The sequence below is a fragment of the Aedes aegypti genome, chromosome 2, assembly GCF_002204515.2.
Source record: "Aedes aegypti strain LVP_AGWG chromosome 2, AaegL5.0 Primary Assembly, whole genome shotgun sequence".
Taxonomy (NCBI): Eukaryota; Metazoa; Arthropoda; class Insecta; order Diptera; family Culicidae; genus Aedes; species Aedes aegypti.
The window spans coordinates 39497461-39641639 of NC_035108.1; the positions used below are offsets into that span (position 1 = coordinate 39497461).

The 144179-nt window shown below is 37.1% G+C and overlaps 2 protein-coding genes across 7 annotated transcripts; both read right to left on the reverse strand.

Moving 5' to 3' along the window:
• Window positions 1-22401: 22401 nt before the first annotated feature.
• LOC110675476 lies at window positions 22402-29345 on the reverse strand. The gene is made up of 2 exons (XM_021840606.1): window positions 28902-29345; window positions 22402-22992 (listed from the first exon to the last, which is right to left on the reverse strand). Exons 1-2 carry the CDS (start codon window positions 29184-29186, stop codon window positions 22663-22665), a joined length of 615 nt encoding a protein of 204 aa, XP_021696298.1. The 5' UTR covers window positions 29187-29345; the 3' UTR covers window positions 22402-22662.
• Window positions 29346-29438: 93 nt separating this feature from the next.
• LOC5579997 (ras-related and estrogen-regulated growth inhibitor) lies at window positions 29439-78078 on the reverse strand. 6 transcript variants are annotated; one of them, XM_021840604.1, is made up of 5 exons: window positions 77892-78078; window positions 65060-65317; window positions 48137-48193; window positions 47923-47996; window positions 29441-30398 (listed from the first exon to the last, which is right to left on the reverse strand). In XM_021840604.1, exons 2-5 carry the CDS (start codon window positions 65145-65147, stop codon window positions 29970-29972), a joined length of 648 nt encoding a protein of 215 aa, XP_021696296.1. In that variant the 5' UTR covers window positions 65148-65317; window positions 77892-78078; the 3' UTR covers window positions 29441-29969. The 6 variants fall into 6 exon arrangements, with proteins under 6 accessions (XP_001660263.1, XP_021696296.1, XP_021696294.1 ...); XM_021840602.1 differs by having other exon boundaries at window positions 65060-65314; window positions 77847-78078; XM_021840601.1 differs by having other exon boundaries at window positions 77847-78078.
• Window positions 78079-144179: the final 66101 nt, after the last annotated feature.

Below are 144179 nucleotides of genomic sequence, written 5' to 3' on the forward strand. Positions count from 1 at the left end.
CTTCAACGTGGCATTACGTTTGGTAGAATTTGAATTCAAACGGCTGTTTTGGTGTTATGAAATAGGGGTGGGCGTTTTGCCCCCAGAGTTAATTAAAGTTTAGGTCCTTCGTAAAGCTTTCTTAGGACAAATTTAACATATTTTTTGCATCTAATACAAACTATGACAGTGCACAAGTTGGCTCTCGGCGATAGTTTTAAAAATTTGGTTATTTATCGACCTAAAAAATGAGCTTGAAAATCGCACAAAATTGCAACGAAAACAGCGAAAAACGTTTTTATACGTATTATACGATATTTTTGGGAAAAACACATAAAAACATATTAATAGAAGCATTTTTATCCATTTTCTATGATCTAGGATAGAAAAAAACATTCTAAAACACATCGTTCGTCCAAATCAAGGGTGGCGCGTTTTGCCCCCTATGGGCTTATTACCCCCAGTTCCCCTATCGATATTTTGTGTTTTGGCCAGCGAATTTTTGCCCCATACTAGATTCGAACTTTTGCCCCGCCGGTGCTTCTATTAATATATTTTTATGTGTTTTTTCTAAAAAATATCGTTAAAAACGTATAAAAACGATTTTCGCTGTTTTCGTTGCAATATTGTGCGATTTTCAAGCTCTTTTTTTAGGTCGATAAATAACCATTGTTTGTATTACATGCAAAAAATATGTTAAAGTTGTCCTAAAAAAGCTTTACGAAGGACCTAAACTTTTATCAACTCTAGGGGCAAAACGCCCACCCTTATTTCATAACACCAAAATAGCCGTTTGAATTCAAATTCTACCAAACGTAATGCCACGTTAAAGTTACGCACAAATTGGAACCTTACAAATGTACATTTTTCGCATCAGCATGTATACAATTATTGAACAATAACATCTAAACAAACGCCCGGATGTATGCAACGTATAAACAAGCATGATTGTGTGCATACGTTACAGAACGGCTAACGCCGGACTAAAGCGGGGCATTTTGCCCCGCAAAACAATACATATGCAGTTAATCAATCATTTTTAAAAAATTAATTTATAAAGCCCAGAAAAGCTAAAATGGATAGCTGTTTCTACTATTTGAAATAAAACATGTTTGTTTATCCGACCATAAATAAAAAAGAGCATAAAATAATGTTTTTCACTTTTAAGTAAAATCGCTGTTTTCCTTAACGTGGGCAAACTACCCCCAGTCCCCCTATTTTGAATTATAACTTTGATTTTGATTAACAAAACCCTTCACTTGCGTACGCTGGCAAGAACGTTGATTGAGTTTATATTTTGATTTTGAATGCATGATTGCTACGATTGAGTTGATGAAAGTTTGACACTTTGAGTACTATCATAAAAATAGGCATACTAGATGTTGGTCACAAGATTTGCAGCAACATTAGCGGTCTAATCTTTATATGTCTATTGAATCAGCCGATCGAACCACAGTGGACTGTTACCGGAGAGTGTAACAGTTCGTGAACCATAACAGCTCGTGGCACATCGCAATCGGAGAGCCCTATGAATGTTTCTATTCACTCTCTCGTTTGGTATGTAGCGAGAGAGTGTTCAAGATCAGCAACTCTCACAGAGTACAACGGTATCAAGCCATTCGGGTGTTTTATGTTTTGCTTAAAATTGGATATGCCTGTAAACTGCATTAGATACTAATATTTCATTCCGTAATGTTACTTATATGCTTATTTTCCCATTGTACTTTGAGTTTCTGGGGAGAAAAATCTTACAAACTGTAGTATTTGCATCCAAAATAGCGTTTTTCGGCGGCCTGTCAGTTATACATTTCGGACACCAAATATACATTTTGGACACCCCCATGTGAAGATAATTTGGACAGGGGCGTTGTCTCTAAATTCATACAATGGTTTCTTAAAAAGACGATCATATCATAAAATTTTAGGAGTTTACATGTGACTTATGCATTTTTTTCGTTTATAAGATGTATATATAAGTGATAAACAATAATTTTATTTAATGCAAGCAAATATCATCAGATCCACAAAAACGCCTGCAAGTATGCATGAATGCGACATTCCAGTGTGTTTCATCAGATGGCCAAATTATATCAACTGAACAAAAACCATAATCTATTTTGGACATCATCATGTTAAGATTTTAGATGAACTTAGCTTAAACTTTAGACATATTTTATCATGTTGTCACTTTTAAACTTTTTATGAATCCCAATTTTGAGCGCTATTATTGCATTTAATGTATGTTCTTAAGCAAAAAGAATGGAAAATATTCGTATCTGTTTCTTGATCAGAATGAGGATACATCAGCGAAAGTTACAAGTGTTGACACACAGCTGTCGGCGCCAAGCAGTGGGTGGTGTGAATCTGTCTTCTTTCCTTTTGTGGGTCGTTACCTTCCACGAACGATAAATGTCATGCGTGTTGTGTGAAAGCAGGCGTATAAATGGGATGAAATTATGGCTCGTGTGTCAATGATCGTTAAATTTGCCAAAGCCTGTCATAGACCAATCCAACTGCCTGCGTAGTAGTGCAATGTCGACCAAATTTTCTGTGAGAAAGCAAACATTAACAGAATTGCTGCCGAGCATTCATTTCCTTGTTGGACTGACGTTGACCGAAATCTCATTTAACGTTATACAAAGATATACTTTGATAAGTTTTCATTATCGACTTGTGTAAGGTGGATAGTGCGTCTGTATTCGTGGCAGTTTGCTTGTAGACCTCTATGTGCATTCTGTGTATTGCTATTGGTGTCAGCTTTAGCCTCGTATATAGCTAACTGACGTGCATTATTTCGACCTGCTGTCATTTGTTGTTCGTTTACCATGCACGATGCAAGAATACGTAGAAGTAAAGTTGTTTGCGAGAGGTGAGCGATCCAGTTTTTTTCTGGTGTTCGAAATCCCATGGGATGAATAGGAATTTCATTTATACCATCATCCGTCGGTACCAGGAGGAGACGGACTCAGCCAAGAACCGTGTGAGATCTGGGCGACTACGTTCGGCGAAGACGCCAGCAGCAATCAAGGTGGTTAGGGGTCGGGTTTTCCGAAAAATGAACCGCTCGATTCGGAAGTCCGCTGCTGTCTTGGATGTGTCGATCATGACTGCTCACACCATCATGACAAAGGGCTTATGATATAAGTTGTACAAGAAACGCAAGGTTCACGGAGTAACAGAGTAACAGATGCAACTAAAAAAAGGCTAGATAGAGCCAAACTGATAATTTCGCCGCATGATGGTCAGAAGTTTGTGTTTTCTGATAAGAAACTGAATTGCAACAGCCGCACAATGTTCGAAATGATCGATTGTACGCGCCGACGTTCACCAGCATCCCGCCGTCCTTCATAATCCTGTGGTTCCAAATCGCCGCGTCGGTGATGATATTGGCGTCTGCATTCAGGCGTGGGAAGCTCGTGAAAATCAACGCAGCGTTTTATAAGGCCGAGGTTCTGGAGAAGCCTGTGGCCCCGGAACTTCGGGAGCTCTACAGGAAGGATCAATACGTCTTTCACCAGGACGGTGCACCGGCCCACAATGCGAATATCGTCCAAGCGTGGTGTCGAGAGAATTTGACTTATTTTCTCGATATGACTTTGTGACCTCCCAGCTTCCCGGACCTCAACCCCCTAGAGTTTTATGTATAGTCGTACATGCTGATCAAGCAGAGCGTTGATGTTCGTGAGCACTATGGACCAATTTAAGAAGCACATTTCCAAGATCTAGGATGAGATGCCGCTCCTAACTGCTGTAAAGGTTCTCAATAAACATTGCTTCAATAGAAATTAACTTATAAAATAAACACCCTGTTTATCCAGTGATGCCTGCAAAGAAGTACAATTGTTATAGTAAAATATTTTCAATTCAGATTCAAATATAACAACTAATTACTGGGGTGTCCTAATTGAAAAAAATGTTCAAAAGAGTAAACGTATTCAACAGTATCAATACAATACTAGTTCCCAGGTGCACAAAACTTCTGACTAATTAAATCAGTTATTTGGTTTTCCTACAGAAATTCCCATATAAAATTCTTCCGAATAAGCTCAAATTTTGGGAGGACGATCGAAATTTAGTCTAGAATTTAATGAGTGGTGTGGGGAAGAAACAATGTATTCAACCAACATAGTACTACAAAGAATATCCAATGTTTAAACATTGAGATAGATGTCAAATACGATAATTAATATTTTTAAAGCAAAAGTCACTGTAACTTTCTATTGTCGCACTTGTAGCACTGTGTAATTAGATTGAGTAAGGTAAGTTACAGTAAAACCACAGACAAACACTTAGAACAAATCTCGATCCATATCATAGACATGAGGACATCTAAGCCCAATTCTAAAATTAGTGTATTTGGGCCAACAGATAGCGGTAGTGTTTAAACGTCAAACGCGAACAAAAACAATGCGAGCGCTGCGGATGGCGGATCGGCCACCTACCATATTTTTAATCGACGGTTGAAAAAGTGGTTGATGGACAATACTGAGAGAGTGACGTCTGTTTGTCTGTAGTAAAACCATTTCATTAACAGAACATCAAACTAAAATAATTGAATCTTACATATAGGAAGTTAAAAATACAGTAAAACCTCGACTCTCGATCTCGACTCATGGAACCATATTAAAAACGAAATTTCATGGTGATGGTTCCTCGAAACAGCTTTCCGAAGGGTTTCCCTGCCATGACTCGACATTCCCATGAGTTAATGGTCCCAATATCGACTGATAGAGGTTCGGCTGTAAAAAAAATCCCTTTTTTGTCATTTTATGACCAAAACCCCCCTAACGTTATTTTTATTTGGCTGTATTCTAAGCTCCCTTTGAAGTTGAGTAATATTTTGTATTCATTAACATATGTTTTGTTCACTGATTTGCAATAATTAAGCACTAAGATATGTCCAATTGGTTAATTTCTGTTTCGATCACTGGAATATCCAGTTTTTTTTTGTTTGTTCAAACAAAAGTGCCAAACAGGATTAGACATTGAGAGAGTGACAAGTCATGACTAAAATAAAATCATAATAGCTGGCTCCTGGACCGGTTGGCGCACCCAAAATCAAGGTGACTGGGACAAACGTTGGAATGTTAGGATTAGTGCAGGTAAATTTCGCGTCTTGCTGAATTAATTTTGCTTGACTGCATTGAATTTGAATTACCATGTATTGAACATTATAAAAAAACAGTTGTATAGTAACACTTTTGTACTAAGAGATATTCTTGAAAGATGTCATTAAGACTGAACATCCTTTTTTATTAAACAAATGTAACCATTATTCTATTCCCGAAAGTTATTATCAAATGTATTAGAATGGCTAAACTTAAAGCGTGAATCTTTTCATATTAATTTTAAGATTTCACTGATTTGCGCCGGCAAGACTCTAGACCTAGGACAACTTCTGACAAGTTGAGAAAGCGTTCATAAAGTGTCTTGCCTACATGTACCGCTTCCAAACGCGTGAAATAAAGGCTTCAAGAAATGTACACTCCTCAGCAGCAAATGGCTATCCGAGTTTCTCGACACAGCCTATAGTGTTGATCATCTAACGGCAGCGGCCATTATAATTTATGACCTATGGTAAACTTTTGGTGCTTGCGCGATCCCAAATGGATTTTGGAACATTCGCGAATGATGGACACATGCAAGAACTGCGAAACGGAGAGATGTTGCTAATGAGTGTTAGTTGGGGATTATTCGTGCAGATTTTGGTATCGCCCATTAGGGAATAATACAATAAAAGAATAAACGCAAAGTTGGAATTGACTCAGGGGATTTTTGTTTTATTTTCTGCTTAGTCTTTTCTGCGTTTAAATTGATTGCTTCAAACAATGGGTATGCGATATGCGATTTTTTGTCAATTCGAATCGAAATGATACACGGGATTTGGAACACGAAAAGAAATACGAAAAAGTTTTATATAGCACGACACGAAATCTAAATTGGCGCAGAATTTGCCAAAAAGAAACTATAATTGAATATTATGTGCCATATAATTTCTGATACTATTCCTTATACAGTCAAACCTCCATGAGTCGATATCTGAAGGAACCATCGACTCATGGAAATATCGAGTATTGGAACAGAAATGACTTGGAATGCTGCTTGAGGGGACCATCATAGTAACCATGAAATTTTGAACTTAGTATGGTTCCATGAGTCGATATCGAGTAATGGAACATCGACTCATGGAGGTTTAACTGTAATTTACAAATTTGACACGAACATTCTGAAAATATGCTTTCTTTCGTTATCCACTGTATGGTCTGTGAAATTAACATTAACAAATAACATGTAACAGTCTAAGGGGTGCGAACTCGAACATTTTGGCCTATCAATTTGAACAGAACTTTTTCCACCAGTGCTAACCGTTGCTTGTCTCGCTGGAAACCATTTTCAAGGTGCACACTTAACATACTTCACACAAAACTACTGCAGATTGATGCTGGTAATAAGTCCAACAAATCGACCAAATCACATAGTTTCTGAACGTACCTTAGTAAGAAATATATTTTACCAGACTTTTGATAAACTTATGCATAAATAAGTCCAAGTATAACGTTTTTTCAAAAGTTGGAAGGTTTTGTGTCACATAAAGTGAATTACATTTTTTAGCGTGACTAAGTAATGACCGCACACTCCTAGGCATACTCGGATCATTTTCATGAAAAATTTAGCTTGACAGCAGCCTGGATGCTTGTTGATATCCAGTTCGAACCCTCAGGTAGCAGTTATTACTGAAACTTATTTTGAACCGGGATCCAACCTTAAAAGAGATCCAAACATTTTTGTTTATCGTAATGATCGACTGGATGAAGCATGTGGTGGAGTTACAATCATCATTTATAGGCGTTTAAAAAATCAACTTTTTTTGGCATTTAAAACCAAACGTTTTGAAACTCTGGGTGTTTTTGTTGAATCACAGATAAGTAAATATACTTTCATAGTTGCCCATTTTCCTTTTCAATGCTCTGGACAGCAAGTTAATTTGCTCCAAACTGACTTGCGAAAGTTGACTCGCAATAAGTCAAAATTTCTTGTCATTCGTGACTTTAATGCCAAACATCGGTCATTGAATAATTCTCAAAGTAATTCCAACGGCAGAATTTTATTTGATGAGTGCTCTTCAGGATATTTCTCAATTCAATACCCTGATAGCCCTACATGTTTTTCCTTTTCTAGAAACCCATCTACGATTGATTCGGTCTTAACCGACTTTAGTCACCATTGTAGCCAACTGATTACTCATGCTGATTTTGATTCTGATCATGTCCCTGTTACATTTCAAATATCACATGAAGCGATTCTCAATCCTATCAGCTCCACTTTCAATTATTTTCGACTGGAATATAACATTTATCGATAGTAATTTTGATGTTAACATTTCTTCACAAACAAAACTTGATATGGACAATGTTCTTGAAACTTTAACAAATTCCATTGTTGAAGCCAAAATATGAAGTAAAATTTGAAATCATGATTTTAGACGATGATCTTCTTAAACTCTTGATCCGTCTTAGAAACGTTAGGAGAAGGCAATTCCAACGCACTCGCGATCCTGCTATGAAAATTATATGGCAGGATCTTCAGAAAGAAATTAAGAAACGATTTGCACAAATAATAAACAAAACTTTTAAAAATAAAATTTCTCAATTGGACCCTGGCTCTAAGCCCTTTTGAAAATTATCTAAAATTTTGAAAAATCTTCAGAAGCCAATGCCGGCATTGAAAGAGGAAAAAATATTACCAACTAATTTCCAAAAAGCTCAACAACAACTTGCTATGCAGTTTGAAAGCGCGCACAATTTTAATTTAGGACTTACTAGTCCAATAGAAAGTTAATTTACTCAGGACTTGGAAAACATTCTCAATCAGGTGAACGTTTTCGAAAATTTCTGGGAGGCTGATTTGGAAATAGTGAGAACTATTATTAAAAAAATCAACAATTGAAAGCTTCTGGCGATGAGGGAATATTTTACATCCTCATCAAGAAACTTCCAGAAAGTAGCTTATTATTTTTAGTTAATATATTCAACAAATGTTTTCAATTAGCATATTTTCCTGACAAATGAAAAAATGCCAAAGTTATATCAATTTTTAAACCAGACAAAAATCCTGTAGAAGCTTCTAGCTACCGTCCAATCAGCTTGCTCTCGTCCATTAGTAATTATTATGAAAAGGTTATTTTGTACATAATGATGGTCCACAACAATGAAAATATGAAATTTTCGCAATAAACAGTTTGGATTCCGACATGAACATTCCACCACTCACTAACTTTTACGTGCAACAAACTTGATTCGTTCCAACAAATCAGAAGACTATACTACTGGTCCTGCTTCTCTAAACATTAAAAAGGATTCGACAGTGTTTGGCATGAAGGCTGGATACGGAGCCATTTGAAATATCGCATAACCTTACTTCGAACGCATGCATTTTTCGAACCTGATTGACAAGCTCTGTTGTTATTTCCATAATGTAACTAAAACAATTCAGCATAATTTCGAAAAATGAATTCAATCATTCAATATGAACATTGTTGAATTTCAATCGATTTTGAGGTCGAAATTCGGTACAAAGTGAATTCTTTATTCATAGTTTAATATGTTTAATTCAGTAACTAATTTCTTTTAGGAATGTGGCTCTGAAAGTATCGTATTAGTTTGTCAACTACCCCCGTTATAATGTTTAGTGTCAAGTAGCTAATAACATACGAGATAAACCACATATAGGCTCATGAGCATTAATATTAATCCCCATATTAAGCTATCAATATGGTGTCAGCGGAGCTTGGACTAGTGTCGTAAGTAAGTAAGCAAGGGGCAACGAGTAACTGGAGCGGAGGCAATTTCATTAATCCGGAACCGGTTAATTCAAGTGTTGTCCAGGGTACAAGTGCTAATCGAGTCGCGAGTTAGATATCACCTGTTGCTAGGGAAAGGGCGTTAGTTGATCTGAGCCAGCTCAATTGTATCGAACAATGTTGATAGCCTATTTTGTCCATTCTTTGCGCGTTTAACAGTTGAATCACCGAATTGCAGTTGCACCAATTCAAGTCACAGTTTTTAGTGCAACGGTTTTAACACCGGGAACAGGTGCCTGCCACTTGAACCGGTGAGCAATTGAATTAAGTGCAAAATGTTTTATTTATTTCCCATGCCATGTTTATTGATGGTTTCCTTAACCGGAATTTAATAAATCTCGAAGGAATCAGTTTGCCCGCTGTGTTACCTTCAAAACACGTATATGTTCACGATTCCCCATCAAGCGTCTCGAATCAGTTCAGTACCTACTCGGTTGTTGTTTGGACCACTCGGAGGAGCTCCAGGGGAGGAATGTTAATCGAGGAATAGTTTACAATTAGAACATTTAGAGAGCACACGGTTATAGTTATAATTATCGAGTCTGAATAATGAGTAGCCGTTTGCAAGTGGCGAACCCGAGGTGCTTTGCCGGTTAGTTTTGTTAGTCTGCCCCTGCTCAAATGATATGCAACCGGGTGTAACAAAGATGCGGAGAGACACTGAAACTGCGGCTCGCGTTTGCGCCGGCTATTGATGGGTGTAATAAAACCATATGGGCTTTAGGTATTTAAACCTGACAGGAGACATCACTAAGCATGTAGAACAACGGATAAATATTTCAAGGATATATTGTTATTTGGAACAGCAAGCTTTGAATAAGTGTACAATATGTTGTATGAAACAAAAAACAAACAAGAAAAAGGCATATTTCACTAATTTTGATGAGTTTCGAAATTTGTCTGGGTTTAATTGAGCTCTTAACGCTTAAAACTTGTATGCATCGTTGATGATTGTTGCTAAATCATGTCACAATATCGACGTAGCTAAAAAAGTATCAGCATGCTTTCTACAAGTCAAGTGATACTTTTCCAGATCAATATAAACTATGAGGACTGAGTTTTATTACTTTGAAATTGCTAGATGCAATGGAAAGACGGCTGCCAAAACGAATGATGGCTACTTAGCCTTAAATTATAGACTTGTTTTTCTTCTGCATGATTCGATTTTTCTGCTTTTGCTTGGTCGTCAATTCAACTTTGATTTTGAAAGGCTTTCTGAGTCAATGTTAACACTCACATTTAGATACAGGTTTCGATTTATTTTTAGATTGGCTCGTCACGTAATTTTCGTTACAATCATGTTAAGCCATTCGTAATGTAATATTCAATTATAAATTCTACAAACACGGCTACTTCATTCTACATTTTCAACAAACTCTTTAATATTGAACGCAAAACGTCTTCTCTCAAACAATTTTGCAAGCAAAACCACTCGTTTCACATGACCTCATGCCAAAAAATGAATCATAAATAATTCACATGTTACTAAGAGTGCATGGTGAGGTCACGAAAAAATCTCCTTCTCTGTCCCTCTTTCATCATGCTCAATTGACTATCCTGCTCTTGACATTCACTGCTGGAATTGTTGACTTTTTTTTAATATGGAGTTTCGAGGTTGTGTCAGGCATGCAACGATTTATGTCCAAGCCGTCGATCAATTCATGTGAATTATTTTTGACACAATATCCAGCGTTGAATCGTGTAAACAGATCATTCTCTTTTGCCATTTCAGATGCAATAAAGCATTCAATGGCTAATTTTGGATGCAATAACATGAAATGTTTCAGTTTCACTCAAGATTGCAAGCATTCCTGAATGCAATAAGAAAGCGTACCTTATTTATCGTTGAATATTCAGGTATAACTCGTTTCACATGACAATAAGGAGAAAATTTCTAATGTCTCAAAAGAGTTCTAGCGGAATGGACCGATGCAAGAGTTCACTAATTTGACGTTTGAGCGGTGCCGAATTCACGGGTTACCATGGCCACAAAAATAACACGGCACCGCTCAAACATCAAATTGTGAACTCGTGCATCGGTCCATACCAATGACAGGTGTGCTGAAGTGGCCGTATAAGATTGAACAGAGTCTAGTATTGACATATGCACACTGAAGTTTTTTTACGTGGTTTATTTTTGCACGGTATCCTTGTCCATAATTGACTGGTGTGAACGACATTCGGCCTAAAGACTTAAGGTGAAACATCTCGGAATCCAAAGATGGCCGTCACAATGGCCGACTTGTGACCCAAATCGCGTTTTCAAAGGCACTATATTGGAGAAATAGTAGGCAAACATTCATGATCTTCTTACTTCAAGCTTTCTGATTAATTTGGCTTTCTGAGCACAAAGCCAAAATAAAAAGTGCACTGTTGTTGTATGTTTCCTTCGCCATATTAATGCAATCTTAGAAGTTAAATACCAAACAGTTTTATCTTAAAACAAAGTAAAGGCTTGCAAGTCACACATAACACTAGAACTATTTTCATCGTACAATAAAAAAAAGTGCTTGTTTATCATATCAGCTTCCTCGCGGCGCTTCTATTGCTTTTGTTCAAGTTTGACATTTGTGCATTACCGCCATCTAGTTCTCGGTTAGCCAAACTCATTGGGCGTTAATTTTTGGCGGGATTATGTTTAAAGTCGATAACTGTTTTAGCTGTTTACGTCTGTTTGTCTGGACCCATATATTTGTCCAACATATCATTATTATTGTTATTACTGTTATTATCTCTATTAAGGAAATTTTTACCCCTATGGCTGGTTCATCTCCGTAAGCATATCATGGCTTTTGATGTAATACATATACACACAACTCGATATTGAAGGGTTCATCATGTTGTAGAACACAAAATCAGTGCATTTGCGATCCGAGGGACCATAACGGTAGCCATGAATACCAACTTATACTATGGGAGTCACGGCATACACAACAAGGTAGGCTATTCCCACGTGTAAACAACGATTTTCCATCAAAACATGTGTCATCATTCCTATCGTCAACCATGAAAGCCTTGAGGATAGTAAAGGAGTTTGCAATAGGAATGACGTCACTGCCAAATGTCATTTTTCGGAGTATAATACCTTGCTTCTTTTTAACGTGATGGGAGTGATGACTGTAGTCCAATCTTTCTAAAACGACCTTTTGAATTTAATGATAAATCTACCCGCCAAAGTGGCTTACTTTCATTGAACTTTAATTATTCTGCCTTACTCCTTTCTGCCGTCACTTACATGTTATTGCGTTACATCAAAACTCGATTACTTTTTCAAATCGACTTAAGGTGAAGATGAATCGAAGCCAAAGTTCAAATTTTCAAGAGCACGGATCTGGAGAACCAATCGATTTAGTTTTTAGATTTAACGGATGCTTGGTTCTCCAGATCCGTGCTCTTGAAAATTTCAACTTTGGCTTCGGTTTATCTTCACCTTAAATAACTTGCACACGGTTTGGACAAGAATAATGGAAGGAATATGTTTTACTATTTTAAAATAGATGTACATTTTAGCACTTTTTCTTCACGCGTATTCTCAAAACCAAACATGTTAGCATGCGTCCAAAAATTTGTTTCATGCTTCGTGTTATGTTAGTCTCTTCATATAATAGAGCGGTGTATAGCTTTGATTACACAGTGCGTGCAATGCACGATCATTTGTGCAAGTTGCACGAATTTTTCCACGAATTGTTTAATATATGCACTAGCAAACATTTTGTAGGAACATATTCGTGCATTCGAACATGTTGGTTCGTCGAACTTGCGTTGCATAGCAACCGTAAAAAGTTGTGTAGTATACAAGCATGGGAAACACTCACTCAGTTATTGTGTTTCTCTCACTCGGCTTCCACGCACAGTCGGAGCGAGAAAGCTGTTTCTTTAGCCAAGCCGAACTTTTCAATTTCCAGTCCCCATTTTGCTTCTTCGGCGAGCGAAACAAAAAACGGCAACTGATTGAGTCGCTACCGATTCTGAAAGCCGAATGCAATACCGAATGATTGATTACATTCTGATTCCGTTCGAGTGGCATTCGGGTTTGAGTGCTGTTGAGCGTTTACTAACTGGAAATCCACTCCACGGAGTGATTCAGTGAATGGGACTCCGCTCAGTCAGTTCAATGCATTCGGCGAATGGATGCTAAATACGTTCACTCGTGCCTCGCAGATATGTACAAGTGTATTGGTATTCACTTCTCTTCGTATTCCATCCGATTCTCGCTTTTGCACAATCGATTTCGACGTTTTTATGCTACACTCCACCCAGTACGGTTCTGCTATCACTGAAAGTTCGATAGCAGCAGTTTTTTTTTTGCTATTTTTTTTTTATCGGTGGCGTTCGGGTCAGTGAGTGAATTTTCCCATGCTTGGTAGTACGAAAGGAAATCAAATTATTCATTCGTCTTGGTCAGATTGATAATGAAAACATTAGTGTTGGAAGAGAATTTCTTCAGAGGCTCTTCCAGGGATTTCTCTAGAAGTGTTTAGAATATTCCTCCAGCATGTTACTACAAATTTATCAAAGATAATTTCTGCAGTGATCCATACAAAAATTTCGCCAGAGATTCTTTCACGAAGAAGTTTTGATTGCAACCAGATTGTTTATGACTAGTTCAGATAGGGCTCCAAGGATTTCTGAAAGGAATATTCCAGAAAAATCTCTACATGGATTTCTCTAGAGATTTCACAACGAGTTTCTTAAAGAGTTCCACCAAGAATATTTTTAATTAGATTTCTCCAGGCATACACGGAGAAAAGTCTTGAAAGATTGATATAAGTGTTCCGATAGTTGTTTTGACAAACCTGTTTTTGCTTTTGTTTTGTCACATGGATATTTCAATTATTTTATTGTTAAATCAGCTTTCTGCACATTATTACCATGCAACTTTATGAGTTGTACAGCAAAAAAAAACGCTGTTTACCAACAAGCGAAGTAGGAGTTGATGTATGTTAATGGGCTCTCACTCACTAGATAGCGGTTTGTTTTCTTGTTCTGATGTTTATTCACACTCTGTCGCATTTTTCTAATATCGATATAGATGATTCGTGCCGGTTTTGACTTCACAACATCAACGATAATACCTGAGGGGTGCGGTCTCGATTTTTTGGGTCATTCAATTTGAACACGAATTTTTCCACTAGTGCTAACCATTTTTTGTTTGCTTGTATCGCAGGATACCATTTTCAAGGTGCACACTTAAAATGCTTCACACTAAGCTTCCGCAATTTGATGTGGGCAATAAGTCCAACGAATCAGCTGAAACAGATAGTTTCTGACCGTATGTTAGTATATATATATATATTTCACAAAAGTTCTGAAAATATTACCCATCAATAAGACCAAGTAAAACGTTTCTTCCACAGTTGATTGTTTATGTGTCACATAAAATGTAGAACATTTTTTAGCGTAACGAAATGATGACCACACATACTCGGATCATTTTGATGAAAATCTGATCTACCAGCAAATATGATTGACTTTTTTTTTCCTTTCTCCAAGAATTCCTCCATGAACTTTTTCATGGATTGGTCCAGATGGATTCCTACAGAGATCCTTCCAAGGATTTTTCAAGCGATTTTTCATGATGTTTCTTCTGAGATTCATCCAGATATTCTTCCAGAGACTTCTCGAAGCAGTCCTCAAGAACAAATATCTACAGGGATTCTTGCAGAAATGTCTCCAAAGTTTTCTCCAGGGATTCTTCCAGGGGTACACTAGGAAAATTTCATTAGGATTACTCCAAATATTTCTCCAAAAAATCCTTCGAGAATGCTTTCAGTGTATTCCCCAGGTAGCCCTCTCAAAATTTCTCCACAAATTATACCGGAGATTTCTACGGGATTCTCTACGGATCGTTGCAGATATACTACCAAGAATTTCTGTAAGAATTCCACCAGGAATTTCTCCTGGGCATCTACTAATGAATGCTTCAAATATCCCAAAAGGGATTCCTGAAGAATTTTCTCCAGAAATTCTCTTAGGGATAGCTTTAACAAAATAGATACATTCCTGTAGCGATTACAGGATTTTACCTTGAAGTTTATCTAAAGAATTATTCTGACCCTCGAAAAAAACCTCAGGGATCTTTTCAAGAATTCCTCTAGAAATTCTTCCAGAGATTCCATAATGAAATCCTCCAGGACTTCAAACAGAAACAGTTCCTACAATTCTTCCAGGGATTCCTGCAAGAATTTTTCCAGAAACTCCTTTCATGAAGAATTTTTTGGATAAATCCGTAGATAAATTCCTGGAGAAGTACATCTTGGATTGCTCTTGGATGAAATCCTTCATTTCAAGAGAAATCTCAAGGGAACCTATAGAAAAAAAATATTAAGGAATCTCTGTAGGATTTTATGCCGGAATCTCTAGAGGCACTTTTTGGAGAAATTCTTTTCGGAGTTTCGGAAGGAATACCTGGGAAAATCCCTAGAACAACTTTTGGAGAAACCAAAGAAAAGGTTTTCTGTAGTAATCTCTGCAGAAATTCATGACAGTAATACTGGGAAACTCTTAGAAGGATTACATGGGTCAATTTCTGAAGGAATCCTAGGAAATATCTTTAGAGTCATTTTTGGAGAATTCTCTGGAGAAAATTCCTTGAGTGTCCTTGGACAAATTTCTGGAAAAATTACTGTAGAGATTTTGAAAAACAAATTGGAAATCTTTACCTGTATTTTTGTGAAAACAATCCTTTGAAGAATTATTGAACGAAATTGCCAAATTTATGGTAGAGAAACCTGGAAAAAATAATTTGAAATCATTCTAAAGGAATCACCGAAGGAGACTCTAGATTTGTTTTTTGTGCAAATATCTAGATAAATCCCTGAAATAATGGAGCTAGTCTAGAAAATACGATTGTGACTGAAAGTTCCTTTTAAAGAAATTCATAGAGATTTTACTGGAAAATTTTGCAAAATTTTTAGAAGAATCCTTGGACAAATGGATATTGTAGAGATTTGTACAGTATGGCCCATAAAAAAATGCGAAAATTGTTTGAACGTGAATATAGCATCCACATGCATTATTTTTATTGTTTTTGATAGTGAATGTAATTTCTGATTATTGTAGTATATTCTGACACAACTTCGCTATCCAGGAGAATGTTTGTCATATTTTTCTTACTGTCCTAAATAATGTACTAAAGCAAATACACGGTGCCCCGACAGACCGTTATTATGTAAAAAAATTGTCCATCAAATCTGAGCACAGGGCTCGATTCCTGAGGTGATTTTGCACCTCTGGGCCATTTTTTAAAAAAAATCCCTAGGAGGAATCTCGAGATATCTTGATTTGAAGTTTTTTACTTAAAAAATCAATATAATCCGTAATAAAATTTTGCTATAGCACTGAAAAAAACCTACAAAAACGCTCAAAAAGTTGGCCAAACTGTTCTCAACTAGTATAAAATTGTTACCGTTGTTGTAATTAGAAATATTTACAACTGGCTTAACTTACCAGAGTGGCTAAAGTATATTTTTATATGGCTTAAACCAGTAAGCTTAGTTTAACGGAATGCAATCTAAGAAATAAATGTCAATATACAATTGATGTCACGTTCAATAAACGTGAAACATTGAATGCAGAATATTTTCAATTAAAAGGTAAAATATACAAATTTCATACTAAGTAACCAGCCCATCAAAGTCTGCCGTTTTTATTTTTCGTAATAAAAATTGTTACTCTTGATGTTTATGTCGAGTTTTACACCGAATATTGCCCTCAGCACTTCAGATAAAAAATGTTTTGTTCAACATTCTCAGCCACAACAGGATTATAACTACACGAGAAACATGGTTGTCATTTGGTCGGTGTTTAGACATACTGGACCAAGTGTTTTTAATGGTTTCAGGAAAACGTACCCCAAGCATTCGGTATAAGTATAATAAAATATGTGCATTTTTTGTTGTCAGAAGGGAACTTATCTATTTGAAGAAACATCTGTTTCAAAATAGAATTTGAAATACTGTAATTGATGGAGTCCTTGACTTATCTATGCAAAGCCAAAATGTCATCAAGTCAGTTCTGTCTGAACACCGACCATATGTAGCAAGTGTTCGACGATTAACAAAGTCTTTAACAACTTCAAACAAATCCCCAATAATTACTACTTAAGTATCAACATCACTAGGACTTTCACTCTGTATACCTGCAGCCCTTCACTTCATTTTATTTTTTTCGGATTTCATCGTCAATCTGTTTATTGACTACTTAGTCGCGTTCGACCCAGTAACAAACAATAGCTGTTTCAGGTAATAGCAAAGACTTACATATAAGATAAAAGCTGATTAAGCTGACAAACAGAATCAGGTTTAAGAATTATAGACGAGGAGCTTATGTTTTTTGTATAATTATATAGAATAAAAAGAGATGAATTTCTGAATTTGCTGTTCAATATTGCGTTTTGTCGCATATACTCCTTGATTTTGCAGACCATGACTTTATTGGAATAGATCGCAGTTCAGTAAAGAAGGGTTTCACTATTTTAAAGATGGACAACTAGGATAAGCTTGTAATGCAATTTTTTCTACCCAAACGTATATGGTTGCATGTAGAGAAAGAAGCAGGTTCAGATGTGTTGGTGCTGAAGCAGTTCTTGATTGAGATGTGGATGAATTTGATGAAGATCCATATAACACTTGCGACGTATGATAATAATGTTTCCCTTGAAGTAAAAACACATGTTCTGGCTGCGAATATCTCCTTTTACGGATTACGTAACCAACTTAGGGACCCGAAACTTGCAAAGGGAAACGACATCTACACTGTTGCTTGATAAAGGCTTATCTGACTTCATAGATCCATTATTTCATTAACAGCTTCGCCAAAACACCTCGCGATCCTTCATTGTACAACACTGAAAAGTGTTCCGAAAACCAAATCAATGTTCAATAATAATGCAGAAAGAGCATTGATGAATACAAGCATGCCTAAAAGAAACATCACTGTTAATTTTCCATGTATAAAATGCTTGTTCTTGGCTCTCTTAGCACATTTATTTGAGAACAGGAGCGAGAACTATTGAGCGAATAAAATAGGCAAACTTCAGTGAGCTGGTCATTTAATGCGAATGTCGGAAGAAAAAGTTGCATTAATCAGGTGAAGCTCAGCAACCCCGTGGAAGACCACGGCGTATGATTATTCTGTTATTGACTTGAGCGTACCATAGTAATCAAATCATTCAAAATTTGAAACAACCGGTAATATTTGCTCTAATTGACTATAAAAGTATTCACATGACTTATCTGCTAACTATTATTGTGCTACATTTATTCTCAGATCCTTTTTTAAATAACAACATTGTTAATTATTGATTTATTTGGTTTACTTTTGAATCGGTTTAACATAGAAAAAAAAAATCAATGAAAATTGAACCAGTAAACTATGAAAAGAAAAATAAATCGAAGCCAAACATCAAATTTTTAAGATCACGAATCTGGAAAACCAAACATCCGTTTAAGTTGAAAACCTTATCGACTGGTCATTAGCTGGTGATGACCAATCAATTAAATTTTCAGCTCAAACGGGTGTTCGGTTCTCCAGATTTGTGCTCTTGAAAAATTGAAGTTTGGTTTTGATTTAACTTATTTTTTCATTCATCCATAAGGTGAGGAGTGGCTCAAGTTAAGCCAGTTGTATATATTTCTAATTTAAACAAAGGTAACAATTGTATACTAGTTGAGAACAGTTTGGCCAACTTTCTGAGCGTTTTTGCTGGTTTTTTTTTTCAGTGCTATTGCAAAATTTCAATATGGATTATATTGAATTTTCAAGAAAAAACTTCAAATCCAGATTTCTCGAGATTCCTCCTAGGGATTTTTTTAAAAATTGGCCCAGAGATGCAGAATGACCTCAGAAATTGAGCCCTGTGCTCAGATTTGATGGACATTTTTTTTACATAATAACGGTCTGTCGGGGCACCGTGAAATAAATTCATATGTTTTGTCCGCCCAAAGCTAGAAACAGCGTCTGATTGTCGTATACTCTGGTGATAAACTTTCCACCTTCAAAAATCACACTTTTTTGTTGAAAATTTTAGTTTGTTTGATATCAGAGGATGGAGGAGTTCTTAGAGAACGTGTTTTTCATGATCACAATAAAATATTTTGCCAGGGTCATAGTTTTGAGGGCATTTGCCTCTTATAGATTTGATATGCCTTTATTTTTTGTTAAGGTTGAATAAAAAATAAATACGGAGGCCTATAACAGATTTTTGAGGCTGAAATTTGTTCCTACGGTTAGAGACAACTAATATCAATACTGGCTCATAGGTTTAGAGCAAAACGGAGCCGCTTATCACACTTATATAAACGTTCAATCAAAGCTCTCCAAAATGAGCCGTTTTCTCGAAAATATGTTTAAGTCTCCAGCTAACCTGGTATGAACCTATTCTATCATTTGATGTGGGCGTATGCTGGAGACAAGGCTTGTGAAGAATCCCACGCCATCGTTGATGTTTTACAAGCTTTCATCACAAAGATATTGAACTCGACGTCCGCATGATAAAATTTGAAGGTGTGCTTCCAATTTCACTCTGGTAAGGTGAAAGTAACAGATTAAAATCATATCCAAAGCAAAAAACTGAGTCTAAATAGATTAAACAATACAAGTAATGAATAATATTTATGTTTCATTCACATTTTCTTTGTAAAAACTACCATAAAACATGATATGACGATTTTCGCATTTTTTTATGGGCCATACTGTAGATACAACTTTAGCCGGGTCAACTAGTTAAGGGTTTTTTTTGTGAAAGTCTTCAATAAATTTCTGGATAAACAGAGAAAAAATCTCTGCAGGAATAATTAAGGGATAGTTTGGGACAATAACTGAACAATGCAAAATTGGATGAGCATCTGAAGAATACCTAAAACAGTCCCTAAAAATTTCATAACTATGAAATAAATGAAAATTTGAAGGAATGCGTAGAGAAGTCTCTGGAGACATTTCTTGAATAAAATCTCAATGAATATTTGTAGAAGTTTTTGGAACGAGTGTTCTGAAAATATAAAAAGTTAGGTAAAGAACGTTTCCAAATAAAACCCACGAAGCAAAATTTTGATGGAGGGTTCAAATCCGCCAGTCGAAGATCTTTTCAAGTTTTTTCGTGTACAAATGCAAAAATAGACTATTGGTATAGAAAGTTCTCAATTGTTAACATTGAATTTAGCAACAGGCTGTATCTCGGTTGGGATGTAAAATTAGAGACATTCCATTTCAAATGCATGGTGAACCGTCTACTGAAATCATAAAAAAACTGGCTATTGGATCGAATGTAAATTGATGACTGAATATACAATTGACTCGTTTCTTTCATACGTAACACTGTCCTTCGCTATCGAACTATTTGAAAATGTGAATTATTCCTGCTAATTTTCAAGCAACGAACATGGTTGTCACATTGAATGAATTTATTAGTACGATAAACTCGAATAATCAGCTTATTCGCGTCTACGAAGGTAATTACCACAGTTGACCCTATGCGTGAAGCTCCGATTATTTTACATGGAAAAGCATAGGAGGTCAATTTTCAAATGCTTCTAAAAAATTCAAAACACTTTTTAATTAAATTCTGTTAAGTGTACGGGGTTGGACTATTGATCAACTATAGAATCAGCAGCATATTGAGAAAAATATATAAAACTCAAAATTATATGCCTAAAATGTAGCCCATCAAAAGTCTATCAACATATACTGAAAAGATTTTAAATAACTATTGTAGTTAATTTTATATGAGCATTTGAAATTTTGCTTCCTATACCTTGCCGGGTAAAATTTTCGACGCTTCACGCATCGAGCAAACTTTTCCCAGATGGCAGCACCGTACCTTCGTACACTCGAATAACAGAGACTACGGAATGAAAATCGGCAACAAAGCTACGGTTCTGTAGGTGGACGTCTTTCGTACAAACACTCAAGTTAATAACAACAGGATAATGCTTCTAATACCAGCCTACGCATAATATGCTTGAATGAAGGCTTGAGTCAAGTTTACTTTTTTTCGCACAAACAGTTAATTTTAATGATCGTTTGAAAATAGCTAAAGCAATACGTCATACTTCCAATAGTATATTTGCAGCTGAAAGCGAAGAGAACAAAGCTGACAAAAATACGGTAAACGGTTTAATACAGTTTTTTTCGGTTCGAACATTTGCCTAAAGTCTGAACTTCTTTACTCAAGTTTGCAATATAATGTTTCAATTAATTTGTTATTTAGCCATCGGAAAGTATTTTTCTTCTGCTTCTTATTCTTGGCATTAACGTCCTCACTGGGACAGAACCTGCTTCTCAGCTTAGTGTTCTTATGAGCACTTCCACAGATATTAATCGAGAGCTTTCTTTGCCGAAGTTGCCCTTTTTGGCATTCGTTTATCGTGTGGCAGGTACGAATATACTCTATGCCCAGGGAAGTTAGGGAAATTTCCACCTCGAAAAGATCCTGGACCGACCGGGAATCGAACCCAGACACCTACAGCATGGCTTTGCTTTGCAGCCGCGGACACTAACCACTCGGCTAAGGAAGACCCCTCGGAAAGTATTTTAACATATGCTTAATTATCTATGGGGGCAGGCGGGGCATAGTGAGCAGATGAAAGTTAAGTCTTGAATATCAGTTAAGTGAGAAATAATAATACATGTTTTAATCGTAAACTTCTTGTACTAATTTTAGAAATGGTTATATTTTTTTTAGACATAGTAGAATCTCACATTTACCGAAACATATCTTACGGATGATACACAAATTATGTCACGCTAACTTTCAACTTTTTTGACCACCGCCCCCCCCCCCCCTCTGTCACGATTTTTGTATGAGTCCTCCGATTTTTTTGTAAGACTTGTCACGCTAGGCTTGACTCCCTCCCCCCCCCCTCGGAGCGTGACGTAATTTGTGTATGACCCCTTATCCTTAACCGAATAATGTAAGCGGGGTAAAGTGAGCACCTCAGTGGGGCTTAGATGTCGTTAAATTTTGTTTTCAAATGGTCTTTGTTGAACGATTCGTAAAAAATTGAGTGGGTAACGGAATTGAGCACATACCCCATGGATTATTATAAGATCACGAAGAACTCCGATCATGCACCATTTTCTCCATGAGATATCTGGTCATACCATTTCAATATTCAATTTGAATTTATTGAATAAAAATGCAATGGATTGTTATTTTTTGTACCTTTCTCTTCTTGCTCACTTTGGTCAATTTCAGTACTTTTTTAAATGTTTTAGAATTTGATAGTTTGTGTTATATTATGAGACCAAATTTTTAAAATCTTAAATTTTTATCATTTTTATAGCGCAGATGCAAAACATGGTCGATGATTCATTTTTTTTTATATTTTTTATTATATATTGGTTCTACAAAACTATTAACAATTAAATTTAAATTATTGAAAGTAAATATAGGCGATAAACGCACCAAGGGGAAGGGGGTCAAGTCAAACATGGCAATCCATACAATATTTCCGGAGATCTCATACAAAACGCGTAACAGAGGGGGCGAGGGGGTCGAAAAATTTGAAATTTAGCGTGACATAATTTGTGTACCATCCCAAATAGAGAAACCTTACAAGCACTGATTTTTTTCGTTTCGTCCACAAAATGAATTTATTACAGATTTATTTTCGTCTGCGCTTTATTATTTCCATGCATACGAGTCACTTTTAAATGTGAACGCATGCGCCTTTTTAGCCACCCGTACGCCATCTTACGAAGCGAGCTATGAACCTGAACACCCATGGCATCAACCAGAAAATATCCGATGAACAAACCTTTCGAACCAATAGCTTCCCATCGTCACCGCACCGTGGCACTGCAGTCGTTTCAGTGATTCGATCTCAGTTAGTCAGTGCGTTCAACTGCAGCATGATTCGCCGCATGGTCATTTCCATCCGATCCAAGCGTTCCGTCAGAGCCGCTTCCCCTAGGTACAGTGAGGGATCGTCTTCGGAGAGCATTCGCCGGAAAGAGGTCATTTCGTGTTGCAACTGTTGCTGGAAGTTTGGTGTGTGGAGAAACGGTTGCACTGTGCGAGCGAATATTTCGTCGTTGGGGGTTTGCGCCAGTACCGTCAGCAGCCGATGGATCAAAGGGAAACGTGTGCCGCGAATGGCGTCGGTTGGCGCGTCACCGGCTAGCGTTGAACTAAGTGGACTGTAGCGTGTTCGCTGGAATTGAATATTCGAAGCGTAGCAAAGGGCATGAGTTGTAGGTCATTATCAAGTGGAAAGGATGAATATGAGTTAAGGTGAATATGGGTTAAAGTCTAACAACCGTTCGGGTTGAAAATCGTTCAATTTGGTTGCTTGGTGGTGATCAAGCAGAGCGCTGTTTTGTTCTCAAGATTTGTGCGCTTGAAAATTCGAGGTTTGGCTTCGTTCTACAATCACCTTAATCGGAGTGTGTTAATACTGTTTAAGTGATTAAAGCAATTAATTCCTTTTTTTCTATCCTTATTAACGAGATTTTTAGCCCTGGGCTAGTCCATCTCGAGATTAATTCTTGATAAAAGTGAACATTGAAGAATAAATAATACAAAATACATTCTGTGAGTTCGTATAAATTTAAGGCATACCGTAAAACGGGGTATTTTTGATAATGCGGGTAACTTCGATACCTAGTACGTTACCCATCACATACTAAACGAAATATCATAATTTCTGGTAATCGGTTAAGCAAAACGAATGCAAAACTAAAGAATATAAGTACACTGATAGGCAAAATAAAGTGCCCACCTCACCAGTTTTCGAATTCCTTCCATTGATTTGGTTCAAATTAAAGTTAACACACTTAAATCTTATTTGATATTCTTTTAAAGTTGCACTTACGAAATTTTGATAAAAAAAAGAATTTCACTTGAAAAACACCCCCAGACCATCACATTTCCTCCTCCATGCTTCACCGTTCCTTGGATGTGGCGCTCTGCACCACACACGAGCCCGCCGCTTTCCGTTAAACAGCTCGAGCTTCAGGAGCGCTACATCCAAGGAACGGTGACGCATGGAGGTGTGAACTAGAACCACAACACCTACAAAACCTGGTGAAAAGCATGCCGAAGCGCCTCCAGCAAGTCCTTAAGGCCAAAGGAGGACACATTAACTATTAAATTGGTTTTTATTTTTCTTAAATCATCTTTTCTGGGGCCAAGAAGGAAGTGGGCACTTTATTTTGTCACTATTTTTGTTCAATACAAATTGATTTTTTTTTTCTTTAAGTGAAATTCTTTTTTTATCAAAATTTCGTAAGTGCAACTTTAACCCTCTAATACCCAACCCCGCCTTTAGACGGAGTACACTTTGGAATTTTGTGTATTTTTTCGCAGCTCGGAAATCAAAATGGTTTTATTTTTGGCTTATACCTTGACTCATAACATATTAGAAAAGTTTTTTATGACTTTTGAAACTTTTTTGTATTTTTAGAAATTGTTTGAAAAAATGCATTCTTATATAACCTACAAATGCCTGGGGTTCATTTAACGTGTAATATAAAAAATCGTACCTTTTGTATTTTTCTACGATCAACCTATCACAAAAGAAGAGCCTGGTGGTATTAATATAATTTCAAACCTGTTTTTCCGTTAATTACACGGAAAATAAAATACGCTCCGAAAAAAAAATTAAAAATTTAATGTTTTTAAAAGTACCGTCAAAATTTAAATTTTTATTATTGCCAAAAATCAACAACTAGAAAAGGCTTCAAGAAAAAATGAAAAAAGCTAGGGATGTTCAAAAATGAAAATTATAAAAATCAAAAACCAAAATTCAAAAATTTGCGAATAAAAATTAATAATTGCCCAAAACGTGTTTAGAACGATTTTAGATAACGAAAAATAAAACTTAAATCGAAAATAAAAATTTGGGTATTAGAGGGTTAAAAGAATATCAAAAATAAAATATCAAAAAAGATTTAAGTGTGTTAACTTTAATTTGAACCAAATCAATGAGAGAAATTCAAAAACTGGTAAGGTGGGCACTTTATTTTGCCTATCAGTGTATGTATGACACTTCAAAAATCGGCTGTTTGATATTTTTCACAACTTTTTGCACTAGACGCAAGATTCAACATTGTTTTTGTAGGAAAAAAGTAGAAATGTGAAAAATGTATAATGAATGGCATGAATGACATTCATGCCAATGATACAGCACAGGTCTAGGGCGCCATTCACCGCTCATCCGATATTTGAGGCCCTATATACCAATGTTATTATAGCACATTGATTCGATGCAACCATGCATGGCCTTATTTGAAAGCAATATACTGCCGTGAATCGCAAGTCAGTCCCATCTTTAAAAGTAGGCATAGATTGATAGTGGATTGATAGTGGTTATCACGCTCATTGGTATGGGTGCTCTAGTGTAGATGTGGTTGTGAACCTTAGAGGGATACAATATGCACTCTGTCTCGAAAAACACCCAGAATCTGGGTATAAATTTTTCAAATCAGGTAATAATTCCATATGCATTTTGATTAGTTTGGAAAACGTGTGCAAGTTTTTTGAGGAAAACAAAAACAAACTGTGTATGACGAGCGTATGCTAGTCTTCGTGTGTTTAAATGTCACTAAGCTCTATAAGAGGATCTTTTTCTGTTGCCTCTTACAAAACGATAGCGTAGCTCACCCATACGAATGTGCACATCAACAAAGTAGCTGGTGCAAATGTGGGGAAATGAACCATGGCACACAAATTCAACGCATTGCTTGCGTTTCATTCTGAAGAAATTGATTCGCACTTCCTTTTTTTGTCTGTTACCTCTGGTTTGGTTATCCGAAGAAACATGTTGCTTTTCTGTAGCTCATTACCATCAAACAGCTTTAGCAGATTTCGTTGCGCTCCATGCGTTTTGTACTGTTTTCTCTCGTAGGAGAAGGTAAACATCCGAAAAATATACGTGTGTGAGCGGAATTTGATTCTGGAGTAAAAATTATGCTCCCGATAAAAGGCACAGCTCAAGCTGTCAAACTCCATAGTCATCCCTCTGGAAATCATGTTATCTTATTGGTACATCTGAAAGAGCATTGAGCCCTGATTATTTATTTATTCGTACATTGTACAGGAATCGACTGTGATGGAGGTTATGTTTTTGGGGTTTTCGGCTTTCAGTCTCTAGGGATCATAAACGGATTTCCATTCTACACCTGACGTTTCGGTCACATTTATTGTGCCTTTTTCGAAGGATAGACAACGATCACTCCGTTCACTCGTTTCATGTATGTCTTAAACATAATTGTACGTCGGAACATAAGTGTTTCGAGTTCCCTTCTTCTACGCTCGTTTTAAATCTACCGGTTGAATTTTGTTGTACCTCCTACGATAATTCACTACCGTCACGTCATAGTCTGTATATGAAAAAAGAGCTCAAAAATTTTAATACCTTCCGATTATGAAAATATAACCGTATTACTGAACTTTAGTGGAAAAAATTCGAGGTACATGCATAATCTGCTTGTTTAGACAAAGCTTGCCCCATAAACCGGAGAAAATCCATAGTATATCACATTTAATATTGTTAGATACTTATGGCTGGATTCATAACTTGGTGGACATGTTTTTTGCTAATAAGTTTCGTACAAGAACTGAGTGTTGAAATAATATACACCCAATTCTGTTTTTGCGCGGATTTTTTTTTACACGGTCGTGCATAAAAAGTTTCCATACATTTTTTTTCCACCAAAACCTTATTTTTGCATGAAACGTCGAGAAATGGTGTTACTTTTTTTGCACGGTTTTTGAAATTTTGAACAGAAAACTTTTTTTGCACGGGGGATGCAAAAACAGAATCGGGTATACCTAACAGTCATCTATTTCACTTCTTGTTAAATGTCCATCATGCCAAATGTATTATGCGAAACGTACTCATGTAAAATACGTTTTTTTTTTTCGAAAAGGATCTCCTTCGCACTGTTCCTTTTGTTTCCAATACTTCGGAAAAATAAATTACAGCTACTGTACAGCTTAGAGTATAGAGGCCTAAGCAATTACTATTCATTATTTAAATTTATAAAAAAAATAAAAATTAAGTGTACCGCCGTGCGGGGTGACATTGGTCCTAGGGGGTGACTTTGACCGCTCTTTTCGATGCATCTCTTGACTAGCACGGGAGGAAAAAAACTAATCCATGACCATCCAGTGGCTATTTATAACGTAGTCTTGAAGCTTGCCACATTGTTTTCATTATTCTGGTTTTAGTTTGCTGTAAAAATCTTGGCCCAAAGTCACCCTTATGGACCAATGTCACCCCGCACGACGGTATTAAATGCGGTTTTATTGCGAAGTTAACCAAATATTTATATTGTTTTGATTGACCTATAACAATGATATGAGGATTTGTGCTAACAACATTTGAAGAAAAAATAATCTAAATAGCAAAAAACCGTCAATCAAATAGTAAACCCAGCCATAACAACAGTTTTATGTGAAATATGGTATAGTGGGATCCAGTTTTCGGCATGCTCAGCTGTTGGCATATTTGAGGGGGGGCAATTTTTGCAACAAAATGGATCCAATTTTGGTAACAGGTTTCAATGCGATTAAAAATTGAATTTTATTTTGAATACTAGTGGTCCCGGCAAACTTCGTCTTGCCATCAAGTAGGCTGTTGAAAACCGCTACGAATCGTCTCATACAAAATGACAGTTCCGTTCACTCTCGTTTTTCCGACTTTCCCGGTGAATATCCTGGAACTTTTATACACACAAACACGTCGGAACCCTTGACGAACAGAATGGAGAAAGAATCATCAAAATCCACTGACCCGTTCGTAAGCCATTTCGTGACATACAAACACCATTCCATTTTTATTTATATAGATAGATAGATTACCGTGCACCCCTGCTAATTTGAAGAGTACCTCATGCAAACCATCGTGGTTCATTTTTAATTTGAACATCTAGTCACCCTAGAAACGTGTTTCTGGTTACCTTTTTCACTGTTTTGTTTTGATTCTGCGTTCCGTTCCACAGCCTTCCACACTTTTCCAGGAAACCTGACAAGAACTCCCTCATTTTCCAACCGTTTTAATAAGCATTTTCTCATTAAACCATCCACGTATACTCCCAGGAATTCATGAAATCCTCCAGTGACTGCATTTAAATAAGCATCATCTCCTTCAGTTCTTTCAAATATTTTTCAAAAATTTCTTGAAAACAATTCCCATGAAAGTTCAACATTTCATCCAAGGTGTTACACCGTTTTTAGCAACCATAGTGAAACCTCCATGACTCGAAGTCGACCATACTAACAACAAAATATTAAGGTTACTGTTATGGTCGCCTTAAATCATTTATTATGATATTTCTATGAGTCGACGGTCCCTCCGGATATCGACTCATGGAGGGTAACTCCTCATTCTCACACATTTACATCAAAGATTTCGTCAGATATTTTCCTGGTAACTTCGGCAAAGAAAGCTCTCAGTTTATAACTCTGGAAGTTATAATTGATCACTAAGCTAAAATGCAGGCTCTGTCCCAGAGGGGAAGTAATGCCAACTAGGGGTGGTTTTTCTAATTCTAATAATTTCTGAAAAGAATCCTAGATAGAATTCCTGTATCTAAAGGGTAATATTTGGAACTACTGATCAAAACTATCTTGGTTGATTTTTTGAAGAAATCTTGAACAACAATTAGGAGGAAATCCAACAAAATTGGTGGAAGCATCTCTGGATAAATAGCTACAGCCAAGTCTCCATGAGTCGAGTCATGGACTCTGTAGATGAGTTCAAGAAGAGGTCCTAAATGAAAATCTAAGACGAATACAACAATTAACATAGATGAAAGAATCACTGAATACAGATAGAAGAATTTCTGGAGAACTAGGACTTAATTGAGGAAAAAAACTATAAAAATATTAAGAATTTTTGAAAAAATGCTTGTGGTATCTCTGTAATATTAAGCAATGTTTATGAAATCTCTTGATACCAGTTTGTTTTTTGTGTGCTGTCTCATTTTGGTTTCTGTTTGGGCCCTTCTCGGTCCCTTTTTTTAGGCATGAGGTCTCAAAATTTTCTATTTTGAAAACAATCAGTCTTTTTTTTTTTTAATTTTATGTGACTGTACAAATTGCGCTTAAAAAACTTACCCCATTACTATGTGAAGACCCCTGAACCTCAGAGGTAAGGTCAGTGAAGCCACGGCTAGTTTCCAGCGTCCTGTTGTCCTCAGGATCCGGCAACGTTTCCAATTCGTCCGCCTCGTCCTTAAGATATTCCCACAAGGTCTTAACCAGCTTTAGCAGCCGTTTCTTGATGGTTAACTGTACATCATGCCGCATGGTGGGTGTTGCATTAACCAATGCTATCAACAGAGCTGTCGACGACTGCAGCAGCAGAAGGTATAGCTCAACTTTTTTCACTTCAGAGCTCATTTTGAATTTGAAACGTACTGATAATTTTTACTTCTATTGCTTGTCAAATCAAAGCAAAACACCTAGGATTTCACAGCCTGCTAGAGGATCAAGGTAACAAGGGAAGCTACACCACTGAGACGGGATTCAACTCAAAAAGAATGAAATCTGACGAGATATTGCCAAAAATTGCCTAACTCAAACTGAAGTTCCAATTCACCATAATTGAAAAAGGATTTCACAAACTTTAATAAAAACAGAGCATTCAATAAATGTGTGTTTGCTGATGTTTGCCTGGTTTATTTGCAACACTATGATGTTTGCTAGCTCACGACCCCCACAAAACGACCGCTTCCCACAGTGCTTTCACTCACTGTTTGCATAGGCATTTGGATAAATTCAAATAAATTAATTCTACATGGCAAGCCTACAACACTTGTATGACTAGAGCAAACCCACTCGCACTTCTTCTATTTCCCACGCAAATCAACAACCAGTCAAAACTAATATCATTTAATACCACTGCACTGATAGGAGTTCAGTTCTCCACGCCCCATTAAATTGGCTAATAATATACACAGTATGCATCCATGCTGATTAGACTGGCCCTTAAGCAAAAAAAAAAAAGTTGTAAATCTCAATGGATACTCCCTAGATTTAGAAAGAAAATCTATCAAAATTCCAACTCATTCGGCAGCCTCAAGACCTGGCACTATCAATTTCAAATTATTTTTCTCCCATACTGAGCTGGGCCAGTCTAATCCTGAAAATGTCACCCCATCACTACCATTTGTGCTAGTCCGCTCAATCCTTCGGTGAAATGCTATCACTCTTGCCACGATTGTAAGTCCGGGACCCACTCAGCATCCGGTCGATCTTTTCGATGAAACTCTGCTTGGACTTGCGTTTGGCAGCTATCACCTCCCGACAGAGGTCCTGGAATGCCTCGGCCACTTGGTACACGTGTTCGGCGGCGGAAATCTCGCAAAATTTGCACTCAAAGTCCTTGGCCAGGATTTCGCCCTCGTCGGTGCTGACCTGCCGCAGATGGACCATGTCCACTTTGTTGCCCACCAGCGCCACCGGGGTCGTGTCGCACGGCAGCTCCTCCTTCGCTTTGCGGATGTAGTTGAACGAGTCCCGATCGGTGATGGAGTACACCAGGAGCAGTCCGTCCGCCCACTGGACCGCCTCCGAACCCGCCGTCAGGGTGGCCTCACTGTTTTCTTCGATCTGGCGGAAAGGAAAAGAAGAAACGATAAACTGTACAATCGATACACAGAAGCCTCGTTTTACACGGTTTTTTTTTACGAAGTTTGCAAATTAAGTAAGTTGTTCTGAACCATCCATCTTACTGGACCGTAATTTTCAGAGTACTGCTTTCGATCCCTTTTTCGACCCTTGTTTGTACCCATGCCTTCGATTTCTCGTTCGACCCGTTAGCGAAAGCTAGCGGTGGTAATGTTTCTTGGCCACAGTCTTGGAAATACTTAAGGACTGTCCATTTTATAATGTGGACACCTTGTACATGCAATATCTTTTAAATTTATCAATAAAATCGCAATCGGTTTTCTGTACATCAATCGACTAATATTGTACAATTTCTTCTTTCTGGCGTTACGTCCCCACTGAGACAGAGCCTGCTTCTCAGCTTAGTGTTCTTATGAGCACTTCCACAGTTATTAACTGAGAGCTTACTATGCCAATGACCATTTTTGCATGTGTATATCGTGTGGCAGGTACGAAGATACTCTATGCCCTGGGAAGTCGAGAAAATTTCCAACCCGAAAAGATTCTCGACCGGTGCGACTCGAACCCACGACCCTCAGCTTGGTCTTGCTGAATAGCTGCGCGTTTACCGCTACGGCTATCTTGGCCCCCAATATTGTGATAATAAAAAAGCAACAACAATTATTAAATTTTTTTAGTTTAAAAATAGCTTGTTCTTCGAAAGCATCATTAATCAGAAACATACAAAAAAAAAAAAACATCAAGTTATTTCTGGAGCAACAATTTTTCATATATCATAAAATCATTTTTCACTGATTTTATTAGAGAAAAATATTTAAAATTTAAATGGAACTGATGAGAGCAATTCTCGCTGAAACCAGGCCGCCATCGGCACCCATCGTTAGAATGTCAATGACGCGCAATCTATAAACTGTATTCAATGAACAACAATGCATATGGTGAACAAATGTTTGTTTAACCCCTCTATCGGTAGCTTCATTTTTTACCGCAAAATAAATATTCAAATCGTTATAACTTTTTTGTTTTTCAATATTTTTGCATCATTTTTAACAAGTTTTCAAATAACTCTTCTAGTTTAGAAATCCATGTCGATATTAATCACTGGAGATTTGATTTTAAGGATATTCGGATGTTCCTTGGGGGCAGAGTTTTCTTCAGGAATTCTTCCAACGATACCTTCAGAAAAATCGCTGCTTGAATTATTTTTCCTGGTAATCCTTCAGGGATTCCCCTTGAAATTCTCTAGAGATTCGGCCTGAGCCTCCGAAAAATCCGATAAAGGATTCTTCCAAAAATTCCTCTAGAAATAAACAGAGATTGATTTATTGAATCCTCCAGGAATTGCATCAAAAAGAATAAGAATTCCAGAATTTCTCCAGAACCCACTTTATTGAAGAACATTTTTGAGAATTCGCTGAATAAGTTCCTGAGATCTTCCTAGAGCAATCCCTGAAGGAACCTCCAGAACATATATGTATATTGAATCTAGATATATTTAGAGTGATACATAAAGGAAGCACCGGCTACATTTCTGGAAGGACCCCAGGAGAAATTCCCGAGGAAATCTCTGGAGGATTTCCTGAAGAAATTCCTGGAACATCAAATATGCTATACGCCTACGCAGTTTTCATTTTTTCAACGACTTTCTATAACAAAGATCGCTTAGACAAAAAGCGTTTTTCATGAAAATTTAGTATCGATTCTTAACCAGCTCTTCCCTGGAACACTTTCTAGAGGAAACCATGTACAGATTTTTCTGTAGCAATCCTTGGCAAAATTCATTATGTTGAATTTGAGATATATCTGCATGAATGCCTGTAGAGTTTTTCTTATAGATACTTCTGGAGAAATCTCTGGAGAAACTCCTGTAGAAATCTCTGAAAGTTTATCTAGCCTTTTTACTGAAATACTCGTAGAAGCATCTCTGGAGGTTTCCCAGGAATCATAACAGTTGCGATTTCCTGGTAGAACGTCTAGAGAAATCCCTGAGAAAATTTTGCAATATTCATCCTTGTATATTTTCTTATACCAGAAAAATATGAAAAACATTTAGGTGGATAAATTAAAATTTTCTATGGTCAATTAGACAAATTTAATATAGTAATGAGAAAAAGTAAAAACAAAATAACATTTTCGAATATTCGTACCCATTTAAATTATCGTAAGCGGCAAACTGCTTAAATGGTAATAATACTTGATCCACTTATCCCTCCCCATTGAAAAATAGGGGTAATATATCTGTATTTATTTATAAAAATCACATATTTTTCATTGTGATTCATTCAATTAGAACTGAAATGTTCACCATGCGTTGGAAAAACTAGTAGAATTTGATTTAAGGCAGAGATACAATGGATTTTTGCAGCTAAAAAGTTTGCTTGTGTTAGTGTACGTGCAGTACCAGTTTTGCATTAGTATCAGTGTGACTTAAGAACATAACCTGAAACGAACCATGGTGCGAAAACATTCAACATATTCAAGTATTTATGCTTAATATGGACAAATGATCCACTCAGTGGGGATACACTTCCCTCACTGTACTTTAATTCTCAAAAAATATTCCCTGTGATATTTTCTGGTCTCTATTTTAATGCAAGTATTCAAAAGTCTTTACTTTATAGGAAAGTCTCTTGAGTCTATTTTTTCCCTTGTTCTTCTCGGCGCAAAATTGTACAGGCTTCAGAGAAACTTTTATAGACTTTATCGGTTTCAACAGGCTCTTTAAGAATTTTGTCCAATATCTTCGAGAAAAAGCTTCAGAAATTATCCTAGTATTTTAATTCTTTCAGGGTCTTCTACAGGGATCTCTCCCGAAATTCTCCAAGAGATTTCTCTGCCCATTCTCCCAGAAATTCTTCCAGCAACTTTTCTAAGCATGATTTCTTCAGAATTTGCTTAGGAAATCTATGAGATTTGCAAAGCTATGGCCTCCAGTAATTTCCTCATGTATTTTTTTTCCAAAACTATCCTGGAATTTCCTCCAGATATTTTTTCACCTATCCTTCAACCGAATTTTCGAGTTGTTACTGTAGGAGATCTTCCAAAGATTTCTAGAATTTCTCCCGAAAAAATTCACAAGTATTCCAAAGTATTTCAAAAAATATCTTTTGTTTTTTTTTCTCAAGAAACCCTGCAAGAACTCTTCATTGATTTTTTTTTCTGTTGAAGTACGAGTTCCAAGTATGTTAAAACATTTAATCCATATATTACCCCTGCACGTTTTCTAAATATTTCTTAAAATTGTTCTTAAAGCTCTTCTGTAGTCTACAAAAGTTTGTTTAAGTTTTCACACCAGTTAATACTACAGCAATTTTTCCAATCATTCCTGAACAATTTCTTTCGAGATTCTGTCCAATGTTTTCCGAGAAGTTCCTTTAGCAAATCCTGCGAAATACTATCCCGAATTTGATTGACTTTTTTTCGATTATCTCAGAAAATTATCTATGAAATATTCTAAAAGTTCCTCGTAAGTCCAGGTCATTGTTCATTTTCTTCAGAAATACCTCACGGATTTATTGTTCAGTAAATATTTCTTGACATTTGCTTAGACAAATTCCTGAAAATAAAAACTTTCACTTACTTTAGCAAATCCCATAGAATTAGTGCAGGAATTTCTGTAGAAGTCTTGAAAGGAATCTCTCAAACAGTTGCTGAAGGTATTCGCAGAAAAATATGTACAGATATTTAACTTTAAACTATAGTTGAAATCTTATATAAATCCTGAAAGACGATTTCATAGGAAATCCCTAGAAATTCCTGGAGGCATTTATGGAGAAGTTATTGATTGAATTTTAGATGATGTTCTGACCAGGAACCTTGGAGGATGTTCCAGGGAAATCTATGGATGAATCACTGGATAATAATCTTGGAGCAATAAGGATTTTTTGAAAAAACTCTCAAAAACTTTTTGGAGGAATTTAAATGTTTACCGAAATAATCTTTGAAGAAATTCCATTTCTGTCGTACTCCTTGGAAAATCCAAGCCTAATTCTTGAGGCATCCCAAGCAAAACTCTTGGAGAAATTCCCTAGGAATATTTGTAGAGAAATTCCATATTATTTCCTATAGCTATATGCACAACTTTAGAAACCTTTCCGAAGTAATATCTGAAATGTTTTCTGATGAAATTCTAAGCGAAGATCGTCGTAAAATCACAAGAAATTCTAAAAAAAACATTATCTAGATTCTTCTTCTTCTTGGCATTAACGTCCTCACTGAGACAGAGCCTGCTTCTCAGCTTAGTGTTCTTATGAGCACTTCCACAGTTTTTAACTGAGAGCTTTCTTTGCCAAAGTTGCTGCCAATGGTGTCCGGCCATTTGGCCGAACGCCGTTTGGACGAATGCCGTTTGGCCGAATGCCGTTTGGCCGAACGCCATTTGGCCGAATGCCATTTGGCCGAAAGGGGCCGAATGCCGTCTGACCGAATCATGAACAAAAAAAAAAAATAAATGGCTACAACGCTGATGTGTAGGATTCATAAGTGTGACACAATAACTGATAAGCTAGTTGATTTGTTGATTTTTATGATGTGATGGGACGTCATTTTTGCCACTATATGAGCTCCAAGAGAGTGATAACATCGACCCTTTAATTCAGGACGAAGTTGTGAACTCCACACTTCGCGGCAAGACTCTGAGGTGATGATTGATTCGCCACTAGATTACCAACGGTGTAATAATTTCATCAGATTGTTTTCCTTCTTTTAAACATAGGCTATACTTAGTTTTGGAACCAATACAACTATCGGCAATAGTTTAGCTTATATATTAATTGGGAATTTTTCCTTCTTTAAATCATCGGCAGTTCTTTGTAGTTGTACTGATAAAATGATTATATGCATTACACTTGCTTAAATTTTCATCAGAGATTTTTCATTCTTTTGATCATAGGCTGTTCTTTCAAGAGAGAAATATTTTTCATAGTTATTTATTTTAAAACACATTTTTTTAGCTCAAGGGTAAACTTAGGTGAGATGTCATTCTCCTTCAAGATTAAGATTACAACATGAGAACTGAACACTGCACCGTTGCTTGCGTATAGCAATAAACGACTCGATGAACACTTACGTCAAAAAGCACACTGTTTCTCCGTTGTGAAAAGAAAAAGCCAAGACTTGTTGATGTCAGAACCACAGACAAACAGACGTAACACTTAGAACGAATCGCGATCAAAATCATAGTCAAGAGACCATGAACGCCCAATGCTAAAATCGGTCTGTTTAGCCGATGGGCGAACAGATGGCGGTAGTGTGTAAACGTCAAATGCGAACAAAAACGATGCGAGCGCTGCGGGTGGTGGATTGACCACTTACAATATATTTGAATCGACCTTTAGGAAGGTGGTCAATGGACAATGACGAGAGCATGACGTCTGTTTGTCTGTGTCAGAACTATCCCAGGCAACCAAAATGTACATGTAATCAAATCACCTTCTACGTTATGCGATGCTTATATGCGCAAAGTTTTACGTATAAGATGTCGCGAAAATGCCTTATACGTACAAAAGTGGAGGCGATATGCGTACATATTTTATATGATGAAAAATAACATGCAATGCGAGTGTGTTGATTTTCTTGCGAATTAGTGTGTACTCTTATGCGACTTAATGTATGATAACAAAGTTTATTTGACAGCTGCTACGGATTGATCCGACTTGCTTTGTAAAAGTATACGGGACGAAACGAAGTGTACGTATGAACTCATGAAATAACGTTTTATGCGAGGAAACTAATCGATCCAACGATTTGATCCACCATTTAGTGCGGGAGTGATGCAGTTTGTACAAGTAAACGACTTTGTACGCATACTGCTATGCGACTTCTGGTTGTCTGGGATGACATATATTACTTAGTACGGTTCGAGGGATCAAAGCAAGCCGATCCAGCAGAAGAACGAATAAGTTTTAAACCGTTTTAGTTACTGTCAAAAGCTAACTACAAACGCAATGCCAAAACATCTGCTGGTGGCTATTACCACTAGCATCGAAGTGAACAACTGCTTACATTTAGGATGTTCCTCTTTCAGCACTGACTGTTTCTTCAACTAACACTAAAAAGCTTATGTATATCAAAGATGATTTATCCTTTTTTTATGAATAAGGTGAATAAGTTCTTTGGAATTCATCATAAATCCATCCTAACTGTAGTTCTCTTTCGTTTTCAATTTCGGCCAAACGGCATTCGGCCAAATGGCGTTCGGCCAAATGACCCTTTCGGCCAAATGGCGTTCGACCAAACGGCATTCGGCCAAATGGCATTCGGCCAAATGACCCGGAACCGCCGCCAATTTCTCATTCGTAGGGTAAATTGGTATAATGCGCCCAAACCGCGCAATACACCCCTCTTCATTTACAAGGGATTCAAGCTTCTTTAACACGTAAATATGATTACATATCATAAATATCCACGAAAAAATGATGTTGCGTATATAAGATCTTTGAGAAGTATGAACAACCAATAAAAATACCAAACATATGGAAAAACAGTTTTTTTGCGTAAAATTTTGGGTCCAATAGGCAAGCCTCGTTGTAAATAAAGCCCGTTTTTTGATATTGTACTTATTACAAAAACTTTTACCGGAAGATGACTGCTCTTGGACCCTTTTAAGCTTAGTAAGTGGTGGAATTCTCCTTGGAAACATTTCTACAACGCTGCGGAACTTTTTCTATTGGAGAGGCATATTGCCCGGTTTGTTTTGAAACGTTAAGATTTGGACCGTTTACAGAAAACGTCTTGTACTCTTTTTAGAAGCTATCTGGCAAGAGAAAGTTGCATGCAGAGAATGACCAACTAACTTTGACCCAAAAACTATAGAAGTAATGCATTTGTCACTGCAATAGAGCAGTTTTTCCTTAGGGGGGGGGGGGGGCGTATTATACCTGTTTACCCTACATCGTGTGGCAAGTACGATGATACTCTATACACAGGGAAGTCATGGACATTTCCATTACGAAAAAATCTTGGACCGACCGGGAATCGAAACCAGGCAACTTCAGCATGAGCTTTGTGGCCGTGGACTCCCAGACAACCAAAATGTACGTATAAAGAAATCAACTGGAGGCCTTGTATGTGCAAAATTTCACTTATAAGATGTCGCGAAAAGGCCTTCTACGTACAAAAGTGGAGGCGATATACGAATATATATATTGTGTGATGAATAATAACATACAATGCGAGTGTAGAAATATTCTACCGAACTAACCTGTGACCTTATGCGACTCAACTTATGATAACAAATGTTGATTTGACAGCTGCTACGGATTGATTCGACTTACTTTGTACGAGTGTGCGGAACGAAACAAAATGTACAAATGAACCCAGAGAAACATCGTTTTATGCGAGGAAATTTATCAAACAGACGATTTCATCCAAGGTGTTTTGCAGGTTCGATGTAAATAGTATGAATAAACGAGTTATAACGTGAACTTTTATGCGGTTTCTGGTTGTCTCGGTAACCACTCGGCTAAGGAAGGTTCCTAGATCTTAGAGATATATCTGCTCTGATGGTTTGAAGAATCAAAATCAAACTCTTAATTTATGGCTCCTATTAGGCTTCGTTTTGTTATTAAGCTTCCCGTTTGGTCTCCTTTCTTTTTTATAAGAGGTTTACCCAAAGGATTTACTAGAGCCCAATTTGAACTAGTTTCCAAATTGCGATTGCTGTCAAAAGCTATAATTCGTCGGCGATAAAATGTCGTTTTACTTATAGCTAACAAGAAATGACACGCGTCGAATGATGCCGATTCCGTATAAGTATATTTGTTGTTTTTCTAATTTGGTTGAGAAACAGGCTCTATCCCGGCTGGGACATATCGCCAAAAACGAAGAGAATGGTATGGTGTCTATTTTGATCTAGATGAAAATTTTTGACTTTTGAGCTGTCGCATGATGGAACTATGTGATGGTCTGAAAATGTCCACATCACACCCTACCGGAACCAGATCCGAAATAATCGGACCAAATCTGTCCAAATCTAATTGTTGGTCCTCTTGATGCTCTTCTCGTGTAAATCGGAATGAAAAACCATGAAATTGGAACCGTTCTACAATGCATGCGTATGAACTTATGAATATGATATGTGCCAGTGCCCACAAATGCCTCACTTACAAAATGCATATCATTCATTTAAAACTGAAATAATGAAAATCGGGTTAACAATGGATTTTTGAGAGCGTTTCAAAGTCATAGGCCAAGGGTCAAACTTAATGCGCATTATGTGTCACTTTTTTGTAGTGCTACTCCAAGATGTCGCTTCCATGTTCATGTTACAGATTTCTATCTTTTTTCTACACAAAGTTACAGTTCCGTGTCGAATGATCTAAACTGGCCCCAATGCACAAGAAAGGTTAAGTTAAGCTAATTAAATTATTATTCCTATAAAAGTTTTCGGTAAATCAATTCCAACGCGAAACAAACATGACAGACTCTTGAACAGGCTTGGTGTGAGTAAGTTCGCACCAGCCTGCTTGGGAGAGCATACCACAAGCAATATCATAAATTTCGCAAACATTTACTAGCGAGTAACCGAAAAAGGTTTGATTTATTATGGTTTTGACAAACTAATTGCATATCCATCAAATCCACAGTTAACTACCAGTTTGTAGTCAAAAACCATTGAAAATCATACATCTTGGACGGGAAATAACTATTTTTCAAAAAACGCAATTGACTCTGAACGTCTTCGAACACGTTTACGAATTACTTTAGCTTTGTTCACTCGCGAGCACGACAGATGCGAGTGAATCAGCACTCTGACGCTTGCGTGAATTTCATCACTGCCCAAGACTGTAGTGCCGAATCCAGAAGTTCAAAATATTTCATGTAAAATTGCGAGAGTTTTCCAACAATCTACATGTACATATGCATTTTTGACCCGTTTTTACTCCCGACGAGACTAAGAGCGAGTACTGTCTAGAATTCATTTAGATACATGCCAAAAATTGAATGGGAATCTTGTGCAGGATTTCTTATGTAATATACCAAAGGTTCTATCATGTTCCCGCCAAAGATTTAATTCTTATTCCTGGAATTTTCATGCTAAGAGTTTTGGCCAGGATTTTATCAGAACCTCGTTTAGAGCTATGCGAAACTGAGTTTTGTGAGAACTACGTTTCAGATGCATTGGTAAACCTGGTCCACATTCTGCAGGAGTACACTCTGTGAGAATGCTGTGCAAGTTTTCGTATCAATCATTTCCATGATTCTATGACAATCTTCCCAATCTTGTGAGAAACCTGCATAATTGTTGTGTCTAGCTTGCACAGCATTTTACATATGCCTTCCGAAATTGTGTGAAACCGTGAGCAGGAGTCTATGGGAATCCTGTCTTTGATTCAGAGAGATCATATGTCGATTATCTTGAGCTACACACTTCGGAAAAATCAAGTCAATCTAAATCTGCTGTGATTACACACAAAATAACGGGTCACTTCTTAGAATTCAGCTTACATCCCTTCTTTGATTAACATGAAAACATTATACTGGGAGACAAACTTTGCACAGATTTCAATCTATTGAATACAATGTAAATTTATGTATAGTTTTCGTGGTTTGACTCATGTAAAATAAAAATTTGACATATTTAAAAAGTAAGGACTGTTTATTTTATGAAGTGTCCGGCTTATATTATATATATTTTATTTATTTATGAAATCATAATTGGTTTTCTGTGCATCGTTCAACTACTATTCAATGATGTTATGAAAATATAGGATCCGACAAAATACTTTTGGTTGAGGAAAAAATAAACAGTTTTTTTTTCAGAAAACCCAAATAAAAAGCAATTCTTTATGTTAACTTTTTTTTACATAAAAATCTCCCTTTTTTGAACAAATTCCAAACTTGTATCCGTTACTATTTTACTTAAGTTAGAGCTTTGAAACAATCAACAGCATTCCACCAATCTCTGACATTAGAGTGACCAGCTATATTGGTATTTCCGTCAGGACGTCCTTTAAACCTAAAAATTCTCTTCATTTCAGTACCCCTTAAATGACGGATTTCACGCGACTCGACACGCGATTGGCAGCACCCCTTCAGAATTCAATGAAACTTTCTGGGTGTGAAGACTATGTGAAACTAAGATACTTTACATACTTTGTTTTTTTCAAAATCGATCTAGACTAACATTTGGAAAGGGTCAAAGTTTTTTTTTTACTTTTTTTTTATAAACCCGTATAGCTCGAAAACGGTAAGACCTACAAAAAAGTGTTATATTGGGGACTGTCGTGAAATTTCCTGACGTTTTAGAGAAAAATATTGAAAAAATAAAAACACATTTTCTACACTAAAAAAACATATTCAAAACTTTAAAGTCGATTTAAAAAAAAACGGCCATTTCAGATTTTCATCATCCTTAAGCAAAAAGTTTTGTAATTAAATTTACTAAAAGTCGTCCGTACATTGCAAATTGGGCATATTTTAGGGAAAAAAAGTTTTTCTAACATCGAATTTTTTAGGTCCCAAAGTTTTTTTTACTTATTTTTATAAACCCGTATAACTCGAAAACGGTAAGACCTACAAAAAAGTGTTGAATGGGGGGCTGTCGTGAAATTTCCTGACGTTTTAGAAAAAAATGTTGAAAAAATAAAAACAAATTTTCTACACTGAAAAAAATATGATTCAAAACTTAAGAGTCGATTTAAAAAAAATGGCCATTTCAGATTTTGATCATCCTCAAGCAAAAAGTTTCGTAATTAAATTTACTAAAAGTCGTCCATACATTGCAAATTGGGCATATCTAAGGGAAAAAAGTTTTTCTAACAACGAATTTTTCAAGTCCAAAACTGAATATTTTTTTTTCAAAGATTTTGTTCTAAACCGTCAAATATGATCGTGTTTTCAAGTGATAAATGAGTTTGAATCAGAAATAAATTGTATTTTTTATTGAGAATAGTTAAAAAACGGAATTATGCAGTGATTATGTTTTTAAATGAAGGCAATCTATGGATTTCGCCTCTGCCTATGAGAAAATCAACTCCGTCTAACAATCCGACGGATTTTTATGGTTCGAAAGATTGCAAACATTGAAAAGGAACAACCTGATCCATACCCCATTAAATTTTCTGCTAGAAAATACTACTAAACGTACCTGCGTTACAAGCCAGATGAATAAGAAATAATGTTTGTATTGTTATCTACCTAAAATGTCCGTTAACGACCTAAGTTACTCAACAATCACCGCGTGAGTGTATAGAAAGATAGATATTTAACTTATAATTGTCGTTCTACTTATTCATATAACTATTTAAGCTTGATGTCAATAAAACTCTTTTCATTTTATCTAAGTCATTTGTGAAAAGAAGTTAAAGATGGATCAACAAGATTTATCGCGCATTAAAATTTCGAGATGTTGCGCCGGTATAAACAATCCTAAGAGCAGGCGTAGCCAGTTGCGAAACTTGTCACCAACAATGATCGAACACATACGTGCTATGGGATATAGTCATCAGCTTGATGAAACTATGCATATTTGTGAGTCATGTCGCTTAGTGATCAGGCTCCACAGAAGTCCGCCTAAGAAAAAACGACGTTCGGGTGGAGGCGAAGTGAACAACAAGCGGTCAGGCCTCCAATGAAATGCTAGGTAAGATAAATTTACTTTGCAGCACATTAAACGACAATGATTGTTTACATGTTCATCTTTGCCATCCGTCCCATCAGCGGATGAATTACTAGGCCCCTACAACGTGGAAAAATTCAACAGTATTATTGAAACTTTGAATTTATCCCCAATCTCGTCGAGAAACATGAGGAGCTTGGACTATCGAATTAAAGAGTCAGTGGAGATCACCAAAGCTGTACGTCATGACATACTAGGCATGGATGCAATGGACGGCGACAAGGCGGAGGCATTCGAGGAAATCATCAATCAGTTGAAAGAAAAATTCAACTCACCTGGTATTGACAGAAATGACCAGTTGAAAATATTATCGGTTCTTCCTAAGTCGTGGTCGATCAACAAAATTGTCGAGGAGTTCGAGGCACCAATTTACATGGTAAGACAAGTGAAACAACTTGTGAATGAACAGGGCATTCTATGTACCACAAGGGCTCGAAGTGGGCATGGAATTAGTGAAACAGATAAACAGGTTGTTATTTATTTCTTTGATAGTGATGATATTAGTAGGCCTATGCCAGGAGCCGATGATTTCGTTTCTGAGTACCGAAATGGTAGTAAAGAACAAGCTCAAAAGCGTCTATTAATGATGTCTCTTAAAGAGGCGTACATGATTTTTGAAGAAAGGTGCCAAAATGTAGAAATTGGTTTTACTTTGTTTACTATGTTAAGGCCTAAACATTGTAGGCTTCTCGATAGCACAGGAATTCACAATGTATGTGTGCACATACCACGAAAATGTTAAATTAATTCTTAACAGTTTAGGAATTGTCGCTCAGGCAGAAATTTGTGAAAAACTGTTATGCGATGTTTTAGTAAGAACGACTGATTGTTTTTTTTCGAGAATGTGAAAAGTGTAATTCCAAAGAAAATATAACAGGAGAACTAATCTCGCTTTTAGAGGAAAGCGACAAAGAAGATGTAGTTTTTCAGCAATGGCTCACCACCGATCGCTGTAATTTAGAAACTATAATAAAGCCTGTTTAAGAATTTGTTACGTATTTCGTGGAGAAAGTTGATAAGCTAATAACTCATGATTTTATTTGCAAAGAACAGTCTTCTTTTCTACGAAACAAAAAAAAAACTCCTTAAAACAAGGTGAAATACTGGTAATTAGCGACTTTTCTGAAAATTATAGTTTTATCCTGGTGGAAGTTCGACTGTAACTCTTAATCGTTCTGATTTAACGGCTACGCAGTCTTTGAGGGAATCAAACGAGGTTTATTACTTGCCCAACGTTTCGACACGGGGTTAGTTCTAGTATCCCCCTGAAGAAGACACTAACCCCGTGTCGAAACGTTGGGCAAGTAATAAACCTCGTTTGATTCCCTCAAAGACTGCGTAGCCGTTAAATCAGAACGATATAGTTTTATCATACAAAACGCTGCTCAAGGATATCACTGGAATAATTCCCAAGCTACGATACACCCATTCGAGATTTACCATAAAAAAGATAATAAATTGGAAAACGTTAGTTTTATTATAATATCAGAAGTGTTGACCCATGATACAGTAGCAGTTCAGCTATTTATTTCAAAATTGATAAATTTTGTTAAACAAAAAATAAATTTCTCAAAAGTTATTTTTATGTCAGATGGAGCTGCAGCTCATTAGAAAAATAAAAAAAAAAATTGCCAGCTTATGTAATTTCAAGAAAATACATGGATTGGAAGCAGAATGGCACTTTTTTGCCACATCCCACGGCAAAGGCCCCTGTGACGCTATTGGTGGCACTCTCAAGCGAATGGCAAAAAGAGCAAGTCTTGCAAAAGACTATGGAAACACAATCGCAACTCCGCGAGAACTATTCGACTGTGCAGTGAAACAAACTGATACATGTATCACCAAATTAAATTTCTGTTATATATCTAATGAACAGTATGTTAAAATGTCAGAGGAATTGATGGAATTGTTTGATAAGGTTTAAACTGCCCCTGGTACCCAAAAATATCATTGTTTTATGCCTATTAGTGATACACAAATTGCAGCCAAACGGTATACCAATTCAGAGGATGAACCAAAAATATTCAATTTATTCAGTAAAGCCCAAAAATAATGTAAATATTTATGTGCAGATACTACGTTTTAGGATATATAGCAATAATAAAAATAATGAACGAACCACGACTTTTTTTATAAGCATAATATTGACCCTTTCCAGACACCTGTTAAGATTGGCTTTGACCAAATAAGAAATAAAATATTATTGTGATATCTTTCCAACCATTAAAAACCCATCGGATTGTTAGACGGAGTTCATTTTCTCATAAGCGGTTTGGTGCGAGATCAATTGTATTTAATTAAAAAAAACTCTGTATATTTCCGTTTTATTTCTTTTAACTACTCCCAATAAAACAAATATAATCTATTTTGTGATTAAAACTCATTTATCACTTCAAAATATGAGCATACTAGACTATTTAAAGCGAAATAAAAAAAAATCAAATATTGTCGGAGATCTTACTGTGAGTACAAAGGCTGGGTGATGCGGGTCAATATCCACTATCGGCTGACAGGCTTCATCGACTGAACTGCAATCTGTGATAGCATCATTTGTGAATATTAGATCTAACGTCCTGTCTAAATGGTTTCGCAATAAATTTCTCTGTTTCAGTCCCCTGAATGCGAAATTGTCCAAAAGAGTTCGACCAGCTTGCGTAAGATTCGATGATAAAGGGTCGGCAAATGCTACGACATTGTTTGTTGATTTCCAAACGACTCGGGGTTGATTGAAATCGCCGAATAGGATGAGGCCGTCGTTGATGCTCAACTTCTCACTGATTTCCGAAACAACATCTACGTGGGACTGGATACATTCACAATCAGCTGATTTCTCTGGTGGTATGTATGAAACGCCTATAAAGATGGAACTTGAACCGGTCCCAATCTTGACGAAGATGTTCTCCACTCTAACATCAAAAGAGAGCTGCACATCTGTTGCTTCGAGTTTGTTTGATACGGCTATCAGCACGCCTCCATCGCGTGTTCTAACACTGTTGAATGATGAACGATCCAACCTGAAGACGTTATATTCATCACCAAATAATTGGCAAGAATTGATTCGATTATCAAGCCATGTTTCTGTAAAGACCATAACATCGTAGTTGCTTTCAGAGGATGCAAGGAATATATCCGTAATCTTGGTTTTAAGACCCCGAACGTTTTGGTAATAAAAACGCAATTCGGGTATCGGTAATTCAGTTGGCTGAACAGTTGAGTCGGTGTTGCTTATTCCGTTGGCGACATCAGAAATTTGGGTAGGGCTAGAACGTGAACACAACACAGGTACCGATTTGTTTCGAATGCATTCATACTTGCCTGAGGTGAGATTTTGGAAGACCCCGTCACTATCCTCAACATCAGGGCCAGAACGACTAAGATGGCAGGATTCAACAGGCGCGACTGAGTTGAGGAGATCTGGGGCTTCCATTGTGCGACAGGCAGTGCGTTCTGGCGTCCTATCCGCGATGATCTCCGGTAGTTGGTATATGGGAATTCGGGGATGTTCTTCCATAGTGTGCTGAGTTGAGCTGAGGACACGGGAATGACTATCACACAGGGTACGTTCAGTGTTTAAATTATCATTATACTTGCCTAAGCAAGCTAGATGGAAAACCCTTTCACGATCCTCAACTGCAGGACCGAGACGACTATGATGAACGATGTCAGCAAAAGGCGGGACTGAGTTGAGGGGATCAGGGTTTTCCAAATAGCTTTCTACAGTGCGTCTCGGTTGATGAACAGTCAATGCATCATTTTGCAGGTGGTAGTCGTCAATATTATTGCTGGAAAACGAAAGCTTTTCAGGTCTATAGATGCTACTAACGAATGCATACTTGCCTGAGAATGGATGTTGGGAGACCTCTTTACCAAACTCGATCGCAGGGCCAGAACGACTCTGATGGCAGGATGCAGAAGATTGACGATAATATGGATCAGCCCGCACGACTGCGTCGAGTGGACTTTTAGTAAATTTAATTACGAAACTTTTTGCTTAAGGATGATCAAAATCTGAAATGGCCGTTTTTTTAAATCGACTTTAAAGTTTTGAATCATTGTTTTTTCGATGTAGAAAATGTGTTTTTATTTTTTCAATATTTTTTTCTAAAACTTCAGGAAATTTCACGACAGTCCCCCATACAACACTTTTTTGTAGGTCTTACCGTTTTCGAGTTATACGGGTTTATAAAAAAAAAAAAAACTTTGACCCTTTTCAGATGTTAGTCTAGATCGATTTTGAAAAAACAAAGTATGTAAAGTATCTTAGTTTCACATAGTCTTCACACCCAGAAAGTTTCATTGAATTCTGAAGGGGTGCTGCCAATCGCGTGTCGAGTTGGCGTAAAATCCGTCAAATGTAAAAAAAAAACTCAGAAAAAATGATGAAAATTGTTTTTATTATATCTGGAAAATTGTTGCTTCAAAAATAACTTGATTGTTTTCAGAAAGCTTCTTTATAATGACGGTTTTAGAAAACAAGCCAATTTAAAAAAAAAAATGAAAATTTTCAGCCGATTTATAATAATGAGCCTTCAATCTCTTTACATACGGCCCGTTGGGCAACCTTGCTCTAGGCCACTCTGTTGTCGCACTTTTAAAAATCGTCTTATTTGCATAAATGTTAAGAGCAATATGTTGCTTTGATTGTTCCTGTTATATTGTTGTATTATTTTCAAAAGATATTCTGAGCCGTCCAATAATTTTCTGGGCTATAATACATTAGATCTTAATACGTAATAGGCGATATATTGGAATGGTATGGACCATTAAAAATGCAAAAAAAATATGAAAAAATTTTAATAAGGCACATATAAAAACTAAACTCTCATTGGTTTTGTTGGTGAATGTTGTTACTAGTTACTTAAGTTCATTCTAAGACTTGTCATAACTTCATCATACAGGACAATCTTATAATACTATATAAAATATTTCTAATAAAAACAAAGAAATATAAATAAAAATGAAAAATATCATATGTTTTAAAAATAGTTCATTGAGATATAATTTTAATTTATCTTAACCTCTATCTTCTGTGAAAAGTAAAGAGCAAAATTTTTCGCCAAATTACTAATGTGAAATGGGTACTGAAAAACCATCAAACGAATGTTTATTAGGCCGGCATATTAGAAGATATCTATTCATATTATTCCAATAAAAGTAATGATCTTATAAGTGACCATAAATACGAGATACTCTTATGCTTCTAAACAATGAACAGATTCTATTCTGCGCAATACCTGAACTCCAAGAAATATATTGTTATTGAAATGTACAATCTTGACTTGCATACATTTTAATTAGATTAGACTCCGCATAATGAATAAAATTATTATTATAATGAACATAAATGTCTTACAAGCATTATAGTTTGAATTAAGCTCGCTTTAAGGTGAAGATGAATCGAAACCAAAATTCAAATTTTCAAGAGCACGGATCTGGAGAACCGAACATCCGTTCAAGCTGAAAACTTAATCGATTGGTCACTAGCTGGTGGTGACCAATCGATTGGGTTTTCATCTCAAACGGATGTTTGGTTCTTCAGATCCGTGCTCTTGCAAAATTTGAACTTTGGCAGAACTTAACTCCCTTATGTTACAAACTCATTCAATTTATGAACCCTTGTCTACGTTTCAGTGTGTAGGTATTAACCAGATGACTAAATTTGTCTGGCAATGAACATTAAATATACTTTAATTGGATGACAAACTAAACTCATTTAAATAGATCAAAACAGAGAAAACATGGTGGGTGTCAAGAATGTCCATACAATGAGGTATTTGCATCAACTTCAAAACAACGAACGAGAACCAAACATTCGATCCCAGTTGAAATCGACTAAATTTGTCACTCATTTGTCATTGCAAAGTCTTCTCTAGAATGTAAACCTACCTTCGGACAGGTATCCCAAATTTCACACAGCACCGCTTCCCCATCGACCATGATTTCATATTTGTATCTATTCTCTGCAAAACAAATTGGAAAACAAATAAAAAACCGAATGAAAAAATAATATGGAAACGTCAATTTCAAGCGTCTATTTTTTTTATATATATTTGCGTGTGAAATCGAGCGTAAGAGAGGGGAACGGCTCTTGTCTACTCACCTGCTTGATGGTCATACTCGCCAATGTACCGTTTGGTGATGAAACGAACCGTTAACGCTGTGGAAATCGGAGGAAAAAAATGAAAATTAAAAAAAAGGCTTCACAAGTAATGCAATGGAACATAAAAAAATATGACAACTGTAATGAATAAGGCAAAAGAACAACGAGTGCGGTAATAATTCCGATTAATTATTCACGAAGGCCGGTGCCGGTGGATGTGGGATGATCGTTGGCCAGACAACGAGCTGAGGAAAAAAAAAACTCACAATCATGCCCGTTTGCGGTTACAATTGCTATTGTGATGAATAATAGATCGAACTGTCTGACTGGATGGGCAGATGGAACTCGATGAGGAGTGACTGGGCTCCGAGGTGAGTGGTGACGATGGTTACGGGTGATCATTTTCTACGGTTGTGTTTGTCTCTCAACTCTTCATGCCCAAGACTATTTGCAATAATTTAAATGGCAAGGAACGGTCGTCTAGAATATTTTTGAGAAAAGTTGTTTAGCATGATCTGAAAAAGTTTTTCTTAATAGAGTGATAAAAAAATTGAAAAAATATTTTAAAATAAGATCTTGGTTTATGAACTTTTTGAAGGCAGCTGCAATTAGAGTTGAATAACGTGGCATTGTTGAAGCGGTTCAATAATTCCTACAAAGTCATCATCAATATAATTGAATTGAAGCTTTTAGGTAAACAGACCATTTGGGGAATTAATTTTCTGGGAAATGACATTGATAAAAAAGAAAATCAAAGAAAAGTTATCAATCACAATCGATTGGGCTAGTTCTAGGTAGAGTAAAAATATTCATCGAGGAATCCAATTGACCCCACAGCTGTTGTTCGGTTTCAAATTCAATTCCAAGGTCGCCAGCTCTCGTTAGGATCAATAATCCGCTACAGTCGGCATAACTCAAACGGTATTTTTAACCCCGTCTTTGCCAGTCAGAAGCTCAGTAATACTTCCCAGTTATCGATCGTACAGATATACATATCTAGATGTATCTGGTAATGTTTTCCCTGGCAAACAGATGAAAACAGAGCCGAGAGCTGTTTACAGCTTGGCAGACAGATTTCCCGAATCCATGCTCCGGGCGTCACTCAGCGTGCGGTGCAACGATCTCACGACTTTCACGCGCACAACCGGATGGACAAATATTTCCACGCTTTCCACACTTCTGACACGTACACGTCATCGGTCTTCGTAGTCGTCGTTGTCGCCAATATCGGTTGGTAAGGTGATCCACAAATTGTAAAAGAGCAAATTTCATCCACACCACACTTTGGCACGTGTGTGGCGATAATTAATTTCAGCAACGGCATCGCTCTCATTGCGTCGCACAACTCCCTTCTCATTCCCGAATCTGGTTAGTCTCACTTAAAATTTCATGTTGACGTGTCGCACAGTGGCGCAACTTCACATAAAGATCGGATAAAACCTCAATAGCTTCCCAATTCAATTGATAACGATAATACTGCGTAGCAAAACTTAATATTCTTGTGTGTCTCAAGGATTAAATTATGTCTTCTTCTTCTTGGAATTACGTCCTCAATGTAACAGAGTCTGCTTCTCAGCTTTGTATTCAATGAGCATTTCCACAGTTATTAGCTGATAGCTTTCTTTGCCTAAGTTGCTATTTTCGCATTCGTAAATCGTGAGGCAGGTACGATGAAACTGCCCAGGGAAGTCAAGGAAATTTTCATTACGAAAAGATCCTGAGCCGACCGGGGATTGAACCCAGACACCTTCAGCATGGCTTTGCTTTGCAGCCGAGGACTCTATCCACTCGGCCAAGAAAGGTAAATTATGAATCTGTAGTAAATTGGGGGGGATTTTAACACCGCTCTCTCTTTGGGGCTCTCGTTTGCTGCTTCCATTTATCAGACTTGTTACTACTTGCGATACATTGACGAGCGTAGACCGCAACAGATGGGATATTTTTCTTTGCTTGCATTGATCGTGCTTCATACTCAAATGAGAGCAAATTCTAACATGCCTGATCTGAAGCTCATATTACACAAGACAATTTTATGGAACCAAAAATGGATTAGAACGCTAATTCAATTTGACAATGCTGGTTCAAAAGATCATCTTACAAAATTCCTTCGTTTTATGGAAACAACGTCTGCTGAAAATCATACGATGGTCTTATGAATTTAAAAGATTTTTCTTGTGTCGTAATTCCATAAGCAAATCTTATGACAGACTTACGTCCGCTTTCTTCAGTGTACGTTAACGCGATACTACATTCCCTCTTAACTTTGTCATAAGAACAATCATCTTCATCTACATGAGTTAAAGATGAGTTGAAGATAGTTTAAGATACTGTGGAATCTTCATTTTACGCTGACTGCGCCGAGCTGTTGTTCCTCCATCTATCGCAGCGCTTGACCAAAATTGTTTACCGACCACTTCAACGATTTCTCTGACTTTATTTTCTTCTGCTTCTACACCTTCGTCCTTCACGTTTCAGATGACCCACATTACGGCGTCCCAACTGTCCCAACTCCTTCGATCGGGTTTCCGCTTCTGCACCTATTCTAGTCAGTATGTCGAACAGCTCTGATCCGTAATTCGTAGGCAATGTATTGTCTTTGATGATACGCTTAGTTACCACCTCATCTCCTTCTTTCAAGTCATTCCTCCAGACAACCAGAAATCGCATAACAGTTTACGTAAAAAGTCGTTTACTTGTGCGAATTACATCACACCCGCACAACATGGTGAATGAAATCGTTTGATTGATGAATTTCTGAGTTTATCCGAACATTTTGTTTCGTTCCGTATAAACGTACGAAGGAAGTCGAATCAATCCGTAGCATCTGTCAAATTAACTTTATTATCATAAAATAAGTCCTATAAGGTTACAGATTATTTCGTTATACAATCTGTACACTCGCATTGTATGTCAGTTTCCATCATATAAATTATGCACATATATCGCCTCCACTTTTGGACGCATAAGGCCTTTTGACGACATCCTATACGGAATCTTTACACATATAAGCGTCGCATAATGCAAAAGTTGATTTTGTTATATGTACATTCTGGTTTTCTGGGCCTTGTAGCATGTCTTTGAGTATCGGAAACGTCGGGTGCTTTCAGTTTCTTCTCCAAGTCACGGTCCCGGATTCCTTCTGGAAGAATACCAGAAGAATCATTAATGCTCGGCAGCTTATCTCTCAATGCTCTTCCAAACATCGAAGCTGATGGAGCGATTTCAGTTATGGGATGCGGTGGCAAACGTCAGTGTATACAATTCTCTTGCTTCCTAGACGTTTCAAAATAGTGCTATTCATTTGCTCTACCTCACCATTGGCCTGAGCCAGTAAGAATTTCTTCTGATGCGTGATTCTGTATTCTTCCGTAATCTTTGAAAGAACCGCTGATAAACTGCGGCCCATTATCCGACTTCAATGTTTCTGGAATTCCTAAGCTACTGAGCGTTTCAAAAAGTGCGTTTATGATTAGTTTTGCTTCATTATAATCACTTCCGTAAATCAGCTAAATTATCAATTAAAACTAATAAATAATATCCCGATAGTAACGGTCCTAAAAAGTAGATAGCTGCATCCGTTCACGGCTTTTCAGACATTTTCGAAGAATTGTTTTTGGAGGTCCCACAGCTGAAACTAATGTGCATGCCCCACAGCTTTTGGCGAATATTTCAATCATGTCGTCCATCTTTGGTCACCAAACCTTCTGCTGACATTGTCGCTTCGTTAGAATCATTCCTAAATGACTATCATGAGAACATTTTTGAACTTACTGTTTAAGTGATTCTGGTATGATCAATCGATCACCTCTTATCAAGACACCGTTAGCACAATGGATTTCTGACTTTAAGTGTTTGAAATCTTTCAGTTTGTCCGTCCAAGAGCCAATCTGCAGCACATTGATGGGTTCCTGCAAAACAAGATCTTGTTTTGTTTCCTCAATTACACTGACAAGTGTGACCGCAATTAGTACGGCGTGTTCCAAAAGATGTATACTGATAGTTATCCGAATACATACTGAATACATACTGAACTGCTGATCTATCAAAATATTGGGCCTTGTTAATTGATAGACGAGATAAAGCGTCTGCTAAGTTGGTGGAACCAGGTTTATACTTAATCTCATAGTCGTATGACTGGATTCTTAGAACCCATTGTTCGATTCTGGGGCAAGGTCGAGATCGTGGTTTGAACAAAAATTTCAGAGCTTTATTATCGGTGATAAGCTCAAATTTGGCTCCAAGAAGATACAAACTAGACTTCTATAGGCCCTAAACTATAGCCAAGACTTCAAGCTCCGTTTGGAAATATCTTCTCTCCAAATCTGTCAGTGATTTATTCGCAAAATAAATCATTCTGTTCTGACCTTCTTTATTTCCTGAAGTAGAACTGCTCCTAACCCATCAGGACTCGCATCAACGATCAATTTAGTCTTATCGTTACAATCGAAAAACCACAAATATCTGGTATTCCTAACAGTCTGCTTTATAACATCGAATGCATCTTATTGTTCTTTCTTCCATTGGAGACATGAGCAAACTTGGAGTAATCTTCTCAAAGGCTCTGTCTTATCTGCTAAGTTGGGAATAAATCGATCAATGTTTGTAATTAACCCGAAAAAACTAAGAACTCAAGTTCTTTCACACCGAAAAAACATTTGTGCTGACTCAATAGAATTTTGTACTCAATTATACGCTCCAGCAGAGCCTCTACTCTTATATTATGCTCTTCTTTAGTCGAACCGTACACAATTACATCGCCTAAATGCACGATAACTCCTTCAAGGCCTAATAATATCGCTTCTATAGTATTTTGAAAAAAAAAAAAATCGGTAGCACGGCTGACTCCAAACATAAGCCATATTATATTGATAACATACGTTAATGAAGACAAAAACAATAGAAAATCCGTTTCATTTAAATTAACACGGCATCAATGTACAAGATTACCCGTAGAGACCCGTTTTCGTTATGAAATTTGTTATAGGCCAAGATCTCTCCGATATTTCCACCTGATGATACGCATCCTAGATATCCATCTTAGAAAAATATTTTGCTTCATTCATTGAGAATAGAATTTCGTCAACGGTAACGGATGGGTTTCCCGAATCACAGCTTGGTTTGCTTGACGCATATTCACTCACAGCCGCACATCACCCGAATCCTTTAGAACTGGTACAATCGTTGATACCCAAGGAGACGGACCTTTAACTTTTCGATCCCTTGCTCAAGCACCATACGCAGTCTTTCATCTATTTTCTCCGATGCATACGGAACACACCGCACCGGTAAGGCTGTTGTAAGGATTGTACCGTTTTGACTCTTATTCTGTGACTTCAAATGCAACTAACTGTATACCTAATTTGTTCATATTTTTGAAAATATTTATTACTTCACAAAGTCTAACTGTTACCTGTTGGGTGTGTCGATAAAATTGTTAATTTAAACTTGTTAAGTATTGTTTTTGCGTAAAAGAATGGAACAACATTTTGGTTCAAATGCCGAACACTGTATTCATTCTGTCCATCGGTTTCGTGGAGGTAAAACAAACTTTATTTCGATCAATACCTTTTGACATCTGTCACACGGTGTCCGGCCATTTGGCAGAATGCCATCTGGCCAAACGGGTCGAATGCCGTTTGGCCGAATATCTAACAAACAAATAATCAAATTACTACATCAGTGATGTGTAGGATTCATAAGTGTGGCCCAATAACTGATCAACTAATTAATTTGTTTGTTCTAATGATGTGGCGAAACATGTTTGTCGCTATATAAGTGCTCCAAGAGAATTATAAAATTAACCCGAAGTTGTGAATCCCACACATTGCGTCAAGGCTCGAAGCTGGTTGACTAGTCTCTGGGTTACCAACGGTGTGCTAGGGTTTCAAGTGTTATTTAAAGATTTCATCAAAATGTTTTCTTCTGTTGAACATAGGCCATTCTCTTGAGTTATACTGGTTTCATAACTGTTGGAAATAATTTAGCTTATATTCTTATTGGGAAATTTACCTTCTTTAAATCATCGGCAGTTCTTTTTAGTTAAACTGATAAAATTATTTCTTGCATTACACTTGCCTAAATTTTCATAAAAGAATTTTCCTTCTTTTGATCATAGGCTGTTCTTTCAAGAGAAGTCGTAACTGTTTTAGTTGCTGTCAAAAGCTGACTACAAATACAATGTAAAACCCTCTGATGTCAGCTATTACCGCTAGCAGAGAAGTGAATGATTGCACATTTAGGATGTTTATCTTTCAGCACTGACTGTTTCTTGAACAAACACTAAAAACCTAATTGTGTGAATATCAATATCATTTATGTCACTATTAGTTTTAAATTTCGGCCAAACGGCATTCGGCCGAATGGAATTTGGCCAAATGATCCTTTTGGTCAAACGGCATTCGGCCGAATGGCATTTGGCCAAATGACCCTTTAGGCCAAATGGCATTCGGCCAAATGACCCGGAACCCTGCCACACTTGAGCAATTCTCGCTGAAACCAGGCCGCCATCGGCACCCATAGTTAGAATTCCAATTTTATGTCACTGATCGCTAGTTTTCGATAAAACTTAAGGGTGGTCCTTACTGTTTTCTCAAATTGGTAGACCCCTCGTACGCCAGCTAGCTGAACAGTTTGCGAAAAAGCCCATTTTATGTTAAATCTTGGGTATTTCTTCACTGGATCTGTCTCATATTTCGCTTGGAACACATAGCAAACTTAGTGACATCGTATAGAGAAAGGATATAGCTTTCATTTAAATTTTAAAAAATTTTGGCGGTCATTTAGAATTTGGCCGCCATCTTGAATTTTGTTAGAAACATCGATTTTTCACCATTAGCGCACCGCTAGTTTTGAATTCTGAGATCACCATCAGAAAGCTGAGGAAAAATTGCGTAACATAGGCTACAAAAACTAGGTGAGCAAAGGTATTTACACTATGATATGATCGATTTTCTAAAACATGTTATACTATTTTGACGTATAAGGAGAGTGCAATCAATGCAAACATAATTTTTTGTACAACAAAGAAACAAGTTTTCAATGGTTGGTGTATTATTTGAGACAGATGAAGAATAGGAGTATTAATTTGAGTGAAAAAATCTGGCGGCCATCTTGGATTTTGACGCCATCTTGGTTTTAAGTAGTAGAATGAGTTTTCACCTTGTTAGCACTCAACATGTTGAATTTCAATGCTACCGTTACACTTATTCTTTTTCTTGTTCTTCTTTTTCCTCACGTTACGTCCCTACTGGAACAGAACCAGCCCTTCAGCTTAACTAGTTTTAAAAACAAATTATCAAATTTTTTTAACGCTTATTTGCTACCTGAATGATTCTTCTGTACATCTTCGAGTTGTAAAAGAGCATTATTTCTTTCATTTATTTGGTCTAAAACCATTGATACAAATGAAAAATCATTTGAACAGCTGAGATAAGATAAGGAAGATAGAATCTGATTGTTTTTTTTTTTAACGGAGGCCTTATGATTCAACATGATGAGCACTGAGATGGTAAAAAATCATGCAACTGCTAAAAACCAAGATGGCGTCGAAAGCCAAGATGACCACCAGTTTTTCTAACCTCGAAATTATACACCTGCGTTTCAGCATTACGTCCACATTAGAACAAAACCTGCTTCTCATCATTCAATTTCGCTATTTTTCACATGCATGTTGGGCGGTACTGAAAACGATACTTTATGGCTTAGAAAATCAAGGATGTTTTTTGCTTCAAAATTTAAGACTTTCATTATAAATTAATGCATTTTTGCCAATGTTTTACGTTAGAACTGCAGATATTACCACAAGGCATACTAATGTCCCGACACGCAATCTATAAACTTCATACAATGAACAACAATGCATAGGGTAAAAAAATATTTGTTTAATACAATCAATGTTTTATTATGGTTTGTATTTATTGAATTTATTTATTCATTATTACTTAATTCAAAGATATGTCGAAGAATTATTCTGTTGTCAGAAATCGCATTAAAAAGAAAATTCCTGTTTAATAACCTGGATTTATAACTAATAAAGCTGAGTATCAGGCTCGGTTCCAGTAGGGACGTAACGTCAGTGAAATGAAAAATAATAAGAAAAAGAGTATACGTAACCTTTTTTATTGGTAGCCTCTAAATTCGACATGCTGAGTGTGAAAAATTAATTCTACTACCTCAAATCAAGATGGCGTCAAAATCCGAGATGGCCGCCAGATTTTTTTTCACTAAAAATAATATTCTTATTCTTTACTCGACTCGAATAAAACACCAAAGGTTGAAAACTTGTTTCTTTGTTGTACAAAAAATGATGTTTGTATTGATTGCACTCGCCATATACGTCAAAATCGTATAACATGATTTAGAATATCGTTCATTTGATAGGGTAAATACCTTTGCTCACCTAGTTTTTGTAGCCTATCTTACGCAATTTTTCCTCAGCTTTCTGATGGTGATCTCAGAATTCAAAACTAGCGGTGCGCTAATGGTGAAAAATCGATTTTTCTAACAAAATTCAAGATGGCGGCCAAATTCAAAATGGCCGCCAAATTTTGTTCAAGTTTAAATGAAAGCTATATCCTTTCTCTATACGATGTCACTTAGTTTGCTATGTGTTCCAAGCGAAATATGAGACACATCCTGTGAAGAAATACCCAAGATTTATCAAAAAATGGGCTTTTTCGCAAACTGTTCAGCTAGCTGGCGTACGAGGGGTACACCAATTTGAGAAAACAGAAAGAACCACCCTTAAGTGTTATCGAAAACTAGCGATCAGTGACATAATATTGGAATTCTAACGATGGGTGCCGATGGCGGCCTGGTTTCAGCGAGAATTGCTCACTTGTACCTTAAGCAAAGAGATTTCGACTAGTATGGTAGAATTGGAGCTCATGGTGTTCTCCTGATCGATGATATAATCAGAAAAAAAAAATCTCCATCAAATCTGTGCTCACCAGTCGTTTTCAATAGCTAACCTGCATGTCATGGCAAAATAAAATAAAAAATCGTTGGGCCTGTTATGGAGTTACGCCCTTTTGATTGTATTAGTCCACAAATTCAATGGAAATCTGAGATATTTAAAAGTGTTTACATTGGCCGTGATTATCAAAAGATATATATTATCAAAATTTGGTTTAGAGATGGTTGTAACCTCTGGGCTGAGTTTTGGATGAGAAAATATTCGGAATTTGAAGTTACGCCATTTTTTAGGTGTAACCATTGGAACACAAATTTTGTACACATTAATTAGGCATGATAAACCGTTAAGCATGTTAAAATATTTTCAATGACACATTGTTCTTTCATGCTGCCAACATTTTTAGGAATTAACTGATTTTTCTACAAGACATTACGGAGCCAATTTTGTGTTCCTGTTTTTATTTTTCCTGTTTCTGTTCGGGATGAACCACTGCGACCAGTTTTCTTTGATCTTTTGTGGTATACCCGTGTCCTTTGTTTAGTGCATGTCGTTCTACTCCATTACTTTTGAGATAAAATGAAGTAGTCGTTTTTTATACAAATATCATTCTTTACCATTTTCCATAGAGCCTCTTTAGAAAAAGATACCGCTATTTATACCTTTTGGAGAAAACAGTTTGTCACCATTAAACTCTCAACAGCGCGCCCCTAATCAGGTTCGGCCACTAAGCTGGTTGAATAATACTGATTTTGACCATGCATCGGTACTCTAGCGTATCAAATTATTGCTTCTACTTATAAGGTTCAAAGTCGTTTTTTGAAACTGTGAACAGTTTTCATCGCATGAGACATTTAGATTCCTTGAAACAAAAAGCTTATTTTAGAAGTTAAGAGGTCTGCTACTCCACTGATTAGGAATCGTTTCCCTCCTAGATATCGAAAGATAAACACTTGAACTTGGAAAGAAATTGTCTCATGCGTTGAAACCAACCTCAGATGCTAATTGAGCTATTTTTCCACTTCGACCTCCTCATCATCTAGGACAAATAGGTGGGTCTTAGTGGCTTGTTACTCTCTTATACTCTTCCGACCGTAACTTATAAGTATTCACAAGAACAGATACAGCAAAAGTACAATATGGTAGATCTTACCCCGTAACGCACCTCGAAAAGGTGATCTACCCGCGTTACGGGTGTCAATTTTGTGTTAGTATTTTTATTCATAACATATTGCTATAGACCGAGCCCAACTAGCTGCCCCCTCACCGAATTTCATTTCCCTGAATGTCATTAATCCGAGTGTCATCATCCTGACGCACCATTACGATCAATGCTATTGTCCCTAATACACAATTAGCTTGAATAAAGTTACCCCCTGATAATGGAAAAAGAAGTAATGCCGTTCTAGGAATTGGAGCTCGAAGTGATGGTCTTCAGGTTTATAGTATTCGGGAAAATGGAGTTGGAACTAAGTTAAAAAAATGTATAAAATATGGTAAAAACAACGTTGTTAATGGATTTTTCATAACTTACAATTTCGATTACCAAGAAATCAGAAAATTGTTCTGTGGGCCTGTTAATTGCCGGCTGGTCTACCTACCATAACATGGTTTGAATTCTATACAAACTGAAGATTTCTATTGAAACTTTCATTTTTATTTTCGATCGCAAACTTTGCCTATGATGATGAGACTCACCAGCTGCTATTTGATGATCATGATTTGGTAGTTACACAAACTTTTCCAAGCTGACGAGGACAAACATTTAAAATAAAGCTCTGTACATGAAACGATTTTTAATTCCATAAAAAATATAATAACCAATGTACTACACTTTACATTATTATCTTCCACTTTGTATCGCTGCTTTCTACGTCGTTAATTTAATTTTATTTCATACACTGCTACCCATAACCGAAAACTCAAGTCCAATAAAAATCCATCTAAATATCTCAGATTTCCTTTGAGTTTGGGAACTTATACATTTAAAAGAGCATAACTCCAAAACGGGTCCTACAATTATTTTTATTCAAATTTTGCCCACACGGGTAGAAATCAGAATCCAAAAACAAGATTATGACTCATGATATCATGATTCCAGCGTGTTTTCGTCTTATGAAAATACACCATGATTTGGACTCATGATATCATGAGTCAGGTTGCCGTAACTCACCACAAGCGTTAGGTTTTTGTAGCTGATTGCTCGGAATCATGATTCAAATGCCAAAAATGCTGAGTCGCGCATCTGTTTATAATCGACAAAATAAAAAAAAGTTAAAAACAATTTACATTGAGATTCAAGCCAAGAACCTTCCGATTGTGAGCCACGTACTCTACCACTCAACCACTTCGTCATCTTGAATTTGAAGTGATCGATACGAATGAGAATATCGCCCGCTGTCAGTTGTAAGAACTGTCAAAACAAAGACCATTGTTTTGTTTAATTGTTTGCTATGGTTTGATAATCAATTTTTGATATTGTTAAATCAGCTAATTAATAATGTGCCAAAAAGTTGAAGCACATTCAACATTTCGATGGTTTTGGAAGGAGAGCGAACATTAAAGGCATCCTGCAAGCCTTCAAGAAAGCAATCAGTGATTTAATTGCGATACTTGCTCGATTATGGATCATAAACATTAAACAAAACTTCGCATTCTGATTGCACTCTCGATTCAAATTACCCGACAATGAGAATACACATGGAGATGTTGACTACGCTAAAAGTCGTCCCGTGCCATGGGCCTGATGATTTGTGATCCTGATATTATGACGTAACCAATTTATGAATTTCATGATTTGTAAATCATGGTGTGCATGGCCACAACCAGGGACGAAAAATATCATGCTCACTATACTCAATTCGCTGACATTTATGCCTCCATCAAAGAAACCGCACCACCACCAATATGAGTGTACCAATGAAGATGGCACAAAAATAGATGAAGAAAACAAACAACGATGCCCGTATGTCGTTGGTGTTTTTGATTATCCAAAGCAGAAGAGTGTCAATTTTAGAAAATTGATTATCAATGAGGTTCATATTAATTAAACAATATTCTGCTATACGGGTAATGAACGATTAGCGATGGGCGATTTTGAATCGATGTTCCGAAAATCGATTTTGCCGTTCCGATTAATCGATTTTTTGAATCGATGTTAGAAGCACTCAAAATCGAGTGAAACGATTTTCTTCATTCGATTTTTTGTTTCGATTCAAAAGAATGAAATTGATTAGAATTTTAAAATGAGTTGATGAAATTAACACTTAATTTTAAATTAGACTTGAATTGTTTAATATATGATTTTTAATCTCCAACGTAATTCAATTGAAGGAATTTGAAAACCATATAAAATTGCTTTTGATGTTATCTTGAGACCATGTTTTTGTAAATTTTCATATCCTCTTGAAGATCGAATCGATTCAAAAACATCGATTCAAATGTTTCGATTAAATCGGTGAATCGATTTGACATATTAAATTTGAATCGATTCAGTAACATCGATGTTCGGGTCAAATTTGCCCAACGCTAAGAACGATCCGATGCACGGAATCGATTATATTGACGCGGCTTTAGTGTCCTTCGTGCAAAAATTACAACTTCCCGAAGCGGAATGTATAAAAGTCAAGCTGGTTAGAATGAAAATCATTTTTTGTTTCCGATAATCACAAAGCGGTTAAGTATCAGCAGGCTAAAAGGAAACTGAAAATCTTGCGGCAAGCGCTTTGCCAATCTTTGTTGTGTTGTCAAGGTGAGGATAAAAACAAATAAAAATCAACGAAGATTCTACCCAGCAAGTGTCAATATAGGCGAGGGTAGATTGAGTATTTTCGTCCCTGATCACAACCATCCACCTTCAGCTGGGCTTTGTTCCTATAGCTTTGGTTCTTAATAATTTCAAAATCTTTCGGACATGCTACTATGGTAAGTCGCCAAGCGCTAGTGATATTAGGTTAATATTGAAGTGATTAATATTTAATATTTGATTGTAAGTAGAGTTATATATTTCTCAGGAGCCCTTAAATGTACTGACGAGCCTCCAACCAAACCGTCTCTCTCAGCTCATCGGAATCCTAGTGTGCTGCGCTAGACGAAGGCTCATGAAAAACAACTGCTTAGTAACAAAGAGCCTCTACAACTATTTTCGCCTCATTATGCAGGTGTCTAGATTTTTTTTATTCCTTTCTTTTATTTGTTAGGCACTCCGTGCACTTTGGCCGCTACTATGCCGACTATCATATTGTTTCTATAGCTGTGTAGCTATAGAATCTATTTATATCCTAGTTCTTATTGCTATTTCTCTCATACCGAGCAGGTAGAGGAGAGTGCTGCCATTGGTCCAATCCATATCCATATAGCCGTAGTTCATTGGTGTGCGGTGGTTCATTTTGCCATGTTTCCATGTCGTGTGAGGCAACAGCCTACAAAGAGGGTCAGTGTGTCTCAGTCACCATCCTGACTGACGGAGAATGGATGTGTTCCCCAATACACGTTCCTTCGTGCGGTGTCTTCTGGTGGCTCGGCAGAGTTTTTTGTTTGGGGGTGTGGGAATCGAACCCATGACCTTCCGCTTACGAAGCGGAAGCGTAACCTCGAGACTACGGGACCCCCCTAAGGTGTCTAGATGATATAGTCTAGATGATATAGTCTAGATGATATAGTCTAGATGATATAGTCTAGATGATATAGTCTACATGATATTGTTGAAGACTCGAGATCCAAGAATTATAATTTCGAAAACTTTTGAAATCACTTCAATTATTGCGCTGAATTATAAACAGCACATGTGACGGAACGCATGAGACCGCAGTGAAACACATCCCAAGAAAAATGAGGCGCACCAAAAACGGTCTCACAATGTACAGCGCGTCCATGCGCTTGTAAGCAATGAGGCTCCTGCACCTAAGGCTACAGCACATGCACAGTAGCTCTAATTGTAAGTTTAAAATATTTAGGGTAAATTGGTATAATGCGCCCCAACCGGGTAATACGCCCACTTCATTTTCAAGAGCTCTAGGCTTCTTTAACATGTTAATATGACATACCTTAGGTACCCTCGAAAAAATGATGTTGCGCATATAAGATCTTTGGGAAGTATAAACAACCAAAAGAAATACCAAAAATATCGAAAATCAGATTTTTGGCGTAAAATTTTGGGTCCGACAGGCAAGCCTCGTTGTAAATGAAGCCCATCCTTAACAATTGTACTTATTACAAAAGCTTTTACCGGAAGACGACTGCTAATGTACCCTTTTAAGCTTAGCAAGTGGTGGAATTCTCCTTGGAAACATTTCTACAACGCTGCGAAACTTTTTCTACGGTTTGTTTTGAAACATCAAGAATTAGACCATGTATCGAAAACGTATTGTACTCTTTTTAGAAGCCACCTGACAAGAGAAAGTTGCATGCAGAGCATGACGAACTAAGTCACTAACACTTTGACACCAAAAACTAAAGAAGTAATGCATTTGCAACTGCGATAGAGCAGTTTTTCGTTAGGGGGGGCGTATTATACCTGTTTACCCTAAACAGAAGAGTTTGGTTTTCACTTTCCCCATGTTCTAACGTAACGATCACCTTCGCTGTCCTGATCATCTGTGCCTGAGTTCTCTGAGCCAATCAGGTGTTCATCCTAGTGCTTTTTCAACATCTCGATCATTTTCGTCCGTCAAGATGCTCCGATCGTTATCGCTGCCCATTTCAGCTCATGGCGTGAAGCCTATGCGGGATGCGTTGAGCTCTTGATAGAACTTCCGGATTTCTTGAGAACGTTACCGTTACTATCTCTTGGTATTCCACCTCTTCCAGGGGCGCTTTTTTTCCCTAAACAGGCGGGTTTGCTGTTTCCGCTGCAGTCTATTTTGTTTTTGTTTCGCTGCAAGCACTCTCATAGCATTTAGACTGACGCGATGAAAATCGCTACGAAATCGCATCACTCATAAAACTCTTCAACTTCGTTCCAAGTATACGACAATGCTTTCGACAGCGCCGTCAATGGCTGCTACAACAGTGTTCACGATCTCACTCGTATTCTTCCGGCAACACTGCCTCAAAATGGTGCGCGTACGCATTGGCGACATCCGGTTATTTCAGTCGCGCTAGATTCTATCGAGGCGGGCGTCGGTACCGCACATCGTTGATGACGGATAGATTTCACCTTCACCAGTTTCACCTTCACCAAGTAGTGAGCGGAGATAACGTTATCGCCACGCAAAAGCAAACCCCCTCCTTCCATGTCAGCATATTACCAAAGATCCAACTGAAGTTGATTATTCGGTCTTCCCTAAGGTTGTTCGTTCTCCGGACAGTATCTACCGCGAGGCGGTACGAACAGGAATTGCTGGGCACGAGGCTAAGAACTACACAAAGGGGTCTATTTTATTCTTTCAGATACGCGAAGTACCAACAGTACACCATGCCTAGCATTTACCAATAAGGCAATTTTGAAACTTTAATTTTAGAGGTTTTGAGCGGCCATGTACCACTGTGTTTCAGTGTAATTTGTCGAAATGTAAGAAGGGTAATGTGATACGGGCGCGGGGAATAAACTGGCCAGCACGTTGTTGTTTATAATACTGTTGAGAAAAGTAAAAAGCCAATCGACCGGCTGTTTAAAATCTGGCCGCCACAGCAAACCGTCGGCGTCGCTTCCAATTTACCGAACCATACAACGATGATGGATTCATTAGTCATCACGAGATGCGTTACTCTCCCGCAGAAGGTTCTGCCAAAGTGGTCGGTTTTAATGGGTTTGCTCGAGTAATTTGCGAGTGGTCGGTTGGTACCAGTCGTAAATTAGGAACGCTGGCCAGTAGCGTAAATCATAAACTGGAATTTAAAATTGTCGGAAATGGAAGTTTGCGACAAAGTTTTTTTTTTATTGTGCAATATTAACGATTGAATAAAACGATATGTGAAACGATAAAGTTCTACATAACATTTCCTCATTTTCCCCTGCTTTTATGCATTGTTATCAGGGTAGGGAAAAATCTTGAAATTCACTCTACAGTAGCCAAGCAAAGCCAATCACAGTCAGCGAAGCCAGTGAAACTCACGCCTATCGCTGCTGTAGGCAAAAAGCCTTGAAAATAGCAAAACACCCGTTGCTAAGGGCAACCCAGAATTACTGTAGAAAAATGTTCTATTTCCCGCTGCATTTCCCGCATTTAGAGCCTTCAATGACACTCATGATTTAGAAAATTCGTGGCTCCAACATAGGCTACTTGATGAGATTCACGTTTTTGAACTACTGTACTGGAGAGCCACGTGATTTTCGCGAAAATTCAAGCCTACTTCTATTACCATTCCCAGCACTGATTGTTATACGTAGCGGAGAGGACCCTAGGTTAGGCATGGTTTTAGTTTTCAGGCATTAGAACCGAATAGACAAACATTTACAACTCCTGTAGTCCCGCTGAGTATTTCTATATTATGCCCTTGCAGTTCAAAACACAAATCGCGTAGACGCTGCCTTAAACGAAGGAAATGAAACTTTGCGCATGAATTAATATCTATTCGATTTCATAGACTACGTTCAATCAGGAATCAAGCTGTCGAGTCAAAAAAAAATCTGAAGCATGAGATGTGAGAGTTTGGCAATTTGTCAAGCCCCAAATTTGACCACAGTGTTGTAGACGTAGACTAGGAGAGACAAATGCTTAATTAGTTGCAATAAGTTACAAAATGAAGACTCTGTCAGAACGAGTTGTATATTTATAAAACGAGCCTTGCCTAGTTCTGAAGAACCAGACAACCGATCACGTTGATAAATTGATCGATATGTCACCACCAGCGGGTGAGCAACCGATTGGGTTTTCAGCTTGAATTGATATCTGGTTCTCCAGATTTGTGCTCTCGAATGTTTTCGGCGTGGTTTTGATATATCTTCAATGATTCGTGAAATAATGAATGACATCCGCGCACGTTCTTACGCATTCCACCTTTCCCGGCCAGCTTATTAATAATGCATTAATCTTCATAATGGCGCCAACGTGTGGCAATCAATTACTTACCGCTTTTCCCCACGCTTGGTGCTCCTATCACAGCTACTTTAATCTCTGCCAGGTATGACTTTTTCCTCCTTATCCCTCGGGTAGTCATTCCACTGGCTGGGAAGTAATTTTCTTCAATCCACCAGCTCCTTCTCGGTTCTTCACTGATTGAAATCCGCCAATGACTTGACTTGCTCCGGCTAATAAATCACTGCTCACCACGTGGCAGGAGTAATATCTCTGTTTATACACTCGAACGATGCATCACTTTTCGATCTGCTGCGTTGAGGAAATTCACCCAATTCGAACAATGCAATCAGCGGAAAATGGTTAAACTTTAATTTAGTATACAACAAGTTTCCAGCTCGCGAACATCTGCTCCCGGATTTTCTGTTCTATCCATTGACCTACATCGGAACTACGGCATTACTTCGAGTACAATTCCATAACCTCTGCTTTTCACAAACAAACCACATTTTTCGATACGTTACGCACGCTTGTAATGGAAAACTTTAACTCGCTTCACTATACTTGTAGGCAACCGCACCGGCACGTACTCCACTAGGCCGCATTAGCCGCACCATCTCCCATTCCGTATGGTACCCGATGGTTGGGTAGATGTAACATTTTGTTGATCAATTTTTCCGCAACCGCACACGCATCCACACGTGTGTTGAATCAAATTTTAATTATTTTGCACCATTATTTCGATCAAGCGGGAAAAACGCATCCCATTTCTGCGAATGGGCGATTTTTTTTTCTCTCCCCGACGATCTGCTGCATCAATTTTGTTTGCATTGATGCACACGCACATGCAAATAAACCGGGATTGTTGTTTTTTTGCTGTGATCAAGGAAAATAAATTTGCTTATGTTGTTTGGATTTTTTTCCTCTGGGTTGGAAATATTAAGCCCAGATTTGTTCGCATGGTTCATGTCAAAACGTTTAAGCTTGGCATAGTTGACTTGACCATGCTCCATTATTTGAGTTCAAATTGAGAGCTCCAATGAAAATAAGGGAAACCAATATAAATTCTCATCACAGCATTCAGTAGCTCAGATATTTATTTGAGTAATCTTACAGATCTTAATAACCACGCTAAACCACAGACAAACAAAGATAAAACTGATGATATTTCCATCCACCACTTATTTGACGATCATTTTAAATTCTCTGTTTTAAATGTCACAACCAGAGGTGCACGAATTAATTCTTCATGTTTGACGTTCTACACTAGCGTCTTCTGCAGGTCTCACCATGGCGTGAACTGGATGGATTTTGAAGAAATTTATAGTAGGGGAAGGGGTGGTAAAATGAACACCTCAAGGATATCATCTTGTTTCTGATAGAAAAACGAGGAATTTGTATAGTTCTATTGCACATCATGTTATCTTTAGCAACGACATGAATTCTGACTAAAATAGCTAAATTTTCATATATTTTACGCTAGCAAAAAACGATGCAAATATTCATTTTACCTGCACTATGTGGGGCAAAATGAACATCTTGTAAAATACGTGAGCAAAACAAATAGGTATTTTTGAAAGTTTTCATTGCATGTCCGAAAATTTATCTGTTAAGGATTGTAACCCATTCAAAAAGAAATCTAAAAGTATCAAATTTGACATCAATCTTCTTCTTCTTGGCATTAACGTCCTCATTGGGACAGAGTCTGCTTCTCAGCTTAGTGTTCTTATGAGCACTTCCACAGTTATTAACTGAGAGCTTTCTTTGCCAAATTTCCCATTTTTGCATTCGCATATCGTGTGGCAGGTACGATTATACTCTATGCCCAGGGAAATCAAGGAAATTTCCATTACGAAAAGATCCTGGACCGACCGGGAATTGAACCCAGACATCTTCAGCATGGCTCTGCTCTGTAGCCGCGGACTCTCACCACCCGGCTAAATCCGTTGAAATTTGTTTTTTCTCGGTAAAAGACACGGTGTTCATTCATCCCTGCACATTTTTTCACCAATTCCCCTTAAGTGTTATGTATGTTTGTCTGTGGCTTAACCTTCATGGGTTCTGCTGGAAAATAAGTGCTCGACATACCGCTCTGTTCAAACAGAATCAGTCACTAGTTGACACATTAGCTTTTGTGCGATCTTTATCTGACCATCGGTCCATCCTCTTTGAACACGACGGTACGTTATCTTTGAACACGTCCATTGAATTATGTTGTTAATACTACTAGCTTATATCTTGTAAGACAAGCTTTTGTAGAGGCTTGTTCTCTGTGGTCTGTGGAAACTACAAGAGGGACTCCATGGAGGAATCTCGAATATATCAGTTTTATATACGCATATAATGCTTTTATAATGCCAGAAAAGGCGAAATAGCGTGCCATTATAGTGTAAAGATATAACCGTGCTTCTCTGCAGCACTAATGCTGATATAAGACCACGTGAGAAACGTCAGCTGTTTTTGCCAGGTTTTGAGGGCGAATATTTTGTGCTTTCGCGTACGCAGCCAGAGAGCTTTCACGTATGCGGCCAAGCATCTGGTACACGAGGTAAATAAATGAATGAATGGAAACGGAAACCTCTAATAGTATGCAAAAAATGTAATAAAATGATACAGATATTCGTTTTTGTAGTTTTCATCCTTTTGAGGACTTGCAATTGCTACATTTTGATCCTCGTTTTATGATGATGAAATTCCTCATTTTGTGTCTTGAACCTGCGACACCCGTATTGTTGAGTTGTTGTCCTACTCCTTTGCTTCTACGGCCACATAAGATGAATAGTATTGGAAAGAAAAGTGACCAATTTAAACCGTCACTTTTCCCCGTCATAAAACCTGCAATTGTAGTAGTGAGAAGATTTATGTTTGACTCCCTCTTACCACTATATGCAAACACAAAGCACGTGGTATATCTGTCAAAACACTGGATGGCATTTAACCATGCCCTGTATTCGAATATAAAGCCATTGGACCTATGCACGGGTTCACTAATTTGACATTTGAGCGATGCCGAATTCACTAGTTTCCATGGTTACCTAAATAACACGGCACCGCTAAAACGTCAAATAATGTACCCGTGCATCGGTCCATATAATGCTTATTTAATGCCTGTATGCATCAGGCTTAGAAGCATTAATGATGCTGTAATAGGTTTTCTATGCAGCGGAAGTGCTGTTATAAGGTGTGTAAGCATTTGTGGTGCTATTATAATGCATGTACGCATCTATGATGCTGATTAAGGGCTTATTATTAGTGCTTATGGTTACTTGGGCAGTATTGTGCAACATATTACGACTACTGACATGTTGACAGATATTCTTGGCAGGCACACTTACAGGACAGATAGTACAAAAAAAAACTGCTGACTAGATCTACTAAAAATTTACCCACAAGGCTACCAAACACCGTTCCGCTTTGATTACACAGAGCGTGCAATGCACGAACGTTCGTTCTAAAAATTCGTTCAATATTCGTGTGAAATGTTCGAGGTTCTGTATGAAACAACTGTTCGAACTAACACGTATGTGGTTCCATGACTGATGGCCGTAGCAACCAATGTGTGGTTTATTTATTGATCTTCAAAATGTCAAGTATATTAGTAACAAACGATTTCCCTCAAATAAATTTTCGTTATTTAGATATGATTTTCAAAAATTTCTCAGGAATTTATCTGCAATCTTTTCGAGTATTTTCGAGGAATTCTCGTAAAATCCCATCGAAGACCCTTACAAAAATCCATGCAAGGATGTAGTGGATTGTCTTCGGGAATCACCCAATAGAAATGTCGAGGAAATGATTCATTGGTAACTCAAGAATCGTCTTCAATGTTGCAGCATATCCTCCCATATCCATATACAGATCTCATGTTCACTTTTTTCAGGGTTACCTTCATATAGGTTCATAGGTTTTACTGGAGCCTTCCTTAGCCGAGTGTAGCCCACGACTACAAAGCAGAGCCATGCTGAAGGTGTCTGGGTTCGATTTCCGGTCGGTCCAGGTTCTTTTCGTAATGGAAATTTCATTGACTTCCCTGGGCATAGAGTATCATCGTACGTGCCACACGATATACGAATGTGAAAATTGCAACTTTGGCAAAGAAAGCTCTCAGTTAATAACTGTGGAAGTGCTCATGAGAACACTAAGCTGAGAAGCAGGCTCTGTCCCAGTGTGGACGTTAATGCCAAGAAGAAGAAGAAGAAGAAGAAGAAGAAGGGGGGGGGGGAATTCACGTATTTCATTACAATCCTTTAGGAATTTTCTCCCTAAATCGTCGAGACTCAATCCAAAACATAAATCAAAGTTTTCCAATGAATCTAAATTTTATGCAAATTTTTGGAAGAATCTTATTCGTTTACGTAAAATTTTATTATATGAAGAAAGATAATACTATTAAATCTCTTGGCTAGCTAGCAAGCCATTCCACCAAAATTATATCGAAAAATCTAAAAATTATCTAAAGTTTCCTCCAATGCTTTCTTCCGAAAGTTTTGTAAAAAAATGTTTCCTGCTGTTCTTTTCATCGTTTCTTCACATAGGTACTCATTAAAATGTTTCGCATATTTTTCAACATTCTAGCGTTTACTCTATGATTTTTTTTTACTTTTATTATACAACCTCTACCAGGCTTATAACCAAAAATGTAATTTGTATTTGGAATAGAGAATCAAGCATGCTGATCCAGATTTTTTACGAAATCATAAAAAAAAACTTCCTAATAGCACTTCATCATAAGTTTTTAAAAGTACCTACACGCTAAACTTGCTACGCTCAAAAATGAGTGCCGAGTACACAAAATCAGCCTCTTTTCATGCAGCACAGATTCTGTGCAAAGGAGGCCGTACACAGTTTTGTGCAAACGGTGGTAAACAAATCGAATGAGTGAAATGCGCACAGAGGAGGAACGCTTGGAATGCGGAATTCGCTTCCTTTTTTGTTTTGCATCTGAAAACATTCAAAAAAACATTCAAATTTTAAAATTTTCAGAGATTTTTTTATTCGAATAGCCCAAGCGGAAGCAAATGGAGAAAAAAACTTTCTCATTTGCGACCATCTTCCGGCTTTTCGCTAAAAAAAATCCCAGAAAACTCCCCATCTTACCAACGGCCAACTGTTTGCTACCGCGCGGGAGATGATTGACAGTTCCGTTTCCATCGATCTGTGCGGGACAGCCGAAAGCCAACACATCGGTTACACATAGCATGAGTGCGACTAACATAGAATTTTCACTCAGCCAGAGAGTCCTGCATTGGTTGCCTCATTCTGTGTAGTTTTAACACATGCGCTGCGTGGAGCAGGCTTAGCGTGTATTGGACTCCATTCCTTTGTTCCACAAATTCCTATGCTCATACGTACAGAGATTCCTTCAGCATTTTTTTGCAATTTCTACAGCTATATTTCCAGAGATTCCTCAAGAGATTTTTTTTCAGGAACCCCTCTAAAAAGTCCTTCAATTGGACTAAGAATCCCTGAAGAAACTTCTGGTAGAATTTTTGGATGGATTACTGAAGGTATTCCTGGAGCCCTATCGGAACCATTCTAAGAAAGGTGGTTGCGATATAAAGTTTATTATGGAGGAATATCAGGAAGAAACTATTAAACATACTGATATTTAAGCAAAGGAATTTTCATGTAACCTACCAGAGTTTGTTTTTAATTTTGAGTTAATTACTGAGTTAATTACCAAGAGAGAATTTCTAAACAAGTTTCTGAAGGAATATCTGAAAAAAATCCTGGAGAAATTCTTGGGAGACTCTTGGGAAAAAATAATAAAATCTTTGGACTTATTTAAGAAGGAATATTTGAAAGCATTTTTGAAAGAATCTTGTAATAATTTCCTGGAAGAATTAAATTTTTCATTTTCACAAGGAAAATAATATTGTCAGCTTGTAGTTCAACTTATCGTAATTCACCAAACACAACATAATAATTTTAAAGATTCTAATTCCTGCAGGGATTTTTTCAGGAATTCTTCCAGATCTGTTGTGTTTCTCCAGAAATTTATTGAGGACTTTCATATTTCATTTCATTTTTGATTAGTTCATCTGGCTAATGTTGAAGTGCCACCCAGTAGGTCGTTTTATTATTCATAACATTCTCCAAATCTCTGTATCTTTTTCTCAAGGGGTTTTTCAAAGAATTTTGCAAGAAATTTCTCCAAAACATCTCTAGGGAATTCCTTAGGAAGAACTTTCAATCACAACCAGTGTTGATAGACTCACACTCAAATCTCAAACGATACACTCTCCCGTGAGAGCAAACTCATTAGAGATCTGCTTTCCAAATCTCACGCTTGAGATTTTGATGCAAAATCACTCAATCAACTCAAACCGTAACAAATGATTCAGTCACAAAACCTGGCAAAAACTCGTGAAACCCGAATGTTGTTGTTTACGTTAGAAAGGATTACTATGATTTAACCAGAGTAACAAGAAATTTTTGCCGTGTGTGAGTAAACAGTGGAAATACGATATAATAAGTCAAAAACGTGTAGCCAACTCATCCATGATTTTTTGACTGCTGAGTTGCGTGATTGACAACTCACGCATGAAAAATCTCAAGCGTGAGTTATGAGAAACTAAGTTTTTCACAACACTGATCACCGTATTTTCTAGACCAGTTCCGATAGAGCTCCATTCCATTACTCTAGGAATTTATTTAGAAAAAAAGCAGAGATTGCCTAGGTAACATTAGTAGTTGAATTATTCAGCTGAAAAGAGGCTTTTATTCAGCTACCAACGTTACATGTGTTTTCCAGGAATTTCTCCATAAATTTTGCAATACGTCCAAGGATTATTTCAGGGATTTTTCTTCCAGAAATTTGTCCGTGAATGCTCCAGGCATTTTCTCCAGGGATTTCTTCAAAGATAATTCTAGATATGTCTCCAAGGATTCATGCAGCAATTTATTCAGGTAATCCTTTTGAGATTTTTCCAGCAGTTTCTTCAGGAATTTCTCCAGAGATTACTCAAGAAAACCCATTTAATGGTGCCTCCAAAAGTTGTCGTGGGGACTTTTTTTAGGAATCGCTCCAGAAATTTTCCTGGGTATTACTCAAAAAACACCGGCAAGAATTTCTCCATGGATTTTTGCAGAGATTTAACCAGAGTTTCCTTAAAGAATTCTCCCAGAATTTCCTTAAGGGATTCCTCCATAAAATTGTACAGGGTTTTCTTAATATTTTTTCTCTCTTGGGATTACTCCTGAAATACTTCCAAGTATTTTTCTACGGATTTATTCAAAAATTTCTTCATGGAAGGAGTTTTTGGGAATATTCATGAAGGAATTCTTGGAAGAATCTTGAGATCGTGGGCTTCGTGGCCTTGCGGTTAGCAGCGTCAGTCGTCTAGGCGTATTGTGCCACGGGGTGTGGGTTCGATTCCCGCTCCAGACAGTGGAAACATTTCGTTAAACGAAAAATTCATCGCTGGGCTACTGGGTGTTTCATGTTGTCCGTTGCCTAATGTTACTGATCGTTCAGTCTGTGCAGCTTATGTGCTGAAGATGGTGTAAATTGTCTTTTATTATTTCTGATAAAATTCCAGGAGGAATCCATGATGGAATTTTTGGAAGATTTCCTAGATGAATTCTTGGAAAGATTCCCGAAGGTATTCTTTAGATAAACTTGTATGTATTGTATGAAGAGAAATCAACGCAGGTATTCATTTTGGAACAATTTAAGAAACTCATTTCGAAATCTCTAGAGGAATCCCTGTAGAAATTTTTCTGCGACGAGCCTTTGTAGAAATTCACTTCCAACACCAATGTTTTCGTTATCAATCTTACCAAGAAGCATGAATAATTTACTTTCTTCACATACTACACAACTTTCTACGGTTGCTATGCAACGCAAGTTCGACGGACCAACATGATTGAATGCACGGATATGTTTCTACAAAATGTTTGATAGTATTTCACGCACGTATTACACAGTTGGGGCAAACGTTCGTGCAACTTGCACGAATTTTCGTGCATTGCGCGCACCATGTAAGCAAGGCTAATTTCAATTTAAGCTGATCTCAGTTGCGTGATGACTAATACAGCACTGCATAACTCAGTGCAGGAAAGCAGTCCGTTTCATGACAGATTGGCGGGATAAAAAACAGCCTATTACGATGAGAAATTGCAAAAAAAAATCGAGTCTAGTACAAGACACTGAAGACGGCCTTACAGTTGAGGTCGAAATACGCGTATCTGTCAAAGGATAAAAACTCTAGTGGAATTAAATTTTTTCATCTAATTAAAAAAAAATGTTTTCAACATTTTGTTAGTTAAATACAGCCAAACCTCTTATTACGCGCCCATGGAATATGGGTATTTTTGGAACGAGACAGATGAGTACTGCCCATAACTGCATATTCGTCTATTCGACATTTTTGACAAAATCGAGGTTAAGGCTCCCCCAGATCTAAGCAACTTTTTAAGGCGATAGCGATAAACAATCGTAGCGATTTCGCTGATGTACCGCTGCATGCACTGTGTGATGAGCGCGTCATAGCCACAGCGACGCGATTTTACTGCGATTCGCGTCGTGTCAGTCAAGATGGTTCCATAGAAGAGTCGCTTGCAGCAACACAACCACGAAATTGTGACGATTATTAGTGGCTGTCGCCGTAGAATGTCGCGTAGATTTGGAGGAGCCCTAATACCGTGGCGAGTCATCAAATAATACCGTGATGAATCAAAATCCGGACGGTACCAATATCCGGACACTTCGATATCATTCTCTGATTTACATGTGAATTTGTATAATAATATGGTTTTAATAATTCACATCTGAGTTTTGTAACATTGCTCATCACTTTACTATGATTTTTCATCCAGTAGTCATTGGCAGAAAATTATTAAAAATAAAAATACAATTGTAGCTCCAGTCAGACACCGTCTTCTCATAGCGCAGTTTTTATGGCTCAAGTTCGCCAGCAAACGAAGGGCAACATCGAGTTAACGATAATTCATTGAAAGGTATAATATCTGTGAATTTTGTGTCCATTAGTGTATAAAAACATATTAGATAACAATGCAAGCATAACAAAGTGTAGAAAAGAAGAGTGAAATTGTATTAATCGAGCAATTAATGAGTGTCCGGTTTGGTGAACCATAGTTTTAAAATCCGGACGCTTAGCGTTCGAGTTATATTTTACTTAAAAATAGCTGCTCGGGAAGAAAAATGCAGAGAAATCTTGAGGGAAAGTTTGAAAAAGGATATATTCGGCTGAAAAATAAGAAAATTGCGGAAAAATTGCTCCTATGACACTGATTATTGCAAGTAATCTGAGTCTACCTACAACCAACTTAAGTAAGTAATCGAAACATGAAACAATCTTTGCAGCTTATAATTACAAGCATTATTATGTGTGTCTATGTAATGAACTTCAAAATAATGTAGAATTATGGCCGAATTTGAGTGCATTTTTTAATAATTGTGAATTTAGTATAGCTGCAGTTGCAAGTGTCAGTGTCCGGAATTTGATTCAAAAATGTCCGGCATTTTGGTTCATAGGTCCGGATTTAAAAACAAGACTAGTGTAATTAATATCGTTATTTAAGTAATTAATTCATGATTTTAACAAGAATACTTGTCGTTTTCATTAAGATCAATGTCTAAACGATTTGTGACATGGTGGTTTATTAATTAAATCAAACGGTAAATAATAGAAATTACTACCAGAACACTTGACACTGCTTAAGAGTCCGGGTATTGATTCATCACAGTAAATACTTTCGATCGACTTACTGAAATCTGTGACAATGTTTTAGATAATTTGAAAAAAATACCAGGTTTCACAAGTTTTGGATTGCTTCGCGGTCTTCGACAATATTCTTCATCGTACTGAACTGTGTTCAGAATTTTTATAGAGGGCAATGGGCGACCTCTGGCGATTTTTCTTTGCAAAAGTAAGTTTTCCCAAAGTAAATCCCATACAAACTTTGAACGGCTGGCGCTAAAATATAGTTTCTCCGATCGAGCTGAAATACTGCACAGTTATTATGGGACCTAAAAGCAATCCAAAAAGTAAAATGGAACGTGAATCCAAATTCTGTCCCATTAGGGCGGTTGAATATTCAAAAAAGTTTGAAAGTATTTTGTTCTTATCAATAACTCGTCTTTATATAAATTCAGTATCTTTGGATGCAAATTTAAATTCAAGAAACACTTATTCTTGTAGTTACTTCAAATAATTAAAAAGAGCTTCTTCATATCTATAAATCACTCTCCACCACTCCCCGCTTCGATATCTTGCTTAAACGCGCTTTCAAGACTAAGGAATCGATCGAAGAAGATTTAAAAGCAGAATATGTATGAAAAAACAGCAATTTTGTTCTATGAGAACAACAAATTTTTGACTGTATTCAAAATAGAGTATTTTACCCTAAATCATGTTCCAAAACACTTATGATGTTTTTTTCAACATAGACCACTGTGGGCCTGTAATCTCTTCGAAAATTCAGAGTAAATATACCTGCTGTTGCAACCACAATTTAACAATTGCCTATTGCTTAAGGGATGATTTAGGTAAACGGGATTTAATTTACATTTTGTAAAAAAAACGATTAAATTTTTAATAATATTCCACGTTATACTAATGTCCGTTCCGTGAATCACTGATTGGAAATCACTGTACTAGTAATTCCTTTCAGTTTCGGTGTAATTCTTGAAGATATCTTTCAAGACATCCATTATATTCCAAGACAACATTATTCCAATACATTCATGGAAGAATGAAAAGGTGTATTAGATAAAATTTATCTTAGTTTTTGAACACTGCTGTTATCAATGTTCATGATTTGATATGAACATTTGGTTCCGCGGAAAACGCCAAAATTTACAATCCAATCAATGTAAACTGTGTAACACAGTGTGTATATTGTATAAATTGGCTGAGGTTACAATCTTGAATACTGAACACACTGGGTTTCTCTTAAAATCGTTGAATAATCTTTTTGATCATATTCACCGCCTCCTTCTACCGATATAAACCTAACTGCGACCTAGGATCTTATCGGGGATCCACAAATGATCTCGCTAAGAGTCTGCCAAGAATCTCGCGAGAGATTCACTCAACATTCTTCGATTAAGTAGATGAAAAAACCGAATTTAATACTATACCATTTAATTCCACTAGAGTTTGTATCCTTTGACAGATACGCGTATTTCGACCTCAACTGCAAGGCCGTCTTCAGTGTCTTGTATTCTTCGATTGTATATTTTCGTCATAGGGGAAGTGGTGAAAAAATGAACAGGGGTGGTAATATGAACACCGCGCCTTATACGAACGAAAAACACATTTCAAAGATTTGTTTTATCACGCACGGACGATTTAAAGCTTAAATCGGAGTGTTCTGGTTAATACAGAGGTCAATTGAAGTGAAAATATCAGCGAAAACTAAGATTTTAGAAAACCACGTTCGAAAATTAAAACTGACGTAACTTTTAGCTCGGAGGACTTGAGGTTTTTCAGTGAGGTGAATATCGGTATGATATGATGTAAAATTTCATACGCTTAAATTTGTTTTTGAATTGGTTACAATCCTTAACAGATATATTTTCGGATATGCAATGAAAATTTACAAAAATATTTGTTTTGCTCACGTTTTTTGCATGATGTTCATTTTACCACCATCAGCTGTTCATTTTACCCACATAGTGCAGGTAAAATGAACATTTGCATCAGTTTTTGCTTATGATAAAAATATATGAAAATTTGCCTATTTTACTCTGAATTCGTGTCGGTGCTATACATAACACCCCTATTTTGGATGTTGTGCGAAACAAGATGATATCCTTAAGGTGTTCATTTTACCACCCCTTCCCCTAACAACTTTACAACATTTCCCAAATTTAAGGTTTTTTACGGGTTCAAATCGTGTAGAAAAGTTGGTTGAAAAATGAGGGTGGTTCAAAATGACCAAATGGATGGGGTAAGACGCACTGATGGGGTAAAATTGCTCAACTCATTAAATCATTCCTATTTGTATTCTTTGAAAAACGATGTTAAAATATGTTTACCCAAGAATTGCCGCCTCAACCCTTGGACATGAACTCATTGATTTTGCCTTAATTTTCCAGTGCAATTCAACATATTTCACTTTTGGCCTAGATATAAAGGTTTTCTGATGGTTTAATGAAGGAATAAGCGTTTCCATACCACTGCTCATGGAGAAACTTGGTTGCTAACTACTAGTTCTCCATACTAAATGGCATTCTACCTCATCCATTTGGTCATTTTGAACCACTTTCATTTTTCAACCATCTTTTCTACACGATTTAAACCCGTAAAAAAAACTCAAATTTGGGAAATGTTTTCATGATGGTAGCTAGCAAATATTGTAAAGTTACTGTTACGACTTCGAATGGCGTTAAAATGTGGATCTCATTAGGAGAAAACGACACAAATCCTTAAAGTGGGATTTTGGATCATTTGCCCCTACACTTTCATTCATTGTCTGATCTGAATGTGCGCCAAAATCAACGTCGTTTTACGTGCAGCAAGCAAAACCTGAACGACCGCTCACGGAGTGAATGAACGCATATTTTATAAACATTTTTTTCTTTAACTGCAGGCCTTTTAACAAAGGCCTTTTTTTTGTCTTTATCACGTATCGCATTCCTGCTGGTGCATTTTCACTTTACATTGCTGCAGAGTTCCCCACAATGATCATCATCCACAACGATCGTTTGTTTGTCGTTTTTTCGAAATTCCGGGAGCAGACATTCCGCGACAGGAAATTAATTTCCCACTCAGTAATTGATTCGGCACACGAAAACAACGGCACCGTTTGTCACCGTGCAAAATTCCTCCACTCAAGGTATGCAATTTCCATCAATCGGCCCGAATCGCACCTGAAATGTCGACGAGGAAAAGAGCGTCTACGAGTGCACACTCACAATCCGGTTGATTTGCGCGAGAAAAACCCCGTGCGGAGTCGCGTCTGTGTCGAACGGTTGGAAAATACGGTACTGCTGAACAACGACGACGACTGGTAGCATTTTCCCGTTGAAACGCGGACAAAAATGCAGAACGAGTCGGAAACGCTGATGAAAATTCTACCAATACCCACTCAACGGTGGAAAAATGGCTTACCGTTGATTGATGTGAGATGAAACCACAGTGTGAAAGGTATAATCATATTCCGAGCCAACAACATGATACGGTTTCTCTTCATTGAAGAATTTCCACAGCCGATCCTATAAATAGGCCATCGAATACGCTAGTAGATCATCTACCACGCGCGAATAGATTAGTATTTGTACGATCACGGGAAAAACACTCGCGAGTTTTGCTCGTTAATAAGTGATCTTTCCATTCACCTTTGGCTGGCACTGGGACACATCTACACATGTTTTATGGCTGTATGCCTACGTGTTAACGAACCAATTTGGATTTAGGTACACAAATTCGCCGCATTGGTTTACTCAGCGATGAATAGTACATACGCTGATTTGGAAAAAAAAAGTATGAGTAATCCAACAAAAGCTATTTGGGTGTCTTCGAATGGAACGATAAACTTTGTTTTAATTCGTTATTTGTATCATTCCTAAATATTACAATAATTTCTAATATCTAGGTGTTAAGTGTTGGACAACACTATCATTCTAATTTGGTAAAACTAAATTAAGCATTTATTTACGCCTTGTTGTCAACATATTCCATTTCATTTGCCGTAGCAGTTCAGAATTTTTACAGGTGAGCAGATTTTACCTGTTTATAAGAGGGAAAACGCTTTCAATTTACTTAACCTAACTTAACTTAGATATATAACGTATTTAGCGTAGCAATAAAAGATTGCAAAGATTTTTATCTAAATTTATTAAAACATATTTCGATAATTGTTCCAATGGTTCAACATTGAATATTATATGTAATTCTATGCAATGAATAAGAACTATACCATGGAGGGAGCTTCAGGAACATTCTCAAAATTTTATTTTGAATCCTCTCAGAGCTTTCTTCCTGGTATTACAACAGCTACTCCATATTGGTACAGCATACAACAAATCCGGCCTGAAAATTTATTGAAGATTAAAAGCTTGTTTTTAAGACAGAGTTTTGATGTTTCGATTGTTATTAAAAGCATAAAGACATTTTTCATATTTGTTACATTTGACATGAATGTCTTCAATGTAATTTTTGAATGCAATTTTTATCTAGAATGAGTAATTTATTGGAACCCCTCTCATCGTGACAACATGTCTTCTTGAAAGTTTCAAATAAAGTGCTTTTGGTTTATGTGGGAATATTATTAGTTGAGTTTTGGAAGCATTAGAAGAAATCTTCCATTTTTGCAAGTATGAAGAAAAAAAAATCCAACCTTTTTTGCAATCTACTACAGATGATACGCAGGTTTCGTCCTTCGGCGGAGAGGCCGTTGTCATCCGCAAACAAAGATATTTGACATCCCTTAGGTAACTCAGGTAAGTGTGATGTAAAAATACTGTATAATATTGGTCCCAAAATGCTGTTTTGGACCAGCTTTTACAGGAAATCTTTCAAACCGGGAGCTCTGATAATTAACCTAAAGTGTACGTTTTGATAAAAAACTTTAAATTATTCTTACGATGTATGTTGGGAAATTAAAGTTTTTAAATTTTACAATCAAGCCTTGGTGCTAAACACTGTCGAATGATTTTTCTATATCTAGAAGAGCAAGACCAGTAGAATAGCTTACAGATTTGTTGGAACGGATCAAATTTGTTATACGTAGAAGTTGATGAGTGATCGAATGTCCATGGCAGAATTCGAACTGTTCATTGGTAAAACAATCTTAACATTTTTCCATTTGTCAAGAAAATAAACCAACTGAAAACATTTGTTGAATATATCAACTAAGAATGATAAGCTACTTTCTGAAAGTTTTTTGATGAATATGTAGAAAATTCCATCATCGCCAGGAGCTTCCATATTTTTGAATTTTTTAATAATAGTTCTCACTTCTTCCACATAAGTCTCCAAGGCATTTTCGAAAACGTTCTCTTGATTGAGAATAATTTCGAAGTCCTGAGTAACTTGATTTTCAATTGGACTAGTAAGTCCTAAATTGAAATTGTGCTTTTAAACTGCATAGCAAGTTTTTGAGCTTTTCCGCAATTGGTTAGTAATAATTTGTTTCCTCTATCAATGCCGATATTGGCTTCTGAGGTTTATTCAAAATTCTAGATAATTTCCATAAGGGCTTAGAGCCAGGGTCCAATTGAGGTATTTTATTTTAAAATTTTTGTCACTTGGTTGAGAAAATCGTTTTTAAATTTCTCTCTGCAGATCCTGCCATGTAATTTTCATAGCAGGATCGCGAGTCTGTTGAAATTGCCTTCTCCTCACGTTGTAAGACGGATCATTCATCGTTTATAATCACGGATTCAAATTTTTTTATTTTCACAATTTTGATATTGTTATGCCCCTTGCTTCAACAATAGAATTTGTTAAAGTTTCAAGAGCATTGTCAATATCAAGTTTTGTTTCTAATGAAATGTTAACATCAAGAAAGCTTCATATATATTCCAGTCGGATCGAAAATAATTAAAAGTGGATCTGATAAGACTGAGAATCACTTTATGGGATAATTGAAATGTACAGTATCGGACATATAAAGTTAGCGGCATTATTTTTACATCATCTCAAAGCTTTTTATCTAGGTTTTGTGTAAAAAATATAAAAACTACGATAACTCATAGTTCTGTATTTATTATCGCTTGTGCCACTATAGGAATACATGCGCTTAAAGTAGCACTATTTCTTATTTCTGTTCCTATAGTAGCACTAGCTATACGGCGAAGGCAAAATACAAATCAAAACTGTATTTTTACAAAACTTTTATACTTTTCCTTCAAAGTGTGTATCGAAAGCTTTCGATCGATGTGAAGAAGTTTTAAATTCATCAATTATTTTGCTTAATAATAAATAGTTAAACTTGGTAGTGCTACTATAGGAACAATAGGTTAACTATAGATGCAAGAGAGCCTAAATTTTAAGCAAAACTATTTACTTCGATCATTTTTTGAACAAAATCGAGCTGTGTTTCAATGGAAATTAGATAAATAATAAAAAACAAATAAAGCTCAATTTTTGATAACTTTTGAAAAATTTGTTTGAAAACTATAGGTTTAAAAGTTACAGATATGTTGAATTTTGACATAAAAAATGCACCAAGACGAAAAGTAATGCATCAGACAAACTATGCATCGTATCCTTTCGGTGTCTTCAGCGCATTTGGTCCTTATCACGCAATGAACAAATGCACTGAAGACACCAAGATGCTACGACGCGTAGTTTTTCTGATGCATCACTTTTCGTCTTGGTGCATTTTTAAATGTCAAAATTCAACCTATCTGTAACTTTTGAATCAATAGTTTCCACACAACTTTCACAATAGTTTTTGAAAATTGAGGAAATTTCAAAAGGTCAAAGGTCAAAGAAAAAATGAAAAGAATGGCTTTGTCTAGAATTTCATTGCAAGGATTTATGAATTTTCCACTTGTGAAACTAACAGAGCAAAAACCATTACAAAAATTAGATTTATTTGTGATGATGATATGAATAATTTTGCATGTTTCTTCTCATTCGCTTGGTGCTGTCAGTTCAATTGAAAATGGCGTTGATACAACAAGCGCTTCTCGAGCGTGTTGCATGGTTTGATGGTTTAACGGTTTTACGTACGTGCCGAAAGAAAGTCGACCAACTTGCCCCAGTGCCGTCCCATTAAGGATTTTTTTCGGCTTCCTCAGTGCTCTAGTGTACAGAAATATTGGTGTGCCAAAGATGCGAAGCAGGGTGGTAAATGACTGGACAATGCGTACCATTGGTACTTCGCGTACCTGCAGGTATAAAATAGACCCCATTTGTGGTCCTTAGCCTTTTGTCCAGTAACTCCTATCCCCACTTCCCCGTGGTGCCGCCTGGGGTACGAGTAACCGTAAGGAAGATTGGGTAACCAACCCTGGTGGGACCTTGGTCGTATGCTGACAGGGAAGGGGGGGCTCCCCTCTTCTGAGAGTGTAGTTTATCAGAGCGTCAGTTCTCCATGTTAGGGGCGGCTCAAAACAGCGTCTATTCTCCATGTTAGGAGCGGCTGATCATCGTCCTAGTGCCAGCGTGAGATTCTAAACAGTGCTGTGCACGATGATTCTTCGACGAGATAGGGGGTCGGACCCGTTTGAAACACGCAAAGGACTTCGACAAGGCGATGGTCTTTCCTGCCTCCTGTTCAATATTGCACTAGAAGGTGTAATGCAACGGGTGGGCTTCAAAATGCGGGACACGATCTTCAATAAATCCAGCCAGTTCATCTGCTTTGCTGACGACGTGGACATTGTCGGAAGAACGTTCCAGGTGGTTTCTGAACAGTATACCAGGCGGAAACGTGAAGCAGATCGGGTTGGATTGAAGGTAAATACGTCGCAGACGAAATATCTGCTGGCTGGAGGAACCGAGCGTGATAGAGCTCGCATTGGCAGATGCGGGATGATTGACGGGATGAGTTCTAGGTGGTGGACGAATTTGTCTACCCCGGATCATTGATAACGTCGGATAACAACTGCAACAGAGTAATTCGAAGACGTATCATTGCCGAGAGTCGTGCTTACTACGGACTCCACAAGATCTTGCGGTCTGGTAAACTTCACTTCCGTACTAAGTGTACCATGTACAAGACGCTGATAAGACCGGTAGTCCTCTACGGGCATGAGACGTGGACAATGCTCGAAGAGGACCTGCAAGCGCTAGGAGTTCTTGAACGACGTGTGCTTAGAACGATCTTCGGCGGAGCATGTGAGAACGGCGTATGGAGGAGAAGAATGAACCGTGAGCTTGCGCAACTCTACGGTGAACCCAGTATCCAGAAAGTAGCCAAAGCTGGAAGGATACGATGGGCGGGACACGTTGTGAGAATGCCGGACAACAATCCCGCAAAAATGGTGTTCACCTCAAATCCGGCCGGTACAAGACGAAGGAGAGCGCAACGAGCTAGGTGGTTTGACCAAGTGGAGCAGGATCTTGGAAGTGTGGGGCGATCGAGGTTAGCAGTCATTTACCGAGAGCCAGCAAAAGTAGAAGTAAGTAAGGATACGAAGCAGTTGACCACGAGGCTCCAGAATTGTATACGAAAGAAGAAGGTCAGTGTCATCCAGCGCTTTCTCACAAGAGAGCATCGTGACTAAGTTGCGACGTACGGCTGATCAGGACTCATTTTTGAATATTTTCTGACGTTTTTTTAAGAATCAACATTATGTTTTTAATAAAAAGTACTGAATCCATTGACAGAAAACGGATTTTTTTTATTATATGACTGAAAATAATCTATTTTTTATTGAAAACTTGATAGGCTTTTGGAAATCGTTACGTGGACAAGGAAACATCTATGTTATTCATTTATTTTATTTTTTTATCGCTTCAGGTAACATCTTGAAGCCTGTTTCAAAAACAAAAGGCTATGGGTTCAATCCTAAGTCCGTCCCTTTCCTCTCACGTGTTGTATCTTTCACTTGTTTCCATCTTCTATTCCTAATCTATCACACTTAAGGCTAAGTGCCCGTGATTCGTTTTGGCAGCCATGTTGATTTTGCAGCTCGCAATTTCAAATTGATTAAAAACCGTCAACATAAGTAATATTGATTCAGAAAAGTATCACTACTTGCGCTCATATACAAAAAGTATGCTGATACTTTTTCAGCTATGTCAGTGCAAATCCAACTGAATTTCTTTAATTCGCAATCATGAGACAAATGAGCCACAATCTTCGATGCTCAGTACAAATTTCAATGACGGCCTACTTCGCCATAATCTATTCGTACAAAGCAATCGCTAGAATTAGAGACGGACAAGAATCCGTTTCCCTACTCTTCCATTGTTTCATTATTAAAGCACAGCGACCAGGCAGTAGACTGTCGCGTTGTCTTCTTTTTTACAATTTGGAAAGAAACCTGGAATCCCTTAATTAATGAGCTCATCGTACCAATCCATTTTAGCTAGGGTTTATCAAAAATCGGTGGATCACCTATGCTACCATGGGAAAGAGTTGGTTAAACAAACTTCCGTCAGCAAAACAATTTGTATAAGTACATTACGAGACTATGATGTGCGCTGAACTACATATTTATTTATCAACGAAATTTGCGAAACGATCTTATAGCCTTTCACTTCAACCGATTCGCCAAAGAAAAGGGAAACTCTGTGACCAGGTCGATATCATCTGTTTCGTTTGTCTGCCCACTAGAATTTGCAATCTGTTCGTGGTGATCAACGATCATGTGGTAACGGTTACGATTGGGTTACACGCTTGTACATACAGTATTGGACAATACATATGCAACATTTTTCATTTTCCGTAGAAAATGATCAGCTCTGTCACGGACCAAAGATCTCAGTTATTTATGTACCGATTTTAATGAAATTTCTAAAGCACATCAGGCATAATTTGAATTTTAACATGTTCGAACGAGATCGAGAGTACAATTTGACTCAAAAATATTTGTTAAAATTCAAGTTAGGTTACGTGCTGCAAAACGTCATGCATATTGGTCTATAAATAACTCCGATCTAGAAGTTTAATTAGCATAGAAAATCGTAAAAGTTTCAAATACATTGGCCAATACTGTATGTACAGTACACAGATGTGTGGTCCATTCAATTCGAAGGATTGACGTTTTTTCGATGATGGGCAGCTGCTAGCAGGGCGTTGTCACCTCCCATGGACATGTCTTGTTTTTCCGTTCCAACCCGAGCGACTTTGAAGGGACAAGGTTTGTCCAACTGTGTTTAGGAGAGGTGTCCCTAATGGAGGCAATTGGCCATCCGTGGCAATGAACTTGTCATTTGTTCACATTTTCCTGCGCGTGGAAAGTATGTAAGCAATCTAAATGAGCGAGAGTCAGTCGAATCTTGAGACAGAGCTATAAAATTGTAGACGCATTAAAACGATGATAAACAACATAATAAGCTCGGTAGATAAAATCAGTGTCATACTAATGCGGCGCCGGACAGCTTGCTAAGCCTTCACTCAGCTGTTGTTTTCATTTATATCCGCCCATTAGAATCCGTATTGAAAAGGTTATACTTCAAACTTTGTCAAGTACGCCCAAACGGCTCCCATCCTGTTGGTATTCCATTTCCCGCCCTGTACACAATCCCTTTCAACTTATCCGCGAAAGTAGAATTTAATAAAGAACAATTAAAAATAATGTATTTACCCCGTGTACACTCGATACGTGCGCCCATCCGAGACGCGGTTCGGCCGCCAAACTGAAAGAACTGGCGGCGTGACCACAGATAGTCTTGAACAGTGGTTCTCAACCCTACTCGGATTCAGTGCGTTTCGTACCTTCGAACTGTGCGTTCACAAATTCTCTCTGCTCTTTGAAGTTTTTCTTTAAAAACTACCAAAAGCAATAAAACAGTACTTTTCAGTGCTAAAATTTAAAACGGTACTTGCTGTGCTACTAAAACAGTACTTTCGAGTACTAGTTTTTCTTCTATTGATCCCTTTACGATCCTTGTTTGGACCCGTGCCTTCGATTTTTCGTAGGACCGGTTGGCGAAAGCTAGCGGTGATAATCCTTCTTGGATACCGTCTCGGTAAACGGTCACGTCTTCTTTTGTTTATTCACTAAACATGGTTGCAACTTCATACAAAAGGAAGGGTGAATCTCTGAATTTACAACTTCCTTCCAAAAAAGTGGGATTTAATACTGTCACTAAACGTGGGAAGAATGGAAGAAAGGACGTTTCTCCGGAATGCGAACTTTCATCCAAGGGTGAAATGGATAATGTTAGTAAATGCATCGAAATAAGCAATCAGTTCGATGCTCTAAACAAATTTTCCGAACACCAAATCGAAGCAGTCTCTAGCACATGCTCTTTGATTCAAGTGAGGAAGCAAAGAGTGCCGCCTATCGTGGTCACTTGTTCCGTATTTGCGGGATTTAGGCAGGAGATCTTGAACTCCATTAGGGGAATCAAGGTTTCCTTCCAAATCGCAAAGAAAGGAGACTGTCGCGTTTTGCTGGATCGCGAACTTTTTCTCAAACATCTTGAAGAGAAGAAGCACGATTGTTTTACTTATGACGACAAAACTGAACGTTTGTTCAAAGTTGTCTTGAAAGGTCTCTCAAGTGACTATAAGAGACCCAAAGACCTAAAGAGATCAAAAATAGAATAAATGATTTTCTTGGATTTTCCCCAGTCAAAGTTATCATTATGAAAAAGAGATCCCAATCTGGCATTGTGCGGAAAGGGCTTTCTCAAGAATATTATTCAGTTCACTTTGACAAAAAAAGATCTAAATAATATTAAAGCTCTAGAAAACAGCAAAACTTTTGTTCGATGTCCGTGTGACATGGGAACATTTCTAGAGACCTGGAGGAAATTACCAGAACCGAACTCAGTGCCGTCGGTGCCAAAAATGGGGTCATGGTACATTAAATTGTCGCATGGATGCTGAATGCATGATTTGCGGAGGTTTTTCTCACGCTAAGGACGTCTGTTCAGTGCAAGAAGATACCACCAAGTTTATATGCTCGAATTACGGGGGCAATCGTAAATCAAATTTTTAGGCTTGCCCTTCGCGTAGGCGAGTCGTCGAGGCTCGAGCCATGTAGATTAACAGTAATATCCGTTACGATAGCGGTCGTTTCCGGAATTTCCCTGGTAGAGTATCGAACAATGTTTATTTTTCAGTTAATGATCGCTTGATTAGGAATCATACCCATCAGGTAGATTATAATCATGCTCATTCACAAACTAATTTTAATCGGTCGGGTAGCCGTTCGAATCTTTTAATTTCGAATGTATCTACCCAAGGAAAATCCTTTGCCGATATCGTAGCAGGTAATTTGAACTCTTCCCCTATTTGTTCCATGAGTACCCATTCTACTTGTTTCAAATCAAACGGAAAAAACACTACCGCCTACCCCGCTTCTTCGTCTACCGAAAATTCCAATGGGAAATCATCAGATGATATGTCTGCCTCTGATTTTAATTTTCTAACTGAACAATTGAATCTAATGATTGATGCAATGTTCAAAGCCACCACTATGACTGAAGCAGTCCAAGTTGGTGTAAAATTTACTAATCAAAATGTTATTGGATTACGTTTTTCTAATGGATCCAATAAATATTTTTTTTTTTAATTGGAATGCTCGTTGTATGACTGGTAAAGAGGACGAGCTGTTTAATTTTCTTACAGCTAATAACGTGCATATAGCAGTTATTAATGAAACGTGTTTAAAACTTGTATCCAAACTAAAAAAAGATCCTAACTTTTTTGTTTATCGTAATGATCGACTTGATGGGGCATGTGGGGGAGTCATTCATAGTCTCATAATACATCAACTGTTTTCGTCATTTGAAACTAAAGTTTTTGAAACTTTAGGTGGTTCAGTTGAAACACAGCTTGGCTAATATACTCTCATATCTGCCTACTTGCGAAACATGCTGACTTGCGAAAATTGACTAGCAATAAATCTTTTTTTTTTGTCATTGGTGACTTTAATGTCAAATATCGGTCATGGAATAATTCTCAAAGTAATTCCAACGGCAGAATTTTATTTGATGAGTGCTCTTCAGGATATTTCTCAATTCAATACCCTGATAGCCCTACATGTTTTTCCTTTTCTAGAAACCCATCTACGATTGATTCGGTCTTAACCGACTTTAGTCACCATTGTAGCCAACTGATTACTCATGCTGATTTTGATTCTGATCATGTCCCTGTTACATTTCAAATATCCCATGAAGCGATTCTGAATCCTATCAGCTCCACTTTTAATTATTTACGAGCCGACTGGAATATATATAAAACGTATGTTGACTCTAATCTTTATGTTAACATTTCTTTAGAAACTAAACTTGATATTGACAATGCTCTTGAAACTTTAACAAATTCCATTGTTGAAGCCAGGAGCATTGCAATTCCAAAATTTGAATCTCTTGATTCGTCTTAAAATGTGAGGAGAAGGCAATTTCAACGCACTCGCGATCCTGCTATGAAAATTATATGGCAGGATTTGCAGTAAGAAATCAAGAAACGTTTTGCACAATTAAGAAACAAACATTTTGAAAATAAGTTTTCTCTATTGGACCTGGCTCTAAGCCCTTTTTTTCTAAAATTTAAAAAAAAACCTCAGAAGCCGGCATTGAAAGAGGAAAACAAAATTATTACTAACTAATTGCGAAAAAGCTCAAAAACTTGCAATGCAGTTTGAGTGTACGCACAAATTTAATTTAGGACTTACTAGTCCAATTGAAAATCAAGTTACTCAGGACTCAGGTATACTTCGTAGATTGGATACTAACAATATTCATGTTTTTTCATTTGATAATCTCATCTAGAATGCCTTCAGGAGCAAGGCTACGGAATAAACCTTGATCCAATCTTAAACAAGAATACCAAAATCATGAATATTGCAATTCCCGGCCACGCCCATCTTTACCGTAACTTGGGATTGGGGAAATGTTGATGTAGCACTTACTTAACGAGAGGCCTCCGACTCAGCGACACCCTCATAAGTGCTACGGAGTTTAGGGTTGGGAGGGGTATTAGGTCATCAGGATTCGCCTGAAAAGCTAGCGATGGACCCAAAGCATTTGTTGTTTAATTGTTTCAATTTAATCTCTTGAATGCCGGCATTCAAAAGAGGAAAGATGTTTGATTCACAGAATGAAGAATTTTGTTTCGCGTAAAAATAGTCGATTACGCGTTCAACGGTATTAACGATCTGCTATTTACCGAGTAAAAGCAGAATAGATCCCTCCAGGGTCATCTAATAAAAAAAAGGTTTATGAACTTCGCAAAGCGACCGGTTGGAACAGGTAAAATGAGGTGCGGCAATAAACGAGACAAAAATAAAAAAATAAAAAAGAGGAAAAAAAAATATTTACAAAGCACCGTTAGTTCCATAATATCCGACGTCCATGTAAGCATAAACGGAAACCGCAGAAACAGGTCGCACTCCAAAACGTGAAAATCTGATTTCAAAATCGTTACGTCTAATTCGTGGTTTCTGTATAAAAGGAACGCTCTGTCCCAGTTGGGACGTTACGCCAGAAAAAAAGAAGAAGACTCGTGCAATCCCTGGAAAAATAATTCGTAAAAGAACACTGTATTACGCCGATTTCTCTAGTTTTTTAACAAGCACAGCAATCCCTCCCCAGCGACGGACTAACTAACCAAGTAATTTCGAAATTCTTAAACTGTTAGAACTGACTTGCGTTCTGAAATGAAGCAGTGCAAGGAATCATGCATCTTGTCATCTTGATTCGCAAAAGAGCCCTTATTCCAGCACACGCTTAACATGTCGTGCCAGAAAAATTAATTGGAAAATTTTTACCGATGTTTGCCATTTCGGCGTTGTTTTAAAAGTTTCACGAAAACAATTCTTCTACAATTTTTGTTCCGGTATACCTCTCCATCTCTATAGTGGTTATCACGCCCAATGGTATGGGTGCCCTAGTGTAGATGTAGTTGTGAACCTTAGAGGAAAACAATATGCACTCAGTCTTGAAAAGCACCCAGAAACCGGGTGTAAATTTTTCAAATTGGGTAATATTTCCATATGCATTTTGATGAGTCTGGAAAGCGTGTGCAAGTTTCTTTGAGGAAAACAAAAACAAACTGTGCACGACGAGCGTATGCTAGTCTACGTGTGTTCACATGTCACTAAGCTCTATACCTACGTTCCACCTAAACCATTGAAATGTGTCAGATGAATACAGTCCATCAAACACGCAACACGCGTGCTCTGCAACATATTCTGGAAAGTCTGGAGACCGTAATACATAATGAATGTCGCATACCATGCACGATTCTAACAAACACTCTATCATCGCTCACCTACACAACTTTAAACTTATCTGTCTCTCATAAATGAGAAATTCAAGGTACAATCCACCACCACAATACGCCAACACGTGATATAATGCGCTTCCATATGTCATCTTTTTAGATCGTAATCAATCAGAATATTATGATTTGTATTATTTATATGAGAATTACGGCAAACGATCCGAATTAGTACAGGATGATGGCTGTGTGCATAAAAGGAATGTGAATCGGAACAAACTCACCGGGTATTCCGCATTGCATTTTCCCATCTTTTCAATGTGTGAAGCGTGTTTTTTATCATTGCAAACTCCTACATTTACACTGGTACACACGCCACGCTTCCTCCATTGACGTGCCACCACTCACACATTTGTACCGCTTTCGGAACCAGCTCGGCGTTTTTTCCCTTTTTTTCACACACACTAAGACGTCGAAAAGGCACTTGAAAAAACACACTTTTCACTTCAACTAAATAATGGAAATTAAGCCAAGAAATAGCCAAATCACTCGAATAACTAATCGCAAATGCACAGCACTTCATTTTACAATTCTTTCTCCTTCAATAATCGCATAAAACAGAAAAAAACGCAACAACCAAAATCCCTCAACGCAGACGTCTGATCGCGGTGGTGTTCCAAACCGAAATCTACTCCGGTTTCCGGTTCTGTGAGACTAATTTGGAAGAAGTGAGAACTATTATTAAAAAATTCAAAAATATGAAACCTCCTGTTGATGATGGAACATTTTCATCAAGAAACTTCCAGAAAGTAGCTTATCATTCTTAGTTGATATATTTAACAAATGTTTTCAATTACCGTAAAACGGGGTAACTTTGATAATGCGGGTAACTTTGATAGCGCGAGACCCACAACATATTAAACGAAATAACGAAGTTTCTGTCAATCAGTTTAGAAAAACGAATGCAAAAGTAAAGAGTATTAGTATGACACTTCATGTCAAAGCTATTTTCGTTGAAATCAAGTGCATTTGAGGATTTTTATGCGAATATTAAAAATTTACAAGATTTTAGCATTTTTGCAACGCTTACAAACAATCTGTTCTACGACCACTATTTGATAAAGTCATAATGAGTTCGTCACTTACCCATGACAGCCTAGTTATAGTAGAACATGAATTCGGTCTCAAATCTCTTAGCGAAAACCATTTTTACAAACTGGGACCATTTTTGTAATCTAAGTCAGAAATTTCCATATAACGTTAAACGCCTATGTATGCAATGCCCTACAAATGTTCGTAATTCATTCAATTTTGTTCGATTTATACTCCATTATCAAAGTTACCCCAAAACAGAAAACCGACTTTCTATTACATGAAAAATTATATATCCATTCAGAATAAATCTTTTGGCAATCTATCAAGTGCAATCGATAGCTAGGATGTCAGTACCTGTTTTAAAAATATAAATTGTAAATCTTTGAAACAGCATGCAAAAATATTGAAGTTTTCTTCGAAAAAACTATCAAAGTTACCCCGTTTTACGGTATCATATTTTCCTTGCTAATGGAAAAATGCTAAGGTTGTACCAATTTTAAAACCAGACAAAAATCCTGCAGGAGCTTCTAGCTATCGTTCTATTAGCTTACTTCCCTCCATAGTTTACTGATGGAAAAGGCCATTTAGAACAGAATGTGGACCATATTAATGCAAATTCATTTTTTGCCAATGAACAGTTCAGATTCCACCATGGACATTCGACCACTCATCAACTTTTACGTGTAACAAATTTGATTCGTTCCAACAAATCTGAAGCCTATTCTACTGGTCTTGTTAATCTAGACATAGAAAAAGCATTCGACATTGTTTGGCATGAAGGCTTGATTGTAAAATTAAAAAACTTGAATTTTCCAACATACATTGTTAGAATAATTCAAAGTTATCTGTCAAATCGTACACTTCAGGTTAATTATCAGAACTCCAGATCTGAAAGACTTTCTGTAAAAGCTGGTGTTCCCCAAGGCAGCATTTTGGGACCAGTATCATACAATATTTTCACATAAATCATACTAGATCTGGTCAGTTTGTTTGCTTCGCGGACTTTTGAGCGGAAAACTAAAAGCAGAATATCAAAGAAGTGAAAAACAAGCGATATGTTTGTTCAAGAATTTCCGCAAACTTAAAGGTTGTTCATATTTACCAAACGTTGAAAAACCACTGTTCTTCCTTCCTCGTTTCATCTGAATCAAATAATAGGAAGATACTTGAACCTTTTCTCAGCCATTTTCCTCCACCATGCACCGCCACCACTCCCTTCAACAAGCAGTAGCTTCAGAAGCGAGGAAAATCTTTTCCCTCTCGTATTTGCATTTGGATTCATTTGTGGCTCATAAATCACTTTTTGTTGGCGCTCTTCCCACTACTGTTTGGTTGGACTATTTGACCGGTGTGGTTTCACTGCATCCATTGTCCTCTTGTGCCTTTTTTTCTCGTTCTCGTCTGCTGGTTGGATGGCAACGTCAAGGCCAGAGAGGAAATTCCTCTCTAATGGAGCACATATCTATCTACGGCACACCCACCTAGCAATCAGCCGATTCGACCACGGATGGTCAAAGGGCTTGTTCACAAATTTCATAACGCTGAAGGGGGTGGGTATATGTTCTGCTAGTGTTACGGCTCATACAAAATTTGTAGAATATTCATACAAAAAGCGTTACGAGGGGGTCGGTGATTGTCAGAAATAGCTATTTTCAACGTTATGAAATATGTGAATGAACCTAAACAGTTTCCATCTGCTTGAATTATGTATATTCATAACTGACGTTGTCGCTAAGTGCATTCTCTGAACTGGATATAAACAAGCAGGCAAATAAGATGAAAGTGAAACCTCTCAACTCTTTGAAACTCGAAATTCTAAGGACTATCGAGTTACAGAATGGAGCATTAAAATAACCAAAACGGCCTCTGTGAAAAGCATAGATAGCGCCACCATATTCTTGTGTGTTTGACAGTACTTCAATGTCACAATGCTAAATCCCATGTACGGTGGCGCCGCTGTTTTGATGCGGTGGGTGCCGAAAGAGTTACCTTCAATGATTCTTTATTGACTTTTTAACGAGAAACTTGCGACGATCGACACGCTACCATAATTCAATGATTATTAATTATTAATTATTAATTCATATTACGGAGAGTATTAGAACTAACTTGAAGGTGATGATTTCGCAATTGGGAGGTTAAAATCACCTCCAAACACTAGTGGTTTTGCGGTGGGATGTTGACGATTGATCACGAGTCGAGTTGTACAATACAGGAACATAAAAATACCAATGTCAAAAGAAACATTTTCTCTTTGTAATACTTTAAGATCACATACGTTAGCAGTTGAAACAAAGACCCAAAAAAACCTAATTCAATTATTTTATCAAATTATTCAATACATTTCTTCCTAAATGCTGTACACTACTTTTCTATAGTCAAATTATTGGGATTTTGATTTGCTAAGCTTCTAAGTAAAAAAGATTTTCCATATCAGCGAGAACTACAAAACTTTTAAGATGCTTCGATGTATACTAGTGAATCAAAGCATTCCATGACATGCTTGAGTTCATTATTGACAAACTTGACACCCCCTAAGTAAATTTAGTGAACGTAACTGCTGATTCAGCATCACCCTGCAAGGACCATGGATCGAACCCGAAATCTGCCGATGTCTGTTGGCGCTCCATCGAACCGCGATCTGACCGTAGGACTAATCGGGGCCATCGTATCGCTCTCCGTCACCATGTATCAGAATATGGCGAACAACATCGAAGACGCGGAACTGCTTCAATTCATGGTCCCAATTCAGCAGCTGTTGAGTAGACTAATTCTTCGGCTCAAAAAGCCAGCCACTCCGCGTTTAACTGCTGGAACAACTCCGAGAAGAACTGCCGCTGGTGCGAGGGCCAGTCCATCTACTCCCAAGCGTCCACTTCAGACCCAACCTCGCCAGTTACTAACGACGCCCAGGACAGATCGTACGAGAACCTTCAACTCTACCACCAATCGTACACCGGCCTCGGATATCCCTCCTGGATGGCGTGAAATTTCAAATCTGGACGACTACTTTGACGAATCTTCCGGAATGGAACTGGGAATGGGTAGCGAAGGCACGTTCGATGAAACTCCAGTGATTAGTGGCTTCGAGTACTCGCAGGACATGGATTACTACCCCTCGTTGAACCCGAACGTAGCGGACCTAGAATCGAGTGACCAGTTCTTGCCAGTTCATCAGAGTACCCGGCGGCATTTCGATGACACCTATATTCGACAATCACCGGCTGCTGCTGGTGCGCGAATGCCCAAAAGAGTGGAAGAGCTGCGAAGTGCAAGTGGTTCTTCGAAACGGACTTTCCGTAAGGCGGATGGTACTTACGCTGTGAGAGAAACGATCAACACTACCAAGCCAGATGGCAGCTTCCAACGCATTACCAGGACTGTGAGTGGACCCAACGTGTCCGCGATTCAAAATTTAAGTGACAGCGTACCTGAGTTACCGAGTTTGGATCGTACAAGGACGGTTCCGGGGTCCGGTTCAGGAGCAGGACCAACGGCTAATGTCACTTTTGATATCAACCCGCCCCCTTCATAGTGCTGCAGGGGGTTTGAGAAATCTGAGAGTGATCGCACATTCTGAGCTTTATTTTGTGATAGTTTTTGTTACATTTTTGGTTTGAAGAATGCAATAAATTATACGAGTATTTTAGTGAAATTGAAGTTTCGCATTCCATTGAGGTAGAAAGGACCATACATTGCTATTTAAAGAGGTCCCAAAAAGACTATATGAGTAAACAGAGGTCTTTATGGAGGTCTTCGCAGAAGTATCCTCAGAGGTTTGTACAGATATCATCACAGTGATTACCATAGCAGTCTCCACAGAAGTCTTCATAAAGGTCTCCGTAGAGCTACCAACAGAAGTCTGCACAGAGGTTTTCAAAGAGTCTATGACAATTTTTCCAGAAGTCTTCGCAGAATATCTTCAGAGATCCACTCAAATACCTCCGCGGAAATCTCCGTAGAAGACCCGCAGTCATATTCATAGAGGTTTCAACAGAAGATGTTTTCTAAGCAGAGGTCTCTATAAGAGTCCCCTCAAATTTCCCATAAATGTCACCTCCACTGAGCTTTTAACAGCGGTTTCAAGAAGTTTTCACAAAAGCCTACACAGAGGTATTCATAGCGCTCTGTACATAGGATTCCCTAGAGGTCTACAAAGGGATCTCTGCTCTAATTCTATCTTGATTCTATGTAGATTACTCGCTTCAATGAATACAGTGGTTAGGAAGTCTTCGTAAAATCATGAACTAATTGGAGCTTAGATATTCAGGTTTATAGAGGTAACCAGTGTTCATCGGGACTCCGATTCGGGAGCGTTAAGTTTCACACACTACCAGGCCCAATAAAATGTGTTCTTTCGAGCTCAGACTTTACAATTGTTTTCGGTTATCCGAAAATTTCTTTGGGTGATGTCCTTTGCATATACAGTAATGACCCGATTTTGTCAGCCCCATGCTGCATTTAGGGTTGACAAAATAGGAAAAGAGCTAGAATCGGGATAAAATTTTTCGACTGATTTCAAGTTTTATTTTAACTTGAGGACTTATTTTTGTGATATTGTTAATACAGTTAACTCTCCCTTACTCGATATTGAAGGGACAATCGAGTTAGGGAGGTATCGAGATACAGAACACATATTTTTCAAATTTTGAACATTTAATTATTTTGACAAAACACATTCAAAATAGTAATTTAAATGTGAAATATAATACAATTTCACCACATTTACCTATGTGAAACTTTTTTACCGGTCGGCAAAAAATGAAAATGTTATCTCCCAGGACTACGCAGTAAACCTCAATTTTACTATCAATTTAGTCATAATATTCAAATTCTTGAATTTTTTTTTTTACATTTGGAGGACATTTGGAACTTTTCATGAAAATATCGAGTTAGAGAGGTAAATTCACTTGAGAAACTGGAACAGATAGCATCGAGTTAGGGAACATCGAGTTAGAGAGGTATCGACCCACAGAGGTATCAAAGCATGCTAAATTGAAGGGACCGCGCATTCCATCGAGTTAGGGGAAATATCGATATACAGAATATCGAGTAAGGGAGAGATGACTATATAAACATTATTTTTTTACTTCCATTTTCTATGTACCGTAATCCAAGGTAACATTGATAATTTTCTTGGATAATTAATAAGAATTTCAAATTTCAAAAACTCGATCTTTAGATGATTGTATAGACGTGGCCAAGGTCATGATTGACTTTATGCACCCATAATATTTCCAGTATAGATGTGTTTAGTCTAATTAAAACAAATATAAATTTAAAGCTGACAAAATCGGGAAAAAAGGATGCTAAAATCAGGGGTAGAAAAAATCGCGTCAAAAAGTGTGCTAAAATCGGGGGTAGATAATATCGGGGGTAGACAAAATCGGGGGCTGACAAAATCGGGTCATTACTGTATAGGTGCAACCAGAGATCTTTCGCAGTTTTATGAATAGGATCCATACTCAAGAAGTCTTAGAAAACAACCATTAGGTTTTGAGTCAAACGGATGACTAGGGTTTATCCAAGTACTCCGTGGAGTGCAGGACTTCGGATCAACAAATTATGGAGAATGGCCATTGAACTATTCCGCCAAATTTCAAATTTAAAATTTCAAATTTCAAATTTCAAATTTCAAATTTCAAATTTCAAATTTCAAATTTCAAATTTCAAATTTCAAATTTCAAATTTCAAATTTCAAATTTCAAATTTCAAATTTCAAATTTCAAATTTCAAATTTCAAATTTCAAATTTCAAATTTCAAATTTCAAATTAAATTCAAATTTCAAATTTCAAATTTCAAATTTCAAATTTCAAATTTCAAATTTCAAATTTCAAATTTCAAATTTCAAATTTCAAATTTCAAATTTCAAATTTCAAATTTCAAATTTCAAATTTAATTTCAAATTTCAAATTTCAAATTTCAAATTTCAAATTTCAAATTTCAAATTTCAAATTTCAAATTTCAAATTTCAAATTTCAAATTTCAAATTTCAAATTTCAAATTTCAAATTTCAAATTTCAAATTTCAAATTTCAAATTTCAAATTTCAAATTTCAAATTTCAAATTTCAAATTTCAAATTTCAAATTTCAAATTTCAAATTTCAAATTTCAAATTTCAAATTTCAAATTTCAAATTTCAAATTTCAAATTTCAAATTTCAAATTTCAAATTTCAAATTTCAAATTTCAAATTTCAAATTTCAAATTTCAAATTTCAAATTTCAAATTTCAAATTTCAAATTTCAAATTTCAAATTTCAAATTTCAAATTTCAAATTTCAAATTTCAAATTTCAAATTTCAAATTTCAAATTTCAAATTTCAAATTTCAAATTTCAAATTTCAAATTTCAAATTTCAAATTTCAAATTTCAAATTTCAAATTTCACGGCCTTATATGGCTGAAAATGACGTGATATGGCTTACAATAGCTTAAAATGCTTAAAATGGCCTCAAAAGGCTTAAAATGACTTAAAATCGCTTAAAATGAATTAAATGGCTATAAATGGCTCAAATGGCTATAAATGGCTCAAAATGGCTTAAAATAGCTTAAAATGACATAAAATGACTTATAACAGCTTAAAAAGGTTTAAAGAGTTGTGTTTGATCCTTCGATCTTGACGCTTGCTCCTACGGGGGCCGGCGATGAAGGCAGGATCAAACATATCACGCGTCGGTCGAGTGAAAGTGGAAAAGTGCCGCTTTCGATTAGTTCTTTTTGAGATCTTTCGACGTTGACGCCTGCTCCTGGGCAGTGCGTCAAGAAAGCCCGAGCAGTCGTCAGTTGTCCCTCTCGGGTCGTGCGCCTATTTTCTCTGAGTGCTTTTATATAGCCGAGCAAAGGAGTGAAGCTGAAAGTGAATTGTTGCTGCTCAAGGATGACGGATCAATTGGTGAGCTTGTTTCATGCTACTATTTCTAATCTATAAAATAGGTATGACTGCACCTTCAATCGTTACAACGTTGAGACGTAAATATGATTTTTCAACAAACTATTAGTGGTTCGCCACTGTGAGTGTGGACATAAACTCTGATCCATAAATTATGTATGTCTTTTTTAATTAAAAACACCTTCTTCTTTTTACCTTTATTTTTGTAATTAAAAAAAACCTTGAATGGTTCAACACTACGAGTGTAGACTTGCGAACGGTTCACTTCATTCAACAAACTTTGAAAGGTTCGTCACCTCAAGTATCGGCATATTTTTTTCTCTACATAGATATTGATACTTTCAAATGAAAATATTATGTTTACACATAAGCATGTTAATAGCTCACAAATACAGTGATACCTCCATGAGTCGATGTTCCATGACTCGATATCGACTCATGGAACCATACTAGAAACAAAATTTCATGGTTACTATGATGGTCCCTAGAAACAGCTTTCCAAAGGATTGCTGTTCCATGACTCGATATTTCCATGAGTCGATGGTCCCTTCAATATCGACTCATGGAGGTTTCACTGTAATTATTTATAATGATCTATTCGCTTATCACAGTGAATCCTGTGACCCAACGATCCTCCCCATTAACAAACATCCCTCCCAGTAACCTTTGTGAAGATGCAGATGCAAACACGGTCTCCAAATAGCAAAAATCACACACTAACATTCCTTCTCTCAATCCCACCTGACTGCAAGGACGTGGCAGGCGCCGTTATTGACCATGTATAAATAGAGGCACTGAATTATGCACACTGAAGAAGATTATGGCCAATCCCAGCCGATCTTCTAGTTGATTCTTTGTGCATTTTCACTGACTTCGGTCAATCACGGAATAGCAACCATTGATATGTGTAGTTAGTCTAAGCTAAGCTAAGCTAAGCTTATAACGGCTTAAAAAGGCTTAAAATGGCTTAAAATGGCTTTGAATGGTTTAAAACGGTTTAAAATAGCTCAAAATGGCTTAAAAAGGCTTGAAGTGACTTAAAATTGCTTAAAATGGCTTAAAATGGTTTCAAACGGCTTAAAATGGTTTAAATAGGCTTAAAATGGCTTAAAACGACTTAAAACGGCCTAAATAGGTTTAAAATGGCTTACCATCGCTTAAAATGGCTGACAATGCTTAAAATGACTTAAAATGGCTTAAAAAGGCTTACAATGGCTTAAAATGGCTAAAAATGGCCTTGAATGAACAGCGCTCCGCGTTGAAAATTTATCCCATTGGTCACCACCAGCAAAGCAAGCAATTTGATTGATTTTCAACTGTTGTCAGATTCTCCAGTCTTGTGCACTTGAAAATTCAAAGTTTGGCTTCGTTTTATAATCACCTTCAAAAGGCTTAAAACGGCTCAAAATGCCTTAAAACGGCTCAAAATAGCTTAAAATGGCCTTTTATGGTTTGAAATGGCTTAACGGCTTTTGTGCAGAGCCCCATGGCTTAAAATGACCAAAAACTGTTTAAATTAGCTTAAACGGCTTAAAATGGCGTTTTAAGCCCTTTCTAAGCTATTTTAAAGCTGGGCATGCTATTCAGCTCAAGAGAAGAAAAAACTTCTGCGGAAAGAAATGGTTACGAAATTTTCTACAGTGAGCCCCATTTGAATTGACATTTCTTTTCATATGTGTACTGCGATCAAAGAATGCTTATCTTGAGCATTTCTTGCAAGAAATTTTCCACGCATCGAAATAGGCGATTCCTTTTCTGTTGAAATGCATACCTCCCATAAGTCATATTAAACCATTTTGTGCCGTTTTAAGCCATTTAAAGCCATTGTAAGCCATTTGAGGTCGTTTTAAGCATTTTTAAGCTATTTTCAGCCGTTTAAATCCATTCAAGGCCATTTTCAATCATTTTTAGGCATATTAAGCCATTTCAAGCCGTATTAAGCCCTTTATAGACATATTAAGCCATTTTCTGCCATTTTACGGCGTTTTAAGCCGTTTCAAACCCTTTGAGGCCGTTTTAAGCCTTTTCAAGCCGTTTTAAGCCATCTTAAGCCTTTCCAAGTCATTTGAGGCCATTTTAAGCCATTGTAAGCCATTTTAAACCTTCTAAAGCAATTTTTGACCAATTCAAGCCATTTTAAACCATTTTAAAGCGTATTAAGCCGTTTTGAACCATTTTACGCCTTCTTAAGCCTTTTTAAGCCTTTTTAAGATTCTATGACATTTCCCAGAAAACCATTTCCCGGAATGCCGGTTCTCGGAAATCATTTCCCGGAATGACCCATTTCCTGGAAACCCATTTCCCGGAATACCAATTCCCGGAATGAACTTAAACTTTCGCGGATCCTGAAAAATCGTGGCGATTAACGAGCAATAACTGTGGGAGTGCTAATATGAACATAGAGCCGAGAAGCAGTTGAAACGTCATGGCAGTGGCGCAGTCATCGAAGCCAGTGGAATTCAGCCTATCAGTGCTGTAGTCAAAATGCCTAGAATGTAGTAAAACACCCGTTTCTGAAGGGAACCAAAAACTATTGTAGAAAAATAACAAATTTAGATCAATAATTTTGAAAATTCATTAGACAAATGATTTAGAAAATTCATGCACCCAAAATAGGCTACGTGAGCTTTGCGACATTCAAGCCTACTACTATTACCATTCCCAGCCCTGATATAATCCAATTACTCAATAGAATAACCTTAGTTTGAAAGAAGGGAAAATTTCTTATGTTTAATATTAGCAGCCTTCTCGCCAAAAATGTTTCTTTCGGTATGTTTTGGAAGTTTTCAAAAGAAGGGAGATGTTCTATGAAAATGGCAGTAGCTATAACTGATAGTTATTTTGATTTATTTATCAGTTTGAAAATAATTAAAGGTTCAAATAGCATAACTGGAAAGAACAGCCTATGTATGGAAGAAGGGCAATTATCTAATGAAATTGTAAACAGTGGGGACAATAATAATTACACCAGAATAACACGAAAATGGACCGGGCAAAAACTTTCTCACGGGCTGCACAAAAATGGTATAGAGGCTTAAAATGTCTTGAGATATTTAGTCTTAAAGTAAGTCTACAGCAGGAAACTTTCCAAGGGAAATGAAATCTAGAAAGTGGGTCTACATGATATATAAATAGACTTATCAAGTTTGCAACCAGATTGTTTGGGGTACCCGGAAATGATTTCCGGGAAATGGTATAGAACCCTTTTTAAACCATTTAAGGCCTTTTAAACCATTATTAGCCATTTTAAGCCCTTTCAAGTCATTTAAGGCCATTTTTAACAGTTTTTAGCCATTTTAAGCCTTTTTAAGTCATTTAAGGCCATTTTTAACAATGTTTAGCCATTTTAAGCCTTCTTTAGCCATTTTAAACCGTATTAAGTCCTTTTAAGCCATTTTAAACCATTTTTATCTATTTTAAGCCTTTTTAAGTTATTTAAGGCCATTTTTAACAATTTTTAGCCATTTTAAGCCATTTTAAGCTATTTTAAACCGTTTTTCAGCCGGCTTAAAATAGCTTGAAAAGGCATTAAATGACTTCAAATGGCTTAAAATGGCTTAAATCCGCTTAAAATGGCTTCAAATGGTTTCAAACGGCTTAAAATGGCTTGAAATGGCTCAAAGTGGCTTAAAACGGATTAAAATGGCTTGAAACGGCTTAATATTGCTTAAAATATCTTGAAATGGCCTTAATCGACTAAAAATTAACAAAAAGGGCTTGGAATGGCTTTGTTTGGCTACATACGATTGAATTCAATTTAAAATTGTCATAAATGTTATAAAATTGCTACGCTAATTGGTTTGAAATTGCTTTTAATGGCTTTTGATGTTTTGAAATGCTTTATAACAGCATACAATTCGCAAAATTGGTTTTGAATGGATTATAATACAGCCAACTCTCCATAAATCGATTATGAATGAATCATCGAGTTAGGGAGGTATTGAGTTACAGATGACAAAACTAGTGCAACTGCGATCCAAGGGATCATCGAATTTGCCATGAAAACCAATTTTTACTACGGTTCTCTGACTCAATATCGATACACAGAGTACAGGTCGGACTCGATTATTTGGAGTATGTTTTTTTTTCACTCCGGATAATCGAATCCTCCGGATAATCAAATCCTCCGGATAATCAAATCACTAAGAAAAACAAATTAAATCTTCGATAAAAGAACTTATATTATCTTTTCTCGTTGTTTCATTTATATGATGCGGTGGCGTATCCAGAAATTATTTCTAGGAACAGTAGGGGTCCTTACAAGAAAAAGGAATATTTTGACCAGCACAAAAAAAACATGATTTAAAACCCCCCTTTTCTTAAATACGTTCAAAACTGCAAAACCATTCATATTGTACATCGAAATATCAAATTATTTCAAATTTATGCATAAAAATTGAAAAACAAGAACAACGAAAAACAAATTATCAATCGAGTCTAAAATTCCGGATAATCTCCTAAATTATCGAGTCCCCGGATAATCGAGTCTCCGGATAATCGAGTCCGACCTGTACTGCTTTTATATTTCTAACGCATTGTGGACATTTGGGTTATTTTTGCATGAAGTATCGTAAGTTGTATTTTTCTCAATCCTTAGGAAGAAGAAAATGGCTGCAGTCACTTGAAATGGCTTTAGAAATGGAAATCTAAAGAAGATAAGTTTCACACAAGACGGTATAAATTCACGAACATGATACGTGAATTTATACTTAAAATTGGTGTATGGTGCCATTTCAAACTATTGGCTTCTAATAGTTGTGGTATTGTTGTCAATTTGAGGTGCTGTTTGAAATATTCCAAGTCATCCAGCCTTTCCTTGAGCTTGGAACATAGAATAATCATTCAGCATCACTTTAAATATTGAATTATGACTATTTGATCCTCTGGCAGTTACGGCAATCTGGTTCCCAGACGTTATATCACTTGAATCTGAGTCACGATTGTTTTGTCACTTTATTTAGAACATAAATACCGTCCTTTTTTTTAATTGCGTATTTATTAACTAAAGTGATCCAAAACATCCTTATCATTGTTAAGTGACTATCAACAAGATGTGAGAAAAATCGAGACATATTTTTGAATTAAATTTTGAAACCGGAATATCCAGTTGCGTTTCGCCAGGTGCGATTTAAATTCGCGGCTGGGCGATTTTCCTAGCAACGCATAATGGGAGAACGATATTCGGCTTGATATTCATTTCGCCATCACTGTGTTGCCACCCACAATATGCATGCAAATCGGCACAAGCCCCACACCCCCGACAAGAGTGGACGACGCGTCGCAACACCACACGGATGGGAAGATCGGCGGTAAAATATTTCCCGGTAGTTGTTTGTTTGGAATTTTGAAAATGTTTAATTGCTTAAGCTCGGCTTTATGAGGGGGAGGGGGACGCGAAGTGAAAATTTCGGCAGGCCAACGACAACAGCCCGGTCAACCGGGTATTTCCGAACAAATGGCACCGATCGGAATTCAATTTTCAATCGAGCGGAAATATTTAATATTTCATGAAGCTGGTGCATCGTGAACGGAAAATGAGGTGTACGGAGAAGATTAATGTGTCCGATTCGTGGTAAGCACGAAGGTTGATGAAAGACGTCGATTGGGACAACATATCAAACGTTAAACGTTAAATTGAATTTTATTTTTTATTTCTTCTAATCCGTTCTAAAAAGGGACTATTAAAGAAAAAAATGTTTTATAATTTGAAAATTTATGATTCCAAAACTCTGTAAAATCTAAAATTAAAATATAAATTTCGAATGTTATTCGTGACGTGAAAGTTAGCACTGTGGGTCCCAGATAGCCGTAGCGGTAAACGCACAGCTATTCAGCAAGACCAAGCTGAGGGTCGTGGGCTCGAATCCCACCGGTCGAGGATCTTTTCGGGTTGGAAATTTTCTCGACTTCCCAGGGCATAGAGTATCTTTGTACCTGCCACACGATATACACATGCAAAAATGGTCATTGGCATAAAAAGCTCTCAGTTAATAACTGTGGAAGTGCTCATAAGAACACTAATCTGAGAAGCAGGCTTCGTTCCAGTGAGGACGTAACGCCAGAAAGAAGAAGAAGTTAGCACTGTATTTATCATAATTAGTAAACACTGATCAACTTTCTTAGGATGATTGAAAATATAGGGAAGGACTACAGCTTTCTGCAGTTCTATAAACTTGAATGATAATGTATTGAGTTAGAGTTACACAAAGTTAGAGTTAGAGAGTATCCCATAGCTACTAATACATGCACCATTGCACCAAGTTTCATTTGCATTGGAAAAATCTGTTTGGAAATGCCATTTTTTACTTTTTGAGCTGGATTTACTCTTCCTTGAAATATCTTTCACATGAGGAAAACTTTTTCTTCCCACGGTACGATTCACCGCCCATACCCCACAAAGTCGTAATTTCCCTCACTAGATTAAGCTAATTCCACTAAATAATTAATCTCGCACGAACGATTGCAACCGCTAGGCGTCTTCTTTCCGAACATCCTTTAATCCGCTGTAAATTGTGTCGCCCGCACTTGTAAGCGCCAGATTTTTCCTTTGCCCAAAAATCATCCAGTGAGGGGGCGCGGGAGGGTTTTATGACTGCATCGTTCATATCTGGTAGCAGATTGGAAACCGGGTAGGAGAAGACGGGGTAATGTGCACCACGTAAGGAAAAACTCAATTTTCACTTTAATTTCGTCTAAAAATAACCTTCTAGACGGCTTACAGGGAAGTTGCATAAATTAGCTCGCAATTAAGAATTTAAAAATCAAATTCAAAAGAAATGATATCATAGTCAACGATATTCAAAACAGCGGGACACATTACCAAACGGTAGCTATTTTCCTAATTTTAATGTGTGCAGCAGATACTGTGCAGTTTTATGTCTCGTTTGAGTTTTAAGTTCTTGCACCTCACCGATGGTTTCTAGTAGATATCGTATGAAATTGTAGAATTTAACTAAAATACCTATTATATTGCGACATACGAATGCGAAAATGGCAACTTTGGCAAAGAAACTCTCCGCTAATAACTATAGAAGTGCTTATTGAACACTAAGCTAAAGAGCAGGCTTTATTGCAGTGTCGCGTTATATCCCAACGGAGCATGTTACATCTAGTTCCCCTAATGGCTGAATGGGGGATGGACTCGCAGCTAAAAGAAATATGCCCACAAAGAAATGAGGCAAAAACTTTTGATATTTCCTCTCTGTCTGAAAGCCACGCGGGAAGAGCACGGAAATTATATCCTCTTAGAAAGGATTAGGACACATAAGCTAAATCGAAAAACGTACTACGCAGATATGGATGATTTATGCTGTTGGGCTGGTTGATTTAGAATGGAAGACATTTTGATTTATATATTTCGTTCAATGGGACATTTAATGTGTATATAATCCTATATTTGCATACGGAAAGAATAAACTTATTTTTAATCTATTTAACGTTATCAGACATTAAGAGCGCAGGTGCGGTTCAAATTTTTACTTAGTGAGAAATGTATGTGTATTCGACCAGACAGCCAGAGTTCACATAACAATTAACGTAAAAACTCGTTTAGTTATACAAGTTGCATCACACCCGTACTAGATGGTTGATGAAATCGTTTGATTGACGAGTTTCCTCGCATAGGACGCTACTTTTAGAGTCAATTCGTCCATATAATTTAGTCCCGTTTATATGTACAAAGCAGATCGAATCAACCCGTAGCAGCAATTAAATCTACTTCGTTATCATAAATTATGTCGCATACCTAATCGTTCGCAATAGAATCAATACACGCATAGTATGCCATTTATCACCATTTGAAATATGCGCACATATTGCCTTAACTTGTGTACGTATAATGCCTTTTGACGACATCCAATACGTGAAACTGTGGGTTTATGGACAAAGTCGAAACACGAAGCCAAAGCACAGGCCAATCTAATGGTTGAATAAACCGATTTGCGCCAAGAGAAATTCCAGCACAGCTTCATCGCTTGAAACCGGTGAATCAGATTGTCATCAAAACAGACAAAAAACAAACAACCAAGGAAGCTCGCTCACAAGCGTTTGTCTCAACTTTAGCGGATAGAGATACAATCAAAAGCATAATTGTCATGACAATCCCAGGGTTGTTGCAACTTTTTCAACTCGCCATTAATCAGTTATTTTAAACACAAAAATCAAATTTGTTTTGTGGATGCTGTTCGATAGTGTGTCATTGATGATGATGATGATTTGGTTCTACCATCTATTGTAGCAAGGCATCTGCCTATAGTACTGGAATAATCTGAAAAGCGATTTGATCAAGATTGTGCTGTTGTTCGTGAGCAGTCAGTCTCCTGTATGAAGGGCCAAAAACGGATGAGACACTTGCATGAAACCCGCGGCAGGGGAAAAGAATCTCCTTCCAGAAGAAAGTTTTCACGAACAATTGTACAATCAAGCCCTCGATTGACAGAATACTCCCAATAAATGGGGTCGAAGAGCCCGCCCTCAATCCACGAAATGTTAACAACAGGGAGGAGGCAGTCCCAAGCTCCCTGTCCAAATCGCTTCAATTGGGTTCCCTGGTGGTCCCTCCCAACCCAGTTATATATGATATAAAAAGATAAATAAATACAATATAAATTAGAACAATCTCACCAAGTTTGTTGGAATCCTATGCAGATTAGTAACACTTAATGAACTGGATGAACTCTCCGATGACCAATGATGGTTTGATTTTTCTTATGGTTTCCTATTTACACTATAGAGTAAAGTGGGGCAAAAGTTCGAGTGGGGCAAGAGTTCCTTTTTAAGATTTCTAGCTCAATTCAAAACAAATCTTATAAATGTCATTGAGGTTCGAATGCTATTCAAGTAAGAGACTTTTACTCCAAATATCATAAAAATCGATTGAGATTTGGAAAAGTTATAGCTATTTGTTGTTTTTCGACGTGAATATTGTAATTTTTGGTCAAACTTTCGTTGCATGGAACCAATTGTAGATAAAATCTTTTTCAATATTTTATGTAAGGGCGTTTCTAGGCCTATCATAAGGTTGCTTTGAAGTGTATTAGATTTTGCATAAATGCTTGGAAACAATTTTTGGCCCATAGTGGGGCAAAAGTTCGAATCAGCGGGGCACAAGTTCGACCCATGTATAAAACCACGGAAAAATGTGCAAATTGCTTAAAATCCACATATTATCTTTAAATTTAGTTATATTTGTCTGATCGTGTGAAAACTGTCACCAAAATTTTACATTTCCACTTAGTTTTGCGAAAAGCTGCTATTTTTGAGTATATTACAATTAATCCGATTTTGGGTAATTTTTTGATGAAAATTTAGTGTGTATTTTTCGGCAAACTTAAGTTTACGGCTGGTGTAAAGTATGCCTGTCATAAAAGGTTCGATATTTTGGGTTTTAGCCAACGAACTTTTGCCCCACACTAGATTCGAACTCTTGCCCCACCGGTGGGGCAAAAGTTCGAATAAGACAATCAATTTTGAAACTGTTATAACTAAAAATCGGTAAATATTTTGACGCAAGTTTGTTCAGCAAAATTATAGCCAATATGTTGAAGCTTCACTGCATGGTATTTGTTTTGTTTTAACTGCTATTGTTTTCCTGGATACTTTGATTATACCACTACGGTCGAACTTTTGCCCCACCTTACTCTATGCTATACTGCAGATTGAGATTTCTCACGAGCCATATAATTATTTTTGTTTATTTTCATACAAAAAGGGGTTAACAAATCCTAAAAAAAATGTGTTACGGTCAGCCCCTTAATGGTAGGAAATGTAGATCTAAAACTACAAAAAACTTTTTTTGCAGTTTTTTATTCCGGATATTCTGTAATGTAACTACGACCCACGCAATTCAACAAGGCGTTACAATGTCACATATAGCGTCGCTCGTCGCTTATATGCAAATCACAGCTGAACGCGTCACGCTTCGCTTGACGCGCCGCGTTACTATGTCGTCGGCCTACAGCTTTAGGTTGTTCCACTTCTAACACCACATTTCGTCGTTGTCATGACAACATAATGCTCGATGAGCTAAGTTTCACGCACACACGCTTACTGATCTGAGGTACCCATAGCTTCCAGTAAATTCTATGCGCACTTCAACCACATGATTTTATATAAATTCTTGAATTGAACAACTTAATTAGGAAACGTTTATAAAATGCTTCATATGCCAACTGACAACAATTCATTCAACACCATTGAACCCCATTAAAACAACGTCATTCAAGCTTCAGATGAAAAAAACCCTCACTTCACTCCACCCACAAGACAACACCAATACAATGACTACGCCAGGTTTTTTTTCACTTCACATCGGCCAAGCCTTTACAAAATCGATCAAGCATCTCGAAAAATACCATAATTTCACAATTTTTCACTATACATCATGAAAATTCTTTCCTATATCCACTGACACGCACTATCTGCTACTTTTTTGAGAAATTTCTTCTATATAATCAAGAACATTGCATTTAAAACAGGAACCGCTTCCGCGCACGTCTTCGCCGCCCGAGCACCATTGTCCTCCCTCCGCTGTTCGATAGTGTGTCATTGTATACCAAAACTGGGAAAGTTCTTGAAAATTGCAATGCAAAGCTCATTAAATCGCTGCACACATGGTGATTGATCTTTGCCATATTCTGTTCAAGTGGTGATAAACTGATGTTGTGGAACGAAATTGTTGCACCAAGAATAGGTGATGGCAATGTCTTTATTGCTTTGTGTTGGGTGACAATTGATTCACTGCTCGAAACACTTCACAAGACTGAAGTGTCATTCGTCTCTTCCCGTTTGATTAGTTTTTCATTGTTACTGGAACTATATGCCCTTCTGCTTATTTGATATCTTCTATAGTACCCCTGTCAATTCCTACATTCTCCTTCTGAAAGCAGAATCTCAATAGAGAAACTTAAAAGTAGATGGAGTACCGTGTACCTTTTAATTGCGCTCCTAAATGCTTATCTTTGACGGATACGCGTATTGCGACTACCACTTGCAGTCTTCTTCAGTGTCAGTTACTCGTATCCACTGAAGAAATCGTCGCATCTCTCTACCTTAAATATTAACACCAGATAAGTACCTACAACGATTTATAGTAAAACGGCCGTAAAAAGCCACTAGTGCGACTATAGGGGACTGCCACTATGGAAACACCGACCCTACCTCAATTTTTGATAACTTTTCAAAAATTTGTTTGAAAACCATTGGTTTAAAAGTTACAGATATGTTGAATTTTGACATAAAAAATGCACCAAGACGAAAAGTAATGTATCAGACAAACTATGCATCGTATCCTTTCGGTGTCTTCAGCGCATTTGGTCCTCATCACGCAATGAACAAATGCACTGAAGACACCAAGATGCTACGACGCGTAGTTTTTCTGATACATCACTTTTCGTCTTGGTGCATTTTTAAATGTCAAAATTCAACCTAACTGTAACTTTTGAATCAATAGTTTCCACAAAACTTTCACAATAGTTTTTTGAAAATTGAGGAAATTTGTAGTTCGTCAATGAAAAAATGAAAAGAATCGGTTGAAAAACGGCAGACTAAAAACCAATGTTGCTGAACAACGATCGGAAACGCGACGCACGATGAATTTTCGTAGGCATCAAAACAAAATCTGCGAATAAACACAAACAACCGTTCAGGCGCTTCATTCGTTCACGCTAAGCCTGCTCAACGCAGCGCATGTGTTAAAACTACACAGAATGAGGCAACCAATGCAGGACTCTCGGGCTGAGTGAAAATTCTGTGTAAGTCGCACTCATGCTATGTGCAACCGATGTGTGGCCAAAAACTCCCCATCTTACCAACGGCGAACTGTTTGCTGCCGCGCGGGATATCATTGACAGTTCCGTTTCCGTCGATCCCAGACAGCCGAAGGCCAAAACGTCGACAACTCACAGAATAAGTGCGACCTACTCAGCATTTCCTCTCAGTCGGTCAGGTCTGCATTGGTTGCCTCATTATGTGTAGTTTTAACCGTTTTAATACATGCGCTGCATGGGATTCTACCCCATTACCCCGAATCCCATTACCCCGAATGCCATTAACCCGAACGCCATTACCCCGAATTCCAAAACCCCGAATGATCCATCACCCCGAATGACATTACCTCGAATTCCAATATCATGGGGAAATGTCATCAATATCATCATGTGAAGATAATTGTAAATTCGGGGAAAAAGCATTCGGGGTGATGGAATTCGGGGTAATGGTACATTGGGGGTAATGGAATTCGGGGTGGTGGCATTCTGGGAAATGGCATTCGGGGTAATGGGGTAGAATCCTGCATGGAGCTGGCTTACCGTAGAGTGTTTGCTTGACTTTACGAGAAGAAGCAGCCTTGCAATGAATCACGAGAATGAACAGCGCGTGGATAAATGAATCCTACGAGTGGAAAGGCTTCGCGAACCTCTTATCGGTGTATTCATTTTGCTTCTTCGGCGTTGCATCCGTTCGCTTTTTGCGATGCTCTTCGTGACGCAAAAATGAAAAATGAATTTTGGCGAATGTTAGATCGCGAAGATGCGTCGATCATTGTTCACGAAGAAGATCCATTGCAACACTGCCTTCAACACATGTTTATTTTACAGAACGCTTATTTAGAATTGGTTAAACTTTATAAAATAAAACGTGAAATTTGACTGAATTAAAATGTCCATAAAATCTAATAACATAAAATCGAGAGGGTCCATTAAATCGAGGTATACCTGTATTACATTGCATAAGTCGAAGCAGTTAATAATTCTAAAAATTAATTGAATTCACCTGTATATGGAGGAAAAAAGAGACATTTCACAAACCTAACTTAAATATTCAGAGCACTTTTCAAGGCAATCTTGGGGTGCAAAGATTTTATCTATAATTGTTGATATTTAATGACATTTTCTAGAATTTTTCAACATTGGTTGTCATATATACAGTCACACGCTATGTCTGAACCAGCAGATTATTATTATTATGTATTTGCACCACTTTACCATTATTATGACATGCGTGTCGATAGCAGATTATAAAAAAAATTACGAACATCAGATTTTTTCTCGCGAATCAGTCATTGATCCATTTTTTCATAAGCAAAAGGTTTGAAAAAAATTTCTATCGGTGAAATTTTTTCCACATATGTTATATGAGGCAGAAATGGGTCACAAAACGCGATATCTATGAAAAATAGATAAAAAGAGGAAAAATTTGAAATTTTACCGATAGAATAATTCAAAACCTTTCGATTATGGAAATATGAACCAACTACTAATCTCGAGTGAGAAAATATTCGAACATTTGATTTCTGTAATCCCCTGGTTTAGACATAGCGTGAGTCAGTGTCAAAAGTCAGTGAGGTGCCTCTGTTCTGCTCTGCTTAAATTTGTTTTTCTCTGTCAATGTCAGAATCAGATTTGAAGCTGTTCAAAATTTTCTAATATAATTTCCAAAAAGATTACTCAAGGTCCCATTGAGAATTTTTTTTCTCAAAATGATGATTACTCAATTTAAAATATATGTCCTTTATTTTGTTTTGCAGATCCTGTCATATTATGCCCATTGAAGGATCTCGAGTATCTACGTTAAAATTGCTTGCAAAGAAATGATTACTTCAAGATTACAATTATCGATATACGTTTCATAATATACATTGAAAACTTCTCTTCGTATTTTATCCAAAATCCATTTTGTAAAACAAGTTTTCGTACATATAACGCTATTTTCATTCATTGTACGAATTAAGGACTGTTCATTTTATAAAGTGGACACTTTGTTTATGCTATATCTTTTTTATTTATTGATAAAATCGTAATCGGTTTTCTGTGTATCGTTGACCTATTATTCTAAAATGCTATGAAAATATAAAATCTTTGAAAATGCTTTTGGTTGAAGAGCTAAAAAGTTTTTCCAAAAACTCTTAAAAAAAAGCTGACCGTCAAAGTTTAACATTATTTTTTGCAAAACAAAAATCCTTATTTTTATGAACAAATTGTATGTTTGTATCCTTTACTATTCTACTAAAGGTAAAGCTTTAAAAATATCAATTATATTCCACCATTCTATGACATTAGGTAACTTTAGTGATTTACCCATTTATGGCCAAATTTGCTGATGCACCATCCTTTCACTCCCAGCAAAAGAGAAAAGTAAAAAGCGTATTCAAAACTAGTTTGGATTACCGTAAAACGGGGTAACTTTGATAGTTTTTTCGACGAAAACTTGAATATTTATGCATGCTGATTCAAATAATTATAATTTATATTTTTAAAACAAGTACTGGTATCTTAATTACCGATTGCAGTTGATAGATTGCCAAAAGATTTATTCTGAATGGATATGTCATTTTTCAAATAATCAAAAGTCGGTTTTCTGCTTTGGGGCAACTTTGATAATGGAGTATGAATCGAACAAAATTGAATGAATTACGGAACATTTATAGGGCGTTGCATACCTCTAGGCGTTTAACGCTATATGGAAATCTCGGAAAATTTCTGACTTAAATTACAAAAATGGTCCCAGATTGTAAAAATAGTTTTCGCTAAGAGATTTGAGACCGAATTCATGTTCTGCTACAACTAGGCTATCAAGGATAAGTGACGAACTCATTATGACTTCATGAAATAGTGATCGTAGAACAGATTGTTTGTGAGCGTTTTAAAAATGCTAAAATTTTATAATTTTCAATTATTTGCATATAAATCCTTAAATGTACTTGATTCCAAAGAAAAAAGCTTTGACATGAAGTGGCATACTAATATTCTTTAGTTTTGCATTCGTTTTGCTTAACTGCTCAACAGAAACTTTGTTATTTCGTTTAGTATGTTGTGGGTCTCGCATTATCAAAGTTACCCGCATTATCAAAGTTACCCCGTTTTATGGTACTAAAGAAACTATATTAGTATAAACGAAAGCTAAATCGTGAGATTAAACTACAGTCTTAAGTATAAATTTTACTGTTTATGGTAGTTTTACTAAAAAGTCTCATACTTTTAAAATCATGTACGCATATTTATCGATCTACAGCAAATTGAAAACAGTTTTCTCCGAATTTTTCAATTGGTAATCTCAGAATAACATATTATGAAAATAATATGTGGAAAATAAAATCGATTTTATTACAGCAGTGTTGCCAATTTTGATGATTGTCAATGTACTTTGATAGGTCTTCTAAGAATAAAACAATTGTGTTTCTGTTGTGCTTTGAATGTGACGTGGGGACTTACTAAGTAACTCTATGAAGGCGTAAGTTATTTTTCATATTAATACTATATTAGGACTTCTGTCAGGACGTACTTTTACACAAAAAATTCTACTCATATCAATTCCCATCAAATATAAAAAAAATTTCTTTAAAAATATACGGGAAAATGGATTTTATTATATCTGTAAAATTGTTGCTCCAAAAATAACTTGATTTTTTCCATCAGGCTTCTGATTGATGATGCTTTCGAAGAACAAGCCTTTTTTTGAAAATAGAAAATATAAATTATCGAATTTTCCAGCCAATTTCTTACAATCATTGATTTTGATAACCTCAAAAAATCGACCGATCTAATCGTTGTTCCATATTTGTGTGAAATTTAATTATTTTGGAGAATTTTTATTATCACAACATTGTACAATACTAGTCGAACGATGTGCAAAAAAACGATTGAAATTTCATTGGTCAATAAGAAAGATACAGCATGCACAAGGTGTCCACTTTATAAAATGAATAAGGATATGCGATATGGATTTTTTCCATGTCGATACGAAACGAAACGATACGCGGAATATCTTGCGCTGATAATGACGAAATGAAACAAAATTTAAAAATGTTTCGTGTAACTCGATACGAAATCAAATATCTCACGGAATTTTTCGAAACGAAACGAAATTTTTGAATTTGTTTCGCGGAATACACGTTTAAGTTTTTTTTTCTTGTCAAAAGCTGGAAATTTTACAATGGGCATAAAAAATGTCTTTTTAAATCCTCTACCATATGGAAACCTTAGTGTTGCTCAGCGGAATCCTTACTTGTTTTGGTAAGACTCTTTTCTGTTTATTTGAAATCTTCTTAATAACTTTATAAGGTTTCATTTCAACATATCTGATATTCACACAAGGCAATGAGTAGGTTTAATTTAATTGTTACAACTAAGTATTGGGTCGAAAAGCAGTTACAAACATTTAAAACAATCTCAAAAATATTGAGTAGAGCCCAAAATTAATTTGATTTTTAGAAATACCTTACAATTTTTTTAATCATGTGGATGTGATGTTATGCTAATATATACCATAAAACATAGAATAATGATATTCATTTTTTTTTTGCTGTACTTTATGCTTTGTGGCCTGAATAAATGTGATTGGGGACACAAGTCGATAAGTGATCATGAAAATACTAAACTGAGAAGCAGACTCTGTCCCAGTTGGAAGAAAAAAAAAGTATAACAGAGGAATCACTGGAATATTTGCTTTAGTATTTGCTGGAGTATTGAATTAAATTAAATTTAAAAGAATCCATCAACACATACCTAAGAAATCAATCAAGATAAATTTAAAAGAACTGCAAAAGTAATAAACTCCAAGAGATATTGCGGCAGCAACTTAACCAGGATTGCATGTTGGGGTTAATTTAGAAGTTCCAAATAAATTTTCTGGAAAAGCCTTACATTACAAACTGTGAATTAATTCTTGGAGGGATCAAATCTGGATGAATGCAAACTTTTAGAGTAAACCTTGTAGAAAATACTGAAGATTTTTCTATTATTTTGTAGCGCAAATACTGGAGAAATGATCCTATTCCAATTCCTATTCTTTGTTTAAAACTGACTACAAAGTTTCTGAAGGGATGAGCGTGAGTTGTGAGTGAACTTGTGACGGGCAGTTCTAAACGGAAAATTCTACATGAACCGTTGATATATCTGCATTGACTTGCCTTTTGCCGTGCGATTTAATCGGTGTTTGTTCGTTAGTGACTGGAGTACGATTATTTCATGATGTACCCGATCTTTTAGTGCAACTAAAAAGTTGATATTGTGGTCCAGCCTCACAGCTCTTCAAATCCGCCATCCCCATTTCATATCTGTCATTGGTGAACCAAATACACTCACCTATATCCACCACACAATAGTCACTCAGCAAATTTACTGAGTTCAACCGAAGCATGAGTAAACACGGCAAGCGCAAACCTAACAACAACAACATTAGCAAACGTACGTGGGAGAATATGAATAAATCGGACAGCCAAATTGACTCCTACGATGATCTGGTCTCTCGAATGCAGTGTATGTTTGACGCCGCTAATGTTAAAATTGAGGATAAAATCGATACCTGTGTAGAAGAATTAAAATCGGAAATTTCTGATCTACGCGATGAAGTGCAACGCCTAAAAGATGAGTGTGGCCGGGACATCGACAACCTAGCTGAGTCCGTTTCGCAACTAAAAAAAGATGTTAACTTCAACAGAGGATGCATTGAACGAGCTGGAAGAACTAACGAGCTCTTAATAACGGGCGTTCCGTACACGCCGGATGAATGTCTCTCTGTTTTTGTGCAGAAGTTATCGACCGTGCTTGGATATCAGGATGTTCCATTAATTCAACCCAAACGGTTGGCCCGATCACCAATAGCTGCTGGGTCGACACCTCCTATTTTGATGCAGTTCGCCTTCAACATTTCTCGGAACGAGTTCTATTCACGTTATCTGGCTACCAGGAATCTGTCGCTCTTGCATCTCGGGTTCAACGTCAACACCAGGATCTATATTAACGAAAATCTCTCAGAAGACGCACGTAGGATCAAAGGAGCAGCTATAAAACTTAAAAAGACTGGGAAGTTACATAACGTTTTCACCAGAGCTGGAATAGTTTTCATCAAGCTGCATGAGGGAGCTGCCGCCTTGCCTGTTCAAACGATCGATCAACTTAATGCAACGGTAAACCCTTCCTCTTAAGATCTTCTCTTCCATCCAACGTTGATCCATGTTTCCCATCATCATGTATCCATGATTCCAGCCTTCCTGAAAGTTTGACCTCATCCAATGAAGCCTTTCTTTTTTCCCTTGATTGCATTCCTGTGAATCCGATCCTTGCATCCCATGTATTATTCCGTCCTAAAAGTCTATTCATCATACGGTTTCATAATCGTTTGCTGCTGCTGCTGTTGTTGCCTGCTGGATCTGTTGCTGCTGTTATTGTTGCCTTGCTGATTGATAGAATTGTTGAATTTTCCAAAACGAACTGTGCTTTATTGAATTTGAAGAATTTGTATAAAATTGTTTAGTAGTTATTAATTATGATTCATTTACATTTATTGCTGATTGCTGATTCTTTTCTTGGGGGACCTTCAGTATTTTTCTGTCGTATTTCGTTCTTTTTACGCGCTAATGGCTAATGATATGGGAACGAACGCTCGTATGAATGAAGGTATACCGAGGGCTGTAATGAATGCTGCATTGTCTAACAATAATATGAACATATGTCACATAAACATACAAAGTCTATGCGCACGTCAAATGAGTAAATTTAGTGAGTTCAAAGATTGTTTCGAGAATAGTAAAATTGACATAATTTGCTTAACCGAATCGTGGCTGTCTGATAGTGTACCTGACGATATAATTTCGATTGAAGGCTATAAAATTGTTCGTAATGATAGAATGTACAGCAGAGGAGGAGGTATTTGTGTGTATTTTAAAAGTTATTTAAACTGTCAAATTATTGCTCGCTCTGAACTTTTGGTTGGTGTTGGTAATGTAAATCGTACAGAGTATATGCTCATTGAAGTGAATTTGAGTTCGAAAAAACTGCTCGTTGGTATATTTTACTGTCCACCTCGGATAGATTGTTCAGAAGTCATTTTCAATCTATTATGTGATCATTCCTTGCAGTATGACGAAATTTTACTTGTAGGAGATTTCAATACTGATTTTTTGAGAGACAATTCAAGATCTAATAGGCTGCGTAGTACTTTTGACTATTTTGGGCTTTCTTGTGTAAACTCTGAACCTACTCACTTTTTTGCCGGTGGATGTAGCATGATCGATTTGTTGTTAACGGTCAATCAAGACTTCATAACAAAGTTTCACCAAATTGCCGCGCCTGGTTTCTCTCGACATGATATGATCTTGGCGTCGTTAAATGTCTCTCGCTCTTTGGGAGAACGTCATTCATGGTTCAGAGACTATAAAAGTATAAATCACACTGCCCTTTGTGAAGCAGTTGACTGTATTGATTGGTCCCTGCTATACTCAATCACTAACTCAGATTTGGCTCTAGAGTTCTTTAATTCTCATTTGCGTAATCTTTTTGAACGCTTTGTACCTCTCCGATATAGTCAAATTAAAAATAATTCACAATGGTTCAACAACAACATACGGATGGCAATAGTGGAAAGAAATATTGCGTATCGTGTTTGGAAATTATCCAGAACTGTAGAAGACCATGCTCAATTCAAACGTCTTCGTAATCGAGTGACTAGTTTGATTAAATTGGCAAAATCTGATTATGTTTCCCAGTCTGTTGGTCCAACGGATTCTCAGAAAACGATTTGGAATAAACTTAGAAACTTGAAAGTTATCGCCGACCGTGATGATGACGATTGTTTTAATAGCTCGTGTGATGAAATCAATGAACACTTTTGTACTAATTTCACTAATGATTCTTCTACAATACCAACGTTTCCTAGTAATGAAGAAGGTTTCACATTTTTATTGACAAACGAACTTGAAACGGGAATTGCGATTAACTCTATCAAATCTGATGCTATTGGTTTGGACAACATACCCTTGAAATTTGTGAAACTCATTCTGCCTTTCGTTATTCAACAAATAACCTATATTTTCAATTTAATTATACGTTCAGGAAATTTTCCTATTGCGTGGAAGGAAACCAAAATCATACCAATTAAAAAGAAGAAGCGGAACAATGATCTAAATAACTTGAGACCAATTAGTATTCTATGCGGGCTTTCCAAAGTTTTTGAAAAAATTTTAAAGAACCAAATACAAAATTTTCTTCATAATTACGGTCTTTTAAGCCCCTTTCAATCCGGTTTTAGAGCTGAACATAGTACGACATCTGCGTTACTAAAGGTTCACGACGACATTCATAAGACTGTGGACAAAAAAGGTTTGGCGATATTACTTTTAATTGATTTTTCTAAGGCTTTCGATCGTGTATCTCATTGCAAATTATTAAAGAAATTATCGTGTGAATTTAACTTTTCCACTCAGGCTCTGAAGTTGGTCAAATCGTACTTATGTAACCGAAAGCAAAGTGTTTATGTAAATGATAGTCGTTCACAACCTTCAGTTATTCTATCTGGAGTTCCACAAGGCTCAGTCTTGGGTCCGTTACTATTTAGTATGTTTATCAATGATTTGCCAAGAATTTTGAAGTTCTGCAAGATTCATATGTTTGCAGATGATGTGCAACTCTATATTTGCTCCAATAATCTTGATGTACATGATATGGCTAATTTGGTAAATAGCGACCTTTCTAGGCTTTTAAAGTGGTCAGAGAAAAATTTACTTCTCATAAATAGTTCTAAAACAAAAGCTATGTTGATAACCAGAACTGCGCGACCAGCTATTTTACCCAGCATTCACTTGGGTTCTGAACTTATTGGATTTTCGGATCGATTGAAAAATTTAGGAGTTGTCTTTCAAAATAACCTTGAATGGGATGATCACATAAATGCCCAATGTGGTAAGATTTATGCTGGTTTGAGAAGATTAAGGTTCACAGCAAGTATGCTATCATGTAATGTGAAAATCATGTTATTTAAATCGTTATTACTTCCCCATTTTATGTATGGTTTGGAGCTTACTCTTAATGCTTCAGCTAGATGTTTAGACAGGCTGCGAATAGCATTAAATTGTTGTGTACGCTGGGTTTTCAATCTCAATAGATTTTCGCATGTCAGACACCTTCAATCGAGGTTACTCGGATGTTCATTCTATCAGTTTTTTAAATTACGTTCGTGTTTAATGTTCTACAAAATCATTAATCATACTTATCCTCATTATTTAAAAGAAAAGTTGCAGCCTTTCAGAAGCGATAGAAACAGAAACTATTTGATTCCTCAACATATTACATCGCATTATTCGGGTACCTTCTTCGTACGCGGCGTCGTATACTGGAATCAACTTCCGACTACGATCAAAAATATAAATTCGTTCAATGTCTTTCGTCAGAACTGTACTGAATGGTTGAATGGGGGGAATCAGCATATGTAAGTTAACAACAGAAACTTAGTTAAATTAGTTAAAAAAGATGAATTGCTAAGGGTCTAACGAATGTAGAAATTTAAAAGTATTAGCTTACTCTACATGTTTTTGGAAATAAATAAATAAATAAATAAATAAATTCATTTTGAGCCTCGAGAGTATTTTAAAAAATATTTGAAAATTTCGAATAAAAAAAGTTTTGAACCTGGACTACATAGCATAGAGAAACCGCAAAGAAGATTGACAAGTTCACCCACGTTCGTTCAGACAATGCGTCTTTCAATGAGTTAAATTTAATGTTTGGCTTATTTTTTGATGTCGTTATTGAAAAGGTTAAGACCTTTGCCTTGCGGCATTTGGCTTCCAATACTTGTAATGATATATAATTAATATTCGCATTTTTTTTTCTTTTAATTGGGGGTCGTGAGAAAATTATGTCACGTTATAAGAGGAGAGAGGAGTTGGTGGTGTGGTACAGCGTGAATAAACCTAGATTCATTTTTTGATACAAAATAATGTATGCATCTTCCTTGTTTAAGGTAAATATAAATCGAAGGCATACCGCAGAATTTCAAGAGCACAAATCTAACGAACCCGACAGCGGTTCAAGCTGAACACTTGATTGATTGGCCATCGAGTAACCAATCGATAGAGTTTTCAGCTTGAATGGACGTCTGGTAGTTTAGATTTGTGCTCTTGAAGATTCGAGGTGTGGCTTTGGATCACCCAAATCAACGCGATTTTTTACGACGACAGCGACAAACAATCGCTGCGGTTTTGCTGCTACATGTAGAGTTTTATGACACAACAACGGAATCGCGGCGATTTTTCGTCGCCATCGCGGAAAAAATCGCGTTGATTTGGGAGAGCCTTTAGTCATTGATGCGTGCTATTAGTCTTCTCTTCTATTCTTCCGCTGTTCTTATGCAGAGTTAAAAGTGACGTCATAGCGGGAAAACAAGAGAGAGAACTAATGCGCGCATCAATAATCTGCACCACCTGAGCAAATCCAGAACATCAGGGACTCACGCTCCGCAGTTTTTTTTTTTTTTTTGACATTTGTGTACAGACAATTTTTGCGATATATTCACGGGTTTGCTCAAATGGACACGCGATGATCCCCAGAGGAAACCGTGGTTTTGCTCTCTTCATTCTTATGGAAGAATGAAGATAACATTGCGGTACAGTCACCCCACAGTTATGGATCAACTAAGGGTCATTTTTCAGAACAAAATACGATTAAAAAATATGGTGACGATGTACAAAACAAAATTACCTCCCTAGCAATGCGGAATATAGTTGTTTTTGAGAAAACACCTCAAAATTTGCGATTATTTACCAAAAAGTGTCGATTTAAATAGAAATTCCAAACAATGTCCACCCCACAGATGTGGATCAGTGGAAGAGTAGGATCCGTATTATGGATCAAATCGACTCATATTATGGATCAAAACACTATAACAGCAATTTATCTGCGAGGAAAACGAATGGTGTGTTGGTAAAAGCATACATTTTGGCGTTTCTTTTGGAATCGTCTTATCTTTGATTCATAACTGTGGTATGGGTTTCAATGCCCCACAATTATGAATCAACGCTTCTGGCAATACGATTGACATTTTATTTCCTACAAACGGAATTAATATATTTAAGCATATTTGAATTGATTGCGAAGCTGTACAGATGTATGGTTCACGTAGGTAAAATGCGTTCTGCGAAATTGCACCTGTATTTGATGAGATATTTCCGTTTTGATCCAACTCTGATCCATATCTGTGTGCTATCCATAACTGTGGGGTGACTGTAGTTCATCAAACGCAGTTGTTCATTTCTTGGGCTATTCGCCGCGAGGAATTTAGGACAAATGGGCGTTTTTGGAAACTTTACAACGGCAGTGCAGTACCACAGTCATCCCACAGTTATGGATAGCACACGGATATGGATCGAAATCGGATTAAACGGAGAATATCTCATCAAATAGAGTAGTAATTACGCAGAACCTTTTTTACCTACGCGAACCATAAATCAATACAGCATCGCAATCAACAAAAACATGCTTAAACACATTTGTTCCATTCGTAGGAAATAAAATGTCATACATATGCCTAGAAGCGTTGATTCATATCTGTGGGGCATTGAAACCCATACCACAGTTATGAATCTAAGATAAGACGATTCCTAAAGAAACGCCAAAACGTATGCTTTCACTAGCACACCATTCGTTTGCCTCGCAGATAAATTGCTGTTATAGTGTTCTGATCCATGATATTAGTCGATTTGATCCATAATACGGACCCATTGTTGACTTATAGCTAGGAGTAGAAGGGAACACTTTGCCTTTTTTTGTTCGAAATTAAACTCGAATTTCGCGAAATTCCGTTTTATTCCGTTTGTTTTCAATTTTCCGTGGAAATATTTTAACAATTTGGCGAAACGAAACGAAATAGTAAAATACAAATTTCGCCTGTGCGAGTTCCGTGGAATTCCGCGGAATTTCGTTTCGAAGCGTATTTGACGGAATCATTCGGTATTTCGCATACCCTTAAAAATGAACAGTCCTTATTTGTACTTGACAGAATTTCGCGATTCAGTGACTTTACGAAATAATCGTAAGATGTACGATATACAATTAGTAGATGTTATCGTGTTGTTCGTATTACGAATTGTTTAGTATTACGAAACTGATCGTTTAATCTACGAAATCATTCGTTGTTTTCTGCAACGAAAGGTTTCGTAGACACATTTCGTAAAATACAACATGACACGACCGCATCCAAGGAAGGTAAGAAGAAGCGCGTATAAATGTTTGTTCTGAATACGAAACAAACGAATTTCGATTACGAAATGTCTAGTACCGTAAAATGGGGTAACTTTGATAGTTTTTTCGAAGAAAACTTGAATATTTATGCATGCTGTTTCAAAGAATTTTAATTCATATTTTTAAAACTAGTACTGGTATCCTAACTATCGATTCCAGTTGATAGATTTCCAAAAGATTTATTCTTAATGGATATATAATTTTTCATCTAATCGAAAGTCGGTTTTCTGTTTTGGGGTAACTTTGATAATGGAGCATCACGCGAACAAAATTAAATGAATTACAGAACATTTGTAGGGCGTTGCATATCTTTAGGCGTTTAACGCCATATGGAAATTTCTGACTTAGATTACAAAAATGGTCCCAGTTTGTAAAAATAGTATTCGCTAAGAGTTTTGAGACCGAATTCGAGTTCTACTATAACTAGGCTATCAAGTATAAGTGACGAATTCATTATGACTTCATCAAATAGTGATCGTAGAACAGATTGTTTGAGAGCATTTCAGAATTGCTAAAATCTTATAAATTTTCCAAATATGCATATAAATCCTCAAATGTACTTGATTCCAACGGAAATAGCTTTAACATGAAGTGTCATACTAAAACTCTTTACTTTTTCATTCGTTTTGCTTAACAGATTAACAGGAACTTTGTTATTTCGTTTAGTATGTTGAGAGTCTCGCATTATCAAAGTTACCCGCATTATCAAAGTTACCCCGTTTTACGGTACATTGTAACAATCATTGTTTGTTTTGATTTCGAGCTTGAATCATATTACGAAGCTGGTTGCATACATTTTACGAAACTGTTTCGTTGCAGAAAACAACGAATAATTTCGTAGTTCAAACGAACGATTTCGCAATATAAAACAATATATATTTTCAGTGTATGCTAAAGAATATATATTATGCATGTTATGTATTTCAGTCAGCCTTGAAATAAGTGGAAGTGAAGCTGATATGACTGAGAATCGCTTCAAGGGAAATTTTGAAATGTATCAGGGACATCAGAATTGAAGTCAACGTGAGTAACCAGTTGGCTACAAAGTTAACTGAAGTCCGTCAATAGCGAATCAATTGTAGAAGGATTTCTAGAAGAGCAAAAACAAGTAGGGCTATTAGGATATTGAATTAAGAAATAACTAGAAGAGCAACAAAATCTTCAAGACAGTTTGAAGTAAATTAACTTGTTGCCTATTGCATTGAAGAGGCAAATAGGCATCTTGTAAAGTATTTTTATCAAACTGTGTTTCATCAGAAACACTCAAAATTACTTAAATTTGGGTTTCAAATGATGAAAAATGTATGTTCTTTACGCCTGTGAATGATGATAGCAATTCCACCACAAGCAACATCCAGGCAATAACTTTGATAAATGAAAAAGTTTTGATCTCTTTTGAGTTTGGATCCTGGTTTCAAATAAGGTTCAGTGATAATTGCTATAAGCGTTATTAGTGTGAGAAAAATAAAAAAGTTATAAATTAAAAATATTGTTACGTTGCTAAATAATACGCTGTTAATAGAGAGATTAAGCAATTCGTATGAATCGATTTTTTTCGTTTATAGTACTTAATACTAAAGCAAGAAGAAAAAAAGGCCCTTAAATTTAATTCCAACCATCCTCCATCTGCTTGAGCTTGAGCTTGAGCTTGATTGGCCGCCCGTGGATGCTACTCCAGTATCGCCAGATCAGCTACACTTACACAAGGAACCAACCGAATGACTGCTTGGGACTAACAGACACCCTCTCAGTGTATAAGTGCTGGTGATCTTCTATTTTTAGCGACAATGGTGCCTGCCACGTCAGAATGCAGACCAATGTGGGGAAGGGGGAGGAATTGATGATGCATTTTATACTGGCTCCCACGTAGACCGTATATACCACTGCATCTACGCCAATTCATGCCGAAGTGTATGGAGAAAGCAAGGGATTGCTAAGAAGCTCGTTTTCTGTTGCCTCTTATAAAACGATAGCGGAGCTCACCCATACGAGTGTGCACATCAACAAAGTAGCTGGTGCAAATGTGGGGAAATGAACCACGGCACACAAATTCAACGCATTACTTGTATTATATTCTAAAGAAATTGATTCACACTTCCTTATTTTGTCTGTTATCTATGGTTTGATTATCCGAAGAAACATTTGCTTTTCTGCAGCTCATTATCATAATCAGCTTTAGCCGATTTCGTTGTGCTTCATGCATTTTGTACTGTTTTCACTCGTAGGAAAAGGCAAACATCAGAAAAATATAGGTGTATGAGTGGAATTTGACTCTAAAGTATAAATTATGCTCCCGATAAGGAGGCACAGCTCAAGCTGTCAAATTCCATAGTAAAAAAATAGGACGTCATCCCTCTGGGAGAAAGGCATGGCAGAGAGGTTTGCTTTTTTGTGGTTAGCAGACTGCCTATGTATCAGGCGTAAGGAAAGGGTTCATTCATTTATTTCATAACGCTGAAATTGTTCATTTTGGGCACCCACCCACCCCCTTTTGTATGGGCCGTAACATCGCTAGGACAAACACCCACCCACCTCTAGCGTTATGAAATTTGTGAATGGGCCCAAAGGCATGCGTGTGGAAGAATGGAAGCGTTAGGGAAACGGTTTCTTGTCCGTCTCTGGTTCTAGCGTATGCTATGAACGAATAGTTTGAGTGTGATAGATTTAGAATGAAAGATAGAAGCAAGTGAGAGATATTCAACTACAAAGTACGAGGAAAGGGACGGGCCTGGGATTGAACCCATGACCTTCTGCTTATGAAGCAGAAGCGGTAGCCATCAGACCACCCCGTCCTTCCAACCATCATCCATCTGCTTGCCAATAACAGGTAATAAATAACAAATTTAACACGTTTCATCTAGTCCAACCTAAGCAACCAATTGGATTTCCACCTTCATCGAAGACGAACAAAAGCCCTTCACTATCAATTAGGATCCTCCAATAACTCATCAAAGTGTCAATTAATCGAACTGATAGTGACAGACAGCCGAAGTGGCCAATGTGTATTGCGTGTATGTATTTTCAGGGGTGATCCATTCTCCACTGCGGATGCTGCTGCTGCTGCCTAGTTAGTTCATCCAATAATGGCTTCCTTCCAGGGAGGAAAGTCTTTTTCACGCATTAATTGAAGATGACATCAATAACATATTGAACGACGGCCGCCGATGCTATGGCACGCTACGCCACGTGACTATATTCAGGCAGTGAGAGAAGATGTGTTATGTATGAACAAACCGATTCAGTTAGGAGGACGCAATTGATGACTGAGACGAGGTGATAACGGCCATCCGGAACGTATACGCGGTAATGATCTAGCCTATTAAGATGGATGGATTTTGCCATTAACTTTGTTGACATCGGCCTTTGGGCTGCGCTGGAGTGTTATTCCGGTGTGTTGTGCAAACTCCATTTTCGCACCAAGCGTCTCAATTCCGGGGGCCTGCGAAAATAAATAAACGGGTGCTTCACTTTCACTTACGTCATTATCAATCAAGTGCGAACGGACGGCCATCACTGAGCGCGCTGCCTGGACTTGGAATGGCGTTACCGAACCGACGACAGGGAAGATGTTTCTTTCTTTTTCATAAAATAGGGCTTCAGATAGCGATGAAAGGCAAAAGTTAATTAGCGTAGCATTCGAGTCGGTACAAGCAGCAGCACATTCAAGAACATCGTCAAAACGGTTGAAAAAATCACCCAGTATTTAGAATACCGTCGATGGGGGTGACAATGGGTCTAGGGGGTGAGATTGGGTCAAAACGGAAAAATATGTTTTGTGAAATATTTCAGCTAATAACGCTGATATTACTAAAATAAATAATTCATATGTTAGGGAACATATTACACATAATTCATAACAATACACATTTTTAGAAATAGTAGTTTTTGTATACTACATCAATAAACTTGCATGTTGAAACTAGATAAAATTTACAACATTAAATTTCTCCTGTACAAAGTATCACGCATGTACTCTAGCCTCTATCGTTGTATTAGTGGAATGTTGAAAGTCTTTTCATTACACATCACAGGTATTTTCCGGAATCTGTTTGATTTTCTCACAAAAAAATAATTTTTTTCGGTACGATGTCTAAAACATTGAAAATGGGGGTGAGATTGGGTCAAGCAAGAACGATAGTAAATGAAATTCCAAGTCCAATTTTTTGTCATTTAACGGTGCCGGGTGTTTTCTTTTTTCATTAAGATATGTTTATTCTTTCTAAATACAGCATCTCTGAAACATCAAACAAGTCTACTTGAGTATTCCGTGCATTGCATAACAATACAACGCATTTTGACAACTTCTCAAACCAGCAACTCTGTTTCGTGCGCAGCAACATCGTAAATTTTTATCAAAAGTGTGTTTTTTTTCTAAATTTGATAATATACCGTCGATGGGGGTGACAATGGGTCTGGGGGGTGAGATTGGGTCAAAACGGAAAAATATGATTTATGAAATATTCCAGCTAATAACGGTGATATTACTAAAATTAATAATTCATATGCTAGGGAACATATTATTACACATAATTCATCACAATATAATTTTTTAGAAATAGTAGTTTTTGTTTACTATATTAATAAACTTGTATGTTGAAATTAGATAAAAATTACAACATTAAATTTCTCCTGTGCAGAGTATCACGCATGTACTTTAACCTCTACCGTTATATAAGAAGAAGGTTTGAAGTCTTTTCATTACACTTCACACGTATTTTCCGGAATGTATTTGATTTTTCAACAAAAATTTTATTTTTTTCGGTACGGTGTCTAAAACATTGAAAATGGGGGTGAGATTGGGTCAAGCAAGAACGATAGTAAATTAAATTGCAAGACCACTTTTTTGACATTTTACGGTACCGGGTGTTCTTATTCCTCATAAAGATGTGTTTCTTCTTTCTAAATACAGCAACTCTGAAACATCAAACAAGTCTAGTTGAGGATTCCGTGCATCGAATTACAATGCAACGAATTTTGACAACTTCTCAAACCAGCAACTGTTTCGTGCGCAGCAACATCGTAAAATTTTATCAATTTTTTTTTTCTATTAAATATAATTATTTATTAGTGTTTTCATATTACAGAAACATCTCACGAAAGTACGAATGTGTTGGATCGCTGAAATACCGGTACTATGAAGTCAAAATCTGCCTGAAATATATTGATCGAGGAATGTCGCACCGAAATATAACTATTTGCGAGGGTTTAAAATAATCACTGTTTCAGTACACCTCTGGGAAAACTGAATAGGCTTTATGGCAATGGGAATGAGACTTTGAAGATAATTTGAGGGAATTAAACAAGAAAATTTATGTAAACATGACGATAAATGTTGGGTCTCATATATTTTCTCATAGCTCTTCAAATTTTTGGTATAATCGTTCTTTTAAGTGGGTGTATCATACTTGTGAAACATCTTAGATATCTTTTCGTCTTGTTTGCATCGTATTTCATCAATATTTTTCAGCTGTGAATGGTTTTGCAATCATATTCTCAAAAATAAGTTATTTCAATAATAGTGACCCAATGTCACCCCCTCTATGGGGTGAGATTGGGTCATTTTTCATTCACTTGTAGTGCCGCTGTGAATAAATATTTTTCAATAATTTTTTGAACAGTTGTTAACGTACCATCAAAGTACATACACACCAAATTTGAAGTTTATTGGAGCTAAATTGCGATAGTTATTCAATAAACAAATCGTACATATGCCTTTTTGACCCATTGTCACCCCCAACGACGGTATCAGTGTTTTCATATTATAGAAACATCTCACGGAAGTACACATGAGTTGGATTGCTGAAATACTGGGATTATGACGTCAACTTCTGCCTGAAATTTATTGATCGTGGAATGTCGCACCGAAATTTAACTATTTGCGAAGGTTTAAAATAATCACTGTTTCAGAACACCTTTGGGGAAACTGGATGGGCTTTATAGCAATGGGGATGAGACTTTGAAGACAATTTGAGGGAAAAACCAAGAAAATTTATGTAAACTTGACGATAAATGTTGGGTTTACATATTTTTTCTCATAGCTCTTCAATTTTCAGTATAATCTTTCTTTTAAGTGGAATTATCATACTTGTGAAACATCTTAGATATCTTTTTGTCTTGTTTGCATCGTTTTTTGTCAATATTTTTCAGTTGTGAATGGTTTTGAAAACATATTTTCAAAAACAAGTTATTTCAATTACAGTGACCCAATGTCACCCCCTCTATGGGGTGAATAAATGTTATTCTTTAATTTTTTTGAACAGTTGTTAATGTACCATCAAAGTACATACACACCAAATTTGAAGTTTATTGGAGTTAAATTGCGATAGTTATTCAAAAAAATAAATCGCACATATCCCTTTTTGACCCATTGTCACCCCCAACGACGGTACTTTTCAAGCAGTCAAATGGTGAAAATTCCAGCTTTACAATAATCTCGAGGGCAAAACTGAAATTTACTTGCAAATATCAAGGAAATTCCAAAGAGCACATTCAACATTCTAATAGAACAGACAGCGTTAAATAGTGTCGTCAACATGTGGTTATGTCTTGTTGTACACCTATAATGTTAACAGCTCCCTTCCATACGACCCGGGTCCATAATTTTTCGATTACTCCACACGACAATTCAACCTGAAATTACACAGATAAAGTCATCCAAATCTAGCCATTGCCGGAGATATACTTCTGTCCATAAAACAGCCCCATAACGTCACCATATCGAGGACGTAAAGCATTAATTACCACACCGGAGAGCCACTATGTGGTGACACTAAAACATCTGATTGTGCGCTACCCGTTGGACTCCTTCTCCATCGAATGATGGCCACAATCTATTGCTACCACGGCGCGGTCAAATTACAGTGTGGACGCCTAGATTACAGCTTGTCTGCTGGCTGACCTGGAGGGATGAGAAGAGACAACGTCATCAACGCCAAACCGCCCTGCTATCATCTCCGCCGCTGGATACATCTTCGGAGGGGGTTCCATATCTCTTCTGGCTGTCACCCCAGCTATGGTTCGCTTTGCAACGCAACACCAGCAACTTTACTGCACTTAAGGGCCTCGCAACACCGTACGACCACCGGGTGGGTGGCACAATAAAAACTTGCGTCGAAATTACCACCCCACTACCGAAAATTGCGGGTTGCAGTTTTCCCGCCGAAGAAGCAAGCACGACTGGTCATCGGCGATGGCAGGGAGAGAGACAAGGGACTTCAAAAGTACTTTCACGAATTTCTCACTAAATGATTATTATACACAACCTCTGTTTAGGAACAAAAAGGCTGTGTAGGCCAACAACAATCCAGGTGCTTAACTTCAACCCACCCCAAAAAAGCGGCATTCTTCATGCTACCTATCCAAAATCTTAAAACTACCGAACAAGCAACACTTCCACTTACCTGTAATTCGCATGTAACCTCAACATGCATATACCTTCAAAGAAAACAACAATCAATTGAAGCATTATAACTCAATCAATTCACTATCCTTTCGATCTTTCCAGATCTGACAAAATCCATCCCGATCAGCTGATTTGAAACGTCTTGTGAAAAGGCCTTTATAAAGATTTAGTTTTAAGGTGAAACAGTTTTGAATCAACTTCTAAGATTGCACTAAAACTTCAAAGGCACAAATCTCGCAAAGAAAGCATCCAACAACCGTGCACTTTTTATTTTGGCTTTGTGCACTAGCAAAAAGCTTAAAATAAGAAGATCAGAAACGTTTGCCAACTATTTCTCCAGTTTTGTGCCTTTGAAATCGTGAGTAGGGGCACAAGTCGGCCATTGTGCCGGCCATCTTTGGATTCTGAGATGTTTCACCTTAAACATCGATGTGTTCTTGGCAGTCTTCTCAAACGAACACCGAACACGTTGGTTCAGGCGGTTTCGTACTCTCCTTGTACTCTGTTCTCGTGTGCAAACCGAAACGCTCAAAACTGAACCTGAACCCAAACATTTAAAAAGTGAACATCGGTTTAAACGCCGGTTAGAAAACCGGTTCATTTGCACCTCGATAGGAACCGCGGTTCTAATTTTGGTGCAAATCTTCGGTTGCATCCGAGGTTCAGAACGATGGCATAAACGGACAGACAGAAAACAGTTGATATCCACGCTTATCAATTTCTACTTATCGTGTCTTGTTGTATGATATAGTAAAATCCTTGTTTTTTTTCATAAAGTTACCGCTAAATGTTCCCTAGAATAATGATCTTAGTTGATCTGCTTAAATAAAACATTTATTGGAGCCTCAAAGGTCTTGCGATTTGAACTTAGATGTTTCATATATGATCGTAGAAATTGATTTCTGTTCGTTATCTGTCTGTCTGCTTTGTTCCATTATTTGAACCAAAGTTTGAACCGAAGTTTAAACCGAAGTACACATGTACCGGGTTCGGTTTAATACACTGACAGAGACGAAGTGCGTTTGCGTTTCAACACAAGTTGCAAGGTTCAAACCAAAGTTGCACATCGGTTCTGTTCATGAGAAGACTGGTTCTTAAAAAGTTAAAAATCAGAGTAGAAAGAACTTTAAAGAGCAAAGCAGACTTTGGAAATCTCTCTGTTACCTAAAAAAAAAATTGAGACTATTTTTATACTTTCAGGCAAAACCTATACATACCACATTCGTGATCTACCCAGGTAACCCTTTGAGACAGCTGGGTAGTAGGAAAAGATGATTTGTTGGATAGAGTTTCAAATGCCTGTAAAGACATAAGGGAAAATTGAATGTTGTTGAAATATTTCAAATAAGAAATGTTTCAGTAAATAAACGTATGACATTACCTGGATAAGAAGAAGTAATAGCTATTGAATTGACGATATCAGCTATATTTAAGAAGTTATCTATAGGTGAAATTTGACTTAGGAGAAGATAAGCTGAAAATTTGCTAAATAATTGGCTTGTGTTTAAATGAATATTTTATATAGTCCAATTAATTTTAACTATCCGAAAAACTATGGATATAATAATGCGAAAACGTGGAAAAAAGTTTGAGATTTTTATTAAAAATGCAGAACGGTCCGTTAAGGTCTTAAATCCATACATTCCCGTTGAATACGGGACATACGGTCAGCCTCTATTGACAAGTGAAGCGACATTGCATACAATTTTCTAAAAAAATAATATCAAATAAATATTAAAAAACACGCTGTTATAACAAAAATTTAAAAATAGGTATTTTCCTCATATGCTAAATAAGTGTCTTCCTAATTAGGACAAAATTCTTACCACCCGCGTGTTAGACTTTTTAACTGCAAACAAACTTTAGGAATCAGTTCAGAAAAACGGTTTTGCGATTGAAAAAACATGCTTGTTATGCAAAACGAATTCAAAAACAAGTTTCATATATTTTGACTATACCGCCGTGAATCGCAAGTCAGTCCCATCTGTAAAAAGTAGGCATCGAGAAAATGGGCTGTGAAGTTTCCAAATTTGTTTTTCATACGAATATTCAAAAAATTCCAGAGGATTGGAACATGTTGAAATCATAATGAAATTTTCACAATTTGCTTTTTACTACAATATCTTTCCGAGAAAAATATAAAGATGATCAAAAAACGGTTCATTTTTATGTTACGGGGTGCGAAATCTGTATGGGGACTGATATGCGGTTACTTTTCAGTATAGGACAATTTGACCTGCTGTTTTTTATTAATTTTCCGAAAAAAATATACCATCTCATTAGTGCAGCTGAAAGAGCATTGGAAGATATGCTAAAAACTGAGCTCAACTTAATTTCGACGAAAATGCAGATTGGACTGACTTGCGATTCACGGCAGTATAATTGCCCAAAAACATTTATGATAAATTTACTTGCTCATGATATGAGAAATCTAACCAAAGCCTGGCAAAATGGAGAATTAGAATGAAAAGAGCATGATAATACGGATCCGTGCGATCTGTTTTAATTTCTAAATTCACTTCTTTAGTATGTTTTCGCTTAGAAAGCGTTATTGCTTAGTTCATTATCAGCTTCCCTGAATATAATATGAGAAGTCAGGAGACTGGCAAATAGGGATTTTGGGTAAAATGAGAATGATTATTGCATTCTCTTCTATTGACTTTTATAGCTCAGAAAACGTTATATAAATAGTTCATGAACAGTTGTCCTACAAATAATATCAGAAATCCTAACGTAAGTCTGATCATTTGGGGAATTAGGGTAAAATGAGCATGATACTGATTCGTGTGGTCAGTTTTAATTCGTGCAATTTCTCTTCTAGTCTATTATCACCTAGAAAACATTATGTCAATAGCTAATAAACGGCTGCCTTGCATGGAATATCATAAAACATATGAAAAAATCTGAAATATTGGGGATTTTCGGTGAAATGGACATGATAACGATCCGTGCGGTCCAGGTTCAACTCCTTCACAGTGAAGGCTTCACATCTTTACATTCCTATTGTCTAAAAAAAGGTAATTTAAAACAGTTTTCCTGCATATAATGTGAGAAATCATATCAAAACACAAATTGGGAATATCGGGTAAAAAGAGCTTGATACCTACCCTTGCGGAATCCGAGTAAAATGAGCTTGATACTGGTTCATGCGGTCAGTTTTTATTCAGGGAGTTTTCTAGGCTACTATCGCTTAGAAAACGTTATGACAATAGCTAATAAACGGTTATGGTAAATCATATGAAAAATCTGATAAAATGGTGAATTTGGGTGAAATGGGCATGATAATTATTCGTGTGCTCAGGTCCAACTCCTGCACTCACATATTTACATTCCTAACGTCTAAAAATCGTAACTTCAATTGCTCATACACAGTTTACCTGCACATAATGCGAGGAATCCTATCAAAAACCTAATAAAAATGGGGAATTTGAATAAAATGGGCATGATAACAATCCATGCGGCCATCAGAACCACTTTAAACCCATCCTTAGTCGTTTTTACATCAGATGCAGGCATTTTCTCAAGGATTATTCGTTGCGTTCAGAAGAAACAGATTACTTCGTCGGTTTGTTACCTATTTTTTCCCACTGTGTATTGTAATGAGGGTCAAAAGAACGACGGCGGACCCGTAATAAGACACACTTACGTGAAACACGCCTTTCAAAAGTATGATCCAAAAAGTTGACTAATGAGTTTTGCCAAGCTTTCCATGAAATATTTTGATCGAAGAAGGGCGCGTCAAACCTATTACAACTGTTATAATTTTTCGTCTTGATTACGATTGGCACTCCACTTCATTGTCTATGCAAATCAACCCATGAAAAAAAGAAAAAAAAAAAATCATCAATCCGTTAACTTAAAACATGAAATGTCAAGGAAATATTTTGCATGCTTGAAATGAATCTTTATATGATACCCACCTGATCAAATTCGCCTTAAGCGATCAAGTTAGATCAAATTCGCCCCGAATTATGGTGCTCCTCGATAAAATTTTGCCATTATTTTACCATATGAACTCTTGAGAGATTTAGAATCCTGTTCAAAAATTAACGGGAAACGTTTTCAAAGCCCTTAGAAAAACTCCAGTGAGAAATCCTAGAATAAATAGTTATGAAAAACCTTAAGTAATTTCTGCAGCAATCTCTAAAGTATTTTTAAATGTAACACCTACAGTAATTTTTAAACCATCTGGGAAGGAAAGCTGGAAAAATTTGGAACAAATTCTAATTATCCCAGACTTTCTGGAAACTTCTTGGAAAAAGCTTAGAATGTATTTCTGTGGAAACTCCTAGGATGACACACAAAAGAAAAACATAAATGAAGGTACAATATTTTGACGAATGCCTGGAGAGATTTCTTGAGAACTCTCTGTCTAAGGCAATGCTTGAAGATGTTTCCTTGAGATCCTTGAACAATTCCTGGAATAATTTCTGTAAAATCTTTTGATAATAATGGTGCGATGGCTCAAAATGCCAATTAGGGATTTATTTTAGTTAAAAAGAAATCCGAAAAACAAATTAGGGTCAAAATTCTAGAAGAAAAGATTGTAGCCTGGGAATAGCATAAATACCATCTTCATTGTACAATTTCGAGGACTCCCAACTTAGTAATGTCAATAACGGCACCGACCATTCTTTAGTTTGGCTGTACTCTTGAAGAGTTCCGAAGTGTTTTGATAAAACGTAACTTTGGTACACCAGATACAACAAAAATCTTTGGCCGCCATCAGCCAAAGTTTATTAAAAAACGCTGTTTGGCAGTACAAGTGAAAAAATGCAGGGCAGAAAATTTTTGACCCCTCATTCTAGGATTATATGGTATAAATTCCAGAAGAAAAAATAATTACTGTTCGAAGGAGTTCTGAGTGGTATCCTTTAAGCTAGTTCATGCGAAAAAGTATAAGGGTAAGGTAATTGCTTTATGGCAGTGAGTCTTGCTTTTGATTAGTAGGCTGCCTATCTAAAACGGTTTTGTTTATGTCGTCTCTGATTCTAACAAATGCTATGAACAAATATATCAACTGTGAAAGAGTGGAGTGGAGTGGAAGTGGAAGCAAGTGAAAAACACGGGCCTGGGATTGAACCCATGACCTTCTGCTTACGAAGCAGACCGCCCATAACTGCATATTTGTCACATTCGAGATATTTAACAATTTCGAGTTAATACCGTGGGATGCCATCAAATCATGTATACTTTTGACCAACTTAATAAAAATTTTTGAGATTGTTCTAGAAATTTCGGAAAAAATACCAACTTGTTTTGTCACATTGCTTAATATAACCGCATTACAGTCACACTGGGATTATACATTGGCCTCATAATGCTATGGTAATAAAATTTCAATCAGAATAATTTCATGCGATATGAACTCTACACAATTCCTGCTTAAAATAAGTACTGTTGAGCTCTTGGTAATTTTTAGAACCTTTCCATACTTGGTGCTCCATTTACTCAATGCCTACTTTTGTCGTATGTTACAAATATGCAGTTATGGGCAGAGAAGCGGTAGCCATTATACCATTAACCCCATCAAGCAACTTCGGACGGATTCCGAAAATAAAAACTATTTGCCAGATGCTTGCTGCAATTCTGGAGGTTTTAGATCAAATGCTAGAAGAATTTTCCCAAAACATTTCCTTTGGTTGGTTCGGGCCTCTTTCGAAACTGATAAAATCTTCAAGCTACACTACCCGCCATAAGTATGGAATCGCATCATATAGTATTGCAACACTTAAATTGAATATTGCAGCACCCCCCAAAAAGTTTAGCATCACCCGTAAACTATAACACTAATGACGCAATATCTTGGAAACCTTACTTTCTAGAAAGCTGCGGTCTTGAGCAAAGTTGTTCAGAAGCCTTACGGCGTTCATCAGCTGAAATTTTTATTGCGCCATTTTGCCGCTACGTGGCGCTAGTGTGCATGTAATTTGGTCATATTTTAGATGGCTCTAGCTCATGAACCTGACCACATAGAATGTTCGTGTCTTCAGCAAAGTTGTTCAGAAGCTTAAAAGCAATCTGGTTAGAAATTTCGCCGCTACGTGGCGCTAGTGTGTATGTTATTTGATCATATTCTAGCAGGCGCTAGCTCATGAACCTGACAACTTAGAATGTTCGTGTCTTCAGCAAAGTTGGTCAGAAGCTTAGAAGCAATGTGAGGCAGCACTGATTGGTTAGCAATTTTGACAATGGTGGCTCTGCTTTTAGCGAAATGATGGATCCGAAATTTGAACTGAATGTTGGAAATAACTTTAAATTAAAACTGTGCACGATTCCTTAAGGCATTAAAATAGCCTATTTCAACAAAAAATGTCAAATTTTGAATTTTTTTTAACACATAGTAAACAATTATACAGTACTGACCCGATTTTGTCTGCCCCCGATTTTGTCAGCTTTTTGACCCAATTATGTCAGCCTGTTTTAAATTTACCAAAAAATTGTTTTCGCCATGTTTTACCACATTTTCATTAAAATTGATGATGATGTTTAATGTCATGCACGCATGGGCGTAGCCAGAGGGGGCAATTGGAATGCCTCCTCCCCTTTGGACGATGCTAAATACAATATTACGGAAATTAATCATGTGTTTAAAAGATTGTCTCCAGCACTCATATTTATATAATTGTTACATGATGATAGATTGGAAAAATTATGGAGTATACCAAACAATCAGCCTTTTGAAAAACTTCTTGCCATAAATTATTCGAAGGGTTTATCAAATCTGTTGGGAAACTCAAAAAGGTTCTACTAAGTTTATTGTCATTAGAGTAATCGGATAAAACTCCTCATATTTCCCACAGGAATTCCACTCGAGATATCATTCATAATCCTCCAGATATTTCTCCAACGTGTTTCTCCAATTATTCCTGAAATTATTCTATAAATCGTTCCTGGCTGTACCTCGAATTTCTCCAGAGATTCCTCAACAAAATTTAAAGGTGTTTTCTGGAGGTGATTCTAAAAATTCTTCCATAAAAACTCAATTTAATATGCCAAATATTAAACGAGTTATGTACAGCGATCTCAAGTATCATAAAATTGTGTTTCGTTACTAAGCCACTTGGCAATTCGCTTATTAATTCATGCTTAAAATAAAAAAAACGAGATTCATACAGCCGAGTTTATGAAAAAAAAAACATATGTGTATGAATTCCTCCGAGAATTTCTCTCAATACTATTTCAAAATTTAATCTATGGATTCCTTTTGAAACTTTTTTTCAAAAATTTCCAAGCAATAATTTCATAAATTGTTCCAGAAACATACTGGGTACACCGAAAGGGTTTTGCGTCTAAATTAAAATTTATTTTTGCTTGAACTAGAACTCGACCACAAACTTCACTCAATATTATAATAGAATATTTTTATTTTTCAAGTAATTTCTTCAATAATTATCTTTTTTATCTTCGGTATGTCTCGAGATAAACTTCAAAATTTGCTCACGAGATTCTCAGGAATTTCACCAAAATCATTTTGAAGCATTAAATCATCCCTTAGGTATAGGAATAATTTATGAGATTTATTCACAACTTCATGTTATGTAATTTATGAATACTTCTGCGCTAAAAACCCAGCAAAAAAAATCCATGAAAACTGAAGAAAATTTCATGGTTTTCATACAGTAAGAAATATTTTTACATACATTCCATTTCCAAACATTGAGTTTTTAAACAATGTTTAGGAAAAATTATGTGAAAACTCCGTATGCTAAATTCTTTGAACTATACTAAAATGAATTCCAAGATGAGCTTCGAGGCAATAATTTATGCTTTTTCGAAGGAGTTTCTAAATCAAGAGGAATTTTAATATGAACCTCTTTAGCAATTTCTGTGTTCTGTTAGAAATTCTTAGATAATTCATCAATCATGTATAACTAGGAACTCAGGTTCCATTTGTCTTACTGGACAAAGCAAAATTGCCGGTCAAAGGGACCACAACGAATCGAATCTTTGGATTTTTTCCAATAGGTCTGCAAGACTTCAAATAGACCCGTCACTCAACACTGTAATAAGACGCGTTTAGGACTTTACTTAGCTGACTATGAAAAAATACGGTGGGTATCTTGTATAGTTTTATGTTTCATGCAAAAAGAGTGTAATGTATAATGATCGTTTTGTCGTGAAAATCATGAATGAAATGTTAAGAACCGATCTTCTCAACCCCCCCCCTCCCCTGATGAATAAAACCTGGCTACGCCAATGGTCATCGACCCCTTAGGGACCGTTCAAATATTACGTTACGCAACAGGGAGGGGATCTTACATAGTGTTACGGCTCATACAAAAATTTAAAATTTTCTATACAAAAGTTGTTATGTAGAGGTGAAAGGGGGTCTAAAATTGACAAATTTTGTGTTACGTAATTTTCAAATGAACTCTTAAAAGTCCATGCAAGTACTTGACGCGGTTCACAAGCAATCATTAACACGTCGAAATTTGAAAAACAGGAACATAATAAAATGATCCGATTTTATCAGGTTCCCCATTTTGTCAGCCAAAAAATTCATCGAGGGGCTGACAAAATCGGGTCCTCACTGTATTATATTTCACAATGTTTTGAATTTTGTCTAAGTAAACAGGTTCGTAGAAATTGCCTTCTTCTTAATATTTGCTGAAGATACGAACATTCTAGGTGGTCAAGATCATGTGCTAGAGCCCGCGAAAATATAACCAAATCTACCTGCACATCTGAGAGAAAGGAGACAGATGGCTTAGATTACGAGCTCCCAAAAGACAAGGGAACCTGTCATAAACTGACACTGGAAAACCACACATTTGAAGAGCAAAGCGTAAAATACCGTCAAAATTTAAGTAAAGGTAATTAAACTTTCTAGGTGTTTTTCGATGACTGCACATTTTAAAAAGTTGAATACTTAAATATAGTCATGTGTTGGCAAACTGCTATTGATTTTTTTATTCATACCTTTTTCATAGTGAACAACAAGAATTGAATGATTTTGACCAAAATAAGATCATTAGACCGTTGTGCACAACCCAAAAACTAAAGAAAGAAGTCTAAGAAGGCAAGAAAACATGCCAACTGTCAGTGAGCTGTCTCCTCTTTCTGCTGTACACTAGCACCACATAGCGGCAAAATTGCTAACTAATTAGTGCTGCCTCACATTGCTTTTAAACTTCAGAACAACTTTGCTGAAGACACGAACATTCCAAATGGTCAGGTTCATGAGCTAGATCCTGCTAGAATATTATCAAATGACATACACACTAGCACCACATAGTGGCAAAATTGCTAACCCGCCAGTGCTGCCTCACATTGCTTTTAAGCTTCTGAACAACTTTGCTGAAGACACGAACATTCTAAGTAATCAGGTTCATGAGCTAGAGCCGTCTAAAATATGGCCAAATTACATGCACACTAGCGCCACGTAGCGGCAAAATGGCGCATTAAAAATTTCAGCTGATGAACGCCGTAAGGCTTCTGAACAACTTTATTCAAGACCGCAGCTTTCTAGAAAGTAAGGTTTCCAAGATATTGCGTCATTAGTGTTATAGTTTACGGGTGATGCTAAACTTTCGGGGTGCTGCAATATTCAACTGGGGTGTTGCAATACTGAATTATGCGATTCCATACTTATGGTGGGTAGTGTATTTCTAATCTGTCTAAAACCGTAAACTGATTCAGTTTCCTAATCAAAAAATTGAATGAAACTTTTTGCAAAAATATGAAAAATGTCAAAATTATCATGTTGTGAGAAACTAGTGAAGCTATTCGAATGATAAAAATCCTGACCACGCCTATGGAAGCAAGCACGACTAGCCGAGGTCTTGCTTCTGTCGAATCTGAGCGCGCATCTCCGTAGTCCTGTATGTGGGTTTTCGTAACACATGTGCAGCGCTTTCTCCGTTAAAAGCACGAATCCCGCTGGGTGCAATAAATATCCCTTCACTTATCGTTAGCTTTACAGTGAGTGGTCTTCTGGCCGGAGAACGAACGGTTGCTACTTTTCACCCACACCATCACCAGCAGACTTCAAGCAGATTCGAGTAGGAGTCGAAAAACAGAGTCATTTTTCTCGCAAGGCTAAGCAAAGTATACATCCCGCACTCTCTTCACATCGTAAGGCAGTGTCACAAATCCGGTAGAGCCTGTCTGTGTGTTGGCAGACAGTTGCAACAGTTAAAATTGCCTGCCAGGGTTAGGGCAGAGCGATGAATCACCCCAAAGCCAGGCCTTGAGAATTCTCCGAGGATTCAAAGCTTCAAAGGGTGAAACTGATTGGTCCCATGAAGTAGGCTAAGGATATGCCTTGTGAAAATTTACTCCTTTTCTAGAGTGAAACATACTAATGGACTGGTTCAACTGTAAGTCTCTTGGCCGTGGAGGAGAACCAGATTTATTTCGATTTAAAATCAATCCGTATCGGGCCACGGAACGATTTCTTTTCCGGTGCTAATTGACTTCCGCCAAAAGAGATACGCTCAGCCAAGCATCGCATCTTGAGAAGGTGAAATTTTTATGGAGGTTGGGTTAGATTGCAAAACTTTGACTAAAAAATGAATATTCCTAATAGGCCCATCCGTTTCTGGAAACGGTAAGAGAGAGTTAAAAGTACAATTGTGGAGAACCATCCATTCAAGCCGAAAATTTGTAAATTGATAATAGCAATAATTACTATCTGGTAGTGATAAATCAATACCATTTTTATAGTAAACAAAAGCTGAAACTGCTAGATAATCCAGATTTGTGCTTTTGAAAACTCAAATCCTGGCTGTATTCTTGAGTCATTTCAATAATTCTCTAAAACAATATTTTTTGCTGTTGAAGTTTAACCAAAAATTCCTTCAAGCTTCAGAGTCAGGAATGAGCCAGTAATCTCTTTAAGGGTCATTGATAAAGTTCATACTGTAGCAGATTCAAACAAATATGATCTTTCCATTCTTGAGTGCAACGGCTGTCAAGGGTTATTCAAGATCTGCCTTAACTACGTGATGTAAAAACATAATTAGTAATCTTTTGAAGGAGAAGGAATAAGGTTTACGTTACACTCCTGCAGGCTTATACAAATGTATAACGCATGAACACGTTTTGGTTCCGACTTTGTTAACTTATTATCATTGAACTACTTTAAATACTGGTTTTCAGAAATACAAGTGATCTCTTGAAAATTTATGAGTGAGACTCACATCCCAACAGCTCCAATAAAATATGTCCCATAGTTCTTTGAGTAAAACGACTGAAGGTTATCGATGAACTTTATTACGAACAGGTCTTAAGACCGTAAACAGAGATCTCTCAAAGGTGGTAAATCAAGGCTTATATTTAATCCGGTTTAATAGAAGTAATAAATTAACTTTCGAGCGAAACGGTTGCAAACGATTGCATAGTACGTTTCTGCTTCTTCTTCTTTCTTGGCATTACATCCCACTGGGACAGAGCCCTAAAAAAGGTCTCACAAATGTACAGCGCGCCCGTGCGCTTGTAAGCAATGAGGCTCCAGCACCTAAGACTGCAGCACGTGCTCAGTAGCTTTAGTTACATTGATTCACTCGCGGAAGCTTCGAGATTCGTGGTTTCGGGTCAAACTCCACGGAACTCCTTCGAGAAATAGGAGAAAAAATAGTTACAGAACCGAAAGAATTAATGCTTAAGAGAAATTTTACTAGTCAGTCTGTTTTTTTCATGACTTGGGACCCCAAAAATGGCAGCTTCTCCTACTCCTTTAACCTACGGGATGATTTACGCTTAATGAAACCTACATCCCAACCAAGCGAGAGATATTTAACGTTGTGATGAACCTCTTCGACCCTCTAGGGCTTGTCTCACATTGTCTTGTCCACGGGAAGGTAATTATTCAAAAAACACGGGCAGTTGGAACGGGATGGGATGAACCGATCAACGAAGACCTGAACCAAAAATGGCCTCGATGGGTATCATTTGTCCCGAAACTAGATGAACTGAAGATCCCCCGGTGCTATTTCGTGCCAGTTCCATCCAACAATTATAATCTACTAGTCCACACATTTGTTGACGCCAGCGGTATTTCATACACTTTTGTGGTGTATTTCCGACTAGTGTATGACGGCCATATCCAAACAGCACTGGTAGGAACCAAAAGTAAAGTAGCGCCTCTGAAGACTTTGTCCACCCCACGGATTGAACTGTAAGCAGCTGTTCTAGGAGTACGTTTTGTTGCTGCTATTCTCGAATACCACTCTATTCCGGTGTCCACACGATTCTTCTGGAGTGACTCTACTACAGTATTGGCCTGAAACCGCAGGAAGTTCCATAAGTTTGTGTCGGTACGAGTTGAAGAAATTCTAACTCTTGGCGAGCCACAAGAGTTTTTTTTTTTTTTTTAAATCTTTATTTGAGTGTATTTTAACGCACGAGGGCTAGTTCTACACTTAAAACCACAAGAGTGGAGATGGGTGGAATCAAATCTAAATGTTTCCGACGATGCAACAAAGTGGAAAACCGGCCCGAATCTTGATCATTAGAGCCAATGGTTCAAAGGACCTTGCTTTTCACACCTGGATGAAGCGTCGATTGGCCCGAGCATCGTTGCACAACCACTACACATGAGGAAATTTGACGTGTTCAGACACATTGGAATAACGAGTCAATGATAAACTACATTCGATTCAGCAGATGGAAAAAGCTCCATCGCGTGATTGCGTACATTATCCGTTTTGCCAACAGTTTGCGTCTTCGGAATGATGGTCAGAAGCTACATTGCCAAATACTCACCCAAGAAGAGTTGGCACAGGCTGAGATTCTTCTATGGAAAATGGCACAACAGAAAGTTCTTTTCCAGCAGAGCGGTCTATACTGCGGAAATCAATTGGCTCACCAGAAGCTAAACATGCTCCTGTTTCGAAATACAGCTCAATTTTCAAAACATAGCCTTACAAGAACACCAATGGAGTACTGAGAATGCGAGGTCGTATTGGGTTGGCCAAACATCTACCATTTGATGCAAGATATCAGTTGTTTTGCCCAACCAACACCCTATAACAATCTTGATCGTTGATTAGTTTCACTGTCATTATCGACACACCAATAGGGAAACAATTATTATCGAACTGCGACAAGCCAACGCTTCAATATTTCAAAGTTGAGATCTCTTTTGTTGGCCAGAATTCGTCAATGTTGGTCGAAGTCATGCAGAACGTTGGATAGTTCTTTTTACCTGTCTTTCCATTCGAGCTGTTCATATGGTAATAGTGCACAGCCTCTCTACAAAATGCTTTATTATGGCTGTCCGAAGATTTATATCACGTCGTGGTTATCCAGCTACTGTCTATTCAGATAACGGCACTTGTTTCCAAGGTGCCAACAAACAACTTCAGGAAGAAATCGGTGCCAGTAACGAGGAATTCGCAATCACTTTCACGAACGCGGAGACAAAATGGAAGAACATGGGAAACGTGTGGGAGCGTCAATCAATAAAAACGGCGGTAGGTTCTGGTCTGGAACATCCCCTTAAGCCCGATGATGAGACTCTGGAAACCATTATAAATAGTGAAGCCGAAGCACTAGTGAACTCCAGAACTCATACGTATATTCCAATGGATTCAGCTAATCAAGAGTCGTTTTTTTTGTATTTATTTGTTAAGCACTTCGTGCACTTGGCCACTACTATGCCGAGGATCATATATACAGAATCTATTTATATCCTAGTTCTTATTGCTATTTCTCTCATACCGAGAGTGCTGCCGTTGGTCCAACCCATATCCATATCGAAGTCCATTGGTGTGTGTTTTTTCATTTTGCCATGTATATGTGTCGTGTGAGGCAACAGCCTACAAAGAGGGTCAGTGTGTCTCAGTCACCATCCGATACTGACGAAGGATGAATGTGTTCCCCTATACACAGTCATTCGTGCGTGTGGGGGGATTGGGAATCGAACCCATGACCTTCCGCTTACGAAGCGAAACCGTAGCCTCGAGGTACGAGACCCCCCTTAATTAAGAGTCGTTGACCCCCAACCTTTTTCTGTTAGGCAGCTCATCGGGAAACAAAACTGGACCGTCTGAAGTTTTCGGCGCTTCTTGTGGACAAGCAACACTTTGTAGTGGTTGGAAAATGGCTCAACATGTCGTTGGTGAGTTCTGGCAAAAGTGGATAAGGTAATATCTGCCAGTCATCACGCGCCGAAACAAATGGTTTAAGGAGACCAAAAATCTTGCAGAAGGAGATCTGGTCCTTATCGTGAACGGGACTGGACATACTCAATGGATAAGGGGACGGATTGAGAAAACCATCGTTGGCAGAGACGGAAAAGTTCGACAAGCGATAGTTTGTACAGCAAGTGGAATTTAACGGCGACTTGCTACTAGGCTAGCGATGTTGTACGTGTTAGAGGATTGTGAACCTATTGGCCTCCCAGGAGATCGAGGACGTCACTTAGGTTCACGACAACACCCCTACAACACCCCCCGAACACTAACGTACAGCATGTCGTACCTGAACGTTCCGTCATCCCGAGCAAAGTTGGGTAGCAAAAAGATAACAAGTTGTGTTATCCGATAACAAGCATTTGATAACAAAGTTTGTTTTCATTTTGGTTGAATAAGCAGGCAACATAACAAACGTGATAACAAAGCTTTACACTAATGATATCATATAAATATCTCATTGTGTTATCATTTGAAACACATTGATAACAAGTTTTGTTATCCAGCCAATTTCCCTCATTGATAACTCATTCTGTTATCAATAAGTTATAAAGATAGAATTATGATAACAAACATTTGACGCCATTCACCCGTCGGCGGCATCCTCGATCTGACAGCTCAAAATTCGTTGATAACAAGAGTCTTCTTATTGATAACAAAAAATAACAAAATTAAATCATGATGTATATCTTGTTATCACTATGTTATACGGTTGTTTTTCAACTTTGCTCGGGATGCCTGTCACTGCGACAGATAGGTAGATAATACAAAAACACTCCATCACTTACAAGTCATCATTACCTCAACCTTATACAGCTAGTATTGTACGAACACTAATCTGCCTTATTCTACCTTATTTCTATTGTATTCCTA

Coding starts and splice junctions, on each gene's coding strand:
- LOC110675476 (XM_021840606.1), bottom strand. CDS start 29,186: ATGAGCTCTGAAGTGAAAAAAGTTGAGCTATACCTTCTGCTGCTGCAG. Junction 22,993..28,901: donor GGTCTTCACATAGTAATGGG/GTAAGTTTTTTA, acceptor ATTCAATTCCAG/CGAACACGCTACAGTCCACT.
- LOC5579997 (XM_001660213.2), bottom strand. CDS start 48,538: ATGATCACCCGTAACCATCGTCACCACTCACCTCGGAGCCCAGTCACT. Junction 47,997..48,136: donor CGAGTATGACCATCAAGCAG/GTGAGTAGACAA, acceptor TTTGTTTTGCAG/AGAATAGATACAAATATGAA. Junction 30,399..47,922: donor TTTGGGATACCTGTCCGAAG/GTAGGTTTACAT, acceptor CCTTTCCGCCAG/ATCGAAGAAAACAGTGAGGC.